This window comes from Beta vulgaris, chromosome 1 (genome assembly GCF_026745355.1).
Source record: "Beta vulgaris subsp. vulgaris cultivar EL10 chromosome 1, EL10.2, whole genome shotgun sequence".
Taxonomy (NCBI): Eukaryota; Viridiplantae; Streptophyta; class Magnoliopsida; order Caryophyllales; family Amaranthaceae; genus Beta; species Beta vulgaris.
In genome coordinates, this window is record NC_079202.1 from 144750 (window position 1) to 288928 (window position 144179).

Consider the following 144179-nt stretch of genomic DNA (forward strand, 5'->3'; position numbering starts at 1 on the left):
ATCATCTTCGAGCCCCCAACTTTCGTTCTTGATTAATGAAAACATCCTTGGTAAATGCTTTCACAATTGTTCATCTTTCACAAATCCAAGAATTTCACCTCTGACTATGAAATACGAATACCCCCGACTTTCCCTGTTAATCATTACTCCGATCTCGAAGTCCAACATAATAGGACTGGAATCCTATGATGTTATCCCATGCTAATGTATACAGACGTAGGCTTGCTTTGAGCACTCTAATTTCTTCAAAGTAACAGTGCCGGAGGCACGACCCGACTAATTAAGGCTAGGAGCGCATCGCCGACGAAAGAGGCGAGACGAACGGTGCACACCGCAAGGCGGACCGGTCGTACCCCCACAATATCCAACTACGAGCTTTTTAACTGCAACAACTAAAATATACGCTATTGGAGCTGGAATTACCGCAGCTGCTGGCAATAGACTTTCCCTCCAATGGATCCTCGTTAAGGGATTTAGATTGTACTCATTCCAATTACCAGACTCAAAGAGCCCGATATTGTTATTTATTGTCACTACATCCTCGTGTCAGGATTGGGTAATTTTACGCGCCTTCTGCCTTCCTTGGATGTGGTAGCAGTTTCTCAGGCTCCTTCTCCGAAAACTAACCCTAATTCCCGTCACCCGTCCCCACCATGGTAGGACACTATCCTACCATCGAATGATGTTGATAGGGAAGAAATTTGAATGATGCGTCGCCGGCGCAAAGGCCGTGTGATCCGTCGAGTATCATGAATCATCAAAGCAACGGGCACAACCCGCGTTGACATTTTATCTAATAAATGTGTCCCTTCCAAAAGTTGGGGTTTGTTGCACGTATTATCTCTAGAATTACTACGGTTATCCGAGTAGCAGGTACCATCAAACAAACTATACTGATTTAATGAGCCATATGCATGGCTTAATCTTTGAGACAAGCATATGACTACTGGCAGGATCAACTAGGTAGCACCATCAATCGCATCGGCACGCATGGGCCTTCAAATTTCTGAGAAGGTCAACTCGTGCTCGAGCGTCGTCCGTGCAATGCGTGAAATGCTTTACTTGAGGCTGCGACGCTCTCGCAACCCCCTCCCCCCACACACAACATTCTGCACCCCAGGGCACGACTAGAAACCGTAATCAAAGCCAACAATGCTCATATCCACCTAACACCCCCGCAAAGATGTCGGGCAAAGAAAGCACATAAAAAGGGATGTCTATACCGTCTGTTGGTATATAGCAAAGGAAATAATGCATCACCCAAGGCTACGAATATGCTTTGGCCAAACTAGTGAAATGATTCAGAATCAAACGATTGCATGCACAAGTATGAAGCTCACCAACCCAAAAAATTAATCACCACTCATGAGCGTACCGTTTGCACAATCCTAATATACTCCAAGCACGCAACCCACAATCGTTAAGCAGCCGCGAGTATTGGTAGGAAGAACTCCAGAAAGCATTCGTTGACATGGAGTATACACTCAATAGGGAAAACATTAGGGACACCAATAGGGACACCGATAGGGACAACATTAGGGACACCGATAGGGACAACCATAGGACATCTACCACGGCTTGTCGAACGACTTTTGTAACCACAAGTCAAACCCAGCACCATCGAATAGATCAATGCAACGTCTTTTCACTCAGGTTTCTTCCACTGAAACAAAATGAGCTAACAAGGTCTGAAGCATTAATTAGAGATCCAAGGCTCAGTTAGCATGTTGTGAGCGACAAGCCCAAGACACTAGGGTCCCCTTACTAACAAAGCACAACTTTTAAAAGGCAAGCATGTTACTGGCTGCTTGCGTGGTTTTCGAAAGATAAGCCCTTTACTTACCATGAACTGATGTTTCGGAGTCCCATCCATCGCGGCACTAGGGGTCCTCCACACTTGACCCGCGTCCAGTTTTAAAATTCTATATAAACACTTTTATACATCTATGGATTAAATATTTATATCATGATTTTAGAAAAAAAATATAATAATAAAATCTGAAATTTATAGAACAAAAAATTCCTTCTGCAAATTGCATGGATCTGATAGCTCGTTGAAGTATTCATCTACTAGCAATATATGCACGCGATGCGAGCGACGGTATATTCATATTAATAGTAACATTAAACAGTGTTAAAAAACTAACTTAATAGTGTGATATTTATAGTGAATATTGATGAGCGTTATGATTTTTTATTTGCATTTCTAGTTTAAAGAGTAATATTTTCCAAAAAGAACTAAGTCGATGTAGGATATGTTATCTTGTATTTGATAGAATATTCAACAACTATCCTTTTAAACAATGATCTAGTTTATGTTATTTATTTATTTAAAAATATGCATATTTTATAGGCGTATTTTATGAGTAGTAGTGCAATTTAATTTCACTGGGTAATAGAGGTTTTTAAGCATACTATGGTGAATAATGCTTCAATATTATCTGATGATGTATGTTTATGTCTTTAATTATTTATTATCCCAACTAATTGTAATTCCCAAAAAATTAAAAAAATGAATATTCTCTAATTAAGTTTCTTAATTATTTTATGTTTTGTTAATGCATGTTATTTGAAATCGTTATTGTAATTGAAAGTTTAGATAGTAAGATCTTTGTGAATCTTTTTTTTTATAATTGTTTGAAAATTGATTTGGTCATCAATATATATCTTCAATTGTGATTTTTCTTTTATAAATTTTTATGTATTCTTTTTGATAATCCGTCTTGTATGGACCTGGTTCACATTAAAAATAGTGTGGACCAGGCCTAGACACGTGCCCCACTACAAACTAGTCACTACTGCTTTCCAAAACCCACACAATTTTCTCTCTCTTCAATAAGATTCTCTCGCCCTAAAATTTTAACAAAAACAGTTGTTCAGATGGATAACACTATGTCATGTCAAAATACACTATCATGTCAAACACTATAACCATTTTAAAATACACTATGTCATGTCAAAATACACTATCATGTCAAACACTATAACCATCGATTATGATAATTTTGTGTAATATACAAATAAACTACACTATAACATTTCAAAATACACTACATTATGTCAAAACACACTATATCATGCAACACTATCATGTCAAAATACACAGCAAAACACTATCATGTCAAAATACACTATATCATGTCAATATATACACTATAACATGCAACACTATCATGCCAAAAAACTCAGCAAAACACTATGATTTTAAAATATACTATATCATTTTAAATACACTATATTATTTCAAAATACACTATATTATTTTAAAAATACACTATCAGGAGAGTGAAGTTATCAAAGGAGAGAGAAGTTATCGGGAGAGAAAAAAGATAGAGCGGAAGACTGAACGTGGCAAAAATGGAAAGTTGTAATCATTAAAACTCACGTGAGATGGATAACGTATACACTAAGTTAGTGTGCACCAGGTTCATATTAGTTTTTTTCTAATGTAAAACTTTCTTAATTACCCATATGTGTAAATGAGGAAATAATTAAGAAAATATTGTCTTTATTATTTTTTGTGAGATTAAGAGTATATAAGTATTTTCAAGAGGGGGTATAATAGCTTCCCCCTTGACTTATACTCCCTCCAGACTTTATTATTTTACTCGTATTCCCTTTTGGGATGTCCTTTATTAGTTTATCCTTTTCTTTTGTTTTTATTTTTGGAATGAGATCACTAACTTTTCATCACACATACATTAAATTTTAATATAAAATAATAATTTCTCTTTTTTTATTTATGACTCACACCATTATTTTTCCTAAAACTTTGTGAAAAAAGAAAAAATGGGTAAACTAATAAAGACATGAGAGAGTATAATAGAGATAAGTGTTTCAAAATACTTTTTTTTTTTTGTGAACAACACATCTTTAATTTACAAAAATACCCTTGATTAAGCGGTAACTATGGAAATCTTGACAAAAGTTTCCAATCGAAATTTGAAACCCTAGCACACCATTTTCTGTCTTTCTCTAACGAATTACAGCTTTCATGGAAGGAGAAGCAGAATTTTGCTGTAATTAACTATTTAAGCTTCGATTCAATGTCTTCGCAAGAAGTTCAGGTATCGCCTCATACGAATTCTATGAATCCTTCTCCTGTGATCGTATGTGCGTTGAGTGCTTCATCTAATTATGCAATTAAAAAATCTAAGCATAATCATATTATTAAAACCAATCATTGCGACAATGATTATGCTGTTCGCTTTGTTTCTCCTTATTTTACCAACAAAGAGAATGATGTGCATGTGCTGGATAATTTAGATAAATCTATGCTTGTTCGTAAGAGACTAAATTCTGGGAATGAAACGCTTGTTGTTATGAATATGATGAGCAATGCTGAAAAAACTACTGTGATGAGTGGCAACAATGGAAAGGAGATAATTAGGAAAAAAAGGAAGGAGAAACCACGGAGTGATGGGTTACATGCCGAAATTGAGAATGTAGGGAATGATATAAGTGATCAAGATATTCAGGAGAAAAAAGAGCAGACGGAAAGGAAGAGGAAGGAAAAAGATCGAGTTGATCAGCCGCGTGGAAATATCAAGAATGCGGGGAAGAATCATATGCTGGTAAAAGCGATGGAGATTGACAGCGATTGTTTTGGGAGGGAGAATAGTGAAAAACCCGTTAAGGACGGGAAATCACCTAGCGGGGTGGTGTTGGATTTCCAACAAGAAGCCGGTGTTCCTGTTGTGAGGGTTAAACACGAGGGTAGCCATGGAGAATGTAAGGAGAAGGAAAATGGGAGCGAGTTTCCTATCGGTTCGATGAATGGGAATGAGGGGACAGTTGTTTCTGCAGATTTTTTGAAGAATGACAGCAAGGAGAAGAAAAGGAGGAAAAGGAAGATGGAGCCACCAACTGATCAAACATGTGGTGGAATTGAGATTGCGGTGAAACCGTTGCTGGAGAAGAGGCAAAGTGAGGGTGATTGTTATGATGAGAGAGAGGAAAATGAGCAACCTGTTGAGTACTGGAGTACACCAAGAGGAGTGTCCTTGGATCTTCAAGGAAAAGCTGATAATTCTGATATGTTGGTCAAGTACGAAGTGAAGCATGAAGACGTTGAGGAGACGGAAAGGAGAAGGAAACTCTTAGTTCGTGCGAAGAATGACTGTGAGAAGAGATTAGTTTCTCCATTTTTTGCCAAGAGTGATCACAAGGTCAAGGTGAAGGAGGAGAAAAAAAGCAAGAGGAAGAAAAAAATTCAAAATGATCTACCTTATGGTGAAGATGAGACAGAGTCCTTTGATGTCACATTACCGAAAGCGAAAGCCATTTCTCCATATTTCATGAAAAAGGAGGCTCATGATAGTAGCATCTTAAAAACTCAAAACTTGAAGGAAATAGAGAAGAAAGTAAGGAAGCAGAGAAATAGCAGGGAAAGAACTCGTGAGGGAGATGAGGAACTGGAAAGGGAAGTGAAAAAGTCGAGGAAGAACAAGAAAAATGTTACTCTTATTGACCAATGCTGCACGGAGAACAATGATGAAAACAAGACTCTGGTTTTGGGACTTCCTTGTCTCAACCTTAAGGTGGAAAATGAAGTAGCGCATGAGTCAGCTTGCCGGCAATACTTGATCAATCAGAGATGCTACGAAGCTAAGGTTGATGGGGAGGATGAAAGTGGAGAAACTGACAGTAAAAAGGATTGTGCTGATCACGGAATTTCTCATGAAGTAGCTTTTGCTTGCTTTGGAAGTGCCAAGACAAAACGAGTGAAATCCTTGCATCAATTGAAGGTTGAAAAGAGTGAAGATGGTCTGGATATAAATGGCGGTGAAGGAGGGAGCGACGTGATGATTAGCAGTATCAATCAGAAAGTTGAAAAGAAGAAGAGAAAAAAGACTGCATCTCGAAAGTGCGATGCTGCTGGTCAAGAGGATGATCTTGTCCCCTCATCAATGGATTCCAGAAAAGAGAAATTGACACATGACATCCAAGACTGTCAAAAAGCTTCACCAACTAAGGCTGTCTCTCCATACTTCCAAAAGTTATCTGAGGAAGATGCTGAAAGAGATGAGTCTAATTGTAAATGTCAAAGAAAGAAAACGGTTACCAGGACTATGAACATAAAGTTTGAGGAGTTACTTTCCAAATTTACTTACAAGGGTGGCAACCACATGAATAGTGAAGTGGGACATGGGGGCAGAAACAAAGATGATAGTGCTGGAAAAGGTAAGAAAGATAAGAAGCATCGAAGTGACAGGAATCTTAGTGCTGCCCAGAAGCGAGGTGAGGCTTACCGAAAAAAGGCTCGAGACTGTACCTGGAAGCCGCCCATCTCCCCTTACGATCTTCTGCAAGAGGATCATGCTGATGACCCCTGGAGAGTTTTGGTGATCTGTCTTCTTCTAAATGTCACTACTGGAGGGCAGGTATGTCTTTATGATGTGTATCAAATACATTTTCTTTATCATGATATCATTCCTTTTAAATATCAAGTTTAGGTTTAGCCCTTGAACACTTATGAGAATTGTTACAGTAATTTCATGTTCCCTGCTCAAAACATGAGTTGTATGAGTAACACGTTTTGTTGACTATGGAATGGAAGTACAAGTTTTTATTGCCTTGAAATATACACGCATTGTTGGAGGATCTAGATGAATGTAAATTGATATCTCAATTGCTATTTTGAAATATCATGTCTGGTCTCTGAGGTATGCTTCCGTTTCCACGTACATATTTGAAAGCCTTGCTTGTGGCATTTTTTTTTTTTTTTTGTATTGAGACTTATCTGCACTTTATTTGTCATGGTTATTTTCCTCGCTCAAGATTACATCCTGTTTACAGAGACTTGATGGTATAAATGTTGTTTCCGGGAGAGATAGAAGTGTTGATGTATCATTTAAATAAATCAATTGTCTCTGGCAATGTTGGTGAAACGGTTTGTGGAGGAAAAGGTTTGTTTACCAACTTAGTATTCTCCAAACGTGTGCGGAGGAAAAGGTTTGTTTACCAAACATTTACACGACTGTTGATTATTCTTAAAAATTTTGCACCATGTGATTGTTCTGCTTCCAGCTTTGTTGTTTAACAAGTGGGAGATAATCGGTGCTTGCTTTTACTTGGTGATCAACTTGAGTTGATCTTAGGAAATAATCAATATGTAGAAGCTGCTATCTAAAGCCTTTTATCTCAGATACATAGAACATCTTTTTCTTTTCAGATGATTTGCTTTTTATTCTATTTAGTTAAATTAAAGTACTCAACTATAGAAGTGCTCCTCATGGCAAGACATAGGTAAGTAATTTGTCATTTTACAATTCACATAAACAAAGGAGCAGTTATAGATTAGATTAGATCAGATCATCTGAGACTTTCATGACTGGTCTCTATATCTCCTATTTCTCATTCTTAAAGTAGGATTTTTTAAATTTTAGTGATCACCTTGTACTTTTTTGTAATCAAAACCTCCCACTGTCTTATCGTGTTGGTTCAAGTAGATGAGCTTGATGGATGAGGTGGATGTCATAAATATAAAATGCAAGTACATATTTTGATGTTTATCTAATATTTCCACAAGTCACTTTCTTTTCCTTCTTTTGTGTTCGTTTACTTCTGCAAGACTATTATTACCCTCCTTTTACTTCTGTTTCTTCCTTGCATGTTTTTGTGTGTGTGGCCTTCTCCCCTTCCCTTCAACCACAAACCTTTGACTCTGACTGATACTGTATAATATGGAAAGCAGTGGTTCCACAAAAAGTCAAAAACATGGTTTGGAGAGAAACTTGGAATGCCTTACGTACCACAAACGAGCTAGCCAAACAAAAGAGGTATAGAGGTTGATCGTGTTAGGCTTGATGTGGATGAACTTAATTATAACTCTTTTCTGGAGTGGTATGAAGCGATTAAAGAAGAAATGCAAGATTGAATAGTCGTGGGAGATAGTGCTAATGCTCATATGGAATTCATATCGTTTGAAAAACTTATGGCTTGTTGAGAACGTCTCCTGCTTTCCAATTTCCATCCATTTCAACCCTTTGGAGAACATTTTTTAGCTGAATAATGGTGTCAAAGTAGGTCAAAGCTCTCGTATAAATCACATGACACTTAAAATCAGCTGCATCGATATAGCAGATTGCGTCTCATATATTGGTTATATACATTTCTTTAAAAACTGATGTAGAGCTCTATCTGAATCCAAACTGCCTTTCCATCAACCTTGTTTACTTCTGGCAGTGCTCCTTATTTCATGCATTTTCTTTTTATTTGCTTTACATTTTACATTGTCGTTGTGCAGATCGATCACTAATTCACTAGCCCTACACTGTATAAATTTGGTGTAAGCTTTATGCACTATTCATGCTGATTTTTTTTTATTTTTTTTACTTTTGCTGTAGGTCAAGCAAGTACTGTCGCACTTTTTTGATGTCTTCCCCAGTGCAGCAGCTGCTGTTGCCGCTGATGAGATCAGAATGGCAAGTTTGATCCAAAGTTTAGGGTTGTGTAGAAAGAGAACATATACTATCAAGCGATTTTCTGAGGAGTATTTGTCCGACAAATGGACGCACGTAACTCAGCTGTATGGGATCGGAAAGTGAGTAACATCTGTGCTCTTCTTGGTACTGTGGATTTTTAGGCCTACGAAGCTGATTCATCTAATTTAAGGTCTTTACTATGTTGTCCGTTTTTACCGAATAATAAATGGGTTTCTACTGCACAGGTATGCTGCTGATGCATATGCAATCTTTTGTACTGGTAAGTGGCGCCAAGTAACCCCAAAGGACCATATGCTAAATTATTATTGGAATTTTCTCCAGAAAAGTGGTCTGAAGGAGGTGGCTTTCTAACTTATCAATTGACAGGAATTAGATCAATTACTTGGTTAGTTGGTTGTGTGCCAGTCCATTATCATCTGGAGCTCGGTGATTTACTTGGAAATGGGATAGCATAATTTTGTGGGTTCATATTTATATAAATATATTGAAAGGGATCCCTATGAAAGAAATTTTTGTTATTTGACACTTTTCAATGCATGTCACAAAGCACTTTTCTCAAGATTTTAATACACATGTGTATAATGTCAATTAAAAATATTAATAATGTATAGCTATCGGGAATTGAATAAATGACTTTTGAAATGAAAAGGTAAGAATAACCATCTTCAAATTTAAATGTTTTTTTTTTTTTCAAAGTAAAACTCAATAAGATCATATAATTATAGGTAACTATAATTTATAAAGACACTAATATACTCACTTTTATTGATTGAGATAATAACATTTTCTTATCCACACTAGCATCAAATCACGTAAAAGTTATATTAATAAAAAAGAAAAATTAATAGGAATAATCTCATCTTTTGATGGTCTTTTCTAAACAGTCGTACTTTCCATTAACCTCAAAATAATTTGACCTTTGCATCTCAAAGAATGGTCCTTAACTTGTTGATGACCAACTTAATAGATGAAACTCAACACATGTTATTTTTTCATAGGTCAAGAACTTTAAATTATAATTTTCATGATTAAAAAAAATCTCTTATAGGCTTATAGCCTCTCCCTCTCTTTCCTCCCACCATGCCAAAGTGCCACCAACGCTCCCCCACCGTCCTTTCTCTCTCCTCCCCTTGGTAACCGCCTAGCCAACCACCAACAACGGCCCCTCCATCGTCGTTACTCTCTCCCATTGTCCACCACCATTTCTTTTTCCTCCTGTTGCTAATACTCATGCACCAACCTAGTGACCCACAATCTCTCTCCTCGTTTTCCATCACTGCTGCCACCAACATCTATTGTGGGCCAAACACCACGAGGGAGAAAGTGGGGTCACAAGCCTTGCCTCGAGAAAAACCGCAAAGCTATCAATCATAGTCAATGGGTCATTACCAACCCCCATTCTTTTTTCCTCATTTTCTTCATCACCCTCATTTTGTTTTACCTAATCTGAGCTAATCTTGTTGTTTAATTCAATTTTTTGTTTTTGTTTTATGTGGTTGTAATCAAGGAATTGATTATATTGGTGTCAAAAAGTTTTGTGGGATTGGTTTTTCGTGGACTTGAGCTGCTTCTTACATATGGAAATTATGGATGTTCTAATTTTATTTTAAGATGGTATTGTGTAAGACTCGTCTGACACAAAACCACCTCGTCGGACAAAGCACCAACATGCACAAAAATGCGCATCCTAACTTAAATATTTTCAGTTAGTGTTCACATTGCTTCAGTTAGTGTTCACATCGCTTCAGTTAGTTTCTCTACAATTTTCATTTGGTATTTATATTACTTCAGTTACTGTATAAAATTTTCATTTACACAAATGTATTCCAATCAGACTTATTATTTCCAATTAACTCTACAAATTATTCAACTGGTATTTATATTGTTTCAGTTACTGTTTATATATTTTCATTTACAGAAATGTATTCCAATAACACATTATTTTCAGTTAGAATTTTACAGTTTTTAGTTGGTCCTTATATTATTTCAATGACCTCTTTAACTTTTTCATTTAAACAAATGTATTCCAATCAAACTTATTCTTTTCAGTTAGTGTTTTTCACGAAAAGCTGCGTCAGTCTTCACCTTCTTCGACTTCGAATTGCATTACAGTTACATCAACAACAACAACATCAGAAAAACACAACAACACACTAAAAATTTGAAAAAAAAATTCAGCGAAAAATCCAACCAAATTATACCTAGAAACTTCATCTCTGATCCTTTTAACCATATTTGCGATGTAGTATGTTAAATCAATTTTCGACAGTAATCAAATATAGAATTTCGAACAAAAATGGAGTAAATTGGAAGAGAAGAAAAGCAAAAAATCGAGAGCAAAAGTAGAAATAAGAAGAAATTTAGAAGAAGAAAGATTGAAATAAGAACAATGAAGAACAAAAGAAGTTTAAAAATCATATAAAAACCTAATTGTACCGTTAATAAAAAACAAACAAAAAAAATCAAAAAAGCCTGCGCGCGTCTCTTATAAGTGAAACTTTTGAGCTCAGCCCGTCGGACCAAATACATTGGGTCAGACGGTCTGACCCAATAGTTTCACTTTTATTATTTTAAGTTGTGGTGGTGATTCATAAATTGTGATGTAGAAATTACTGACATCAATATCAATGTTTTCAGTTGAAAGGAAACACTAGGGGAAAAACATAAAGGGCTGCGCAGGAAGGGCTGCGCTTTTCGTAAAAGTGCAGCCCTACTAGTGAAGGGCTGCGCTTTTTTAAAAAAACGCAGCCCTACTAAGCAGAAGGGTTGCGCTTTTTAAAAAAAAGCGCAGCCCTTCACTAGTAGGGCTGCGCTTTTTTAAATAAGCGCAGCCCTTCTGTAGGTAAGAAGGGCTGCGCTTTTAAAAAGCGCAGCCCTACTAAGTGAAGGGCTGAGCTTTTTTAAAAAGCGCAGCCCTTCTGCTTAGTAGGGCTGCGCTTTTTTAAAAAAGCGCAGCCCTTCCTGAAAAAATTTGAAATTTCGGAATCGCGGGCTTTGTAATATTGAGCGGGGATTCGTCAAATATATTATCCCTCATTCTCTCTCCTCTCTCATGTCCCTCATTATTCCTTTCCTCCTCTCTCATCCTATCTTCTCTCTCATCGTCTCTTCTCTCTCAAAAACTCCCATAAACATTTGCGACAAAAACCTTGAAATGATTTGCACTAAACATGGCGACGGAGTCCGATTGCCTATTGTGATACCTTTTCGGAAGCGGAACGAGCCAACGAGTCAAACTCACGGCCACGCCGTGACGTTTAGGCTTTTTAAGCCATCCGAGTTCGTTTAAGCCTCCAAATAGCCATTTTAAGTTTTTCCGAATTTTTTTTTCCCTTAAATTATGTATTTGGGTTTTGTTTTATGTATTTAAACATTATTAGGTTGTAGTTCTTGTATTTTCAGATCTATAATGTTCTTGTATACTTCTCTTTGTTTATATATTTTGATTAATGTTCTTGTATACTTCTCTTTTTTTGATTAATGTTCTTGTATACTTCTCTTTGTTATTTGATTAATGTTATTCTTGTATACTTCTCTTTGTTTATTTTGATTAATGTTCTTGTATACTTCTCTTTGTATATAATTTCTTGTATTTTCATCGTTGTTTTGATTAATGTTCTTGTATACTTCTTGTATACTTATTGTATACTTCTCTTTGTATATTAGTTTTTGTTCCTTTTTTTCATTTTCGTTTCATTCTTTTTTATTGTTTTGGTTTAGTATTTTCGTTTCGTTCTCTTCTGTTTAATTTCAGAAAATGTGAGATTATGAGTAAAAAAATGTCAAAAAAAAATTTTTTTTTTATTTTTTTTTGGTAGGAAGGGCTGCGCTAGTTAGGAAAAAGCGCAGCCCTTCTAGCCCAGAAGGGCTGCGCTTTTTCCTAACTAGCGCAGCCCTTCTAGCTTAAGGGCTGCGCTTTTCTAGCGCAGCCCTACTTAAAAAGTGAAGGGCTGTTACTGAAAGGGCTGCTGTCAAAAAGCGCAGCCCTACATGCCTTTTTTAGCGCAGCCCTTCTTCATTTTTCCACTAGTGAAAATATGGCCAACTTTTGTTGGTTAGAGTGGAGTTTGTGGTGGTGGGTGGAATTTTGTTGGTTAGCGTGGATTTCAGGTGGTGGTGGGTAGTTCTAGGTCAGTGGAGAGGGGGGAGGTGGGTGGGAGGAGGCTTCGGGGGAGGGGGGACAGTGGGGGTAAGGGGTAAGGGTGGTTAGGGTATTAGATTAAGGGGTTAGGGTTAGGGTTAAGGTTTGGGTTAGGTTTAGGTTAGTTAATTAGGGTTAGGGGGATTAAGTGTTATTGACTAACGAATGTTAACGCCTTCAGTCATTAAGAGTAGTTTGATGTATTTTTTGAGAAGTGGAGGTTATAGGTTGAATTTGGAAATTATGGAATATTTGTAATGGTAAATCGTTTTTTTTTTCAGTTTCAAAAATAACCCTATACTTACTAATATTATAAAATCGTGACATTAATAATGGTTAAATCGTTAATGCAACCGTTAGTGTTATTGTTTACCTAACCCAAGTTACCCCCAACCACCACGCACCTAGCCCACTGAAATCCCACCCAACCACTGTTATCGCACCCCTCCGCATGAACCCCACTCCACCACCATTGTCCCACCCCTCCACCTGAACCCCACCCCACCTCACCTCACCTCCACTGTCCCACCCCTTGAAACAAAAGACTCATCGAAATTCCAACCTAGCCTTGAAACCACCACCCATCAATCTGAACCCCACTACAACCACAAAAAACACCATTTGAGTACTCAAAACCACCATATCTACAAGATAGATGAAGAGATAATTAGAGGCGCAGTGAACCAGGCAGAGGAGGAAGGAAGACTCAAGATAGAGACAGAGGGGGATAGCACCAACATCGACAAGCCACGGTCACAACAAGAGCAGCACCACCATCGAATTGAAGAGAAGAAATACGCAACAACACATCCGACCCCACGAACATCACCAACAACATCAACGTGAAGGAGGAGAGAACAAAGTGAGGTGAGGATCTGGGGAGGCATCAACAAGAGAGAAAGAGCAATGAGAAGAAAAGTCACGGGGAGGGAGATATTGACAAGGACATAGAGAGAAAGTCACTATAAGGGAGAGAGTGACAGGAGTATAGTGTTTCCGGTGGAAGAGTGGTGGTGGGTGGAGATTTAGTGGGTTAGGTAGTGGTTTGGAGTTAACTTGGGTTAGGATAGTAAATAGGTTTAACGGTCGAAGTAATAGTTTAATCATCATTAATGTCACGGTTGTATAATATTACTAAGTATAGGGTCAGTTTTGAAACTCAAAAGAAAAATGATTTACCATTGCAAATGTTCCATAGTACAGGGTTACCAATGAAAATTTCCAAAAAAAATTTGTTAGAGATAGATGATGAAAAAATGCCTAATCTATGATGCCAAAGTTTAACATCTTCAAACTGAACAACCAAAGTTGAATTACTTGTAGCTTGAGCTAAGTGCTTGTCATATGATACTTCATTAATAATATATAAATCAGATGCAAGTTTACCAAGAACCATTGAATGACAGAGAGAAGGACCTTGGAGCAAGTACAAATCAAAGGTGAAGGTAACTTCATAATTCAAGTCCCTTCTCAACTTATGTATTTATAATAAGTTGAATTTAAATCATGGAACATGCAAAACATTGTCGAAGGTGGTGTCATTGTCAAATTGAACTTGTCCTATATGTTACACTGTTACTTGTTTTCATTAGCAATAGTAATAGTATTTGGGACTTTTGGGAACTTGTCATAAACAATAAACAAGTTAAGATTGTTAAAGATGTGGTATGTTGCTCCCCTTCAATAATCCACTTAGAATTGGAGCAAGTATGCAAGCAAATACTTGCAATATGTGTTGGATTAATCTTGCTCACTCTACTTATGTGTGCTAATCAGCTTCATCAAATTGCTGATTGCTCCACTGTGTAATATGCTCATCTTCTTTTGTAGCATTATCACCACGAGTAAAAGCTGCAATGCCTTTCCTTTTGCTTCTATGCTGAGGATATCCATGTATCTTCCAACAATTGTCAATAGTATGTCCTGTTTTTTTACAAGCAATGATCACAATAAGGCCTCTTAGCTTATTAACATTTTCGACCGCAATCTTCTTCCCTCAATTCTTAAAAAAAACTTAGGCTTGTAATTATTGTTAGAATGTCCAGTATTCTCTATGTTATTGTCAGTTGCATTAGCATAAATCATTTGAATAGATGTAGGAGTATTAATTACTTGTCTTTGCTTTTCATCTTGTACAAGTAACTTGTATGCTAATGAGATCTTTGGCAAGGGGTGCATCGATCATCAAAATATTATATCTAACACTAGTATACTTCAAATCCAGCTTCACGAGTAATTGAATAAACCTGTCTTCATCTTGTTGCTCCATAAAATTCTGAGTTAGATTACATGTGCGACCATCACATGTACAACAAAGGTGTGATTGCACTCAATTCATCCCAAGTAGCTTTAATCTATGTGAAATAATCACTCATGTGAAGTTGATCCTTGTGATATCTCGAACAATTGTTGCTGAAGATTATAAAATTGTGGACCAGAAGTTTGCGAAAACCTCTCTTATAAGTCCTTGCATGTATTAGCAGTAGTGGTGAGATAGATCACAATTCGAGCAATGTTATGTTCTAAAGACCTTAAGATGTATGATATGATAATATCATTATGTATTGCCCATGCTTTGTGATTAGAATTACCAATGCTTGGTTTCTTTATGCTGCCATTAATAAATTAAACTTTGACAGAAACTTTCACCAGGATCTAATTATGACCCTGTTCTAATACAATAAAGAAGTTCATAGAGCTTTAATTATAATCATTTTGATGTAAGGAAGAAGAAAGAGACAGAGAATTGTGAGATTTTGTATTATGATTGCTTAATGATTCCAAGGCTTACAATGAATATATAAAGTACAAGAATGATTGTCCTAATTAATCAGATTTTGCTTACATCAACTACAAGTTACAATCAATCGTAATTAAGTTAGCTCTACAGAATCAACTAACTTGTTGATGTGGCAAAGGTTGTTACAAGTCTGCTAAATTATTTAAGTTGAGCTGGTGTTAACTACTATTGTTCTGTTAGCTGAACCTCAATAGCTTCAATAATCTCGTAATTCCTCCGTAATCAAATACTTCTAAGTACAACAAAGGGATATTTATTTTCGAGGTATAAAAAATTCCTTTCTTGTGCTTAGTTGGTTAGTGCATAATTTAAAATTCATAATTAATATTGCAACTAAATAGTATACTAAATTTCAAATATCATTTTTTAACAAACAAAAATGTTCTACTCACCCCATGATATTTGGATTTGTTCCACTGGTTAGGATGACTTTACTATTATTTAATCAGGTTGTAAATACTTTTACGATCATTATATTTGTGGTCACGAAGCAAATATCTAGAAATAATAACTACAAAATATAGTACTAAACTAATGAAATAACTAATAAACTAATAAAAAAGTTGACAAATTCTACAAGTTTGTACAGTAATATTTTCATCTTCTTTTTATTCCACATATTCTACCATTGGCTTAAACTTCGTAAAATTTGGACTTGAAAAGTTCATACTTTATAAAAGCACTTTATATATGAATATCTAAATTATTTTGTTTTAGTTTTGGAGGTTATATTTTTTTTTATTCTTTTTAAAGCTATAGCATTATGTTGTTTTAGTTTTGAGTTGTACAATGCACATTATAATAAGCAAAAATCTGACTGTTATAAGGTAAACATATCTGAATTTTGTTTTGACTTCCAAGACTTTATTTCTATGGATCATGATGTTATATTGACTTTTGCTACATTTTCTTTGCTGGTGCAATATTTAATCAGTGGGAGTTTCACAAATGTTTTGAATATGATGATGTTTTGATTAGTTTCTTTTACTCTCTTCTGTTTTCATTATCCTCCTAGATATTTTTGCATCCATTGGTGTGTTGATCATATGACATGCATATAAGAGTTCAAGAGTGATCCATGGTATAAGTTAGATGATGGGCTAGCGGAGGAAATAGAAGTAGAATGGGAGATGGTACAATGCCTACTTCTCTAAATGATTTCTTCTGTTCAAGATTAGTTACAGAATGAAAGAAAGGAATAATGAAGAATGAAGAATGAAGAATGAACATGATGCATGCCACCGTAATTTTATGTACTACTAGCTCCACATTACTCCAATCTTGATGGAATGATGGGATGCACTTCTAGCTCCACATTACTCAATCTTTTCGTTGATCATGCATTATACTGCTTTTAACATCCTTATGCAATTATGATTATGGAGTTCCATTTCATTGCTGTTTAATTTCAATTTATCTGAAGATCTTATAATTTAGTGATTTCATTGAATCCTCGAGTGTCAAATGTTTAGCACCAAATAATGATGGAGCAGCCATTTTTTACATGGCGTACATGGATATTTCTAACAATCAATTGTAGGAGATGTATATATATCGAAAGATATGCGGGAAATAAAGCATTTGACTAAAGAGTCCGTTTTTGGAGAGACGGACTCTAACGTGAGACCGCTGATGTCATGGTGAGACCACGCGTGCATCAAATCAGCAGTAGAATAGTTAAACGCTTGCACCTATTAGTTATGATGCTAGCCTTAAATTGCTTCCGGATGATTTAGTAAGTGCTGAATTATATTAGTTAAACGTTGAATTATATTAGTTAAGCGCTGAAGTATATTAGTTATATCATAAAATCATATTATAATGCATTTTCTTGGCCATAATTTCAGTATCACGCATAAATAATTCTGTCTTTCTCAAAAAACTAACGCACTAATTCTCTCTTTCTTAAATAACTATCACATTTTTGCATTAGTTATGCCAACCTCAAATAACCAATGCAAAAACAATGTTTACTAATGCATACAATAAATAAAACTAATGACCATCCATACTATCATTGTTACTCATGAAATAAATAAATAAATTATTCATATGCTATAATTATAATCTTTCAGTTATTTTCTAGACTAAAACTATAAGCCATAAAACGGAAACTAAAAAACAAAAAGTCATAACTAATATACGAAACAATAGTAACTAAATACCCAAATATTATAACTATTTATCAGAAAACAATAACTAATAGCTAGAATCACAACTATCAACAATAAAACCAAAGTTATTAACCACAATTAATAACTAATAACCTAAATTTCATAACTATATATCCAAATTTCTTAACTATTAAGCAAAAGCTAGAATCAGAAAACCATAACTAAGAGCGAAAAATTTGTAACTAATTATTAAAATTTTATAACTAATTGGAAATTTATAACTATAACTTGAAAATGACAAAAATAAGAGGAAGAGGAGAGAGAAAACCTCACAAATGTCGTCGGAATCAACAATCCAAGGACCGTATGCACCTTGATAAACGCATGTCCAAGCTACGACGTCGATTACCTCCGGATTTTCCTCCGAACCCACGTCGACATGGCGGTCTACTTTGAACAGATTATTACCATGGACAAGAGGTTCGAGATCGTCATCCCTAGGAGTTTTTCTCTTGTTTGCTTCCGCCTCTTTGCGGCGACAGTTCAGGCCAGAAGATCATAGAAGAGAACACTCTCAATGATCTCAACTCCGAGCCCACTCGTCGACACCGACATCACCAGCGTAACTTCGCCGCCAAGCGACAACCCCTTGAGTCGCGCCTCCATCTCTTTTCCCCACCCAGACGTCGCGTCTCCATCTCTTTCCCCCACCCTGGCGTTAAACTTGGGCGGTCTCAGGTTAGTGTTAACATGAGACCGTCTTTTATAAGACTTTGTGTTAAAAGAAAGGAACCATTAGTATGTTCGAGATATAAACCAAATATAAATAAAAACATTATAATTTTCTAAGTCATTATGTTAAAAGGAAATCCTAAACTAAGATTTCCTTATTATTTGTCGAATAAATATCATACAAATTATTTTAAAACTACATACTTAGGCTATGTTTAGGGTCTGTTCTCTTCGGCATAAAACAGCTGAACTGAACTGAACTAAACTGAAACCAACTGAAATGAATAGTGATATGTGACAGTAAAAGTATTGTCCAGAGCTAAACTCAACTGAACTGAACTAAATTGAACTGAACTGAAAATAAGGTGGAGAGAACATACCCTTAGTTCAAATTATTTAAGCATTGCAGTGCTTATTTCAAAAACAATCAGATTAGAATATTTAAGATCAGAAAAATTTAATCAATACATAAATTTTAAGATCATATCAGAAAATACTGAGAACAAAAAACAACTACAATAAGTTGTGATCAAATCAAATATGTAATAGAAATATATTCCAATTTTTTTAATATTCACTTGCACAATCTCTCTTTATATATCAATAGTAGTAGTTATGAGCAATTTCACATGAAAGAAATATATCCTATATTTATGCACTGTGCACACTAAACATAAAATTTGTTAAATTAGAGTAATATATTTGCTGTGTTTAATTTTTTGGTTGACGGCAAAGCATTCATAAAAAGAAAATTAGTTCGACACTTAATCTTTAATATTTTGCAAAGCATACTTAATACATTCTTATATTGTGCATGCAGTGCATGCAACTCTTACTTTCTAAATGTAAAGGCAGCACCATACATATAACTATATAAGATATTGTCAAGATAAAGTTCATGTCAAAAAAAAAAAAAAAATGCCATGTCAAAGCTCGAAACACACAATAAAGCTTCTACATATTTAATTGCCATCATTTGACAAAAGACATTAATCACCAAAAGATCATTGTTGAAGCAAAGTACAAAAGACAAGAGTATATCAGTATCTCTTTGGCTCCAAAAGTTTCAAAAGTTTAACTAACACTATCATGCGAAAGCGCTCCCCATAAGCTTACTAACCCATATACTTGTTCTCTAGGCCTTTAGGGTGTAATGACACAAAAGTTTCTAACGCTTGTTTGGGCAAGCTAAAGCCAAAATAACAGTCCCATGTGCAGCTTCCGGCGATCTGCAAGAAGAACGAGCACACGCACACACAAATGTGAATTATTAGCATCCTTTCATACTAACAAAGTAACAATGATTTGTATTTGGTAGTGTTTGTTCGTAAAAAATAATAATGACTTCATACCTAACTTTCTCTTGAACAAACTCTTTTTCCTTCCGTTTCTTTGGTTTTTTAGCTTTCATGGTATCGATAGGATGATCTTCCAGAAGGGCACGTCCAGAGCTTTACAGCCAATATGCAAGAGTAAAATAAAAACACAATTAACTAGAAATATATACACATCAACTAAAAGCATATACATATGCATGTATATAGCAGAAATATCACTAGTATTTGCAACAAAGTAACATGGTAGTATTTGTACAACAAAGAAAATCACAATGACATCATACCTAACTTCCTCCTGAACAAACTCCTTTTCCTTCATTTTCTTCGGTTTTTTAGCTTTCACGGTATCAACTGTATGATCTTCCAGGGCCCTAGGAGGGCGTAAAAGCACAATTAACTAGAAGTGTATGCAGTTATGCACTTATCAACTACAGTATATACATATGAATATGTACTAGAATAAGCTGGAATACCAACTAGTAGATTGATGTATCAACTAGAGAAACAATTATATCAACTAGAAGTATATCAATAAGAAAGATGATGTATCAATTAGAACAATCACCTATATCAACTAGATGTACATATGCTTGAAGATAAAATAAGCTTAGGCGTATTGTGTATTCCTTATTCTTGTTAAACTCATCCAAAGAAACCAATGATTACATGAATATTTATAAGACAACCGGCCCAAAGATTAAATAATGGTTTTGAGTCAAGATAGGGAGAAACCTTCGGTACTTATACTAAATTTTTTGGGTTACAAAAAGACAACATAAATAATTATCAATAAAAATTTGTTATGATCGATAACAAACCAAGTGTCAGTGGATACTTCCATGAGAAATGCAATACCAAAAAATACTGAAGCAATCAAGAGGTTATAATTAAGGATAATAAAAGGAAGCAATTATAATCGAAATCACATGAAACTAGCAAGATACAATATGAACATAAGGGCAACACACCTATTATAAACACCTTCAGCTTGTTTCAGTTTTTTTGATTTCCTTTTCAGCTTCTTAGCTTCCTCAAAATCAGCTTCAATCTCAGCTTCAACGATTTGGAGAGAGCCATGTTTTTCAGATCTTAGCAGCAAAAGGTAAAAGGATATATCAAAAAATCAATCAACATCATTGTAAAAAAAAAAACTGAAAGATTAAATATAGGATAGCTATTTTGAGAAATATAAAATAAGACAAAAATAAAAATCAAATATTAGAAACTTATCACTAGAGAATTGAAGGGTATTATGATATTATCATGATCTTCACTTCTTTCAGAAATTGAACTTAGCAAAAGTCAAGAAAAAGAACACAAGAAGTGCTACAAGCTGGACCTTATTAATGACAAGATGACAAAACGAAGACTAATAGAATTTCAAAAGATCAATGTGAACTATGTTTCTTATGGAAAATGCATGGATTGTAAAGCAGATGATAGACATGAAGAAAACATCTAAGAGTACCTCTTCTGATCATTTTCATCCTCATCATTCTCCTTCCGTTTCTTGTGCCTTTTGTTTTTCTTCGACCAAAGCACGTGATATTCTTGAGAGGTTTGCCTTGTAGATCTGATTAGTGAGAGCATGGCAACACAACAATAAAATTTAAAATTATTAGTTGTATATCTAGAGTATATTTTCACAAAACTCTAAATTCTACAAAGTTCATATGCCTTTGATAAGCATAAGTAAAAAGTTAATTATTTGTTACCCAAAGGCCAAATCCTAAGAATTTAATTTTAATTTCTAACATAAGAAGTTATCTACCTTTGAAAATTTTCTTATAAGCAAGAAGCATAAAGAAAAAAATAGTACCTTTTTACTCGATTCACATCAATCTCACATTCTTCAATTGGGACAATTGCTTGAGTAGTCGTCTCATGGCTAGCATCTTGCTCCTCTCTTGCTCCATTCTCATTCTCATTGAGGTAATCTAGCTTCCGTATCGTTGATTTTGCACTACAAGAAAAATAAATAATTATGGTGAAGTTAAGAGCCCCATAAAAGGTAACGTAATGGTGAACTTAATGCATTGGACTATTAATTTAGAAAATAGCAATAGCGGAATATGGATTAAGAAGATAAGTCAACATCACTTGAAGATAACCAAGCATATGAAACATAAAATACTTAATTTCTATTCTCTTCACATGAAAGGAACTTTTTTGAAAACTTATATCACAATTTGTTTAAATATTTGGCGCTATGAAGTAAACTAACTGTAGAAAGCAACCTATATCTACATATTTACATATGACGCACTTCTTGCTCAAGAGTTGGTCTCCATTACATATTTACATACTTGGCTTCATTTGATATAGACTAAAAAAAATGTATACTGATTATTTGTTTTCACCTCAAGATATAAAAAGATAACATCTCACCCTTTCACTTTGTCGTTCATGCTTCTACTGAAAGCTTCAATTTGAGCTTGAGTCACTCCTTGCAACAAGATATTGATACTCTTATCTTTGCAGTTTGTAATGCTATCAGCTATGACGAAAAGTGATTGTGGTCAATAAATGGATGACAAAGATAATTGAGAATTGTGTTTAAAATAATATGAAATTTATATTATCAATTTCACAGTTATGGTTCACAATTCAATATTGAGATATGAACTAGCTAACTTGTTCCCCCTTGCTTCTAAGAGTACATTATATAATATAAATATTTGTTCCTTTTGCTTCTAAAGAATACATTATATAAGACAAATTTCACCTTAACGGAATTGTTACTCAATGCTATCGAATAATGGTACTTTAATTACTGATTACTCAATAATAATTTGGAAGGAGTTCAAGACAGAGTGAGTAATTTACCGGGCAGATTAATCAAAGTAGGAACGTTCATGTTTAGCACAAGCCTAGGAGAAGATATGTATGGTTTTGGAACAAGTTTTGTTGTGTTTTCAAATGTCTCGCATTCATGTGAGCAAGAAGGTCGATCTTTACCACCAACATACACTCCTTGATTGCTACAACATCAATATTTAGATAAAAACAATCAATATCTAACAACATCAAGTTCAAGTATATATAGTATAAAAAGAAGAAAGATGGTAATATACATTACATTTGGGTGGGTATGGCATGATCATCATATAGATAACCACTTATATGAATATCTAGGGGACCTTTGACTGAAAAGACAATGTGATTTGGCCCTTCAAACATCTGGTTCAAACTGCTCATTTCTCGATATTTTAGCCGAAGCGAGCATAGATATACCTCTGGTTTGTCTGCAATTTTGCAAGAAAGTATACTTCTATTTTTGATCAACTCATCACTAGACAACCCCAAAGTGGCCTGCAATTTCAAAGCCAAATCATTTCTTATTCATTATACAACAACTTTTCTTTAGTGTTAATAATTAGAAAAAGGAAAATGATGAGAGCAATGTAAAAAATGCTAAGATTTAGTTAAATCGAACATTCATTACACCAATTTACATGTGATTGATCTTGTCATGCATTCCCATATTTTTACCACTTTAGAAGGTATATTAAATGCTTCTACTCCAACACATTGACCTAAGCATACTAATACAAGATTACAAGTTTAACAATGCTTCTAAGTCCTTAAACCCAAGTAAACCAGTTTTGCGTGTCATTGCATTGATTATTTAAGTTAACATACCACAATATTATCTTGTCCATAATTGTATAAATAATACCCAAACTATTCATCCCAATTGCAGTTTCTACTCATGTAGTTGATGCAAAAAAAAAAAAAATTAAATAGAGAGAATAAGCTAGAACCAAGTTTACCTAATATATACTGATTCTTTCAAAATCTGAAGCCAATTTTGTGTGTTAATTTTGGTTAAGTAATCTTTTGCGAATTTACTTACCCAGTAATTCGGTGTAGAATTTAAACAGAGTCTCAAAAGATAATTAATACCCAGCAAAATAAAAAACAAATTCTTAACTAATTGTAACAAATTTTGTTTTGTACCCATCATTGATTTTGAATAGTGAATACGGCCATGCAAGCTTCAAGATTAATAAACCAGTTGACAAGTATTGCATCACATAAAAGTTAACAAGTTGCGTCTTTTTTCCAAAAAAAAAAATCACAGAAATACTGACCCGATTAATAAGGAGGCGATGGCGAACAATCACCGTTTGGGGATTTTCCGGCGAAACTTTTAGACCTTGATGGAAAAAAGAATACAATAAAAACTAGTTACGTAGAAATCATTAGAATATACAGTAAAGAAGTTTATAAGAAGTGATATATTAACATGCAAAATTAAAGAATTAAAAAAAAAAAAGCAAAAGAAATTGAAGAGGTAAAAGAGAATAGGAACAAAAGACAAACCCCAGAAAGAAGGAGCAACATCTTCACCATTGATGATCATTGTACAAGATAGTGATAATGGAGGAGAAGAGGATATAGTAGATTAGTAGTAGATTAGTAGTAGATTAGAAGTAGCATACGTTTTGAGTTCAAATATGTGTCTCTTCAGCTTCACTTTACTTATTCCTTCATATTTTATGGAGACTCTCAGAATTCTTTCTTCATTCGTTAATATGGTAGAGCAGTAGAGTCATCCGTATGATTAGGGTTATGTTTATTTTACCTTATTTTTACTTGTCTGATTTAAACTTATTTAAAAATCCTTTTTATATGATTTGAACTAATTTTTTATGGAAGGTCTCAATGGTAATCTTAAAGTTTGACTTTTTTCTTTAGTAGTCAAATTTAATTTTTATTATTAATGGTAATCTTGCCTTAATGGTTATACTAGAAAAGGTGATATTACTAATCATTTTTCGTTATATATAATTGCTAAAAGGGTGGTTTTCGAACTATATAAGTATTTCAGAGTGTAGGTATATATAACTTTCCTTTAAAAAACACATTCTCATCTATCTCTTTCTAAATACGGGGATTAAATAGGTTTTCAATGAGAGAAAAAGGAACATCGGTTTTTTCTAAGTGAATTTATGTCATTCTAGTATAATAAATAACCTTAATCTATCTCTATATATATATATATAAAGCAAAGTCATATTAGCTTACGTGTCAAATTCTTAAACAGTTTGCCAAATGTCGCTTCTAAATTGATCCTCCACTTTCAATCGCCACGTGTATAGTACCATTCATGTCCATATTTGTTGATGTGTCGGTTCCATATAAAAATAGGCGTGTGCCACTCAATCTATATTTTAGGAAATCAATCCCCGCATAATCCTCAATTGCTTTAAATAGGAATAGTATCTTTGGACTCCCTATCATATCCGATCCCATAATTCACGGATATGATCTTAATAACATTGGAAAACAGTGAATTTCATATACAAAAGATTATGCACGGAAATATATTGATCTTATTGGTAAGTTTCTATTTTCATTGTTGTAATTATGCACGTATGTAAAATGAAATTAAGTATCAGCAATAAAAACCATAATAATTTTTGCCTCCACAAAACCCTATTATATTGGTCAAGTTATGCTATAAATAGCTATTATTTGCTTAAATTATTAATTACGTTTTTTGGCAGAGCAAGTAAAATTAAATATAAAAAAATGAAAAATGTCAAAGCTAGCAATAGCAACTTGCTTAGAAGTTGAGGAAGAGATAACATGAAAAGCCCGGTTGAGATCCAATAGAACAACCAACAATGCAAGATCATGGAACAATTTGAGTGTGCAATGCTTTATTGACAATTTTATAAGTTTGGTATACGTTTAACTCAAGCAAATGGAGTTTTTGGAGCCTAATGATAAATTTGGTAAGTTATAGCTGAATCTTTAGAGTTCTGCCTATAACTTCTATACAAGAAAAACATAAATCTTTATAGCATTAATTTGGTAAACAAGTTGCTATTGCTCACGGCACAGTTGCATAATATTAACAAATAATATTAATATTGATTGATATAACTTACCATTATTTTATATTACCATTTATGTAACTTACAGTAAGAAAAAATGTTATTATATAAGATGTTCATGTACACACCCTAATATAAACTTATTTTATTCCACTTCTTTCTTTACACGAAAAATTAAAAAAATTCAAATTGACAAAATGCTCCAAGACAAACAAGGACGACCTACAACTAAAGGAGTTGTCAATCTTCGCAGAATCATGTCCATTGAAAATGTTGAACATGTATTAATAAGTAAGTGATTACTACTATTTTGATAAATTTTACTTTAATCATGTCCATTTGAGTTTTTACTTTTTGAATGCTAGGTATAATTGGTATTGTTATATATGCAAGCCCCATCACATTGGCCAAAGATAATGTCACATACCTACAAGATATTGTACTAATTGATAAAAGGTAAATTTTTTCACAAAGTTTTTACTGTCAATACATATAATATAATTATCAATTACAAAAAAGTGTAATTAAAATTATGACTTATATGAATTATGTGTTTAGTTGCTTTGCAGTTATGTTGACTATATCAAGTCATTTCATATATGGGCCGAATGCACTGGACAATATTAAGGATGCAATTCCTTTCTTAATATGTGGATTAACTGTGGAGAAGAATAATGGTAATTGCCTACTCACTATATAATATTCATTAAACTTATTTTACTAATGGTGTTGTTCCAACATTGTGGTATCATTAATGTGACATGTGACATTTTTGATTGAAATAGATGGAATTTCATTACGTTGTGGTATTGATACAACTATAACAATTGATCCCAGATGTAAAAAGGCAAGAAGAATGATGTGTTGTAAGCTATGTATAAACTATTCAAGCGTAATGGCGTAATTTATCATTTTTTCATGATCTCATCTATTTTAATTGAAACAGGTTTTTGAAACATCGGTTTGCCCAATACAAAGTAAATTGGATAAAAAGAAGCTCATTTTCGTTATTTATAACTCTAAAAATATCTAATGCAAGGCGAACAACAATCAACGAATTCATGAACATGGATCATGTATGGCTGTATTTAAATTATAGCAACTTGAAGTTAAGTTTTATACATTCTATTGTTTTAATTTTTAACTAATATACAAAAAAAATTAATGCAGGAAATCAATTGTCGAATCATTGGACGATTAGTTGGCGTAAATTTGGAGAGTATGCAATGGTGTGATGCATGTTTTTTTTGTAATCAAAGAGTCAATTTTGTGGGCCCACAAAGTAATTGTGTTTTCTGCCGCAACAAAAATTTGCCCCCGAAAAAATGGTATAGCTACATATGTCCCAATTTATTAAAATTATATTTTAAACATAATATTTGTTATAACGTACTTCTTCCTATTATTTGTTTTTAGCATGTCACTAAAAGTTACAATTAAGGACAAAAGTGGAACTATAGATGTCACTCTATGGGACAAGCAAATTGATTTTTTATTACCGATGTATAAATCGGTATTACAATATGACAATGTTGAGGTACCATGTCATTTCCTTTTTGTCCTTTTAGTTTTGATTCTAATTATATCAATCATTTCTACACTCAATATTCATTTTTTTAATTCTTTGGCACACTTAGTGTATAGGACTGCAAAATACACGTAAGATACTTGAAACACGTATAGGAGACGGTTTCATTTTCTTACTACGATCAACAATCTGTAATTCAAAATTACCAGATTTTAAGGTTATTCACATAACACATGTTGATTGGGCTGAAGAATGTGCTTATCTTTTTAGGTATGTTAATATATATATATATATATATATATATATATATATATATATATATATATATATATATATATATATATATATGCAATTTGAACTTTTTTTTATATATAGATTCATGTTATTTTGGATTATTACTTACTTTATTAATTTGGGTTATAAATAGGGATCGAAATTATGTAAACAAAAAGCAAGGAACATCTATCCAAGGTAAATCTATAAAAAAGGAAGTTATCATGCACGTGAAAAATCAAGGGATGTCTAAAAAAAAGAAGCTATGATGGATTATGCCAACTCATTGTAATTGAGTGGTGTACTTATTCACCAAATCATTCTATTGATAAATATGAGACAAAATTACCATGATTCAAGGAGATTTGAATCCAAATTTTAGAACTTCCTGTGATTCACGGGTATGGTGATTAAGTTGGCATATTTTGATGATTTGAAATCATATAATCTAATTTCAAAGATATGTAATCTCATTTTATAGAATATTATCTAACTCCATATTATATCATAAATCATAATAAAATCATACTTTTATATACTTTCCTAATTGACGTATTTCTAATCATCTATCATCTATTAGATTATAATGTATGAGAATCAAACATAGCAGAATATCTTAACCTTATATATAATATATAGATAAATATAAATTCTAATTAAAATATCTAGACATCATACCCTAGCAGAACCTATGTCTATATATATATATAGATAAACATAATTTTTTTACCATACTATCAATTCAACATTGTTTAGAACTCTAAAAACTTTTAATTATCGTCTTTAAACTGAAACAAGAAATGTCTTCCGGTGAAGGGAGGAAACCAGATGTGATGAAAATTGCTGACATAACTAAGACTACCAAACGCAGCACAATCAAAGGTAGAATTATAAGGAGTTGGTCAGTGATGGATTTCAAGAAGCCCGATGTTGTGAATAGCATGGATATTGTGCTAATGGATATTCAGGTATATTATTATGATATTTTATTTTAATTTTAAATATTTTGTATTACCAATAAGTTATTCATATTATATTATATAATATACATCCATTTATATATGAGTATTACTTATACATGTCTAAATTTTATAGGGAGGAAAAATCCAAGTTTCTTGCAAGAAATCCTTAATGTCGACTTTTTCTGGAAATTTGAGTCATGGGATGTTCATTGAGATTACAAATTTCGGAGTGCGTGAAAATACCGGACTAGATCGACCTACTAAGCATTGTTTCATGTTACACCTTAACTATTCTTCTCACATTGAACAGTGCGAGGCCTTGGAAATTGACTTGCATGGATGGGATTTAGTTTCTTTTAGCGATTCATTGTCTAAAAAAGAGTCTGATGTTTATTTGCTAGGTAATTTTAATTTGGATTCAGTGTAACTAAAAAAAAACTACACTGTTCATTATCATATATTTCAATTTATTTTTAATAAAAACAATGCTAATAAACTAACTTTTTATTGTGTTTCAAGATTTTGTGGCGAGATCATGGATTTACTCATTGAGAAAAAACAAGTTCAAAATTGATGACTATAGAGCTAATGGATCTTGAGTAAGTTGGTATTATTGAAAAAGGCATAAAATATCATCTTGAATAGTTGTAAATAATAATTAAAATCTTTTTTTTTTTGCAGAAACAACTTTGTTACTTTTGTGTTGTGGGTGAATATGCAGATCAACTAACTTTTTCTTAATAAGAGAAATAATGAGTTGAATATTGTTATTGCAGTGCAGTTAGCAAAGCGTATTATATACCATGGTATTTGTTATTTACAAATTAATTGACCTTCATAAATCATTGCTTCTGTTTTTAAGTACATAATCTTTGTAGTTCTTTTTATAATTTTGTTTTGTAGGGGAGGTCCGTCTTACAACCTCGCGATTTGTGACAAAGTTGTTACTAGATTATGACATTCCACAAATAACTGATTTTAAAAAGAGGTATGACATGTATGCCATTTTGGGATGATTCTATTTTAAAAAACAAATATAATTACGAACAACGCTAATGTTCAAAAAATAAGAATAATTCCAACGTGGACTATATTACCAACTTCTTAAAAAATGCCTAGGTCCACGTTTCTTTCAAAACATAATACTTATAGATGATATCTCCTTCACATATAATAACATATAACATATAAAATATGTCTTAACCAAATGGTCAAAATTGGACAAAATCTATAATATTACGTTTTATTGTACTAAAGTCCACTAAAAAATTTTCCACTAAAAATTTTCCTCCAGATCTTTCATAAACAATTTAAATTAATGTATTCCATTCAACTACTTTAAAAGTCAACATATTAATTGAAAGTATAGTCAACTTATATTAGACCTCAAAAAATGATCAAATTATATTAACGATATATTATATATATGATCACACAAGTAAACATATGATCACACAAGTATATATATGATCACACAAGGTTTATTCTCTCTCCACCTCCACAATACCTCAGAAAACATCCACAATACCTATGATCACACAAGAGGACGTACGATATAATTTAATAAGTCAACTCTTGAACCTTGAGCAAAATATTAATGAACTGTTGAAATAATAATGTCAATGAAAACTTTTTTGTTCACGATATAGATGATGCTTCATTTGTGGAATTATATATGGTGGTAGTCTGTAGGTATATAGTACTTATTAATAATTATATACATTGATTTTTTGGACAAGTTTTTCAATATTCTTTTTACTCTTATGAAACATAATAGCTCTAACCCAAAATTATATTATTCATATTAATAGTATTATGTTCTACATCCACCAAACCCTAACCCATATAATATTATTATATTTTACCTGAATTATTTAGCATACTTTTCATACATGTAAGGAATTATCTTTATCATTAATATTACAGCAAGACTGCTAAAGAAGACTCGGCCATTTCACAAAAACCAAGCGAATTTTCAACGGGGACATCAGAGTTTTTAAAGGAAGACACCATCAAAGACATTTGCGATCTTCTAATGTCTGAAGGGGTATGGAAAAAAACATATTTTAATTAACAACCATAGAAAATACAATTATGCGAAATGCACGTGATTTTTTGTTCTTATCTTCTAATCTCATTTATCTACCTATAGCCTGGGATGTGTGTTTGTCTTGGTACTATTGAAGACGTTGACACTGAATTCAATTGGTATTATGAGGCGTGTAAAAAATGTTGAGTGCTGTCAAAAAAGAAGGTGACATTGTCAAGTGCAAGAAGGAAAATAAAGTCCTTAAGTCAACCGTGCCAAGGTAAATATTTATAAATCTATTCTCATACACATTGATATAGACATTGTACATGATGTATAATGTACTTTTTTCGTATTATAGGTTTAGGTTGAAAATAATCGTGTCTGATAACACGGATGATGCTACCTTCGTGCTTTTTGAAAAAGAAGTTCAAAAGATGTTGAATAAATCTGCTTCCGAACTATTAGATATTCAAGAGATGGTATTGATTTTATTTTTCTAAGTAAAACATAAATATTGTTTTTTTTTCATTCGTATACATGATCCACTAGAAGTTTCATATTTAGTTAATATTGATCTCATTTCAAATTCTACTGTTTAATTTTATAGAAAGGGGATAAGTACGGATTTCCTGAAGCATTTACACAGCTCCTTGGCAAAAAGTTACTATTCAAAGTTGATATCCCATCCAAGCATACATCCGGTACTAATAGAAACTTCACTGTTATAAATTCTACGGATGATCAAAAATTAATTGACAAATGGATGGGGTCTACATGAAAATAGAGGTTTGTGATATTTTTATATATAGATTGATACTTGTAGAGTTACTATTTGGTCTTCTTATTTTTTTGCGTTTATTTATGTACTAATATCTTATAATTAAAATAAATATTTACTCACTACGCACTAATATTGACTTATTTTTACCATTAATGAAGTCTGAAAGATACAAGCAAGAGCAAATTGAATATGAGAGCGTAAAGGATGTTGAAGGAGAAAATGTATGTTATCTATTTATATTTAGATATTTTAGTTCTTATTAAATTTATTTGAGACTCATTTGATTTTTATGTGGTAAAATGTATTCTTATTTGGGTAATTCATTTACGTAGGATACCAAATCAATTGATAATGAAGGTTTGCCAAGTTCCATCACACCTCAAAAAAGAGTCCATGTTGATAATGAAGGATCATTAGCAAATTCTCCATTGGATGCACAACTCTCTACTAACAAGAAGCAGATTATTGCAAAAGAATGAGAAGGATTTAAAGAAGTAGATACAATGCAATGACACCATATTCGAATGATGAAGTTTTTTGAGATACTTTAAATTTAAGGGCTTATGCTTTTTGTTTAATATGCTTAAGTAGCTTTGTTCAATTTTGTGTTTTTCAATAACAGTTGTTAAGTTGGTTTTTGAAGTTTGTTTACAACAACTACTAAGTTGGATTAATAAATTTTTGGCTGTTAAGTTTATGTCACTTAAAAAAGTACTACTTATTGCTTAATTGTCCACAAAACCCATATAGGCCATATTGAGGTTTCCTACTTTCTTTGACTATCTTATTTAAAACATGATGTCCACTAAGCAATTGATTAATATTCTATTTTAAAACATGTTAGATATGGGCCAATATCCATCTTTGTAGAGAAAGCATTATCATCCACTATGTATGATTCCTTTTATTTTTCCCTAAAAAAAGTATTATTCCTTTTAAAAAATTGGTCAACATTAATGATTGTTAACATTCCAAAGGATGGATATCGACTCCCCTATATGTGCAACATATCTGACTTACTACAATTTTTTAGGTTACTACATCTTTGTAGTGATAATGCACGTTTCTTTCAATACATATTACTTATGCAAATCACTATATATAATATGATATTTCACATATAATAACATATAAATAATTCACATCAACCAAATGGTCAAAATTGGACAAAAATTATAATGTTTAGGTTTTATTATACTGAAGTCGATTCCAATTTTTTCACTAAAAATTGAAAGTAATCATATGTCATAGATTAATGGTTCTCAAGTATATAAGAGTAACTATAGTATTTCCATTAATTTATAGCCGTCTCAATTTCTACGGCAGCACACTAATAGTTATTGTTCGCATTCACTCTCTAAATATCCAATTCCATTGACTTAAGCCAAACACGAACGAACTATTTGATCCATCTAAAAGGTCAACTTAGGTAAATGGATTACAAGGCAACAAACATAATAATGAAAAAAATTTAAAGAATGAGATATCACTAAAACACAAAAATGATTTCAACCACCATGTACACGATTTCACATTAATTTTTTTGATATACAAACTATCTATCTATATCTATATCTATATCTATATATATTTATAAAACAAAGGTTCATTTTGCCTATGTGTCAAGCTAAAAATGTATAAAATTTTCATGTAAAAATGTAATCATCGCAATTTTAGTTAGTAGGTAACATAAATGTGAAGTCTATATTGTAATATATTCTCTGTATATCAACAAATATATTATTTAAGGGAAGTAGAATCAATATCATGAGATACATAATCAATGCCAATTATAATTCCTACTTTGCCGCACATATATGATAAAGTCAACCATATATTATTACAACAACCAATCCTCTAATCATAAAACACTAAAATTATCAACTCAAAATAGTGTGGAAACACAATCATATTCAAGAGTGTCAAAGGTATATAGTTAGTGCTTCAACAATGGATGAGCAACGAGTGAGGAACGCACGTGAAAGAAGAAAAAAATTGTTATCAGAAAAACGGTGTAAATCCGTTAAACAAATACAAGGTAATAAATTCTTTTCATTGACAATTATAATTGAACATGAAAATTACCAAATTATTCGTATGAAATTATTCTATCACTCACATGCAAACATATAAAATCATCCTAATTTCAATCTTAATTCTAAATTCCTAATTGACAGTTATACTACTAATATATCGAATTAATTTTCACTAACGGTTAGAACTGCACCGGATATTGATTTTTTCAATAGACTTCTCACATGAAAGAAAATGTATCATAAAGGATATAAAAATTGCCAATGAAAAGGGTGATGTATCAACGCAGTTTGATAAATAACTAAAAAAAGCACTTTGTTTTAAACTTTTCATACCCAAAAAAGAAGAAAAAAAATGTTTAAACATGCTAAAAAACTACATGCATTTTTTACCCTTATCTCAAAGCAGTTTACCAATCCTTTCGCAGAAAAAGACGAGTTTTTGCCCAAAATCATATTTTTAACATATAAAAAAATTCAGAATATTTCATTGTAAAAATTTCGTATATAATATTGATTTGGAAAAAAATCAGTATAAATGACCCTAAATTAAGAATAATTCCGTTTTTAGCATTATCCAATGTATATATACCTAATGATGAGCAGTTGACCTGGCACAATTCAGGAACACTTGGATATGAGAAACTAAATTAAAATCTAATTTAATAGCATACAATTAGAAAGTAGTATATGACAAAACCTATGATAGAAGAACTATAATCAGTGGAGTAAAATAAACAAGAATAATAATGCAATGGACCTTGGATTTATCTATAACATGAATTCCACTTAAAATGACATGCAGTTCCCATAAACTTTGTCGTTTTGTTGCATGCAATTTGACAGATAAATTATTCAAAGTTCCAACTCTTTTTAACCAAAACAAAAGGAAAAATAAAAAGATACTACAAACAAAAACAAGAGCTTCATCCCAAAGAATTAGTTGAATCCTGATAAGACTATGGTGTATTGTAAGCCCGCCACGATGTGGTCCTCTATGCAGATCAGGATCGAAAACCATATAGCAACAAATAACATATAATATATTGAATATTGGGTTAGAGAGAAAATTGCATAATTATATTGAAGCCCGCCACGAGTTTTTGGGTATCAAATATGCTAAAAACTACATGCAAACATAAAATCAGTTCAATTTCATCATAATTAGTCAAAAATCAGATTTTTTTTAAAAGAACTTACCAAATAATTTCAACCTATATTGACCCATTTAGAAAATTTCTTCAAACTCCATATCAATCCAACTCGATATATTTACGATTTTGCATGCGGTCTTTAAATCTTCTTCACTTTGTAGATCGAATGATTCTACACCTTGGTTGTATCAAGGAATTATAGTAACCATGCTTCAAATGCAAAGAACATGAAGATCAAAAGCTTAATTTCTTCATAAAACCCACATGCATGAGTTTTATATTTGTTGTTGATGCAAAAATCGATGACTTGGAGTATAATTTGTGGCTTTAAAGTATAAAAAAAATGTAGATAAGAGAGATTTTCGAAAAAAACGTATGAATGTGAAGGTAATAAGATAGGTTTGGGTTGTAGAGAAGGTATATAAGTTACGTTGTATGCAAGAGAAGGTAATAAGATAGATTTGGGTTGTAATAAGTTTTAGAATCATCTAGGTGTGGGTTGTAATAAGATATAGATTGTATGTAGAGAGAGATTTTTATGGAGAAGATGATGTATGTATGTAGTTGTAATCATCTTATATGTATGTAATAAGAAATGTATGTATGTAGATTTTTGTGGGTTGTAATAAGATTATTTTATGGAGATTTTTGGAAAAAACGTATGATGTATGTATGTAGTTGTAATAAGTAGATTGTATAATATTTTTTATTAAGTTAGAAAACATTTTTGGAGCATTATTTTATAACCAAGGCCCAAATTATTTGAAGCATCAATATAGTAAAGTGGTATGCTTATTTATGGAGTGTCTTTGGAGCAAATGTTGGTAAAAAGTTACGGGTTGAACGAGAAATGTGAAAGTTAGCGAGGAAAAATTTGAGCCATTGTGTCCAAATATAAGAAAATATAACTTTTACGATTAAAGTTAATCTTTAAATAAACACTATTTTACTAACATTATATGGACTTGGTCCACACTAAAATCGTACGGATCTATGCTAATTCATGTTATTTATAAAAAAAAAGTCACTAAAAAAAATAGATATAATATGAGAGTAAATATAGATTGTAAAGTTTGATGATGTGTAAAAAAAAAAAAAGCTACTATATCACAACAGTACGTACAGGTCATTTTTGTTCTCTTGATAAGACGTTCATAAGCGGTAAAAGTTATTCAAATCAATTGCGTTGTCTAACTGATTGTGTCCAATGTAATGCACATATCATTGCTATTGTTAAAGAAATTGTTGCTCATATGTTTACAATTCTGACTATCGGTTTTTTTTATTCATTGAAGTTTGCACGCCAACAAGCATACAAGCAACAAGCGGTATGAATTAATGTACAAGTGTTGTGATCTAATATAATGTCTTTCTTTTTGGTTCATGTCATGTTTTATATGTCTTTGTCTAGGTGAAAAAAATAATCCAGGCCAAGAAAATCAATTACATACACCTAGAGGTGTCAATTCAGTTCAACAGTTCAGTTATGGTTATAACCAAACAGTTCAGTTGATATCAGTTCAGTTTGTATCAGTTGAAATAATTAACAGTTCAGTTCAGTTCAGTTAACAAACTTTTCAGTTCAGTTTAATTCAGTTTTTTCCCTTTCCATTTCCAGTTCAGTTCAGTTGCAGTTTAAATCAGTTTTAACCAAGCAGTTAAACCAACCAACGGTTGAATCCATATCAGTTAAAATTTGTTGCAGTTATTTTCAGTTTTGTTTTGGTTTATTTCAGTTATTGGCGGAAACCACATAACTTCGACAATAATCGCATCGGTTCGGGTAGAAGTTAATCACACTCTTGTTTTTGTTCGGGAAAAATTGAGCTTTATGTCGGTTTTGGCCATGTATTTTTTCGGGTCCGGTTAAAAATTAATGCAACAAATAAGTGTTGTCGACACTTTCAACAATTGCCTCAAAAAAACAGTTGTACTTCATAAAAACGTGTGACATCGGTTAAAGTGTACTTTATTACTAATATATATGATTCGAAATAAGACAAATTTATGTTAATGTCTTACTCTTAGTGTAGTAGTTCAATGGATTAATATATCTATAATCGACTTAAAATAAGTTGATTATGTATTAGCTCAAGGTATTTATGTGAATTGATAAGTGAAATCAAGATAACAATACTCCATTTAAGTTAATCGTTAACAAGTTATATTCAATTTGAAACTCACATATCTTAGCCAAACTAAAAGAAATTACAATTGATATTAGATTAGATTGATGTATCAACGTAAGTCGATAGAGTAATAGGAACTCAAAATGTTTACTTAAATTGAAACATGTTGTTATTGGAATGAGTGTATCAATGTAAGTCAATAAGCTAATCCAAGATAATAACAGTACTCTACTTAAGTTAATCATCTTTACGTTGAGTTCATTTAGGAACCGAAAGCATCTAATTCAGTTGCAATAAATGTATAATGATGTAACTCAGTAGATTGGTTAATATAACAATACTCCATTTAAGTTAATCGTCTATACGTTAAATTCGTATTGAAACTCAAAACATCTATTTAAACAGTATCATAAGTTTATTTCAATATAATAATAGTATTCTAAGTAGGTACTTAGATTACTTATTAAGTTAATTAGTTAGTTATTTATTTAGTCTTATTGGGTCACTATATAACAACAAAAAGTGTTTAACAAATTAGTGTAAAGTTATTAGATATTGTATTAATTTGAAACGATGACATAAATGAAAATAAGAAAACTCCAATGTAGTTGATCGTTTATAAGTTGCAATTATTTTAAATTTCAAATATTTAATTTAAGTGAACCAAGTTAATACTCGATTATATAATGTATCAATGTAAGCTTACAATGTAACTGAAAAGGGCATTGATCTATCAAAATGAACCTTGGTCGAGCTTTATGTGTCGCAAATACAAAACATATTACTAAAGCAAAACAAGTTGATAAGTGAAGTTGTTATACCTTATTCGATTATATGTTATATATGTGAATACATCTAAACACTTAAACAAATTGAAATAACTTGTTATTGCATAAGACTAATGTATACTGATTAATGTTATTGCATTATATATTGATACAAGTTGATAAGTTAATTGGTGTATTGTATATGATTTACATTAATTTTTTGGGGTAAAGATACTTTTTTTTTTTAGGGGAGGGTAAAGATACTTTGTATTATGAAATAATTTGTATTATGTTTACAAGACTTATGTCAAAGATACTTTATACTCTTATAGTCTTATATACTTTGTATTCTCTGTTGAACATAACAACGGTCTTTGTAATTTGATCCTTTTAAGTCAATGAACTCATTAAAGTTAAACAATTGAAATAAAATAATATGTTATCAGATAACATCAATTCATTAATGTAAGCCAAAAGTTTAATTAAATAAGTCAAGACACCATTTAAATTAATCGTCTCCATGTAACACTAATTTCGTAGCAAAAGTATTTATTTTAATTCATGCAAGTATGCAACAAGTAACAAATTGTTATTGAATAAAATAATAATAATAATAATAATAATAATAATAATAATAATAATATAATAATAATAATAATAAAAACAAATGTCGAGTTTATGGGCCGGCCCGTTTAAATGAACCCAAGAGACCCAACTCCCTAACCCTAATGACCGACTCTACTCACTATATATAGAACACATTCAGCTTCCTCCCCTCATTCAGTCATTCAAAGTTTCGAACCCTAACCCTAATGACCTAACTAAAACGACGACAATCAAGAGCTGAAGCCAAGGTGCTCAACTGCTCACACTCAATTCTCTCACACAAAATCTTTTCTCTCTCACACACAAATTTTCTCATCTCTTTCTCTTCTCAAAATCTTTTCATCTCTTTCTCTTCACAAAATCTTGTCATCAAAATGCGATCCTCTTTCAATTTCGAAATTTATACCCTAATTCTCTCACCTCTAAATATACACTAAATTCCTCCACATTTTCTGGCGCGCAGCGACGACGGCGGAGTTAACGACGGTGGGAAACAACGACGGTGGGCTTAACGGCGGAAACAAAGGTGGGCTTAACGACGACGGCGGATTTCGTATTTAAAGGCGTTTAAACTTTGAAGGCTTCAACGAAGGTTATGTGTATTCTTCGTTTTCGGTTTTTTTTTTGTTAAAATTTCATGTTTTTTGTTATTTGAACGTTATCTGCTTCTTTGTGCCTTAGATCTGAAAGATTTTTTTTTTTTAATTTTATGTCTTCGATCTATAACGTTTTATGTTTTTTTTTTAAGTTTCCATCATGTTTCATGCACTATTATGGCTATTTAATTATTTTTATAGAATTTCCTGTCGATTGTTTATCTAGGTTGCTTAGATCCGAAAGTTTTAGGAGTTTTTTTTTATTTCTTTTATGGCTTAGTTCTAAAGATTTTATATTTTTTTTAATATATATTTAATTTTGAGTTGATATTTTATACATGATCCGAATATTTTATGATTGTTTCTTAGATTGGAATGTTTTAGGTTTTTTACTTTTATGTTTTTTTTTTGCTTTATTTATATATTATAGAATATTCACTATTCAGTAGATATTTTATAGTCTATGACTTAGAAATTAGAATCTGAAAATTTTATTTCTGCTTTAGATCTAAAATTTTAATTTTTTATGGCTCATATGTTATTGTTGTTTTGTTTTTTTACATAATTTTATTCGAATTTTTAGATCATACTTTAGGGTTTTTTAATTAATATTTTAGGGTTGTTTACTTAATATCTATCCCTGACCCAGACCCATCTGACCCGGACCCATCTGACTCGGACCCATCTGACTCGGACCCATCTGACCCAGACCCATCTGACCCATCTGATCCGGACCCATCTGACCCATCTGACCCGGACCCATCTGACCCTGACCCGGACCCATCTGACCCTAACCAGGACCCATCTGACCCTGACCCGGACCCATCTGACCCTGACCTATGTCTTTATCTGATTTTTTTTTTTGAAGTTTTTGGTTTTGCTGTTGTTAAATTGCCCTAGTCTCAGTTGACATAGCCTTGTGTATTTCTTTTTTCTGTTTTTTTTGTTGATTCTTTTGTCTTTGCTGTTGTTTATTCTGCCCTAGTCTCACTTCACCTAGGCTTATTTATTTCTTTTATCTGTTTTTTTAGTATTATGTTTATGGTTGTTAACTTGTTACTTGACCAATTTAAAATGTTTTCCAGAATCATACTTATGGATCCTGATTCACTTGGTCCACCACCTGGTTTTTCCCTAGGTATATTTTTTTACATTGGGTATTTTCATTTTCTGTTTTATTTATTTTATGCATTTCTGATTTTCTTTATTGTTGTTTGTAGAGGAGATTGAGACTATTGGGTCCAATAGGACCATAATTGAGACTTCTCCTGTTGTGTCAAGCAAAAAAAAAAGGAAGAGGTCTTCTCCACCGGAAGGTAAGCGTAGGGCTCCCATATGGAATCATTACACTTTTTCCATGGTGGAAGGTAAAGATGGTAAGGTTATGCCTCAGGCTACTTGTAAGTATTGCAATGTTGCAAAATACTGTGCTGACCCTTCTTATGGTACTTCTAATGCTTCTAATCACATTGAAAAGTGTCATGCTTATTTAAAACACAAAGCTGAAAATCCTGATGTGTGTTCTGTGTTTGATCAAAAGACTTATTGCAAAATGTTTGCTGAAGCTATAATGTGCCATGCATATTCACTTAGAATAGTTGAGCATGAGAAACTTAGAGAATTGCATTCTTACCTTAATCCGAATGTTAAACACATTACTAGGAATACAATATTAAGATATTGTCATGTACAACATAATGAAATGAAATCTTCTTTGCAAGCATCTCTTAGTTTGGTTAATAGTAGACTATGTTTTACATGAAATGAGCCCCTTTTGTTGTGTTGGGCCTGTTTTTTACTACATTGGTTGGCTGGTTCAGTTCCATGGTACTGAATTTTGTAATTGTTGGTTTGGTTGTTTGCCTTGAGGTGTTAATGAGTTTCAAGAAGAATTTCTTGAATGGTTTATTTAACCATTAGTTTTGGTTGTGATTCTTGGATTCTTATGCTTTGGAACTCTCTCTTTTGAGGTATTCTGTTGAGCTTGAGTATTATGCCCCTTTTGTTTTGTTGGGCTGGTTATTGGTAATGGTATATTATGTCCGTTGAGCTGGTTTTTGATAAAGATATGCTGTCCGGCTGTCCCTATATTCTGTTGAGCTTGATGAATAAAGTCCCGAAAGATTTCCTAACCTATCTTTTTTGGTTGTGACCCTTGGATTCCTATGCTTGGGAACTCTTCTTTTTGGGGTTTTTTTGGGTTTAAATAAAAGAGATGCCCATAGGTTTCCTTGCTGGATGCACTAAAATTGATTTGTTGTGGGAATAATTCGGGACAGTGCTCGATGATGATATTTTTCATGTAACAAAGTTGGGCTTTCGAGCTTTGTGAATCTTTGTTATCTGATCTGAGAGCCCAATACATTAGAAATATTAATATTTTCACAGTCAATGGTAAGTTTCTTTTTTGGACATGCAATGGTAAGTCAAGGTAATTAGTTTGCTTTATTTTTTCATATTAAGTTTTTTTTTTCTGTATCAAGTTAATTAAAAATTTGTGTTCTAATTGTGTTTTTGTTCTTCTTATTAGCAAGAAATAGTAGAAGGCACAAGGCAGCTCCTCTAATGGAGGACAGAAGATGTAGTGTAGTTTAATCTTTCTTGTAATGTATTTAATTTATGATTTTTGTATAGTTAGTTTAGATTGTAAAATATGAATATTAGAGGTTATATACATTGGAAATTTTGTCCTAATTTTCTCTCTTCATTAAATTTTTTTTATTTATAGTAAGTTTAGTGTGAATGTTCTTTAAAGCCCATAACATTCAAACTATCTAAAGGTTTGAGATAACATTTTCAACTGAAAGTTTATTTATAAATATTATTTAAATATTAATTTAAGGTTTTTGATATGTATTTATGATGGATATGTTGTGAAATCATCTTAATGAGAATGGTAAATGTGTAATATCTTTGGTCTGAAAAGATCATGTAATGAGAACTGAGAAATTATTAACGATTTGTGTCAAATGTGTTGTGGACTTGTGGTTCAAATTTTCAATGAAATAAAATAAAAGGTTTAATAGATTTGAATATATCATTTTATAATGAAATAAAGTGATAATGTCATAACTTTATATTAATAATATAATATTATCATAAATTTATGTGAGTGCTAATAATATCATCATAAATTTCGTGAATTCGAATACTATAATAAATTTAGGTAATATGTAAATTCAGTTTGTTAGAGTTAGAAATTCGTTTCTAACAATTTCAATTTAAATGGGTTTCAGTTCAGTTTCGGTTTCAATTCAGTTCAGTTTCAGTTTCAGTTTGAATCAGTTCAGTTAATTCAGTTACATATTCAGTTCAGTTCAGTTCAGTTGATCAATCAACTTTTCAGTTTTTCACAGTTATTTTCAGTTACAGTTTGTTTCAGTTCAGTTGCAGTTCAGTTTTGGTTTTTCATTTACAGTTTATTTCAGTTTCAGTTTAGCATTTTTCAGTTGATTTCAGTTACAGTTATTCTCAGTTCAGTTTAATTCAGTTTAAATTTCAGTTTATTCAGTTCAACCAGCAGTTTATTAACCAAACTGACAGCTCTACATACACCTACAAATTTTTTTCGTAGAGATCTAACACCGCTAAGCAACATTACTAATGGTGAGTGTGGGAACAAAATATGATTTGTTGTGTGATTATGTTGAAAGTTTTTCTCAATCAATTTAGCTATACAATTCTCAAGCATTCTTCTTTAAAAATAGGGCTTATGAATATCAGTTCAGCACATAGCGAGTTAGCGAAGATTGCAAGACAAAAAAGGAAGATAATATTGAAAGAACGGCGTGATGGTCGAGTTCGTTCACCGGAAAACACAATGAGAAACGACAAAAGTTCTATTACTCAAATTAGTTGTCTTACAAATAGCCTCCATTGTAATGCGCATATCATTAGTGTTGTTACCAAAAATAATTGTTGTATAGCTAATTCTATTTCTAACTATATTTCCAATTTTCTTGAATATAAATTTGCACACCAACAAGCTTAGAAGCAAGAAGCGGTTTCGGTCTCCATACAAGACAAATCACAAATAGTAATGGTTTCTTATAAATCCATATCACCATGAAATAATACAATAATATTAATGATTGTTTGATTATAATATATATGTCATTCTTCGTACAGGTGAAAGTTATTTTTCAGACAAAGAAAATCAATTACATCCAGCTGCCAACATGCTCAATATTGATGTACCATCCGTCGGCAACATTTCCACTGGTGAGTATATAATAAGACAAAATGAAAATTGTTATTTGAGATCAACGTTATATTAAAACAAATAGGAGTTTTTGTGCTATAAAAAATAACTAGCTTTTCACCCGTGCAAAAATGCACGGGAGGTTTATGTAGAAATGATTTGGAGCCGTGTATAATGTACAACAATTGTTTTGTATATTATGTAGTTGTTTTTATTCGAAATATATTAAATCCGTAATTATTAGAATCTATTTATTTAAGATTAAAATAATATAAGATGTGAAATTATATAATACATATAAAAATCCTTCGTTACAACATTTTTAAACTTTTAAAATCTTGTAATCATGATATATACAATTATAAATATGTAAATGAAACAAAAAACACATTAAAATGCGGGGGAATACTTTGTTTATAAATTTAAGATTTTAGGATGTTTCTCATAAAATCATGATTTGAGTAGTAGCTGATTGATTTCAAGTTTTCATAATCATATCGTGTATTAAAAATAAATTTCAAAATTGACTTATGACCCGTATGTTCAGTGGTTGATGTAGCTAATGTCATGATAAAACATGTGATCAACCAACACTTTTTTTTGTTCGCTTCCTCTTAGTTGGTTTTAGGTTGTAATGTTTGCTCTAATTAATATAATTACTTGCTTAGCAAAAAAAGTATTTTTTTAAACAAAAATAGTTGAATGAAGAAGCTTTTGTTTTGCCCATTGTTTTATTCAGAGGCTCATATGTGCGCTACTTGTAGCACTCAATCATGCAACAACTTTCACTCCTTGCTTTTTGCAGTCTCGCTCAACCCCTCTCTCTTATTACTATCTTATTATAGATTTTTATTTTTTGTATGATATGATTATCCAAGTTGTATTAAAGAACAATCTCAAAGTTTTATATAGCATGATTTTCATCACAATGAATGAGGTTATCTCTAAATCTCTAAGTGAAAAAATTATTTTAAATATGGCATGTTTTTGTCTTGATTTGCCTTCTATTTCTTAATCACCATATGACTTGTTTTTTTCCATATTATTTTCGATTTTTAGAATTGAATTGTAGACCAGTTTCAAACTTCTATATTTCATGTTAACATACTCGTGAATGAGGTGTATCTCGGAATTTTAGGTTAAAATATTTATTATGGCCTTGAGATTAAAAAATTTAGAATATTGTAATGAGAATTGTTTAAAACTGGCTTACGACCCTTGTGCTGCAAGATTATGACTTGTGAATTATCTATAATTAGTAGTAGGATTTTTCTTTTTTTCTTAAAATCGGCCCTAAAAAAATGGACCTTCTTAGGTTCATTATTTAACTTTAACTAATTTTTCTTGTTTATTATAGCCTTACTCATTATTATTACTATTATCTATAATTAGTAGTAGGATTTTTCTTGTTTATTATAGCTTTACTCATTATTATTACTATTATTGTTAGGAGGAATATGGTTTAGGTCAAAAGCACAAATAAACTCACTTTTTTAGCCCATAACCCAATCAAATTGCTTCAAAACGGGTTAAGATGCAATTTTACGTGGTCTGACCCAATCATTATATTTATTAATTAATATTATTATATTATTAAATTTAATTATTAAAATAGTAATATTAATTTACTTCTTAGATATTATTGTTATTATATAATCATCAAGTATTAATACACTAATAAATAATATAAAATAATAATTATTAATTATCATTATTATCATTATTATTATTAATTTATGATTATTAATATTATTTATTTATAAATATCATTTAAAAATATCCGAAAATACTATTATTATTATTCATTATTAATTATTCATTATTACTTATCATTATATTATAATAATTATTTAATATTCATATTATTATTATTTAAATATTAATTATATATTTATTACATTCAATCTAATTTAATTCAGTTTAATTGAATTCAATTTAATTTAGTTCAGTTCAGCTCAGATTAGTTCAGTTCAGCTGTTTTATGCCGAAGTGAACAGGCCCTAAGGGCCTATTCTCCCCAGCTTATTTTCAGTTCAGTTCTGTTCAGCTCCATTCTTTTATAACCATTTTGTTAAATATTATTATTATGTTGGTCTAATTATTTTACTAATTACTCTTATTATTATTATTTATTTTTATATCACTATTATTAAGTATTATTATTATTATTATTATTTTGTTTATTATAGATTTACTCATTATTATCTCTATTATATAAGGGAAGGAGGGGAGCAATGATGTCCTCTTTTGAAATGCCTATTTTGCCCCCCTTCCCATTCTAAATTACATACTCCCTCCGTTTCCTAAAGATCTTCCCTCTTTCCGTTTAAGGGTGTTTCCAAAAGATCTTCCCACTTTTGCTTTATTCCTTATTTGGCAAAATAAATTTCCCTATTTACCCTCTCATGTCACTATCATATGGTCCACTATTACATTATTAATTCAATTTTACTCTCTTTCTCTCTCCTACTTTAACCCCTTTTTATTTGTTTTTTATCTTAACCCCTTTCTCTCTCCTACTTTACTCACACCATGCCCCACACAACTTGATTTTCCTTGGTATCTGTAGGAACAGTAAGTGGGAAGATCTTTAGGAAACGGAGGGAGTATTCACTTACAAATCAAAGGGGGCTTCAAACAAAAATACCAAAAATATAATTATAACAATCACTCACAAGTCAACTAAAATCATAAAATTGCATAATTTACGTTATGCAAATCACTAAAATGAGAAAACTTTATAAAAACTTGAAAATTCACTTACAAACTACAATCTATGAAAAAATTGACTTGAAATCAAAGTGTGCAATTTCTTTACAATTTATGAAGTATTGTACTTAATTCAAAAATCAACTAAAAAATTATAATATTAGAAATCATTAATAAATTCAATAAAATTTATATTTTGTTTATAGAATCTAACTTTGAAAAGTAAAAAAACAAAAAGAATGGTGAGAGACTTAAGTGATAGAAACTAAACCAATTAAATTTTGCAACTAAAAACAATAAAACTTTGTATGTTTAATGTTCAAATTTTGTCTCTTATGCAAAAGAAAATCAAGTTTCTGTTTCGAAAAAAATTCAAGCACGCATCGCGTGCAAAAAATTCTAGTTACTATTTATTAGAAGGAATATGATTTAGGTAAAAAACACAAATAAAGCCACGTTTTTTAGCCCATAAACCAATCAAATTGCGTCAAAATGGTTTATGATGTAATTTTACGCATCCGACTAAATCATTCTTTTTATTAGTAAATATTATTATATTATTAAATCTAATTATTAAAATAGTAAGTTCAATTTACTTCTTATTTATTATTGTTATGATATAATCATCATCATTTATTAATATATTAATACAAATAATATAAAATAATTATTAATTATCATTAGTATCTTTAATTATTATCATTAATTATTATTATTATTATTATTTTATGATTATTAATATTAGTTATTCATAACTATCATTTAAAAATATCCAAATACTATTATTATTACTTATCATTATAATTATTATTTAATATTCATATTATTATTGTTTAAATATTATTTATATATTTATTACATTCAATTAAATTCAATTCAGTTTAATTAAATTCAGCTCAGTTCAGTTCAGTTCAGCTGTTTTATGCCAAAGATAACATTCCCTAACTTGTCTTATTTATGGCAAAAATTCACAATGCTTAAGGTGGTTGATTGATTCAATATATGCTTGATTGATATAGTGTGAATGATTAAGTCAATAACTTATCCTCTAAAAATAAAAGTCCGTAACTTATTAAGTTACAGGTCTACCATTTCTCATTTCATTTACCTCACTTTATCTGCAAAGATGAATATCATTCCCAATATATCAATTAAGTATTTTATCTTCGTAGTTATTGGTGTACCTCAATAACATAAAATTTCTTTAATTATCCTAGCTTTGTATTATACTATCCTAAAAAAAGCTTTTTATTATAGTACTCAGTATTAGTATTACAAATATATAGTAAAACAATTTCTCCTTTTCTCTCTCTATTCTTTAGAATGTTGTCCCGTTTTCTTTTCTCCATATAATATTTAGAAATCCATTTCCTATTTCTTCAATGAAGTTCACCAAATGATACGAACCTGATTTCAATCAATCCACCATCCTAGATCTTCCAGATTATTCACCAAAAAAATCTTTTTCTTAATATCTAAACCAATTTTCTCAATTGGGACTCTCTTAAGTCCAACTCATTTTCATTTGCACAACTATATTTTTCTCAGCTTTTTTTGTCGAACTTGAAGCCACCGGTACTTCCACCAGAGTTCTGCCACCAGCGATCGGACAACGGTTAATTGTTGAGTGTTGCATGTTCTTTTTCGCTCTACTCTCCAGTTTTCTATCCTATTCTGTATCTATTGCTGGAATACCCTTATTTTGTGTGTGCAATGGTGCCTCGAAAAATTCTGCATAATAATATCGTATATATATAACTGCAGAAAGTTTTAAAATCTCCTGCATTTCTCTCGAGGAACACAATTTTGCCTCTTTTTTTTGGTGTTGAACAATCTTGTCCTTAATCAAGACATTTTATACAATCCATTGATTTGGCAAATGAAAAGGGAAGTTAAATATAATAATTTTTTTTCAACCAAATCAATCTTTCCTTGATTTAAGGAACCAAATTATTACCTTTTATAATCAATTTACTATAACTGATCCAATTACTTTTAATTTCCAAAACTTATATGACCATGGCACATGCATGGATTGATTCTGGAGTCTACCCATCAGCAAATTTAGAGATAGAGACGACACGTGGCATTGAAAATGTGAGGATAATTGTGGAGACGACATTTGGCGGAATTGATATTAGCTTGACAAATAAGCATTATGTACTTAGCTTTATATATATATATATAGATATTTTAGTTTTTGATATTATCATTTCTGAAGGAGACTACCAAACTACAAAGGTTAACAAGCACAAACGAAGGGCATTAATGAATGTGAAGCATTCCACAAGTAAGTACTTAAATATAAAATATTAACGTGAGTTGTATTTCATTATGAAAATCAAAATATACTATGTTAATTTAAATTATGTTGTTTACTAACTTGGATGGTGTTTTCTCAACTATTCATAAAGATATTGAGGAAGCGTGCATTTATCCAACCATCACAAGTGAAAAGAGTTACCCTCAAAAAGGTGCCCCGCAGAATGGTATGAGTTATATTATCCTTGTGCCATTTAATGTGTTGAATAAAAATTAAATACATAGATTGTTCAAGAATTTGTGAGTTATTAAGTGTCTTTCCCTTGCAACACACTTATAGTTTTTTTCATGTTATTTTAATTAACAACAACAAATTTTTTTGTCATAAAGCTAAACAATATATATCGAAGATTGCAAGGCAAAAACGAAGGCTCATATTAAATGAAAAACGGAATTTCGGTATGTTTTATTATACAATAGATGTTATTTTTTTTGTTGTTTATTTATACACATATCAATGTTCCACATTAATTTATAATTAGTCACAACCTAATGTCATAGTTTTCAAAGAAAAACAAAAAATCACATTAAGTGGTGTTGTTTTATTGAAGCAAATGAAGTGCGCGAAATAAATCTGTTTCAATCAGACGAAACAAGTTTAGCATTCAGATCCGGAAAAAATGTAATTCAAAGCAAGAACGTCCTCAAACTGATTTAGGTATTTTAATTATACATTTTGCCTATGTTGTCTTATAACAATTTTTTAATTATTTGTGCAGTTTGAATATATAAATTTCAATAGTTTTCTTCATAAAGTATTAACACCATCTAATATGTACAGAAAATAATCACGAGGTACATAACACAGACCATGCAAACGATGTATCAGGTATGTATATATGATTCATTTACATGTGTATATGAAGTTGATTTTTTATCATAAATTGATAAGTAGTTTATATTACGTGGTTTATTTTACTTTTGCACCTAACTCAATTAATAATTATTTACGTTTAGCTTATTGGGATATTGGGGATCCAATATGGGAGTGTGAGCATTGTGGAGCGATGATGTGGTTTGAAGAAAGAACAAATAAACGAGGCAAAACAAACAAGCCAAAGTTTTCCCTTTGTTGTATGCAAGGGAAAGTTCAACTCCCTTTATTGCGTCGTCCTCCACAACTCTTGATAAATCTGCTAGAAGGAAACCATCCACGAAGCAAACACTTCATTGAGAATATCAGACCATATAATATGATGCATTCATTTACGTCGATGGGTGGGAAAATCCAAGCACCACCTGAGCAGGGACGTGGACCATATAATTTCAAAATAGGTGGGCAGAATCACCATTTAATTGGAAGTTTGTTGCCAACTCAGGGTGGGCGTCCAAAGTTTTCTCAGTTATACATATATGATACGGAACATGAAATTGACAATAGAAAAACTGCTGTAAGGTATAACATAATCTATTCGTTTTTTGTCGTAATTCATATATATCTACCATGCATTTCATTCGGGACTATAATGTATGTAATTTTTTTTTCATAGTGGACGCTCTGGTAATCCTGATAATTTTGAAGACCAACTAATTGCGGAAATACAAAATATGATCGATGAACACAATCCCCTCACAAAAAACTTTAGGATGGCACGAGATCGCTTTAAGACTGACGTGTGTGATAATGTTAAGCTGAAGCTAATTGGAAAGAGGACATCTGATGGAAGGACATACAATCTGCCGACAACATCAGAAGTGGCTGCCTTGATAGTTGGAGATGTTGATACCGCAGATAAAAGAGATATTATTGTTGAATATCAAAATGGCAAATTAAGAAAATATCCGAACTTCATCCTGCCTATTTGCCTCTACAATATCCTCTTCTTTTCCATATGGTGAGGATGGATATCGAATTGATATTTCACATCGAGATAAGGCTCTACCTAGCGGTGATTCAAAAAAAAGGGATAGACTTACTATGAGAGAGTTCTTTGCATATCGCATGCAAGATCGTCAAAATGAAGCACCAACTATATTGCTCTCTCGAAGATTATGTCAACAATTTTGTGTTGATGGTTATACAATGATGGAGGCAGAAAGGTTGTCGTTTGTGAAAAATAATCAGAAGAGTTTCAGGGCTGATAATGTGAAGAATTTACGAGGTGCAGCAGATCGAGGAGATACGGAAGGTTCATCAACCGGTAGTCGTATAGTCATACCCGCTTCATTCACTGGAGGACATAGTTACATGAGGGAAAACTATCAAGATGCAATGGCCATTTGTAGATGGTATGGTTACCCAGATTTGTTTATAACGTTCACATGTAATCCAAAGTGGCCAGAAATCAATCGATTTGTGTAAAAGAGGGGGTTAAGACCGGAAGATAGGCCTGACGTAATATGTCGAGTCTTTAAGATGAAACTCGATCAGTTGGTTAAGGATTTGAAGGACCACAATATATTTGGCAGAGTTAGAGCTGGTAATGAGATATTGAACTACAAACTTCTTATGATTACTATATACTGGCTATGACTTTTTTACCTAATATATTAATGTAGACATATGTGTTACTAATTTGTTGAACATATCATATTATTTTGCTTTGTAGTTGTTTATACAGTGGAATTTCAAAAACGTGGTCTGCCACACGCACATATACTTCTTTTCTTGCATCGTAACGATAAGTTTCCTGATGCCGAAGCAATAAACAAAATTATATGTGCTGAACTTCCGGACAAGGATAAAAATCCAGAATTATACGATGTTGTCTCTGAGTTTATGATGCACGGTCCTTGCGGTGCTTTGAATCACAATGCTCCATGCACGACAGATAAGAAGTGCACGAAGCATTTTCCAAAGAAATTCACTGAACAAACAACAATTGATGAAGACGGTATCCTGTGTACAGGAGAAGAGATACTGGAGTCAATGTTGAAAAAAATGGCGTTATGCTTGACAATGGATATGTTGTCCCTCATAATCGTGAATTACTTTGTAAGTATCGTGCACATATAAATGTCGAGTGGTGCAACCAATCTAGGTCCATCAAGTATTTGTTCAAGTATATAAATAAGGGGTACGATAGAGTAGAGCAGCAGCATATCAAAACCGGCAAAACTCTGATGATCCCGAACAAATTGATGAAATTAAAATGTATTATGATTGTCGTTACATATCCCCATGTGAAGCCATGTGGAGGATATTCGGGTTCCCGATTCATTACAGAACTCCAGCTGTCGAACGTCTAAGTTTTCATCTACCTAACGAGCAGACTGTTGTTTTCACTGATGAAGATCATTTAGGAGATGTCCTTGAAAGACCTGGCATTGAGCGAACGAAATTTCTGGCTGGATGGAGTGCAACAAAAAATATGCTGAGGCTCGAGAATTAAGCTACATTGAATTCCCAACAAAATTTGTCTGGCAGCAAAAGGAACGTGAGTGGACACCCAGAAAACAAGGTTTTTCCATAGGAAGAATCTATCATGTAAACCCTGGAGCAGGTGAAAAATTCTACTTAAGGACATTGTTGAATTTTGTGAAAGGTGCAACATGTTACGAAGACATACGCGTTGTTGATGGGGTACTACATCCAACGTTTAAAGAAGCATGTTATGTTAGGGGTTTGTTAGATGATGACAAAGAGTATGTTGATGCCATAATAGAAGCAAGCTTCAGAGAATCGGGACAACATTTACGTAATCTTTTTTGCATGCTCCTATTGTCGTGTAGTCTGACAAAGCCTAATCTTATCTGGGAAAAGACATGGCACCTTCTTTCTGATGATATCCTTCACAGGCAACGCAGACTCCTACAAGACAAAGGTATTCAAATATTACTCACTATTGTTTGTAAAAATATTAATCTATTTGTATTTTATAATATTTTAACCCTTTTCAATTACGAATGAAAATGGTTATCAGATTTGCGCCTAAGTGATGAACAACTGCAAAACTTTGCGCTAGCAGACATTGAAGCTAAGCTACAAAGTAATGGCAGCACATTACGTAAATTCAGCGAAATGTCATATCCTAATGATCTGATCATAGAAGACGGTCAAAACAAAATGATAATGGACGAGCTTTCCTATGACCGAGGGAAGTTAGAAGAGGAGTTCCAGTGACTGTTTCAAGGATTAACAACTGAGCAACGTGGAATTTACAATGAAATTATGTCAGCTGTATCACGAGGAAAAGGAGGGGTGTTCTTTGTATATGGATACGGAGGAACAGGTAAGACGTATCTTTGGAGATTGTTGTGTGCCTCATTAAGGCGTAAAGGAGATATCGTTTTGCCAGTCGCATCAAGCGGAATAGCTTCTTTATTGCTTCCCGAGGAAGAACTGCTCATTCCAGGTTTGGACTTCCGTTAAATGTTGCTGAGAACTCAACATGTGTTGGCATTAAGCCAGGCTCGGACTTAACCGGACTCCTTATGAAGACAAAGTTAATCATATGGGATGAAGCTCCGATGATGCATAAATACTGCTTTGAAGCTCTAGATAGGAGTTTAAAGGATGTTATGCAGTCTGTGAATCCTGCAAATCAAGATATCCCATTTGGTGGCAAGGTTGTAGTTTTTGGTGGTGATTTAAGACAAATATTACCCGTGGTGCCTAAAGGAAGCAGACAAGACATTGTCTTCTCGGCAATAAATAGTTCTTACTTATGGGACTTTTGCCAAGTACTTAGGCTGACAAAGAACATGCGCCTCACAACAGGTTCAAGTAATTCAAATGTTGATGAAATTAGAGAATTTTCAGATTGGATACTCAATGTTGGAGATGGCAAAGTCGGAGATCTAAATGATGGTGAGGCCGATATTGAAATACCCCATGAAATGTTGGTAGATGGGGGAGATGACCCTATTGCGGCAATAGTAGAAAGCACATATCCTGACATAAAGGATCACATTTGGGAACCAAGTTATTTTCAAGAAAGAGCTATTCTTGCTCCGACCAATGAAATTGCTGAGACGGTTAACGATCACGTGTTATCTCAATTGCCAGGTGAAGAAAGAGCTTACTTGAGTTCAGATGCAATTTCAGTGGAGGAAGGAAATTTTGGAATTCATGAGATGTATTCAACAGAGTTCCTAAATACAATAAAATGCGGAGGATTACCAAACCATAGTATACGACTGAAGGTTGGAGCACCAGTGATGCTCCTAAGGAATATTGATCAAAGTTCTGGGCTATGTAATGGCACAAGATTGGTCGTTAAGCACTTAGGTGATCGTATTATAGAGGCTATTGTGGTATCTGGTAGTAATTTGGGCAATAAGGTCTTCATTCCACGAATGACGCTTACTCCGTCAGACTCAACAAAATTTCCCATCAAGTTCCAACGGAGACAATTCCCTTTGGTTGTGTGCTTTGCAATGACAATCAATAAAAGTCAAGGACAATCACTTTCTCATGTTGGCCTATATCTTCCTCGGTCTGTTTTCAGCCACGGACAATTTTATGTGGCCGTATCAAGAGTTACTAGCAAGAAGGGTTTGAAAATTTTAATAGTTGATAAAGAACGTGGAACATCAAATGTTACCACGAACGTAGTGTACAAAGAAGTATTTCAAAATGTTGGTTAAATACTCTTATTATTAATGTTACTCAATAATTAATTTTTATTTTCATCCACTTTGTTGACATGTATTTTTTTTTACCTCAGATTTTCATGATTTATATTGCATGCGAACTTTAAGTGCTTCAAAATATGTTGCAAAATATTTACAGATATTACATTTGATGTACACAATTATCTCAAAAAATAAACTTCCCGTGCATTTTTGCACGGGTCCAGAAACTAGTTAGGTTATAAACAATCCTTTCATCAACTCTTTATAACAACAAATGGCTATTAATACCACTTTCTCAAGTATAACCATAAACAAAGGACTACCATTGAGAATTAAAATTAAGTCTGGCTACCAATGAGGAAGAACCATAGTTAAGGGTTATTATTGAGAATTTTCCTTTTTTTATAACCCCTCATAAAAAACTAATCTTTTATAAAAAATATTTTAAAACTAATATTATTATTACTTTGTATTTCATTACTAGTATTACTATTACTATAATCATTTTATAACTATCACAATTTTCAATAATAATAATAACAATTATAATTATTATTATAATTATTATTATTATTACTTTGTACTCCCTCCGTTTCCTAAAGATCTTCCCATTTACTGTTCCTACAGATACCAAGGAAAATCAAGTTGTGTGGGGCATGGTGTGAGTAAAGTAGGAGAGAGAAAGGGGTTAAGATAAATAAACAAATAAAAAGGGGTTAAAGTAGGAGAGAAAAAGGAGTAAAATTGAATTAATAATGTAATAGTGGACCATATGATAGTGACATGAGAGGGTAAATAGGGAAATTTGTTTTGCCAAATAAGGAATAAAGCAAAAGTGGGAAGATCTTTTGGAAACACCCTTAAACGGAAAGTGGGAAGATCTTTAGGAAACGGAGGGAGTATTTTATTGCTAATATTATTATTTTGTATTTCATTACTATTATTATTATTATTATTATTATTATTATTATTATTATTATTATTATTATTATTATTATTATTATTGTTATTATTATTATTATTATTATTATTATTATTATTATTATTATTATTATTATTATTATTATTATTATTATTATTATTATTATTATTATTATTGATTACTAATATTAACAATAACATAGTTTTTTTTTTAAAAAACACAGTATATGAACATATAATTAAAAATAAAAGAACATATACTTTAGGTAAAAATAACATATAATTTCATGAATGGAATACTTGATAGCATGATTGTCATTGATAATTTTCTTTTGATATATTGCGTAGATTGACTTTGTAAATGTAAACTGTTACTCCCTCCGTTTCCTAAAGATCTCCCTCTTTTCGTTTAAGTGCGTTTCCAAAAGATCTTCCCTCTTTTACTTTATTCCTTATTTGGAAATTTTTCCCCTTTTTGCCCTCTCATGTCCCTATCATATGGTCCACCATTACATTATTAATAAAATTTTACTCTATTTCTCTCTCCTACTTTAACCCGTTTTTATTTGTTTATTTATTCTAACCTCTTTCTCTCTCATACTTTACCCACTTTACACCCCACATAAATGGATCCTCCTTGGTATCTATAGGAACAGTAACAAGGAAGATCTTTAGGAAACATAGGTAGTAGTTTGTAACAGATAAAATTTGATTGATACAGTGAATAATTTACAACCTACTAATAAAATTTAATAGTAATTAATTTTTTAAGTATGTACTAGGTGTGGGTAATCTTTTTAAGGTAAGGTAAGATGAAGGATGTTACTAAATCGACACTTCACACAAGTTTAACCAGTCAGATTTACATGTCAGACTACTTGGGAGGGAGGTAATGAAAACCTCACCTCAAAAGAGCTCTAGTGGAATTTGATCCCATGAAATTGAAGTCATGAGGCCAAACTTTTACCATTAAACCAAGCTTTACTTGATTAGAAATGGATAAACTAACCAATGGGTAAATATAATTATGTACATTAGTAACATGATACTTTCATGATTCCCAACAAAAACATCATTGGAATCAACATCCTTCATCAGTCAAAAAAAAAAAAACCTCTCTCTCTCTCATAATACTCGACACCCTCAAAACCCTAAAAAACTCCCACTCCGTGCTGCCTCGAGCAGGCTCGCTGGTGGCTGGCTGAGCGCACCGCTCTCTTAGCCGCCGGCGAGCCTGCTTTCACCCCCTTCCCGGTTAGTTTTTCGGTTTCTTCAGTATTATAGGTTAGTTTGGTGTCTTTTTCCCTTCGTTGTTCTTCTACCCCCCCGCCCCGTCGTCCGTCCATTAGCGTCTCAACCTCCGCCGTGTACCCCACCGTCGTCGTTTCCCTTCAGGTCAGGTTTTAGTCCTTCGTCGCCGTTCGCCTTCACGTCAGTTTTTAACCTTCTCTACCCCTTGTTTCGCGTCATCCTTGGCCTCCTTCTCACCGCGTTGTCCTCAGCGTATCCCCTCCCTCGTCCCTGTCGTCGAGTCCGTGTCGAGTTGCCCACCAAAGTGTCTTACAGCTTCACTGCGTGCCATGAGTCCACCCTGCGTTGTCCTAGTTTTAGGGTTAGCTCCCCCTCCCCATACTCCTGTTTCTCAGTGATTGAAGTTAGGTTTAGTTTTCCCCTTCCCCGATCCCCTGTTCGTTGTCACAGTGTTTAGTTCTAGGTTCCCCTCCCCATACCCCTGCTCTGTTTTGAGCTTTAGTGTTCGTGTCCCCTTCCCGTTCCCCTCTAGTGTTAAGTTGTCGGTTTGTAGGCTCGCTCTGGACTCCATCGTTGGCCGTGACGATATATTGCAGTTTCTGAAGTTGATATGGTGCTGGATTTTGTGTGGTTTCAATCTATCATGTATTGGTTGTTGTTTTGTTTTGGGTATCTTGCTTCTGTTATTTCTTTACGTTTTAATTTAGGGTTATTCAAGTCTAGTTATGAATATATAGGGGTTGAAGTATTGGTTAAAATGAGAGGTGATGATCTTTTTAATTCTGTTGTGGTTAGATCTTCTAGGCTTGTGCTTGCAAGGACGGATCTTCGAATCTGTCGATTGGGTGATTTTATTCATTATAAGTCGCCCATTTTTATAGTGATGACCTTTGACGTCATCACACCTCAAAAATGCATCTTGTGGGAGGCCCTCCAATTTAATTTGGAGCAAGTTATGTCCTCTATGCATTTCGAGTTTCAGTCCTGCAAGACTAAACTCTGGTTACCCTTGTTCAAGGGTCAGAAGTCACCACAGGAGGTGATTTCTTGGTTACTTTCATCAGTAGAATCCCAGGAAGGTGTTTCTGTTCAAGGACCTTGGGATTTTATGGTTAGTAGACTTTCGAAGTTACTAGCTGAGTTGTGGCAATCTCCTTTTGAAGATCGGTTTTGCATTGCCTTTCAACAGGTTTCCTCTCATTTCAGGTCTATTTCCTCAAGACCTTTGTCCCCCATCCTCATCGCATCGCTCAAGATTAGTCTAAGTCGGTCTAAATATGTAATTGTTTGTTTTTATTTCGTAGAGTATGTCGGAGTAAATGAGCTCTTCTAGTTCATTTGCTTTGTATACTATTTCGTTATACTAGCATTAGGTTGTACTTTCATTTTTAATTAATGCAAATTAACTTGATGTCAAAAAAAAAAAAAACCATCATTGATTGCTTCAAAATGAGGAATTGAGTGACGCAATTGAAATTTTATTTTGAACTTTATATCTTTAGTTGTATGGCTTTATATATTTTCGGCTTCTCGGATGCATGACTTTATATATTTTAGATTATTGGGTTGTAGGAATTTAACTATTTTGGATTATTATGTTGAAATACTACGGATGGAGCTATGTTTGCGAGCAAATTTATGCTAGGTGTTTGTCGTAGATAGGGATGGCAATCCAATCCGAATCCAACCCTAGTCCGCTCCGATCCGAAGGAAAAAATCCGAGTTGACTCCGACAAAAAAGTAATCCGACTCCGACTCCGTTTAAAAAATCCGACTTCGAGTCGGAGGAGGGTCGGAGTCGGATCTCATAAAATAATCCGACATCCGACTCCGACTTTGAGTCAATCAATCCTTTTTTCTTATTTATGTAATGTACTTCCTCCGTGTTTTTATTCTTGCTACATAGAGAAAGTGGGGGTTTTTAAGAAAGGTAGAGAGAGAAAGTAGGGGACCACCACTTTTTGAATAAAAAACCATTTGTTAAGGAAAAAGTATGAGTATTTTAAAAGAGAAGGTGGGGGACCACCAACTTTTTAATAGTATTTTAGATTGTTATGGTGAAAAGGCATCCATTTATGGTATGTAGCATCTATTATGACATTTCCAATAAAGGAAAATGTAGCATCTATAAAAAACCGGAGGAAGTATTATTTATGTATAATCTGACTTCGACTTTCAGCCAGTTGTATTAGATAGGCTTTTCCCACAGAAAAAATGATTAAAAAATTGGAAGAAAAATAAGTTGGATCAGGTTCGGAGTCGGATGTTCGGATTTTAAGTCGGATGTCCGGATTTTAAGTCGGGTCGGATCTCGGAGTCGGATGTTCGGATTTTAGGTCGGGTCGGATCTCGGAGTCGGAGTCGAACTTGGATTTAAAATCCGACTTTCTGTAGGGTCGGAGTCGGATTATGCATAATCCGGTCCAAGTCCGACCCGTTGCCATTCCTAATCGTAGATCATGGGTCCGCCACAGCACTAGTATAACTTTACATGGCAATAACAAATTGAACTATAAAACCCAATCAATGTCAAGTTCTACGAACATTGGTGCAACTGTTGTCCTAAAATATAATGAATCTTAACAGCTTTTGGCTGGCAACGGGTAAAGGAAATGGGACAATATAAACAAAAATAAATGAAGGGGTTGAGGGGGAAGCTCTGTTGTAATGCACAATTCTTCCATAAGGCAAGAGTCCTCTTATGATAAAAGATACACCTCGAATGTACATTATCTACCCAGCATTGCTAGATCCACCAAGCTGTAAATGTTAGCTTGGACTGAATCTAGCCCACTGCACGACACCATGGACAAGTTATCAGAAAATTCTTTATCTTCTGAAGGACCACTGAATCTCCTCCAATGTTCTCCCCTTTGTCTCGGGGACCCAAATGACCACAAAGGCCACAGTGAAAGCACAAACAACCATGTAAATAGAGAAAGTACCTAGAAGGGGAAAACGAAGCAATTAGCCACAACATATCTGATAACATGACTGGAGTTGTTGATGTTCTCCATCTATATAACGAGAAAGGGGAAAGAACTATTGGGAAACTAGGCAGAAGAATACCTCCACTATTCCATGACAACATTATGTTTGCAGTCATTGTCACAATCCATGCTACAAACCAGTTGGCAAGTGTAGCAATACTTCCAGCCAGCCCCTTGATGTTAATTGGAAGAATCTGCCAGTTTCAGGCGCATTTAAGTTTCCAGAAAAAGATATAGATTTCAAAGAGCTAAACTATGTTGCTCAGAACCTTCATTTCACCTATGCCGGATCCTCAACACTCAGACATGGATGGACACTTGGACACTTCATTGTGGGACAAACAATTGACAAAGTTCACCAAAATAGCCAAGTTGAGCACTTGGACATGTACTCGTATCGGACATGGGTACCCAGTCCGAGCAAAATAGGAGCTAAATACTGCGTGCCAAATCCAAGTTCTATATAAAAATTTGTAGTTTTCATGGATTAGCGAGAAGTTTTAAATTCTGCATCCGACACATGAGAGAAGTCAACACAGGTCCTTTCCTCAACAAAGAAATGGTGCTCAAGACCATGACATAAAGCTTCTTTATTCAAATTCTTCGATATTTCTCGTTTCGTAAATGAAACTTCATCACGTTCTCTTTCTTGTCTTGTGATTTATGCATTAATACTTATTACACAAAAATTTCTTTTTCATTTTTTGATAGGGAGAAGGGAGCTGTTGGCTCTAACTTGCAAAGTAGGGACATAAAGTCCTTTTCCCTTTTCAGAAAATTCCGTAGCAGGGAAGATTTAGAAGAAATGAGAAGATTGCTGTTGAATTTGGTGTGTAGATTCATAACTGCAAGAACACAGGATCTTCTCAATTTGATGAGAGATCTTTTCCGGATATCTCTTACCCTTTTTGATTGTTTATGGTAGTTTGTACATAAAATCAGATTTTCGATCCTTTTTCTAGAGTATATATATATATATATATATATATATATATATATATATATATATATATATATATTTATTTAAAGTTTCTCGTTTCCGTTATTTTCATTCTAACGTGTGGGTATTTAACCTCTGCTACATGGACACGAGTACACGAGTGTTGGATAAGGGTACGGATTATTTTAAAATCGGTATCCAACTTTAAAATTGAATGATACAAAAAAAAAAAATTTGGCCAATACATTTCACTGTAATTCTAGCAACAAATATGCGCCGCAAATGAACAAAAAACATTCACAAACAACTTATGGTGGAGCTCCACAAAAGCTCAATCAAAGCCCATTCGTTAAGTAAACAAATTTGAGAATTTTAGCTCATTATATTTGTGGGAAGCTTAATCATATACTACCTTCGTTCATTTTTTATGGTTATATTTAACTTCAATTTTTTTCAGTTTCCAGAGCACATCTTTGACCATTGATATCTTTAGTACATTAGGACATTTGATTATAAGTCACATTTTTGAACATATATAAATTAAATGAAACCACCAATATCCTACATTATAATATTGTTTTTACTTATAAATAAGTCACTACATATGGTCAAATCTATTTTACTTTGACCACATGAATAGTAACTATAACCATAAAAAATAACTAAGGGTTATTTTTAGAAAAATGGCCAAAATTAATCTCAACTGTGACCGGTCCGCTTTTAATAATCCCAACAATGGGTTAGTTCTGAATAATCTTAACTATTAGAATTCTTCCAAATATACTCTAGTGACCTACATAAACCGATTTAAGAGATGAACATATGGCGCGACGCAATTTTATAGGTCAAATGTACAAAGACATAGCCAATGTAAACCAACCACCTCCACCCACCCTAGCACCCACTCTACCTCAATCCTACAGCCCCAACACCTGCTTCACCACAATTCCACCACCATAGCCTCTTGCCGAACCATTGACTGATAGAAGAAGATACTTGAGAATACCCATGAGGTTTACAATAATGGGCATGTGGGGGAAGATAAAGAGTTAGAAAATGTCAAAAGGAAACCAAATGCTTAAGTTTCTCCTCTCCATTAACTCATCTCCTTAAAAAAATCTCTGATTTTTCCCAGCAAGCTCTCAAGTGTCAGGGACTGCGATGAAATCCGTCATCACTGTCTTCATCATTTCTCGCTTTGCGCAATAAAGAAATTTGATGCTCTCGGAGTTTGAATTCCGGGTCCAAAGATTCGCTTCCCACTTCCCCTAATAATAATTAGGAAGTATAATCTTGTATTTAACACTCTAATTAATTCTTGTTAAATTGAGTTTTTCTGAGTTGGTCATTGGAGTTCTAAATTTTGGAGGTTGAGTTATGGATGGTTCATGTTAATTTAATTGGTCAAATTTCATTTTCCATTTATTAAGAACTCAACTCGTACTTATGGTGGGTTCAAATTCATTTTCGGTTCAGTTGTAAATTGAAACTTTGATTTTAAAGTTTTGGCTTGTTCATGTATTTCTCGGTTTGGGTTGATGATGTCAATTTTCAGTTGGTATTGCTGAAGGTCATCGTTATTGTTGTTGTGGTTGAAGGATTGAGGAAGGAAAAAAGTGAAGTTTACAAGCAGGTTGAGGTTCCGAGAGATTAGGGAACCACGGAAATTGAAAAGAGGAGGTATTCAGGTTGAGCTTTGGGAAATGGAAGAAGAGAAAGAAATAAAAAAAAAGAAGCTATCTGTTTAAGCGGTCATAAGTCATTGCGGAGCATATTTAGAAGACATTCCCAATTGTTGGAATTGTTCAGAAATAACCCGTAGCTAGGATTACTAAAAGCGGATGGCCCATTCTGGTGCATTTTTCCTATTTTCTTCTGAGCACTTTTTTTTTTTGGTTTTAACAATGATATTATCTTACCATTGAGAATTTTCCTTTATTTTTGTGAATAAGCACTTTAAATTTTCCTTTATGTTGGTTTTACCATTGACTAAGGGTACGTTAAATGCCACTCTCGAGCCAAAAATATCAACTTCTCGATCTTTTGCAGTTTGATTATGTTTTCCAACCAGTTTCTTCTCTTTAAATTGTAACTCCCACCCAGAAATGCGAAACTCAAACTTTCTGCCATTGACACCAACTTCGCCTCAACCTACAAAACCACCAACCTCGGCTTATAAATATTCCCCCACCCCTGCCTTTCCAGCTCCCGGCCCCAATCTAGAGAAGCCAAGCTTCTTTTCCATATAACCTCATCCAAATTCCAACAAGCCTTGGCATATTGCCTCAGTCTCAGCCAAGTAATTGGCATACCATAAAGCAAACAAAAAATTTCTAATGTACCTAAATGTTTGCAAGCCTCCAAGGGTGCGAGGTAGCTTAAGGAAGCTACAATCAGATTGTCATGTCATGGTGAAAATGAATAAAATTCGTTGAGATAGTAATCTATCCTTTTTCATAGGGAAAGGGAATATATAAATTGTCGTCATTTTTTTAAAAAAAAGATTCAAGTCAATGACTTGTTATTTTCACTATATTGGTGAACTTAAAAAAAATGGGGATGAAGATGAAAGAGAGAAGATGACATAGGGTATGTTTCGTTGGCAGGAAAGTGCCTCAACAACATGCCTAATTTTTCACATATAATACAGATAATTACGCGTAGCAGATCTGAAGACAGGATCAAAACACAAAATTCCAATAATTGCAAAGCAGAACACAAAAATTATAGTTCTGTAGGAAATTGATACCTCTGACATTATAATCCACGGAATTGCTCCAATTCCTAGTGAGAAAGTAACCACCATAGCCTGGGTGAAAGATCAAGCAACAAAGCCTATAAATCAAAATGTTTCAGAACTTGGAAATTGCCTCAATTGTTAGACGAGGAGCAGACATCAACATACCACAACTCCAACAACTGAAAGGATGGAGAATACACTGTACCATGTAGATTCGTCTGATACCATTTCCTGACATCAATCACAACATTTAGCACATTTGAAAAATATCGGAAAAATTCATGAAGAAAGAGCAGCACTAATGAGGCATAAAGTTCCTTCTGTCATCACCTTTAAAAAGAAGGACATTGCGACCACTAGAAGACTCAATGTCATCCCAGAAGAAGAGACCTAATGCAATTTGAAACCACATGCAGAAAAGAGAAATCACACTAAAACTTACAAATCTGAAGAAAATTAGTATAATCTGAAACTAACTTACAATTAGAAGAAGTCTGCGTCCTGATTTATCCACCAACCAGGTAGTCACAACAGTTGCGATAACCTATAAGGATAGAAATACCCTCAGAGATCATTTTTTGAAAAAATAGGAAATGGAGTCACGAGTTAAATAATCAATTTAATTAGGATACAGTAGGCAACACCTGAACAGCACCAAGGCCAAATGTTGCAGCGTTGCTTGATGTGACCCCTATTCAGAAGCAATCAATAAGCATAAAGTGCTACAATCAAATTTTAAACTTATCTTGACAAATTTACCCCGTCAAAAAAGGGGGGCTTTATATGATTAACCATATACTTCCTCTGTTTTTTTAGATGCAACATTTATCTTTTTGGTGAGTGGATTATAATAATCAAATGTTGCACTAAAAAAACAGAGTTCACTGCATTCTTGCCCCATTAGTCCATAAATTTCATAATTTTTCCTTTCATAATGTCGAGTATGTATACTTTTCTTATACTCCCTCAGCCCCTCAAATTTCTTTGCTCTTTCTTTTGAAGTCCGTTCCATAAAGCTATTCCCTCTTTTGCTTAATTACATTGTCTAATGAATAATACCATTCTACCCCAAGTTAAGCAACTATGTAGAGTTAGATTTTTTATTGCACTCTATTTGTCTACTATAAGAGTAATCACAAGGACCCAGTTACATTACTGTATTCACCTTGAATTTGGATCTATGATAGATGGGAAGAACATAATGGGGAGTAAATAATATTGCGGTTCCATACAAGAGCCCTATTGAAAATGCTCAATTTTAACTCAACAAATAATGTTCAAGTAAATGGAGGAATCTGGCAGACAAAATTTGTATTTGGACTGGATACAGGAATATGGTACATTTAGGAAAACTCCGACATTGCAGAGATATATAGACATGTGCGAAAATTGGTGCAAATATAGTATTAACCAACATACTTACCAGCCTCTTTAAAGATGGTACTAGAATAGAACAGGACACCATTGATTCCACTGAGTTGTTGCAAAATAAGTAAACCATTCCCTATCTGCAAGAGTTCAAACATTTAATCTCTTATAAATTTGAAGTTCATAACTGAGATGAATAGATGGCAGAAATAGATATTACCATCAAGGGTAACCAATATCTTCTTTGTCGTAGTTCTGCAAATCTTATGGTGGTTCTTTTGCTACTTGAAGCAACAGATCTCTGCAACATTAATCATGGCAATGAGGTAAAACACAGGTCTTCTACATCAAACTCCAACATGTAGCAGAACAAACCATTTGAGGCTTTTAGCCGGCAACATGAGTCTCCTTGAAACAAGGACAACGCATATAGGACATTTAATAGCCAGAATTTTACCTTGATTTCATTAACTTCAAGAGATATATCAGTGTCAAAGCCCCGGAGAACTTGCAAGGAAACCTCAAATTCTTCCATCATACCCATTTTCGCCTGCGAGTAAGACCAAATACAGATTTCAGTACCTGTAATCACATGTTCACTCACGAGGTAGAAGCAAGAAAATTTAAGTAACATACCAACCACCTAGGAGATTCCGGTATGAAGAATAAGCCAGGTATCAATATAGTGCATGGTAAAATTCCTGAAAAGCACAACAACTCATCAACTCAACCACTTGTAGTCTACCTAACTGAAAGGAGGGTCCTCCAAGAGTCCAAGGTGTGTTTTGACACCAGATATGATGCTAGTAATTACTAATTAGTATCCCATCCTCCTGTCCAAAGAGCACTATTCTGTACATTTAACTTATCATGATGTATGGTAAGGTATCTATGAATACAATCTTTTAGAAGAAGTGCTTATCATCATGATCATTATTCTCGAAGTTCACAATGGCACCTTCAGAGACAACACTGTTACTACAGTATCAAAACAGAGATCACACACAACTGCACAAGATAGAGCAAACCATTCTTTTCTGAGAGAGAAGCATTTGTGACGAGGCTTTGGGAAAACAAAAGAAGGATAAAGATAGCATTAAGTTCTAGAGCAGAGATTACTCATTCAAACATATTCTATAACCAGCAAAAGAAAAATAAGAAATAGAAAAAAGAAAAATACTACACTCTACAGAACGATAAGGTGAGCTAAGCAGCATGAAGAATTACCTAAAACTGCAAGTATCCTCCACGGGACAAAAAGCCCCAGCATATACGATAGCATTATACCGATTGTAACGGATAGCTATATATAAACCACCGCAAAAATATGACCAGATCAGAACCACGTGTATGGTAAATTTCTAAAATATCTAAATAGTCAACAGGAAATAGCTACACAGGCAGAAAGAAATAACCTGGTTTACTGAACCCAAAGCTCCCCTCAAATTCTGTGGTGCTATTTCAGAAATGTACACAGGAACCTATATAAGCCATAGTAGCTCATAAATTCAGAGTCCTTGTTTTTCTCATAATTCTCCATGATATTAACACGACATAAGCATAGACTTTACCGTGTAAGATATTATTCCCACGCCAAAACCTTCCAACATCCTTCCCATATACAGAAATGAAGAATCCTAATTGAGCAGAGAAAAAGAACAGGGCAGTATTTTACATACAAAACAAAGTCTTGGGCATATTAAAATTTTCAAAGTTAAAATAAAAAGGGAAATTCTCCTTGAGTTTTGGCTATTGATCTTAGATAACCAATAAAATAGATTTATTTTATAAGATCGTCCTTCTATAGCGTAACATCAATGAAAAAAAAAATTATATACATTCTGTCTACATACTCTTGTAAGGTTAACTAATTTCATCAAGGCACAAAATTGCACAAGAAAAATATCTTACATATTAATCAAACAAAAACCAATTTGAATGGCCTATATTATTCTTATTTATATGATTTTATGCTATTATTTGTGTAATTTTGTGCTTTAACGAAATTGTTTAACATAAATTAACCTTAAAAAGAGGGTAATTAGCTAATAAAAGTTAACAAATTTCATCAATAATGTCATACTATAGATTAAACAATGATACAGGTAAACTAATAAATAATTATTCTTGTCGAAATTCCAATAGCCAAAACACAAGGTTACCTATAAGAATTTCCCCAAAAAGAACTCACTTTGGCAAATGATATAGCAAGCCATCCAATTATGTTGGGGATAGCAGCAATCATCAAAGACTGTGATGAACAAAGGTCAAACATGAAAATTGCATTAAAAAGAAAAAATGTGGTGAAATTATAAATGTTGAAGTAATAAAAGAATAGAGTTTGGTACCCCTTTTCTTCCAATATACTCAGATATTTGACCACTTGCAATTGCCCCAACCATGGCACCCACATTGGATAGAGAACCAAACCATGAGTACTATATATCAATTTCATGCCCAGAAAACAAGAATGAACAATTAATTTCCAAATTCAACAGTAAGTAAAATCATGTGTAACTAATAAAAAATAAAATACCTCTGCAACAGAAAGACCAAGTTCATTTGTAATTGCTGATTGAGTTGGAGATGAATAACCAGCCTAAGAAAATCAACAAAAACATCAACAAGAACATCAACAGTTTAACACCAACACACACAAACACACACACAAAAAGAAAAAAGACATACAGTAAAACCAAACTGAATAGGACCAAGAGCAACAATAAGAACACAAGCAAGGACAGAGATGGAGCTTTCTCGAATAACTTGAGAAGAACCCATCAAACTTGATTGTCTGGAACCCATTCTATACCAACTTCCTGTATGCAAAAATGGTTTCCGCAGATCTCCTCCTCCTCCTCCTAAACCTGCTTCTGAATCTGAACTCATTTTTTTTTTTTGGGGTGTCAACAATCAAAACAAAGTGGCAAAGTGTCAGCACTTCTTAGTCTTTTGGGTGTTTTCAACCAGTCACTACTCAGTCTTCTCTTCGCCTCAGCTAATTTTTGCAGCTGTACTGTAAATTGTAATGTTTGTTTGGTGCCTTCTACGTGCTTTTCTCTTCTTTTTTTTTAAAAAGTTTTATTGTGTTCTCTTGGTCTACCACAATAAGGCTGACCACTTAGTACTACATAATTGATGACACATATCTTTAATTGAGATATGCTCGACACATCCGTTTCTTATCGTCAATATTTTTTAGGGATATTAAGAGTTGACCCAAGGGCGATGGTCAGAGGTAGATGAGGGTGTATAAGGAGTCTAACCGTACAGAATTTTCAAAATATATTATTTTGAAAATTATATTTCATATTTGAAGAAATCACCCTTGTTTTCCATCCTTAATCAATTTGTCAATGATTTATCTTTAGATTTTCAACTTTCCATCTTTAGAACTCTAACCTTCCATCTTTATTTTCTATAAATTTAGGGGCACAATTTTTATGTTAGAACTGAGGCCCCAAAATCTTCAAGATGGCCCTAGGGAGAGAAACGCCCTCATTTAATTTCCTTACGGAAATTGAACGGGCAGGGGCGTTCACGTTTTTTGGCTTTGGCTGAGGCGGGGGCGATGGTAAAATAATATTCTTTTCGTTTTATAATATTATAATTTTTTTAAATTTCTACACTATTTAATTACTTTTGTAGTGATGTGCATTTTACAAATTATTAGAATAGGTGGTCTAATTTTAACATAAAATTAGACAAATTCAATACTGAATTTTTCTAACAAGTCTATTCAATTTCACTCTATCCCAACACTATTCTAGTCATCCCTTTCTCTTCTCCTTCCATTGTTTTCTTAATTCTAGAACTACAACAGACGATTTCAAAAAATAACTCGGCAAACTTACGGAACGGATTAAACTAGTCACTAAATGGATTAAATAAGTCAATAAATGGGTTAAAGAATATCATTACTGAATAGATTAAATTGATAACGAAATAGATTAAACTGGTCTCTAGATAGATTAAACTAATCACAGTATTAAAAAATGTGGCATGTTTTTTGATTAATATACTAGAATAGTCCAAATTATTACAAAGCAAATATACAAACCATTAGCATCAAACACAAGTATTTTATATTGACTGTTGAGATCATAAATATGAAATTAGTTCACAAGGTAATACCAGTGAATCGTATTATTGACAACAAAGGTTCTCATAATCTTAATTGACGGACTATCAATTAAATAAATAATTAGAACATGTAGACACCTTTACAAAATCAATCAAAACACCAAACCATATAGACAAGTAGTAGTAATTTAAACAAAATTAACAAGAAAGAGAGAAAAAGGGAAGAATGGATGGTGGCATGCACCTTGAAACGGATGGCTGGTGGAGGTGGTTTGGCACGATCGACAAGGCTATATGGTGAAGCATTGGCTGCTCCAACGAGGTATAAGGAGAGGGAGGTGGAAGGAGACCAAAAGGTATGAGAGAGAAAGAGAGTAAAATTAACATTAAGGATTAAAATAATTTAATTTATTGAAAATGCGAACCACCAAATAGTGCATGGATGGAATTAAATTGTTGGGTAAATGTAAAACCAATTATGAACCATGACTTCTCGGGGAAAGAAAAAGAGACGCACAAAAAACACAAGCAATAAAATGCAAAGAATTTGTTCCAAATTCATGTGAATAATCGATCCTATAACTTCTTATATGAAAGATGTTATCTTTGCCCCATTTATAATACAAGCTTACGCTGACTAGGATATATTGCAAAAATTAGTGAGCCCATAAATTCAAGGCCCCATAAATTAGGTGACCTGATAGCTTATGGGTCAATTGCGTATGTAATGAAGATAAATCATTATTAACCTCCCAAAGTCCTAACTATATAGAAGTTTAAGTCGAGGTCGATCCTATATAAACAATTGGTTTCAATTATTAGCTATTTTCGATTCAGATAAAAGCAAGCATATAACAAGACGACGATAAATTATATCTTTGCTTGTTGATCATTCATTAAGTCCTTCTAAGACGAGGGCAAGGTTATGATGGGCTGGTAACATAAAAGGTGAGATAAATGGCCTCAAGATTTGATTATGGATGATACTCTAAATGCATACTATATGTTCATTGTTTTGCTCATCAACTTCAATTAACTCTTGTTGCCGTTGCTAAAAAGAATAATGAGTGTGGTTGGCTTTTTGATACACTTGGAACCTTGTTGAATGTGGTTGGAAATTCTTGTAAAAGAAGAGAAATGATTCGAGACATCCAAGCTCAAAATGTTGCTCGATCCTTAGAAATGGGTGAACTTGAAACGGGATCGGGGTTAAATCAAGAACTTGATTTGAAAAGACCCGGTGACACTCGGTGGGGTTCTCACTACAAAACTCTACAAAATGTTATGAACTTGTTTCCTACACTTGTTGATGTACTTTTGATGATTGGAAAAATGGTTCAAATGCGGATGATAAGGCAAAAGCTCAAGGTGTTGTGCTCTTACTAGAATCGTTTGATTTTGTTTTTATGGCACAACTAATGTCTACAATATTTGGGTATATTAATGAGTTGTGTAATGCTTTACAAAGAAAAGATCAAGACATTGTTAATGCCATGAGACTTGTTTCTTTGACTAAAAAAGTATTGCAAAAATTGAGGGATGATGGGTGTTGGAAAATCGTAGAACAACTAAGGGACATATCCAATGTAGATTTTCCCGTCATGACTCCATTAATGGTCAATAATAAACCATAAATTGAGTTCGCGGGTGAGGGTAGAAATAAGATCATGATTCAAATTCGTCCATTGCTAGCCTCTATTTAATATCAATTCATGTTAAGTTTTATGCAAATAAACAATCACAAAATATATTAGTGCAATATAAAAGTTAATCTAATATCTAATCAAAAGACTAATTTTTGGTGACATTTTATCAAAGCAATCATATTACTGGAATCCTAACCAGATTGTCAAATTATTTTATTAGGCGTTAGAACAATTCCTTAGGTCTTTGATTAGCAATAATAGTTATGTGAGATGATAAATGCAGTAAAACATACAATCATGCATATGAATAATAATAAAAAAAAATTAAAAGAGAAGATTTAGGATTAGAATGAACAAAGAGCGTTAATTCGTTCAAGATCTACATTTGTGACAAGTAAATTGTTAGTAAAATAAGAATTAAATTCGAATTGACCTTCAGGAATTATACCTTGTTGCTTTAGTCTTATGCAATATAGTGATCTTTAGGATGACCAATCTTGAAACTTAAAATAAGAAATTTGAAGAGATAGATGTGTTTGAATGTGAGTTTGATTATTGGAGAATATGTGTAAAAGTCATTGGAAAAAGTGTATAAAACCATGTGAATAAGGTATGAAGGCATGTGAAGGTGTATGTAATATTGTTCAAATAAGTCAGATATTTATAGGAAAAAGAACCCAAAAACGAAATGAGAAGATAATAAAACCTCACGATTTTATAAAACAGCTCGTGCGCTGAAGCATAAAGTGTGCGCTCCATGCACGATCTTGTGCGACACACACAGGCTGACCGTCTCGCGCACTAGCTTTTTGCATTTTTTTAGAATCCGATTTTTTTACTCGTTTTAAGATTCTTTTTATTCTTAATGAAAACTTATCCTTTGAATTTGAAATCAACTTTCTTTGGGAATAAAAATTTGATTTTTGAAATATCCTTTAAAATTAATTATCTAAAGTAATTAATATTAAAATATTAAAAATGCAATTAATTTTCATAATTAATTTAATTGAGCCTCTAAAATTGAAATTGAATTTAACAAATAGATTTATATTTTCAAAATGCTTTTGGCTTAGTTTGTTCGATTGCTTTTCCTTTGGACCAAACAAATTAAACGACGGTATTTTTTATATAAAAAGGTCGATTTGCGTCGGACCTGAGACCCCTATTTGCGTCGGACTTGGGTCCGACGGCACAGGTCTCAACGCAGATGACCTAGAACTGATATGCGTCGTATGTGGAAACGAGCAAATGTTTTAGCTATTTGCGTCGCACGTTGTGTACGGTGCGACGCAAATTGGTCATTCCAGCCCGTACAAACTACAGGCGGGTTATAAAGGGATATAAGTGGAATTTGCGTCGCACATAGCAGGGGGTACGATGCAAGTCAGTCATCTGCGTCGCACCTTGCGCCATGTGCGACGCAAATGACCTCATGTAAAAAATAAAAAAACGCAAAAAAAACCAGATCTAACAAATAGAAATTTCACTAAATATATTTTTTTTAAAAATACAAATCACGAAATGGAACGAACGAAATTTGCCAAAAACCAGATCTCGTTCTTCAATCTCGTTCTTCAAGTCTCTTTCTTCAAATCGCCAAAAACCAGATCTAATAGAAAGACATCTCGTTCTTCTCAAATCTCGTTCTTCAAATTTAAAAAATAAACATAAATATGACAAAACAAAGAAATTCTGAATAAAATTTGAACTAAAAATACCTGAGAATAGCCAAGTGGAACGAACGAAATTCGCTGCTCTTCTTCGAACATTAGATCTGAGAAAGGGTTGGTGTTTTTTCAATTTTTATCGTTGCTTACTTCGAATGTGATGTCGTTGTTGGTGTTTGAAGCGGCGGAGTTTAAAAAATAACGAATGTGATGTCGTTGTTGGTGTTTGAAGCGGCGGTGTTCGACGGACATTCCTCAGGAAACAACAACGAATAGCATAAATAAAAAGCGTTGGTGTTGAGCTGCTACTGCTACTACGCCATAGTTGGTGTTTGAAGAGAGAGAGAGAGAGAGAGAGGTGCTGAGAATTGAGAGGTAGGGAGAGGGGCTGAGAATTGAGAGGGAGGGAGAGGCGTGTGATGCTAGGGTTTCTGAAGTAGTGGGCCTCGTGAAATAAAATAGGAGTGGCCTTAATATGCGTCGCACATTGAACAGGTGTGTTGCAAATTGGGTATTTTGCAACGCACCTAAAAGACGTGCGACGCAGATAGTTTGAATTTTTTTTTAATGTAGAGACGATTTGCGTCGCATGAGTCAGGGTATCCGACGCACATTTGGCTTTTGCAACGCATGTAAAGCATGTGCGACGCAAATGGGACATATCTAGTGCTTATGTACCCATGTTGTGCGTTGCACTCCTCCCACATGCGACGCAAATCCCAACTGTGCGTCGTTTCCGTTTCTGTGCGACGCAATTGAGGGGACGCAAATCGTCCTTTTCTACTACTGTTATATCATTGGGGTACTATATGGAGAGACACAATTTTGTGTCTATAAAAGTAATATATAAAGCAAATTACACAAGTTAGCTCGCGTGGTTATGACATTGGAAGCCCTTATTCGATATCGTTTGTCACATCCACCTAAAATGACAACTAAACATCTGTGTCACCTAATATGCCAAACCAATAAGAGTTTTAAAGAGATAATACTCATTTAAAGTTAGACAATGGAATTTGTCTTATAATAAAATACAAGAGATGATTTGTATAATTTATTGATTACTAATTCTAATATAAAACTAGTTATTAGGTCCGGATTATGCTCCGGGTAAGAAAAATTTCATTTATTAATATAATACTTTATGATAATAATACTAAATACAACTTAGTCTAGTAGTTAAAACTTTAGTATATGTACTTGATGTCTTGGAATCAAACCCTTACATTAAACAATTTCTAATTTCTTTTATTGTACATGGATTACATGAACTTAAACTACTCCCTAGAGAGAGCGCCACATGGCACAATTTCTTGTTTATGCACGCCTTTTAATATATACGTATAGAGATGAAGAAGTATAATTTGTTTTGACCATTGAAACAATTCGCATAAAATTTCTTGTTTATGCACGCCTTTTAATATATATGTATAGATATGAAGAAGTATAATTTGTTTTGACCATTGAAACAATTCGCATAAAAATATAAAACAAGATCTATTTATTGTATGTTTAAGCTTATAACATAATCCTAACAATATCATTGATATCCATGAAAACAATTAATCTAATAAAATTACAATGAAATATTTTTCTATCAACTAATTCCACGTTACTTTGATATGGGTAGGAAATAAGATGCATATTGTTTTTCAAATTTGATTTTTTACAATACTTTGGGATGGGATATTAAAATTTCTCATTAAAAACCAGGTTGGGTAAAATGAAATTACAGATCCTTACAAGTAGGGGTGGATCTAAGATTTTAAACTTGAGGGATCCTGAGTAAACCAAGCAAATAAGACAAATGGTCAATTTACAAGATTTTACATAGTAAAATTATTTTTAAGTATTTGTTAAAAAATCTTGGTCATACTTAATATGACAATCGGTACAAAATGAAAAAAAAGATTGGTTGAAGTTAGAGCTAAAATGATCCAAAGGGGAAAAGAGAAATTGGTAAAAAAAAAAAAAAAAAAGGAAGAATAAAAAGGAAAAGAAATAAAGAAAAAGAAAGGTTTAAATTGGTAGCTAGGGGAGTCGATCCCATGAAGAGTTGCATTGCAAGAGTTGGTAGAGCTTTCGTCACTGAAGCAAGTTGGATTGTATGAACTTTTGACACGGGAAAAAGTATTTGTCCTATTATAAAATCTGGCTGACGTTAATAAAAACAAATAATTGATTTTTTTTATGGAACCTGTACCACCTAGGAAGCTAGGACCCTTAATAGATCCGCCCCGCTTATAAGTCAAGCAAATAGCACGTTATATGTGAGTGGAATCTAAATCTGATTGGGTTTGGTTTTCATATCTCTAGGTCGACTTTTGCTTAAGTTAATTATGTTTGAATATGACTGAGATTTTAATTAGGACTATTTGTGGGTTGGGTTAGTGCAATTTGGGATTACAACAAAAACTAAATATATGATTTGACATTTTACATACCAAATCACATTGTACCTACCCAGACCAACCCAAATTATCCACGTGAAACGGTCAATCATTTCTTTCATCCACGATATGAATTCTGTAATCTAAAAATTAAGATTTTTTTTTTCATTCCACGATAAAGATATGTAAAAGACCTAAAAGAAGTGAATAAAACCTACCATAATCTAATTTTATGCCTTTTGTCTAGTGTATTTTGTAAAATAAATCATTCAAACCCAACCCAAATCATAAATTGCAATTTACTCGAGATCATAAACCAAATCAAAATTTTGAAATCGCAAATCAATCCAAATCACGAAAAACCACACTCTGAACCATTCCAGTTCTAACCACTAAAAATATCAAGTCAACATCTTGTCACGTTCAAGTAAGGTATGAGTCTTCAGTTTTTTTTTTTTTTTTTTTTTGACAACGAGGAAACATACAATAAAAAAAGGCAGAAAAGGAACAAACAAACCAAACTAAAGGGAAACAGAGGAAAGCTAGAAAAAAACGAAATCGATCCCCTCATCCGTAATCCATTTGATGTTGTCGACACCAGAGAGCTAATTGTTGCGTAGCTGTTATTTGTGAGCTAGAGACCCTGACGACTTGACATGTTGTGAATGACATGGCAATATTCTTGATGGCTTCTATTATCCATTTGATGGATATGTCCCCAAAATCTCTCGACCGAAGAATTTGAAGGAGTTGATACGACTTCGTCAAGATGGTCAGATTCATGTACCCAACATTCCTAGCCTAAGTGATAGCTTTAAGACAAGCCAAAGACTCTGCAGCTACTGCTGAAGAAGCATAAAAAAACTGTTGTACTTCCTTTGGTTGATCTCAGGCAGAAGAGATAACCCAGGCAAGGCCCGTTGAAAGCTTACACTTATCCCACGCTGCATCAACTTGTAACGTGAGAGGACTCTCCCCCAAGGTCCGTTAGCCAATGTGTGCTAGGTGGAATCCAGGAGGTGTAGTTGGGTCCCGAGGATTCCTAGAAGGCTCACTCCTCTTGGCGAGGAAGGCTGCATGTTGCTGGTCTCTTTTAAGGAGGAGCATATGGATTGAATTCAGAGTCGGCCGAAGCTGACGAAAAACTTGATCATTCCGTAGCATCCAGATCGACCATAGCGTGCCGACAAAAATCGGGAGACGATTCCCCTAATAGCCCTCTGCTTTATATAAGAGAAGGAGCCAGAACCTTAACCAGTCCCGGAAGCAGATGTCATTAGCTATATTGTGGTGCATCGCTAATTGGCGATGTGCCCAAGCCTCGAGTGCCAAGGGGCACGAAAGGAACAAGTGGTTTGTATCTTCTATATCGTGTAGGAAAACCGGGCATTCACTAGAGTCGCCAATCTGTCGGTGGTAAAGGTTCCGTTTTGTAGCTAGTCTGTTATGCCACAATTTCCAAATAAAGAGTTTTCATTTCGGCATGATGCACAATCCCATAGGACACGGAAGAATTCCCTGTCCGAGGTGGATGTCATGCTACAGATTTCTATTTGCTGATGGAGTCTTGAAGTATATTTATAAGACATATTTAACTCAAATACACTAGGACTTCAACTTTTAATTAATTTGTAATTTTTACACTAATTTTTCATAGAGAATGTATTGGATCTAGGGGTGATAATGAGCCTGACAAGCTCGCGAGCAGCTCGGGCTCGGCTCGGTCAAAGCTCGGCTCGTTGAAGCTCAGCTCGAGACTTAAACGAGCCGAGCCGAGCTAGGCAAAGCTCGGCTCATAAAGCTCGTGAGCAGCTCGTTTATTATTATATATTAAAAATTATATAAAAAATATTTTATATTAAAAAATATTTTATATTAAGAAAATTTAATACTAATTTATATTTTGATTTAGATTACAAATTATATATTTTAATTTGATCCAACTTCACCTCTACTCCACTAGGCACTAAAGTCCCACATTGGTTAAGAAAACAAGGATCAACCTTATTTTTTTCATAAATAGCTACCACTCCTTACTTCAACTTAAAGTTTAATTTTGTATCTCCTTGGTTGGAAAACAAAAACTATACTTTATTTTCTTCATAGAGGGAATGAAGTATATTTTAAATAGTTGATTATTTAATACTTAAAATATTTGATAATTTTTTCTTTAGCAAAACATGGAGTCCCACATTGAAATTTTAACAATGCTAGGAGGGATTCCAAGTTATAAAAGCATATGTAAACAAAACAAGGGTATAATGAGTTTTTTTTCTTAACAAAACATGGAGTCCCACATTGAAATTTTAGCAATGCTAAGAGGATTCCAAGTTATATAAGCATATGTAGAATGAGTTTTTTATCTTAAACAAAACATAAGTTCCACATTGAAATGGGGATAGTGAGTTTGTTTTTCTTTAACAAACCATGAAGTCCCACATTGAAATCTTAGCAATGCTAAGAGGAAATCAAGTTATAAAAGCATATGATGGGTGAGTGAACAAGCTCACCTACTTCGAGCAGCCAAGCCGAGCTCATTAGTCGAGCCTAAACGTGCTTGCGAGCCGAGCCTAAACAAGCTCGCGAGCCGAACCTAAACGAGTTCGCGAGCCGAGCTCGAGCCCCCAAAATTCCATCACGAGCCGAGCTCGAGCTCGAGCTCGGCTTTCCCAAGCTCGGCGAGCTCACGAGCCGAGCCGAGCCGAGCCGAGCCTGGGAAATTTTAAACGAGCTTGAGCCGAGCCCAGTGCTTTTCGGGCTCGGCTGCTCGATAAGCGCCCCTAATTGGATCAGACGCGTCTGACCATAATATTTGGTCGGACGACTTTCAGTTGATTTCAATTTTTTTTCAGTTGGTTTCAATTTTTGTTCAGTTAGTTTTAATTTTTTTTTTCAGTTGGTTTCAATTTTTATTTCAGTTGGTTTCAATTTCTTTTAATTGATCTTTTTTATTTCAGTTGGATGTCTTCTATGTTCAGTTACTTATCTTATTGTTTCATTTACGTGTTTTATTCTAATTGAAAACAAAATTTAAGTAAATGAAATAAAATAAGTTCTAAATGAAAGCAACTTAATTTTCAGTTACTTATATTATCGTTTCAGTTAATTTTCTTATTCTTTCATTTAACAACTAACTAAAATAAAAAACAAAAAAAAAAACTAACAGAAAGCAGAAAAATCCTAATTACCTAAGCAGAAAAAAAATCGATCAATTTTGTCTGGGACAGACCTTCTACCAACACCTGCACCAGGATCGTTAAGTGACACTAACTGGTTCAGTGATCACAGTTTTTGTGGTCTTACACCTGGAAAAGAATATTCCCAAAATACGATCAACATTTTTTTTTTTACATAGCTTAGATCTGTAAAGCTATACTTGAAGGAAATCAGCACATATATGCCTTCTCCTACGTGATTCTTGTAAGATCTGAATGGCGTATGAAGATGCAATAACAATCCTATCACTAGCAATTGTAAGATCATATATAATCATATCACCTCCGTAAGATATCATGTGTTATTGACATGAAGACATGAACCTCCATTATGGGGGCAATGCCACTAGCCCACCATAGTAGTAAGAGGGATGTTGTTGCGAGAGAGAAGATGTATTGGGCTCAGCCCGTCTGACAGTAAACAATACGTCAGACGGTCTGACCCAATACTTTCACTTTTTCATAACCGAAGCATGATTTAGAACTTAATCAGATTATCCTTACTGTGAAAAACTAAATTTACATTATAAGGTTTAAAAGAAAATTAAGAGCATCCACAAGTAAATCAACTAAAACGGGTGGTGACAGAAGATAATAATCTGATAATAATGGGGTGGTTGTGGCAGGGATGCAATGGTTATGACTTTAGACAGTAACATTATCTACAAGGTGTTGTTCATGATGGATGGAAAATTCGACAGATATACACAAACAAAAACAAGATAAAGAAAAAGGCAAGGTGGATAGACTAATGTCACGACTCATCGCTAAATCCCCTACAGCATCTCTTGGCAGCAGAAGTGGGCTGGGTGCTCCACCATAGCCCAACGATGGCCTTGCTACCGTAATGCATTTGGTGGCCGGATGAGCTTCAAATTGGCTAAAAATTGGAATCCGTCATATTTTGGACCAATAAAGACCATGGTCAAGCCACATTTTGGTTTTGAGCCCCAGATCATTTGATAATGCATAAACATTTTTGACACGAGGAGCATTTAAAGAAGCCTTGAATGCTCCTCCTTGTACATAAGCATGTAGAGTGTGTAAAAGGTTCTAGGCAACCCTGTATAGAAGCCTCCAATTGAGGAGGTTATGTAACTCTCTAGATTTAGGGTAGGATAGGATAGGATAGGAGGGAGGCCTATAAAATGTCATCCCCATTCATCTGTACAAATCATCCAAGAGAGCTTATCACTTATATTCCTTTGCTATTAATATAAAACATTCTTTCCAAAGCATTCCTCTTGTGTCCTAGTTCCCTCACTTACCGATTTCGTAAAGCGTAGACAACATATCGGGTGCATCGACTAGTTTTCTGACGAAGGTGTAAACGCTTGTAGCCAGCATGCAACGACGAAGAAATCAGTCCGCACGTGATACATGGTATCAAAGCAGCAACAACGCAAATTTGTTGGTGGACTAGAGACCACCATGTGCATTGTGGTCTTGGATTGAAACGCACAGAGCAACAAACAAAACACAATAAATTTAAATAAATTAAAAAATATTGACAAAAATCCCATAAATTTACATAAATTTTAGAAAAACAAAATGGCAGAAATTATTGAAATTCTCGCGGCTGAACCCCACCAACATTGCTATAAAATTTTTTTAAAAAAAAAAATTAAATACTACAATATTATCTATTATTTTTTTTTATATTTTTGGTAAATACTATCATCTATTAGTTTGATTAAATTTTCACAAAAAAAGTTTAAACAAGAAACTGATTTAATAAAAAAAAGAACACATGTTTTGTGAACTTTTTTTTTTAAAAAATGAATCTCTATAAATCAAATAATATAAACTGTTAAAAAAAAGATAATATAAAAATCCCTTGATATCCGATTTCGATAAAATACCCGTGAAATTTCAAAATTCATATTAATCTCATTCAAGGCTTTGCATGCCCTCTTCACAGTGTGGTAGAATAAAATCATCAAAAGAACATGAATTTATAAAAAAAAAGAACGACATACTGATTATAATAGAACATGTGTGTATAATACTTGAAAAACAATAAATTATTAAAAAGCACATATAAATAAAAACATATAAGCAAGAGAAAGGTATTAAACAAAAAACACCGCAGCGATTTAAAAAAAATATATGCATATGAAATTTGAGAAAAAAAAATATAAAATCACAAAAATAAAAATAAACATAAAAAGAACGTAAAAGTATAAAACAAAGAACACTATGTGATTATAAAGGAACATGTGCATATTAAACTTGTAAAACAAAAACTATTAAAACTCACAAAAATTATTAAAAATATAAAAAAGAACATGAAGGTATCAATCACAGAACACCACATCGATTATAAAAGAACATATGCATATATGATTTGCGAAATAAAAAATTATAAAAAGAAACATAACAATGAATAAAAAAATAAATTTATTAATAACAATAAATATTAGTTTATTAAAAAAACAAAAAAAAAATTAATGTGATTTTATTGTTGAGTGCTTTGCCGCGATTCTTAGGGGATTTGTCAACTATGGTACCATATTCCTATTTTGTTTTTTTTTTTAAATTTATTTCCTTTTCTTTAAGATTGCATTTGATATTTTAGTGGATACGTTTTGGAGCAGGACCACGTAGAGAAGGTGGTCTCTGGTCCACCATCCACGCATTGCAACAACAATCACTAGGGATTTGACCTTGGTGTGATAGCCGTTGTGCATATTTAATTAAGTGCAAGTTGTTACTATGTCGACACAACAGCACAAAGAAAGCATTGGGGCATCAGGGGTCATCGATGAAACCCAAAAGAAATAGCAACGATTTCGGATCTTGGTGGTTGCGTTGCTAAAGTTGAGCTCGCGATGGGCGACCTTATCGACAGCGTTGGGGTCGTCGAACAAAGGATCGAAGAGCTTAAATCCTCTTTGAAAACGGTTGGACAAAGCATCGAGATATAGTTATGTCCAAGTGCATGAGGTCGGAATGTCGGCAGCGACGAAAGCCAAAGAGGTTGTTGAACTCCTCATAAACGAGGTCGCCGACTCGATTCAGACGGAATTGGCACAAGTCAAGGCAATCCTTACAACGAAGTTCGAAGTAATGAAGGAAACACTCGAATACATCAAGGTTAACATGATTCTTTGTAATGTGGTTGTGGCCGAGGGTGCCACAGTTTGGGAGGGTCCAAAATTGAAAGTTCTGCCGCCGTCAAAGTACCATGAGAAGTGTGATGCTAGGGATCTCGACAACTTCCTATGGAGCATCGACAAATACTTCAACGCACTACGCTTGGAGGACGATGCTTCTAAGATCAACACCGCCACTATGTATTTGGGAGACGATACCATCCTATGGTGGAGGAGGCGCGACTTAACCGCAAAGAACGATCTTTAATCGGTCAAGAAATGGGACGAATTCAAAGTTGATTTTAAGAAGCGATTCTATCCGGAGAACGCCAAAGAGATAACGAAACTATGTGGGTTAAAGCATACGGGATCGATCAAAGAGTACGTCAAACAATATACTTCACTCATGTTAAAAAATTCGGATATGCCGGAGATACTTCATGGATGGTCTACAACGATGGGTCGAGCAAGAGTTAAAGCGGCGCAACGTGCAGACACTTGCCTATCGCAACTACCGAGTCTTTATTCAAGTACAACCAAGACACAAGGAAGGACAAAAGCGGCAGCAAGAAGGGCGGTAATAAATAGAAAGGTGGGGGAATCAAGTCCACCAATCAAAGCAGTTCAAGCAAACGCCAAGTCGTACGAAAAGAAGGACAAAGGTAAGGACAAAAGCTTTTTTTGAGGGTAAGCCAAAGAATAATGGTTGCTTCTAGTGCAGAGGGATACACTTTGCACGGGAGTGTCCACAATGACAAAAGCTCAACGCAATAGTTACGACACATGAACAAAGGTCAGAGAATGAGACACAAATGGGCACTTTACGTCTACTTTGCTAAGTACGCTTCCTCGTACCAAGAAAGCCTCACTTATATTTGTGGAGGCTTCCATACACAGCAGGTCCTCCATGGCATTCGTCAACACGAGTACATCTCATAACTTCGTAGCTGAAAAAGCAGCCACAAGGTGAGGGTATGCCAAGGAGCCCGGCATGCTGAAAAATGTTAACACCTCACCAATGCTAATCCATGACATATCTCGTAAAGTTATCCTTCGTTTGGGTGAATGGAAGAGAACAATTGATCTCACCATCGTTCGCATTGGCAAGTGCGCATAGCCAAAGGAGATGAGCCAAAAATTGCATGCGTCACTTGATAAGGATCATACGAGTTCTTCGTGATGCATTTCGGTCTCACCAACACCTCAGTTACTTTTTTCACCTTAATGAATAAGATTTTCCAGCCCACTTTAAATAAGTTTGTAGTCGTTTATCTCGACGATATCATCGTATATAGCAACACATTGCAAAACCATGTGCAAAACCTACGACAAGTTTTCTCATGTCTTGCGAGAGAACAAGCTATATGTGAAAAAGGAGAAGTGCTCGCTCGCACAAGGCGAGGTGTCTTTCTTGGGGGATCGCATCAAGGCTGGAAAGATCATGATGATTCCATCAAGGCTGGATACGATCCCCCAAGAAAAACACCTCGCCTGATGCGAACGAGCACTTCTCCTTTTTCACATGAAGATTCCATCATGATCTTTCCAGCCTTGATACGATCTCCCAAGAAAGACACTTCGCCTTGTGCGAGCGAGCAATTCTCCTTTTTCAGATAAAGCTTGTTCTCTCGCAAGACATGAGAAAACTTGTCGTAGGTCTTGCACATGTTTTTGCAATGTGTTGCTATACACGACGATATCGTCGAGATAAACGACTACAAACTTACTTAAAATGGGCTGGAAAATCTTATTCATTAAGATGTAAAAAGTAACTAAGGTGTTGGTGAGACCGAAAGGCATCACGAAAAACTCGTATGATCCTTATCAAGTGTCGCATGCAATTTTTGGCTCATCTCCTTTGGCTATGCGCGCTTGCCAATACCCCGATCGGAGATCTAGTTTAGAAAAGTACATGGCTTTACAGAGCCTATCGAACAAACTAGCAACCAAGGGAATCAAATACTTATTCTTGATGGTCACCTTGTTGACTGCTCGATAGTCGATGCACATGCGCAAGGATCCATCATGCTTGTGTTGGATTAAGACTGGTGCACCGTAGAGATCTTTTGATGACGGATGAACCTCGTTTCTAATAGTTCCTTGGGTTGCTTCCCCAACTCCTCTAACACTGGTAGTGCCATTTGTTAAGGCCCCATGGCTGAAGGCCTTGCTCCTGGTTCCAACTCAATTTGGTGGTCCACCTCTCGTCTTGGTAGGAGCTTTTTCTGTAGTCCTGGAGGCATCACATCCTCGATCTCCTTCAAGGTTTCAAAAACCTCCTTCGAAATGTCGCCTTGTAGAGCCCCCTTCTCAACAAGCGTTGCTTGATATATTGATAGTCCCCTTTGGAACCCCTTTTCTTGACTTGCATCACCGAGATGAGTTGTTTCGACCACCTCTCGAGTGATTGGCACAGAACATGCTTCACAACCCTTGGCGATCATCATCGTTCCGTCTATCTCGAACCTCCATGGCTTCACCGAGTCCATAATCTCCATGCCTAATACTAGTGAAAGGTCATACATGAGGACGACGGTGAGATCAATTGTTCCCTTCCATTCGCCCAAACGAAGGATAACTTTACAAGATATGCCATGAATCTGGTGAGGTGTTAACAGTTGTCAGCGTGCATGCTCCTTGGCATATCGTATCCCTCACCTTGTGGCTTCTTCTTCGGCTATGAATGTATGAGATGCACCAGTGTTAACGAGTACAATGGAGGACCTGCCGTTTATGAAAGCCTCTACAAACATAAGTGTTGCTTTCTTGGTACGAGGAAGCGTACTTACCTTGGCTAAGTAGACGCAAAGTATCCATTTGCGTCTCTTACAGGACCTTAGTTCATGTGTCGCAACTATTGTGTTGAGTTTTTGTCGTTGCGAACACTCCCGTGCAAACTGCGACCCTCTGCACAAGAAGCAATCACGATTCTTTGGCTTGCCGTCAAAAAAAGCTTTTGTCCTTACATTTCTCCTCCTTCTCGTACGACTTGCCGTTGATTGAACTTCTTTGCTTGGTGGACTCTGTTCCCCCACCTTTCTCTTTGTTATTTCCCTTCTTGTTGTCGCTTTTGTCCTTCCTTAGTTGTACTCGAATAAAGACTCGGTAGTTGCGATAGCCTAGCAAGTATCTACACGTTGTGTCACTTTGACTCTTGCTCGACCTATCGTTGTAAACCATCCATGAAGTATCGCCAGCATATTCGATACTTCTAACATGAGTGAAGTATATTGTTTACATACTCTTTGATCGACCCCATATGCTTCAACTCATGTAGCTTCTTCATCGCGATCTCTTCGGCGTTCTTCGGATAGAATTGCTTCTTAAAATCAGCTTTGAACTCATCCCATTTCTTAAGCAATCAAAGACCCTTCTTTGCATCTGAGTCGCGCCTCCTCCACCATAGAATAATATCGTCTTCCAAATACATAGTGGCGGTGTTGATCTTAGAAGCATCGTCCTCCAAGTGTAGTGCGTCGAAATATTTCTCAATGCTCCATAGGAAGTTGTCGAGATCCCCAGCATCGCACTTCCCATGGTGCTTCAATGGCTCCGGAACATTCAATTTCAAACCCTCCCGGATTGTGGCACCCCCAGCCAGGATCGCCTTACAGAGAATCATGTCAACCTTGATGGATTCGAGTGTTTCCTTTGTTGCTTAGAACTCCGCCGTCAGGCTTTCCATGACTCGCGCCAAATCCCGAATGGAGTTGAACACCTCGTTTACGAGGAGTTGGACAACCTCTTTAGCTTCCGTCGCTGCTGTGGATATTCCGACCTCCACTTGAACAATGGCTATTGAGCCTCTCGATGCTTTTCCCAAATGTTTCCGAAGAGGGTTTAAGTTCTTCGATCCCTTGTTCGACGACCCCAACGCTATCGATAAGGTCGCCCATCGCAAACTTAACCTTAGCAAGATGACCATCGGGCTCCAAAATCGTTTTCTTCTTTTAGGTCTCATCAACGACCCTTGGTTTCCCAATGCTTTCTTTGTGCTGTTGTGTCGACATGACCTCCAACACTTGAACAATGGCTATCTCGATGCTTTTCCCAAATGTTTCCGAAGAGGATTTAAGTTCTTCGATCCCTTGTTCGGCGACCCCAACGCTATCGATAAGGTCGCCCATCGCGAACTTAACCTAAGCAAGAGACCATCGAGCTCCAAAATCGTTTGCTTCTTCTTCTTTTAGGTCTCATCAACGACCCTTAATTCCCCAATGCTTTCTTTGTTCTGCTGTGTCGACATAGTAACGACCCGCACCTAGCCCACCAAGGTCAGCAAGGTCGCGCCCCTAGTGATCATTGCGGCTCTAATATCACGTCACACACGAGCTAGTTTCTTTGTCCTTCCACACTGCCTGCTAGTGTCACACTTCCGTCAGACTAGTCAAGGCACCCCATATGTTTGCTAGGCTATGTGGCTTCGAAATTGGCTAAATAAGGGAACTAGTATTTATAAGAGGAATGCTTTGAAAAGAATGCTTTGTATTAATAGCAAAGGAATACAAGTGATAAGCTTACTTAGATGGATTAAAAATAAATGTCAATGCCTATTTATTGGCCTCCATCCTAAGTTACCCTAAATCTAAAGAGTTTCATAACCTCCTCAATTGGAGGCTGCTACACAAGGTTGGCTAAAACCTTCAACATGCCCTACACGCTTATGTACAAGGAGAAAAAAGCTTCTATAGAAGCTTCTCATGCACCACCGAAAATGCTCATGCACCATCATACGATTTTCAGCCTCAAATCCAAAATGTGGCTTGACCATTGTCTTATGAGCCCAAAATATGGCAAGCCTCCCAAGTTTGACTAAGCTCGTTTGAGCCACCAGATGCCTATGAAAGCAAGGCCATTTTTGGGCCATCGCAAAGCGGCCAGCCACGCTGCTGCCCAGCAACACCATATGGGGTTTTAGTTATGAATTGTGACACTAAGCTTAGATAACTGATCACACCATCCACACTGTCATTTGATGCTGAAATTGATTTATGTGCGCCAACTTGCAAGAGTTCAATGTTGTACACTATTTTCTAGAGGCAAACATAGGATAAAAGTTATCAATTATTGTTCATTGCTCACCTATGTTTTTATGCTTTTGATAGTAAATTGTTATTAACCATCTGATAAGATAAGCAGCTCTTACTTAAGAGTTAGCCAAATGTTCTCCCTCAATCACCTAAAAGAAAAAGAAAGGACTTCAATGGCTAATCATACTAGAGAGTGTTTGAAACCATGGCTGTCATGGTAACCGCTGAGATAAATACTTGAAAGAAGCAATTGTATTTTAAGTCACCAGTTCCTCCCTTTATCCTACTACATGTATTTTCTATCTTAATATACTTAATTCCTTTTCTTTCGAGTTGAACTAAACTAAATTGAACTAAATTAAAATGAGTTGAACTTAACTAGATTGAAACTATAAGAGGAAATTAATTGAACTGAAGTGAGCTAAATTAAATTAAATTATACCCAAAATCGAGGCGTTAGTTAACCAAATAACAACCAAAGTCAACCTTGTCAATGTCGAAGAAAACACACAAACTATGTATAGCTTTTTTTTTTGGACAAATCGGTAACTAGACCAGCTTCTTCTCTACACAGCTGTTTGCCAAGTGTAGTATTCTTTACCATTGAGGCATTGACTAAATGAAGTTCAATAGCACAGTATCCTATGACTATACGCAGGTGTACATGTACAGTCTGTGTAGACCTGGCAATCGGACCAATCGTATCGGATTCGGACCGGACCAATTCAGATCGGACCGTTTTCGGATCAAGTTACATTCGGACTGGGATCGGACCGGATCGGACCGTTTCGGATTGGATCATCGTTCGGACTATTATTTCGGATCGGAATCGGACCGGACCAATTCAGATCGGACCATTTTCGGGTCAAGTTAAATTCGGACCGGATCGGATCATTTCGGATTGGGTCATCGTTCGGACTATTATTATTTCGGATCGAAATCGGACTATGGTGGAATGAATGGAATACATATGCCAATGGTATTTTTTTTATATAAAAAAACGGGTAAGTTTCGGGCATTTCGGATCAAAGCCTAATCGAAACCAATAATTTCAGATCGGTTTGCCTTCGATTCGGGTCAGTTTTAGATCGAGTCGGGTCGGTTTCGGATCGGGTAAAATTATATCGGATCATTCGGATGAGTTTCGGATCGGGACCGTTTTGGATTCGGATCAAGGTTCGGACCGTCTCGTTCGGACCCAGATCGGACCACGGATCGGATATTTCGGACCGGATTTTCGAATCAGGACCAACTTTGCCAGGTCTAAGTCTGTGTGTTAGAAATAGCTTAGCAAATAACCACACACTACAATTATGCGCAAACAAATATGTTAAACGCATAACTAAAATTAAACATTTCAACAACTACCTCCCATTTCCCCAAAATTCTGATTAAAGAAATCGAGAGCTAATGAGAAATTCTATCTTCATATGCCCGAACTAGGCCCGACCTGAATATGTAGGTTTGGCAAGCAGAGAGGCTGACAACTACTCCGAACTCATGCAAAGTAATTTCAGCTAAATTACATGCATGATTACCACGTTACGAATTGTCAATTAGATGGTCGCTACATATCTAACGAGGCACGAAAAGAGGTTAACAAACCCAAGGAGCCAGCTTCTTTGGAAGCAGTGTCACCGGTAAGTCGTAAATGATATTAGCACCATCACCCGCCTCTTCAATATAACTATTCTAAAAATACAAACTGAGCTCTCTCTGATATGATACCTTCTACCATTTCCCACTAAACATCATCATTAGAACATTACAGGATGAACAATCAATAGAATATAACCAGAACCAGTCAGATAGAGCCAATTTGTTGTAGTTCCACACCAATTCTTCTCAATCCTCTCATTCAATCAAGATTATCTGAGCACAGAGATTTCCCATATCAAACTACCTATAAGTGAAAGCAGTTAATAGCCGGTAATACAATTAAAATATAGGTAATATCTTATATAACAATTAGCAATATAAATTATCGAAAAAAAAACAATTAGCAATTTACCCATGGTTTTGAGCCGCTGCTTCAACAGTCTTCATCCTTTTTGCTGTGGGCAAGCTACATATTCTCCCCGCATCATGTCCTTCATCGAAATTTTGACCGGAGAACTCTGCAAACATATAATGAGATTCAGAAACCTCAATAAAGTTGAACACAGATTTACATGAGTTAACAAAATTGCTAGACTGTCAATTCATTGAACCTGTAAGGATCAGATTAACAACAATCAGATAATATCGATCAAATCTAAGGCCCTATCAGATAATATTGATCAAATAAGGCCCTGCTGTATAGGAACACAAAATATTCAAATGTTCAGAAATAACCACATACAAGCAAAGTGAAGGCTACCAGAATCATAAAAGATATACACCACCAATACCCGAGGGGTATAAGAGGGTATTGAAAAGCTATAATCACTAGCTTATCATCTCAGTCAGTCACTAATAGAAGAAGTATCTTGACATCCTACTGTTCATTCCATCTCGATAATCAGTGTGATAATACATCTTCCTAAAAAAGCCTAATTTGTTTGACAGATCTCTTCCCATCTTCAGCCATAAAGAACTTCCCTTTTCCCTCATCAAAAAATAAATGCCACAACAATGCAATCTCCATTTCCTGAACACAACAATCCCTAAATTGATTAGGGACCATTTTTGGTTCTGCAGCATAAGGTTAGTTTACACATCAACTGCGGATCAGCACCACCGAAACTCATGCAACTAACCACTTAAAAACAGAAGAATACCAATAACAGTTAACAAATTTCACATATAAAGCCATACAAGATTATTTTAAAATGGCCACACTCGACTTTTGTGGTTGTATCTATTGCCTATTATGTATTATCTAGTGTACTTTGTGATTTTTTTCACGAAGATAGGTCTAAACATGAAAATATTATTTCCACATCAAAACATTCTTTGAAAAAATATAATTTAGCAACCCAAGTCAAATATATGGTCAAGTTAGCAACACGCAGAATGTGCACATAGAATCATTCACACTCATAAAATGGTCAACCAAACCGCCAGACATTAAGTTTTGCCCCGTGGTCTAAGGCACCAGCATGGCAGCATAGCTAGCAATAAGCCATTCGTTGATGGAACTGCTATATATGCATATGCCATAATCCTCCATGCCAATGGTCTGTTTCAAAAAGCAATGGGCATCAATCACTTTCAAATATAGCTCAACTACTCATAGATAGGAATTACAACCGAGAAGAGTGACTTTTACTTTGATAGCAATGAGAATGAGACTGCTAAAAGGTTTGAAATTTACCTTCACCAATGCTTGAATCTGCGGTAGTTTGACAAATAGGAAAATTGTCTGATATATCTGCAAATGTACGTGTATATGTTGCCCTTTCCTCATAGCCCCCTGGTTGACTGCCGTATGAAGCATTTCCCTGGATAGTTTGACCATATTTGCTTCTAAAATGCTGAATCCACGGATTTTGCAGTAGAAGATGACACTTTCCTGCTCTCTGAGGGGGAGGTTCACCTCTTCCAAGTTTAATTCTCTGCCAGCAACCATGCTGGAAGATCTGAAACTAAGAGAAAAAAGAAGAGGAAACTAGTGAGAAACAGAGGGCTAATCTCGAACTCCAAAAGTTGTGACCAAACGGTAGGAACCAAAAGCTATGACAAAATAACGATAGGTCATACCACGTATCCTAGGGTTGCACCCCTGATAACATCCAAATACATTTTACTTATAATTTATAAACACGAATTTCTTGAAACAATTGTATATAACATTGTTCAGCTTTCTTATAGAAAGCATATTCAGCCTCCTCAGGAAAAAAAATAAATCCCGTTCACTAGGGACAGACCCTTCCTCTTCTGGTGTTTGGTTACATGGGGCCAAACACCCCTTGGCCATTGCTAGAGGAGTGAGTTTTTACTTTTTCACTTATATATTTATTAAGAAGCTTTCAAATAGTGAAGAAAAATTGACATAGCTCATAAAACATTACTTGAACCTGTTGCCCAAAGCAGTGAAATCGATCCAAAACTAACGCCAAGTCAAAAAAGTAGCCTGAACATTGTATATGTTTAAACTGAGCACAAAGCTTTGATATAGGACGGGTTTGTGCTTATGCAATAGCATGCAGTTCTAAGTTACCTTATAGATAGTTTCCCAAAAAAGAGGAACACAAAATATGAAAAGCAAAATTGCATACCTGATCAACTGCCTTAGATTCATTATGCTTGGATGATCTCGTGTAAGGAGGCTGCATCTTTTGTGAGTACAAATAACTTGAATCCATTGAACTGTATAGTTGGTGTAGAAATGAAGTTTCAATAGACTTAAGATACAAACTATGCTTTTCATCTGTCCATTCAGAGGATGTGGGTTCTTTATCCAACAACTCCTGCAAAACGGAAAATGTTTCGAAGTTCATTAGCAAAGGAGAAATGAGCCTTTCTTTTATCTCTATTATATAAGCCAAGAGGGGAACCATGGTGTCCCCAATAAACTGTCTTTTTAATCCGTAGCTATATATATATATATATATATATATATATATATATATATATATATATATATTATATATATATTAGATAATCAGATTTTGTACAATTAAATACTTTTCTAATTTAAAGATGGTTCAAAAATTACAAATCTAACAATAATTATAAATCACACTTCTTTAATTATATTTTGATGAAATTTACTAAGAATAGACCCAAACAATCGACGCATGCATAGAAAACTAGCAGTAGTTTATAACAACCATAGTCCATAACTCCATATCTATGCAATTTGGTGTAAAACTATAACAGAGAGAAATCCACGCCTGTCTAGTAATAATATCATAGAATTAAAGATCTGTCTTCCTCATGAAAGGCTCAAAAGCTCGATTTTTTTTTTTTTTTTTTTTTTTTGCTGATGGGGGCTGGGCTATTAATCATGTGAACCAGAGTTTGCACAAACAATAATCAAGTCATCGACCAAGGATGTCTTGGCCTATTGGTTGAGAGTGAGGTGCTGTGAACGATAGATTACAGGTTTGAAATCCCCTCCCCTTTCTTTGTACGGCCTTCGTGGAAAAAAAAAAAAAAATAAGAAAATCCAGTCATCGAAAGATAGCGGAAAAAATGATCCACTCGATCTTGGGGAGTACAAATATTGTTCTAACATAAGATTTTGCACCCATGAGAAATCATTCATTCCCAACTAATAAGGATTTTATCAATCAAAATTGAGAAATCTTATCCAATAATTTCAACACCAAAGGTTCAGATTCTCGAGATCGAAATCATTGACACCCTTAAAAACCAATTATAAGAGTCAACAGCACAAACAAAAGCAACATTCCTTACAAAATTCAAATACTCCCACAAAATTGAATTGTACCATAACCAGCCTAAATCACTACATTAAAAACCATTGAGAACTATTCATGTCATTTTACCAACACATCAGTAGGATCAAATACGCAGATGATCATGAAAAAAAAAATGATAAACAAGATAATAATGCATGAGAATAACAAAAAAAAAAAAAAAAAAAAAAAAAAACGGATATCAACCCAAAATCTTCAAAAATCCTTGAGCTAAATCAAAGCACAAATAAAATAAAATAAAAATTAAAGGTATAAGAAATTGAATTGAGTATTGTACCAGATTTGAAGTTTCCTCCTGCTCAAGTGAACCAGAAAGATCACCACCGGTAACACCAGAAGATTGCGAGCTTGTAGAATCAGCCATAACCGAATCTAAGAAAAATTAAGAGAAAATAAACGAATTTATAAAATTATGATCCGAATTAAATTTGGGGATATTTTTTTTTTTTTTGAGAAGTCTGGAAAAAAAAAAGAAGTTGTGTTGTACTTCGTAGGTTAATGGTGAGGAAAAGATGGAGAGGGTAAGGAAAGGGCGGTTGTGGGACAAAAAGAGTAATCCAGTTGGCAACGCTTTTTACACGTGTAAGCTTTATTTCATATATTCCACATGCCAATTGGATCATCATTGCTAAAGATTTTTTTTTCTTTGCAAAATATCCCGCAGAAAACCCTCAAAATATCTTACTTTTAAATTGTCTTTTCTTTTTTTTTTTTTTTTTTTTCTTTTGTTTTAGCTTATGAGCTTGGGCCTTGACATCGATTTTTCGGGTCTGGTCATTAGATATTTGTTACTTTTTGTTTGAAGGATGTCAATATCTCTTGAAATCGGGAAGGATGTTCTAATCACTAAGTTGAGTTATCCTTCAATTTTATAAAATATTTGTTAATATGTCTATTTATTGTATATTTACGACCCGGTTCTACTGATTCGATTCTACCAATCCCTACGATGCAAAAGAGGACCCCGATTCTAATAATATTGCACGAATCTAACAAGATCCCACATAAGTATGTATATATATATATATATATATATATTATATATAATATATTATATTATATATATATATTAAGGAGAATATTTGGTCAAAGATTTTAAAGTTTGACCTCAAGAGAGAAACAAGCATTATATTATGAGACGGATGAAGAAGTAGTATAAAAGACAAGCAACTAGAATTAAAACTAGGAAAAATGGATCAGAATACCCCCAACTTTGACCCATCCGCTTTTAATATCCCCAACTATGAGTTATTTTTAAATACCCCAACTATTGAGGAGGTCCGCCAAAAATGCTTCATTTACCAGTTATGACCGGATGAACTTGTAAACCGAAACTCATACCCCCCCCAACCCTCAGCTCCTCTGGTCATCTTTCTCCTATGCCCATCCCGCCACCCACTGCCACCTTCCCTCACCCCCACGCCCCAGCCCCTCCCCCTACCCCAACAGCCCCAACCACCCAACAGCCTCCCCTCCCCCACCACCCTATCGAATTCCCCTTTCCTAACCCCTTCGAAACCCTACCTGCACCCCCTCCCCCTCAATTTCCAGCAACCCCCCCACCGAAAAAGCATCAAGGAGAGAGACTTCAGCACTATAACGAAGGAAGAGGTCAGAAACAACTTGTTTGGGGGGGATTGAAGGACAAAAAGAGCAATTCTGGCGGAAGTTAGGGGGGAGGCATTTGCCGCGAAAATCGAGGGGGAGGGGAGGGAGATTTCGACGGGGGTTAGGGGGGTTCCGAAGGGTGTTAGGGCAGTGGGGGGCTGCTGCTTTGGGGGTTGGGGGATTGAGGGCTGCTGGGGTGGTTGTGGCGAGGGGGGTGCAAGGGTGGAGGGAATGGGGGGGGACTGCTGGGGGTGGGAGTAGGGGGTTTTGGGGTGGTGGGAGTGGGGAGGATGGTTGGGCTGGCATGAGGCTTTGCAGCCGGGGAGGGGAGAGGGAGGGGCTGGGGGTAAGGAGGAGAGGGTGGTTGAAGTGGTGGTGGGTAGGAGTAGAAATTAAAAATAAAAGAGAAATAAAAAAATAAAAAAAATTACCTTGTTAACAGGTTACAAGTCATCTAGGTGCATTTTTCGCGGACCTCCTCAATAGTTGGAGGTATTTAAAAATAACTCATAGTTGGGGGTATTAAAAGCGGACGGACCAAAGTTGGGGGTATTTTGATCCATTTTTCCTTAAAACTAATATGTGTCATCTTTTGGCTTAAATTTTTACTTATTTATTTGTATAGGGTTGCATGTTTAAACATAGATTTGTTACGACAACTCATTTACTAGCTAAAATATCATCATCAACATTAGTGCGCCTTGTAATGTAATTTTTTTTTTCATTAGATTTACAACAGTTAGCTATAAATTAGAGTTTTCCCTCATTGTTTAAAATTACAAGTTTTTTAAAAAAAAAAATCCTCAATGGTAATTCTATATTTTGGTTTTTTCTCGTTGGCAACCAAATTCAATTTTAATTATCAACGAAAATGCCTGTGTTTATAGTTATGCTTGAGACTATGTCATTAATAACCATTTTTCATTAATGACAAATATTAAAAGGGTTGTTTTCAAACTAAAGTTCCCTTTAAGAAACTTATTTATGTTCATCTTTTACTTAAAAAGGTAATGAAATATGTTTTCATCGAGAGACAGAAGGAACTAACAATTATTTTTAAGGAAACTTATATCATTCTAACTTAAAAACCTTAATTAAATTATAAACAATCCTTTTAATAATTTTATAATGAAAAAAGATTATTGATGCCATATTATCAAGTATAACAAAAAAGACGGGGTTATCATTGTTAATTAAAATTAAATTTGATCACCAAAGCTAAACATCCAAAAATAGGGTTAAACCATTGAGAATTTCTTTTTTTAACCTACTATTGTACCTTAAAAACAAAATACATTTATCATATACTTATAAATATAAAAACTTTTTAGATGAACAATAAATATCAATAAAATCAGAGTTTTGCACTCATTATTGCTTGGTATTGCATTACTCAAAATTTCCTAATCAAATTGTCACTTTTCAAAGTCTTGTTTTTTTAACTCAATTTTGCTTGCGTTTGCTACACCCTTATTTAGCACACTCAAACACGATGAATATGAGACTCAAACTCTTGTCGCCAGTAGGCTAGAGTTCTCTTTCTCAACTCATCAAGTGATGGTGATGGTGCACGGGCATAATTCGGGAGTGCATGGAAGCTTCTAGAAAGACTTGTAAGCTCCCTTTGTACATAAGCTTTGTAGAGAGTCCAGAAGGTTCTAGGAAACCTTGTGTAGAAGCCTCTAATTTAGGAGGTTTAAGAACTCTCTAGAACTAGGGTAGGCAAGGTTGGAGGCCTATAAATAGGCATCCCCCTCATTTGTACAAAGCATCCACAAAAAACTCTCCTCTTGTATTCTTTAATCTCTCAATACAAATCATTCTTTCAAGCATTCTTCGTGTGCTCTAGCTTCCACACTTAGTAAATTTCGTAGCCACATGGACCTTATCGGGTGGCCTTGTCTAGTAGTCCGACGGGAGTGTGACGCTAAAATGTAGCGTGCAGCGACGAAGAAATTTGTCCGCACATGACACGTGGTATCAGAGCAGCAACGATCACTAGGGGTGTGACCTTGCTGACGGCGGTGCGCTAGTCGTGGTGCATACGAATTTCGGTGCGAGAAGTTACGATGCCGACACAGCAGCAAAAGGAAAGCGTTGCGGGATCCGGGGTCGTCGATGAGACCAACCAGAAGAAGAAGCAAACGACCTCGGAGTTCGATGGTCATCTTGCTAAGCTCGAGCTTGCGATGGGGGACCTTGTCGACAACATCGGGGTTGTCGAACAAGGCATCGAGGAGCTCAGATCCTCTTCGAAAATGCTTGGACAAAGCATCAAAGGGATCGATAGCCGCGTCCAAGTGCTGGAAGTTGGGACGTCGGCAGCCGCAACCGAAGCCAAAGAGGTTGTCCAATAGCTCGTTAAGCTTTATTTCATATATTCCACATGCCAATTGGATCATCTTTGCTAAGATTTTTTTTCTTTGCAAAATATCCCGCGGAAAACCCTCAAAATATCTCTACTTTTAGATTGTCTTTTCTCTTTTCATTTTTTTTTTGTCTTCTTTTATTTTAGCTTATGAACTTGGGCCTTAACATAGATTTTTTGGGTCTAGTCATTAGATATTTGTTATTTTTTTTGTTTGAAGGATGTCAATATCTCTTGAAATCACTGAGTTGAGTTATCCTTCAATCTTAAGAAATATTTGTTAATATGTCTATTTATTGTATATTTTACGACCCGATTTCACCGATTTGATTCTACCAACTCCTACGATTTAAAGTAGCATCCCGATCCTGATAACATTGAGCAAATCTAACAAGATACCACATGAGTATGTTTATATTTAATGGAAATATTTTGGTCAAACATTTTAAAGTTTGACAACAAGAGAGAAACAAGCATTATATTATGAGACGGTGGAGGGAGTAGTTAAAGTCAAGCAACTAGAATTAAAACTAACATGTGTCAGCTTTTGGCTTAAGTTTTTACCTATTTATTTGTATAGGGTTACATGTTTAAACATGATTTGATACGACCACTCATTTACTAGCTAAAATATCATCATCGACATTAGTGTGCCTTGTAACGTATTTTTTTTTAATTAGATTTACAACAGTTAGCTATAAATTAGAGTTTTCCCTCATTGCTTAAAATTACAATTTTTTTTTTTTTTTTGGAAAATCCTCAATGGTAATTCTATATTTTGGTTTTTTCTCCTTGCAGCCAAATTCAATTTTAATTCTCAATGGAAATACCTGTGTTTATAGTTATGCTTGAGACTATGTCATTAATGACAATTATTAAAAGGATTGTTTTCAAACTGAAGTTCCCTTTAAGATACTTATTTATGTTCATCTCTTACATAAAAAGGTAATGAAATAGGTTTTCATCGAGAGACAAAAGGAACTAACAATCATTTTTAAGAAAACTTATGGCATTCTAACTTAAAAACCTTAAATTATAAACGACCCGTTTAATAATTTTATAATGAAAAAAGGTTATTAATGTCATATTATCAAGTATAACAAAAAAGACGTGGTTATCATTGTTAATTAAAATTAAATTTGATCACCAAAGCTAAACATCCAAAAATAGGGTTACCATTGAGAATTTCTTTTTTTAACTTAATGTTGTACCTTGAAAACAAAATACATTTATTATTTACTTATAAACATAAAAACTTTTTAGATGAATAATAATTATCAATAAAATCAGAGTTTCGCACTCATTATTGCTTGGTATTGCATTACTCAAAATTTCCTAATCAAATTTTCACTTCTCAAAGTCTTGTTTTTTGACTCAATTTTACTTGTGTTTGCTACACCCTTATTTAGTACACTCAAACGCAATGAATATGAGACTCAAACTCTTGTCGCTAGTATGCTAGAGTTCTCTTTCTCAGCTCACAAGTATCGTTTTGTGTTCGCAATGCATACACACATATCCCGCACTAGGTTTACACCATTATTATTGCCCCAAAATTTAAACATATTTAAATACGTCTGAAACTCACACACATATCATCAATATACACATGCACACGCTCAAACAAGTAGAATCAGCATTGGAATCATGCGCGAGCACATATACGTAGAATCAGCATTCGACAATGATGCTTTGCTTGGAACTTTTCTAACTGTAGAATAAAGATGAAACTACACTGAAATCAAACATAATCTTTGTCGATTTAGAAAGTAGCACCAACGTAACCCTTTTAGACTTGGATCATCATCTTCTCCATATACCAAGAGCTTATCCTAACACTTGTAGATAATTCATGATATTCTTGATTGTAGTCCCATCATCGGGGTTTAATTGATATCTTCTCTATGTGTTAAGAGTATACAAGACATGGACTAGTTCCTATCATTGCATACATGATAAAAAGCATTGTAGAAGCATATCGGACTCGACTCTAGCAAAGACCCTCAAAAATGACATAATTGGTTTACAGATTTAATATGGATGGATCCAGCAAAAAGAATGTCTATGAAGAGACCAAAACTTACATGCAATTGGTAAAATGATGGGATGACTCTTCAAACAATATCAACCATGTTTTAGGAATCATAATTGAATGGAACACAATGAAAGGAAAATGAGACAGGAATTTGGGAAGGTGGTACCGTGATATTAAGTAGAAGTATAAATTTGTTTAGGTTACAAGGTACTACTCTCCTGTGATATCTTTGGTTTACACACAGAAAAAGATTTTCTGTCCTTCTGAGGAAAAGAATACGCCCAGAAAAAGAACTTTGAAAGAAAAATGTACAAGTCACACTAATAACAAAGGTATTTCATGAGTCCTGAACAGTTTAGTACACAATACATATGCTCCTGAGTCCTCAACAGTCTAGTACACAATACATATGCTCCTGAGTTCTGAGGAGTACAAATGGAGTTTATGAACGATAAGCTATTCAAGAAAGCTCAAATCAAAAATACGTTAACTGGGTATGCGACTAGCCGACTACGCGTACTCTGCTTGGGGCCTGGAACAAAATGTGCAATACATCTTTCAACAGTTACCTATTGCTCAACAATCCCACATTTCTAAATTCGTTCAAATTTTACATTATGTATTACACACTTACTAGCCTGAAATTTCAAATCTTATCAATAGAAAAACTATAAACAATACCACAAAAGGTAACAAAATCATATAGAGAGCACCATGCCAAGTTTTGATACCAGCTTCACTCATACCGTCTACGGCGTCGAAAATGCTTGAGAATAAAGCTATCTGCATAGAGCGGGTAATTTTGCCTGATGAACCCCTTAATGCACTTCCAATAAGAAAAGTCAACCAGCTCACCATCCTTGCGAACTATGAACAGGCATCGAGAATCTTGAAACTGAGGATGATATCCGATCTGACAACCATAAAAAAGAATAATATATATATATAAGAAAAACAAGAACATCAGCAAACAGCCAACCATTGCGTATACAATAATTTTAAGGGAAACATGGCCTGAAATCAACTCTATCTCTTTTTAATTTGAAAGTGAATCAGATTAGTTCTCATCAGCAAGATACATATAACTTATATAAGGGATCCTGTCAGAACAAGAACTCAGACATGACCTACAATCAGGTGGCTATTTACTTGACAAAGTACTGAATAGGAAAAGAAAGCACAGTAGACTTCAATGAAGTTCTAGTTCTGAACACCATCCATAAACTTGAGGGAACAAAGTCAAAGTTCGTTGTTAAAGATTGTCCTAGCCGCCTTAGAGTAGTTTGTCACAACAAACTTCTCTTTAAAATAAATTCTTTTCATCCATAAACTTGAGGGAACATAGACAAAGTTCACAGTTAAACATGGTCTTATCCACCTTATAGTAGTTTGTCACAACAAACTTCTCTTTGAAACAAACTCTTTCCATTTAACCTTACACAGGTAAAATACGAGATTCCCAGAAGTTTAGAGATGAGAATATGCTGGATGCAAATACCACTTCTTCAAGAGACTTCATGACCCATATGCAACAAAATCTTCTTTCATGGGACTGTGTGAGTGGAAACTATGGTGTGTTCAAATAAAGTAAAAAGCCAATTGGTGTTCGTGAAGAGATCTGTACTAATGTTCTTGACTGAGCGTCATGCAACGTTCAGAAGCAATTGAGTAGAAGATACAACTCCATACTCAGTATCACCTCCAAACTGCCTCCATGTCTTCTACTGCATTCTCTGAATCCACACTAACAATAAAATCTACTAAATATTAACAAAGAAGAGTTACATTGCCACAAAGGACAGATGTATTAACATCTTAATCTTCTCTATTTATTAACCTCTCCACAGATCAATATTGTATCCTTCAAAAGCTCAATTTCATGCATGGAATAACTAGAAAAATCAACTACATGCTTCATATGATATGATTGACTTTAAATCTCCAGGAGGTGGCGGCCAGGACTCACATCCCAAAAAAACATATTACAAAACAGCTCTCAAGTTATACACTTCATACATATTCTCAATGATAATTAATCAAGGACTCCCCACATTTGAACATACAAGAGATCACCGGCTGATCAGCAACCACTAATGTTGAGCTGCTTCATAATACGCAATTTAGGGCTTTTCAAGATTAGAGTTTCAATTATAGGTTCCATTTACAACAACTTCATGCAATTAGTTTGGGACTTTTGCGCGGAATTGAGTCTAAAAGCCAAGAGCAGATTAGTTGTGATAAGAAATTATACTAAGAGAGCTTTTTGACACGTATTCCTTTCTCCCTCGTCTATGCGGAAGGCAAGGCAATAAGGCGAGGTGCATTGCCTTACACTTCGCCAAAGGCAGCTTGAGACGCATGCCTTGCCTCGTCTATCATATGGTCTGTGCCCCAACACTTCGAAGGCGATTTTTCAAACATCCTAATCCGTCCACAGTCTAGTCACACTTCTAAAAACTACAGAATCAACATAGGAATGAGATTTTGTTGAGTGGTGCAAAGTGTGTGGCTTGCTCAGCAGATAACCAAAGAAGTCAACATGTCACATGCAAATATGCTCAAAATCTGAAAGTAAGTTGATGTTAACTATCAGAGGACTGTACAAGGAAAGGCTTATCTTAGAGACACAGATTTGAGTTTATTCTATAGTTTGTCAAGTCCACACTCTTTCATCTGGTTTTTCCTAGTAAGATTAATGTCGATGAATCTTTATGACTAGACAGCTTTTACTTCTATCTTGTTTATGGGATACTGTCATAATAGTGAAGGTCTTTATTTGCTTTACGGTAGGAAAATGATCCATTATGAGTAGCTCTTTAGTTTGGCAATTTTGGCATAAATTTTTTACAAGTAAACTTAAAGATAACTTCCTTGCAGGATTTGGTTTATTCTTGATCCATAATCAAGGATTTCACAAAAATTCAGAAATAGTTTTAAAAAAAACAATAATTTTGAGGTTTTGAAGTAAGGAGAACCAAGGAGAATGGCATGAACTTGAGTAAACAAACAGCCATGAAAGCTAACGCCAAGTGAATAACCAAATTCACAAAGAATATATATTAACCACATAGGTGTAACGAACCAAGAAAGGCCACCTGTCATACTCACATACTCAAGGCGTAAAAAGAAAGGAGAACAAAGCAACAACATGTGAGAAGAAAAGATGCTGTTTTCTGTTAGGAAACAATGATTATATTTCAGAGTTGGTTACATGGGTAGTAGTGGAATGTAAGAATAAAAGGGGGGAGTGAGGAGAGAGAAGGTTTTTGTCTAGAAAATATATGAGAAGTTGTATCCTGCTATTGGAGAGGAGCTGAGTCTCTCGAATACTCGGTATTTTGTACCCATCCTTGCTGAAATACTAAACTGCTCAACCTTCCTTCCAAATTTGCCTTGGTAGCTGTTTGTTACTTGTTGCAGGTGAAGCAAGTTCATCACAAGTGGTATAAGAGCATTCGATCATGGCACCTCCTAACAACAACCAGCGGATTGAGATAGTGGAGGAAAAACTCGCGGGATTGGAGAAATCCATCGGAGAGTGGGTGGATCGGGCGGTGGAGAAGGCAATTGCTGCTGCAATTTCTTCCTTGCGTGAGACTATGACAGAGCAACTGCAAGAGGGGCAGTCAGAGGTCATGAAGAAGGTGGGAGAACACATGGTGGCGCTGGGAGTGAGGCTAGAAGGGAGGATTAGTCGGGACAGGGAGAATCAAGAGGTGTTGATCAACCAGATGAGGCCCATCAATCCAAGTTTCAGGATGAAATTAAGTCCGCAATCTCGACACTCCAGATATCTCAAGGGTTGGCGGAAGAACAAGGACTTGAGGGGAATGGACTTGAGATGAGCAATGGTAGATTTGTAGGCAGAGATGAAGGGGTTCGCGACACTGAAGGAAGCTATGGTGGAAATGCGGGTGGCGGAATGTATCGTGGTAGGTGGGGGAAATTGAAAATATCGAAAGCTCGACATGCCGGTGTTCGACGGAATCGACCCAGATGGGTGGATTCTTATATTTCTCCTTTTACCGACTTATCGGAGGAGGAAAGATTGGAGGCGGCGGTGGTGGCGATGGATGGCAACGCACTCCGTTAGTGGCAGTGGGAGAACAAACAGCAACACATCAGGTTGTGGGAGGATTTGAAGTCGTTCATTCTTCGCCAATTTTGGCCGGAGCATGGGGGATCTCTTTATGAGCAGTGGTTAGCGACATCACAAACGGCAGGTGTGGCTGAGTATGTGAAACGTTGTGGAGTCTGTCAAGAGAATAAGTATTCTCAACAACATAGCTGCCGAACTATTACAACCACTTCCATTACCAACCTTAGTATGGGAGGATATTTCGATGGACTTCATCGAAGGCTTACCTTTATCAAAGGGGGTAGATTCTATTCTGGTGGTGGTGGATCGCATGTCCAAATATGGCCATTTTATTGGATTGCGCCATCCCTTTAGCGCGATAACAGTAGCGGAAACCTTTGTGAAGGAAGTTGTGCGTTTACATGTTTTCCTGCCAATTGTCTCGAATCGGGACAAAAAAAATTTGAGCATTGGCGGGAGTTATTCAGGTCGCAAGGTACAACTCTCAAGAGAAGTACGGCGTATCATCCACAAACGGATGGCCAAACGGAGATTGTGAATAAGGGACTGGAGACATATTTGCGATGCTTCGTTGCTGGGCATTCGAGGACTTGGGCCAAATGGCTCCCTTGGGCTGAGTTTTCTTACAATACTTTCCCGCACATGTCCACCAAGATGACTCCCTTTAAGGTCTTGTACGGCCGAGACCCACCTTAGTTGCTACGTCTAGGGAAGGGTCACACCCCTGTTGATTCTCTGGAAGAATTGTTGCTAGATCGCGACTACATTTTAGATGATTTGCACTTGTATTTACTGAGAGGTCAGCATAAGATGAAAGTTTCTGCAGATTTTAAGCGGCAGGATGTGGAGTTTGCAGTGGGAGAGAAGATGTATTTGAAGTTACAACCATATCGCCAACGCTCGTTGGCTAAGCACACCTTTGAGAAGCTGGCTCCCAAGTTCTATGGATCATTTTCCATAATAGAGCGGATTGGGGCGGTGGCCTACAGATTGCAACTACCTGCCACTAGTAAGGTCCACCCGGTATTCCACGTTTCCCAGAAGAAAGCCATTTGTCACAGTTTAGCCCTCCCTAGAGCAGCGCTGGGCCGCAGACGTAGGTTGGGCTCCCTGCGCTAACCCAACGGTGGCCCAAAATGCCCTAAGGCATCTGATGGGGCAAACAAACTCCAAACGGGCCCAAATTTTGGGGTCCGCAATATTTTGGGACATTAAAAATAATGGTCGAGCCAGAATTTGGATTTGAGGCCCATAATCAGGTAATGGTGCACGGGGCATAATTCGGGAGTGCCACGCTCCGGGATTCCGCACCTCCTCAATTGGAGGGTTCTACATACATGTTGTCCTAGAATACTCTAGACACTCTACAACACATATGTACAGCAAGGAAAACTCTACACACGTTCTAAAAGTTCCTAAGCCTAGAAGCTCACCTCGAAGACCTTGCTAGGCCTTTCTAGAAGCTTCTGGTGCACCACCGAGAATACCCGTGCACCATGACCTGTTTTTGGGCCTCAAATTGAAAATCTGGCTCACCATTATCTTCATTGGCCCAAAATATGGCAGATCCCAAACTTTGAACCCATTTGAAGCTCGTTTTGGCCCACCAGACGCCTTGTGGAGTTTTCAGCTTTCGTTGGGCCAGCACAGGGCGCCCAGCCCACTGCCGCAGCCTAGCGAACATTGCGGGGCGTCGAATGCCACCCGTGACCTTGTTGACGGTGGTTTGCTAGTGACCTTGCACGACAAGGTGAAATGCTCTAATACCACCGTGTCACGTGCGTACAGATTTCTTCGTTGCTGCACCCTGCCTTCTAGCGTCACACTCTCGTCGGACTACTAGACAAGACCACCCGATAAGCTGGCTAGGCTATGTGGCTACGAAGTGCGGAAGCTAGAGCACAAGAAGAATGCTTGAAAGAATGATTTGTATTGAGAGGTTAAAGAATACAAGAGGAGAGCCTTTTGTGGATGCTTTGTACAAATGAGGGGGATGCCTATTTATAGGCCTCCAACCTTGCCTACCCTAGTTCTAGAGAGTTCTTAAACCTCCTCAATTAGAGGCTTCAATAAAAGGTTTCCTAGAACCTTCTGGACTCTCTACAAAGCTTATGCACAAAGGGAGCTTAGAAGTCTTTTTTAAAAGCTTCCATGCACTCCCGAATTATGCTCGTGTACCATCACCTGATTATGGGCCTCAAATCCAAATTCTAGCTCGACCATTATTTTTAATGGCCCAAAATATTGCGGACCCCAAAATTTGGGCCCGTTTGGAGTTTGTTATCCCCATCAGATCCCTTAGGGCATTTTGGGCCACCGTTTAGCACCCAGCCTACGTCTGCGGCCCAGCGCTGCTCTAGGGAGGGCTGAGCTGTGACAAATGGCTTTCTTCTAGGAAACGTGGAATGCCGGGTGGACCTTGGTACGTAGAATCTACGTCCCACGGTGTATAGAACATCATCTTCTACCCAGAACCGTCGGGTCTTACCCTCTTTGGCCATCTCCACGAGTCCCTTGGCCAAAGGGTCTTGTTTGGTGCCCTCCTTGATTCGTTCAAGAAGGTTGCTAGCGACGCTACTTGCGCTAGCGAGCATTGCCTTTCGGCTTAGAGCATCGGCGACGACATTAGCTTTGCCCGGCTTATACTCCATGACATAATCAAATTCTGCCAAGAAGTCTGCCATCGCGCTTGCTTAGGCGTGAGTTTCTTTTGATTTGAATAGCTGGTTGCCACATTGTCGGTCATGATGTGAACCGACTCCCAAGCTAAGTAATGTCTCCAAATCTGCAAATAAGAGATGATTGCGGTCATTTCTTTGTCGAGCACCGGATATCGACGCTTCGTGTCATTTAATTTATGCGACTCATAGGCAATCGGGTGTCCATCTTTCGTTGCTGCACCCTGTACGCCCCTCCGCCGGATCTGTCGCTTTGCCTCTATTTTGTCGATGTCTCGGTCAAATGAGGTCACAACTGCCGTTGGTGCCCGCTGTGATTCACCCCTTTTGGATCCTCCTATCCCCGTAATAGGGCTTGAGCATGCTCACATGGAACACCAGATGAATCTTGAGTTTGGGCGGCAACTCAAGTTTATATGATATCTTCCCGACTTTATGCAAGACGGGAAATGGCCCTTCATACTTCCGCACAAGACCCTTATGCACTGAGCGGAAGGCTTTGAATTGTTGTGGCAATAACTTAACCATAACCATATCACCTACCTCGAACTCCATCAGCCTTCTATGCTTATCTGCCCACTTCTTCATCTTTTTGGCCGCTTTATCCAAGTATGTCTTGGTTACATCGAGTTGTTCATGCCACCCCTTTGCTAGCTTATATGCAGGCATGCAGCGGGGCTACTCCCTGTGTAGCCTGACAACTGTTTGCAGTGTGAGAGGTTGTTAGCCATGACGATCTCGAATGGATTGTGTTGCGTTGATTTCGACTGCTGCAAGTTGAAGGAGAATTCGGCAACATCCAACAATTTAGCCCAATCTCGTTGATTGGCACTCACAAAGTGCCGTAAGTATAGTTCTAACAAGGCATTCACCCAATCTGTCTGCCCATCGCTTTACGGATGAAAGCTTGTTGAAAAGTGGAGACCCGACCCCAACAGCTTGGATAATTCCGTCCAGAATTTTGCTGTGAAGCACGAATCTCGATCACTAATAATGCTCCGAGGCAAGCCCCAATACTTTACCACGTTCTTGAAAAACAGTTGGGCCGCTTGCTCGGCTGTACAATCCCGTGGAGCCGGGGTGAATGTGCCGTATTTGGAAAGCGATCTACTACCACCATAATAGAGCTACACCCGTCAGATTTGGGTAGGGCTGATATGAAATCCATGGAGACGCTTTCCCATGGCCTTTCCGGAATCGGCAAAGGCTTGAGCAATCCTGCGGGCACACGCAGTTCAACCTTGTCTTGTTGACACAAGACAAGTCTTCACGTAGGCCTCGATGTCGTTGCGCATGTGAGGCCAATAATATGTTTCCTCCAAGAGTGCCATTGTACGCTAGATCCCGGATGACCAGCCCACTTTGAATCGTAGCACTCCCTCATAATATCGCGCTTAAGGTTGTCCCACTTAGGCACGTAGACTCTTCGTCCCACGGTGTACAGAACGACATCTTCTACCCAGAACCGTCGGGTCTTCCCCTTTTGGCCATCTCCACGAGTCCCTTGGCGAAATGGTCTTGTTTGGTGCCCTCCTTGATCAAGAAGGTTGCTAGCGACGCTACTTGCGCTAGCAAGCATTGTCTTTCGGCTTAGAGCATCGGCAACGACGTTAGCTATGCCCGGCTTATACTCCATGACATAATCAAATTCTGCCAAGAAGTCTTGCCATCGCGCTTGCTTAGGCGTGAGTTTCTTTTGATTTTGAAAATAGCTGGTTGCCACATTGTCGGTCATGATGGTGAACCGACTCCCAAGCTAAGTAATGTCTCCAAATCTGCAAACAAGAGATGATTGCGGTCATTTTTTTGTCGTGCACCGGATACCGACGCTTCGTGTCATTTAGTTTATGCGACTCATAGGCAATCGGGTGTCCATCTTGCATGAGCATTCCCCCGATGGCAAAGTCGGATGCATCGGTGTGCACCTCAAATGGCTTGGAATAGTCTAGCAATGCTAGAACGGGCTCCTCCGTGACGGCCTTTTTCAAATCTTCAAAAGCCCGTTGACATTCTGAACACCACCGCCATTGTACCTTTTTCTTCAGCAGGTCGATCAATGGTGCTGCTGTTGCCGAACAACTCTTGATGAATCTCCGATAATAATTTACGAGCCCAAGGAAAGAACGTAGTTTCGACACGTTCTTCGGTGGCTCCCATTCATTGATGGCTTGCACCTTGTCGTGCTCCATCATGAGTTTCCAGCCTTAATTCGGTGCCCCAAGAAAGACACCTCGCCTTGTCCGAACGAGCATTTCTCCTTTTCACATAGAGCTCGTTCTCCCGCAAGACCCGAAAATCTTGTCGTAGATGCTGCACATGTTCTTGCAATGTGTTGCTATATACGACGATATCGTCGAGATAAACGACTACAAATTTATCTAAAAAGGGCTGGAAAAATTTATTCATTAAGGAGCAAAAAGTAGCTGAGGCGTTGGTGAGACCGAAAGGCATCACCAAAAATTCATAGGACCCTTAGCGAGTTACGCATGCCGTTTTTGGTTCATCTCCCTCGGCTATGTGCACTTGCCAATACCCTGGAGATCCAATTTAGAGAAGGACCTAGCTTTACCGAGCATGTCGAATAGATCGACAACCTAGGGAATCAGATATTTGTTTTTGATGGATACCTTGTTCAACGCCCGGTAATCTATGCACATACGCAAGGACCCATTGGGCTTGCGCTGGAATAAGACTGGACCACCGTAGGGCACCTTTGATGGCCGGATGAATACTAGGTTGGAGGCCTATAAATAGGCATCCCCCTCATTTGTACAAAGCATCCACAAAAAGCTCTCCTCTTGTATTCTTTAAGCTCTCAATACAAATTATTCTTTCAAGCATTTTTCTTGTGCTCTAGCTTCCGACTTAGTAAATTTCGTAGCCACATAGCCTAGCCAGCTTATTGGGTGGCCTTGTGTAGTAGTCCGCGTTAGTGTGACGCTAGAAGGCAGCGTGCAGCGACGAAGAAATTTGTCCGCACGTGACACGTGGTATCCGAGCAGCAACGATCACTAGGGGCGTCACCTTGCTAACGGTGGTGTGCTAGTCGTGGTGCATACGAATTTCGGTGCGGGAAGTTACGATGTCGACACAGCAGCAAAAGGAAAGAGTTGCGAGATCCGGGGCCGTCGATGAGACCAACCGGAAGAAGAAGCAAACGACCTTGGAGCTCGATGGTCGTCTTGCTAAGGTTGAGCTTGCGATGGGGGACCTTGTCGACAGTGTCGGGGTTGTCGAACAAGGCATCGAGGAGCTCAGATCCTCTTTGGAAACGCTTGGACAAAGCATTGAAGGGATCGAAAGCCGCGTCCAAGTGGTGGAAGTTCGGACGTCGGCAGCCGCAACCGAAGCCAAAGAGGTTGTCCAACAACTCGTTAATGAGGTCGCCGACTAGGTTCTGGCGGAGTTGGCGCTAGTAAAGGAGAGCCTTACGGCGGAGCTCCGAGCCCTAAAGGAGCAACTCGAATCCGTCAAGGGTGACGTGATTCTTTGTAAGGCGGCAGTGGCCGGGGGTGCCACGCTCCGGGAAGGTATTGGCAAGTACGCATAGCCGAGGGAGATGAACAAAAAACGGCATGCGTAACTCGTTATGGGTCTTATGAATTTTTGGTGATGCCTTTCGGTCTCACCAACGCTCCGGCTACTTTTTGCTCCTTAATGAATAAATTTTTCCAGCCCTTTTTAGATAAATTTGTAGTCGTTTATCTCGACGATATCGTCGTATATAGCAACACATTGCAAGAACATGTGCAGCATCTACGACAAGATTTTCGGGTCTTGCGGGAGAACGAGCTCTATGTGAAAAAGGAGAAATGCTCGTTCGGACAAGGCGAGGTGTCTTTCTTGGGGCACCGAATTAAGGCTGGAAACTCATGATGGAGCACGACAAGGTGCAAGCCATCAATGAATGGGAGCCACCGAAGAACGTGTCGAAACTACGTTCTTTCCTTGGGCTCGTAAATTATTATCGGAGATTCATCAAGAGTTGTTCGGCAACAGCAGCACCATTGATCGACCTGCTGAAGAAAAAGGTACAATGGCGGTGGTGTTCAGAATGTCAACGGGCTTTTGAAGATTTAAAGAAGGCCGTCACGGAGGAGCCCGTTCTAGCATTGCTAGACTATTCCAAGCCATTTGAGGTGCACACCGATGCATCCGACTTTGCCATCGGGGGAATGCTCATGCAAGATGGACACCCGATTGCCTATGAGTCGCATAAACTAAATGACACGAAGCGTCGGTATCCGGTGCACGACAAAAAAATGACCGCAATCATCTCTTGTTTGCAGATTTGGAGACATTACTTAGCTTGGGAGTCGGTTCACCATCATGACCGACAATGTGGCAACCAGCTATTTTCAAAATCAAAAGAAACTCACGCCTAAGCAAGCGCGATGGCAAGACTTCTTGGCAGAATTTGATTATGTCATGGAGTATAAGCCGGGCATAGCTAACGTCGTTGCCGATGCTCTAAGCCGAAAGACAATGCTTGCTAGCGCAAGTAGCGTCGCTAGCAACCTTCTTGATCAAGGAGGGCACCAAACAAGACCATTTCGCCAAGGGACTCGTGGAGATGGCCAAAGAGGGGAAGACCCGACGGTTCTGGGTAGAAGATGTCGTTCTGTACACCGTGGGACGAAGAGTCTACGTGCCTAAGTGGGACAACCTTAAGCGCGATATTATGAGGGAGTGCTACGATTCAAAGTGGGCTGGTCATCCGGGGATCTAGCGTACAATGGCACTCTTGGAGGAAACATATTATTGGCCTCACATGCGCAACGACATCGAGGCCTACGTGAAGACTTGTCTTGTGTCAACAAGACAAGGTTGAACTGCGTGTGCCCGCAGGATTGCTCAACCTTTGCCGATTCCGGAAAGGCCATGGGAAAGCGTCTCCATGGATTTCATATCAGCCCTACCCAAATCTGACGGGTGTAGCTCTATTATGGTGGTAGTAGATCGCTTTCCAAATACGGCACATTCACCCCGGCTCCACGGGATTGTACAGCCGAGCAAGCGGCCCAACTGTTTTTCAAGAACGTGGTAAAGTATTGGGGCTTGCCTCGGAGCATTATTAGTGATCGAGATTCGTGCTTCACAGCAAAATTCTGGACGGAATTATCCAAGCTGTTGGGGTCGGGTCTCCACTTTTCAACAAGCTTTCATCCGTAAAGTGATGGGCAGACAGATTGGGTGAATGCCTTGTTAGAACTATACTTACGGCACTTTGTGAGTGCCAATCAACGAGATTGGGCTAAATTGTTGGATGTTGCCGAATTCTCCTTCAACTTGCAGCAGTCGGAATCAACGCAACACAATCCATTCGAGATCGTCATGGCCAACAACCTCTCACACTGCAAACAGTTGTCAGGCTACACAGGGAGTAGCCCCGCTGCATGCCTGCATATAAGCTAGCAAAGGGGTGGCATGAACAACTCGATGTAACCAAGACATACTTGGATAAAGCGGCCAAAAAGATGAAGAAGTGGGCAGATAAGCATAGAAGGCTGATGGAGTTCGAGGTAGGTGATATGGTTATGGTTAAGTTATTGCCACAACAATTCAAAGCCTTCCGCTCAGTGCATAAGGGTCTTGTGCGGAAGTATGAAGGGCCATTTCCCGTCTTGCATAAAGTCGGGAAGATATCATATAAACTTGAGTTGCCGCCCAAACTCAAGATTCATCTGGTGTTCCATGTGAGCATGCTCAAGCCCTATTACGGGGATAAGGAGGATCCAAAAAGGGGTGAATCACAGCGGGCACCAACGGCAGTTGTGACCTCATTTGACCGAGACATCGACAAAATAGAGGCAAAGCGACAGATCCGGCGGAGGGGCGTACAGGGTGCAGCAACGAAAGATGGACACCCGATTGCCTATGAGTCGCATAAACTAAATGACACGAAGCGTCGATATCCGATGCTCGACAAAGAAATGACCGCAATCATCTCTTATTTGCAGATTTGGAGACATTACTTAGCTTGGGAGTCGGTTCACCATCATGACCGACAATGTGGCAACCAGCTATTTTCAAAATCAAAAGAAACTCACGCCTAAGCAAGCGCGATGGCAAGACTTCTTGGCAGAATTTGATTATGTCATGGAGTATAAGCCGGGCAAAGCTAATGTCGTCGCCGATGCTCTAAGCCGAAAGGCAATGCTCGCTAGCGCAAGTAGCGTCGCTAGCAACCTTCTTGAACGAATCAAGGAGGGCACCAAACAAGACCCTTTGGCCAAGGGACTCGTGGAGATGGCCAAAGAGGGGAAGACCCGACGGTTCTGGATAGAAGATGATGTTCTATACACCGTGGGACGTAGATTCTACGTGCCTAAGTGGGACAACCTTAGGCGCGATATTATGAGGGAGTGCTACGATTCAAAGTGGGCTGATCATCAGGCAATCCAGCGTACAATGGCAGTCTGAGAGAAAACATATTATTGGCCTCACATGCGCAACGACATCGAGACCTACTTGAAGACTTGTCTTGTGTGTCAACAAGACAAGGTTGAACAGCGTGTGCCGGCAGGATTGCTCAAGCCTTTGTCGATTCCGGAAAGGCCATGGGAAAGCGTCTCCATGGATTACATATCAGCCATACCCAAATCTGACGGGTGTGGCTCTATTATGGTGGTATTAGATCGCTTTCCAAATACGGCACATTCATCCCGGCTCCACGGGATTGTACAGCCGAGCAAGCGGCCCAACTGTTTTTCAAGAACGTGGTAAAGTATTGGGGCTTGCCTCGGAGCATTATTAGTGATCGAGATCCGCGCTTCACTGCAAAATTATGGACGGAATTATTCAAGTTGTTGGGGTCGGGTCTCCACTTCTCAACAAGCTTTTATCCGCAAAGCGATGGGTAGACAAAAAGGGTGAATGCCTTGTTAGAACTATACTTACGGCACTTTGTGAGTGTCAATCAACGAGATTGGGCTAAATTGTTGGATGTTGCCCAATTCTCCTTCTAACTTGCAATGGTCGGAATCAATGCAACAGAGTCCATTCGAGATCGTCATAGGCCAACAACCTCTGACACCGCAAGCAGTCGCATCAGGCTACACAAGGAGTAGCCACGCTGCATACAAGCTAGCGAAGGGGTGGCAGGAACAACTAACCAAGAGATACTTGGATAAAGCGGACAAAAAGATGAAGAAGTGGGCAGATAAACATAGAAGGCTGATGGAGTTCCAGGTAGGTAATATGGTTATGGTTAAGTTATTGCCACAACAATTCAAAGTCTTGCGCTCAGTGCATAAGGGTCTTGTGCGAAAGTATGAAGGGTCATTTTCCGTCTTGCATAAAGTCGTGAAGGTATCATATAAACTTGAGTTGACGCCCCAACTCAAGATTCATCTGGTGTTCCATGTGAGCATGCTCAAGCCTTATTACGGGGATAAGGAGGATCCAAAAAGGGGCGAATCACAGCGAGCACCAACCGCAGTCGTGGCCTCATTTGACCGAGACATCGACAAAATAGAGGCAAAGCGACAGATCCGGCAGACAGGCGTACCAAGTTACCATGAATACCTCATCCGTTAGGGGTGCCGGATAGCGAAGCAACATGGGAGAAGGAAGAAGACTTGTGGCTATTCCAGGTCAAGATTGCCGAGTTCGAAGAACATTCTTGACGAGGACGTCAAGGGTTCTAGTGGGGGAGAATGTCACAGTTCAGCCCTCCCTAGAGCGGTGTTGGGCCGCAGACGTAGGCTGGGCGCCGTGTGCTGGCCCAACGATGACCCAAAATGCCCTAAGGCATCTGATGGGGCAAACAAACTCCAAACAGGCCCAAATTTTGGGGTTCGTAATATTTTGGGACATTAAAAATAATGGTCGAGCCAGAATTTGGATTTGAGGCCCATAATCAGGTGATGGTGCACGGGCATAATTCGTGAGTGCATGGAAGCTTTTAGAAAAGACTTATAAGCTCCCTTTGAACATAAGCTTTGTAGAGAGTCTAGAAGGTTCTAGGAAACCTTGTGTAGAAGCGTCTAATTGAGGAGATTTAAGTACTCTTTAGAACTAGGGTAGGCAAGGTTGGAGGCCTATAAATAGGCATCCCCCTCATTTGTACAAAGCATCCACAAAAAGCTCTCCTCTTGTATTCTTTAAGCTCTCAATACAAATCATTCTTTCAAGCATTCTTCTTGTGCTCTAGCTTCCACACTCTGTAAATTTCGTAGCCACATAGCCTAGCCAGCTTATCGGGTGGCTTTGTCTAGTAGCCCGACGGGAGTGTGACGCTAGAAGGCAGCGTGCAGCGACGAAGAAATTTGTCCGCACGTGACACATTGGTGACATACCAGTGGGGGAACAAATTCCACCTCAGTTGACTGTAGACTTGGAGCTTGTAGCAGAGCCTGAAGAAGTCATTGATATTCGCTCTGTACACGAAGGCAATGACTCTTGAATTGAGGTGTTAGTGAAGTGGCAATCTCTCTCACCATTTGAGGAAACCTGGGAGGATGTTACCCTGCTGAACGCACGTTTTCCGTCCTTCCACCTTGAGGACAAGGTGAGTCTTTGGCGGCGGGGTATTGTAACAAACAAAAAAAGGCCACCTGTCATACTCACATACTCGAGTAAAAAGAAAAGAGAGCAAGGCAACAACATGTGAGAAGAAAAGATGTTGTTTTCTATTAGGGAACAATGATTATATTTCAGAGTTGGTTACATGGGTAGTAGTGGAATGTAAGAATAAAAGGGGGGAGTGAGGAGAGAGAAGGTTTTTGTCTAGAAAATATATGAGAAGTTGTACCCTGTTGGAGAGGAGCTGAGTCTCTCAAATACTCAGTATTTTGTACCCATACTTGTTGAAATACTATAAATACTAAACTGCTCAACCTTCCTTCCAAATTTGCCTTGGTAGCAATTTGTAACTTGTTGGAGGTGAAGCAAGTTCATCACAATATTTTTGAGGTTTTGAAGTAAGCAGAACCAAGGAGAATGGCATGAACTTGAGTAAAAAAATAGCCATGAAAGCTAACACCAAATGAATAACCAAATTCACAAAGAAAATATATTAACCACATAGGAAGGCACACATGACACAAAGGTTTGACATAAACATGAGATGCTAATGATCAACCCCATAATGCATAAAGTCTTATTAAAAGCAGTAGAATTGATTACTCAAGTGCAAGGGTGGTCAATCCAAAGGGTTGACTACCCAAACATGACCAACATCAAAACCTAGTCCTCTGCTTTTCACCCATGCAAGGAAGAAGGTAAAAAGAATGCTAAGGGTAATGATGTAATTAAAACAAACATTAGATGGGATGCTGATGGAGAGAAATCATGTAACAGAGCATAGAGTTAGTTACAAAGAAGGTAGCACGCAAGAAAATGGGTTAAAACTCATAATAAAAAGAAAGCTAAAAAAAGAGGAAAAAAATCATCCAAAATATAGTAAGCTCATTAGAAGAGAAGGAGAATCCTTAACCTCTTGAAAGTTAAGGATTTTACTTGATTTAATTACACCGATCTATCGACTATCAATACATGTGAGTTCTACCAGTTGATTCTAATGCTTTTTACCTTATTTCCTAGCAAGGTACGCATTAACTATGACTCGGACAGATTATTTTCATCACTGAAGATAAATGCAATCATATCAAATCTTTTTGTTTGTTTTAACTTGCAAGTAGAAAAGCAAAACAAACTTAATAAATTTTGCTTTGTTAATTCAAGAATTTTTACCCTTTGTTGTCGCGAACTTTTTGAATTAGAGCTTAGAGTCCAAGGGTTGCGTTTTAGCCTTTTAGGACATATATTGGTATTGATCTCGGGCTCCCGACGTTTTAGCCTTGGTACTCATAGATAAAAGGATGCAATAATGATGATAGATCGGATTTGCAAAAAGGAAAATACAAAAACACAAATTCACACTTCGTGCCCAAACGAGAGGTACTCATCATTGCTCAATGGTAAATAAATACGAGTTTGTTGACATGATATTCAATTTTTCGGGAAGTTAGGCTAGTGAGTCCCTGGCTAGTTCTAGACTAAAACAAACCAATAGCATTCTTGTTACTTTTCCTAGAGAAATGGCTAGTAAGACATAAAAGGAATGGGATCTCAACCTAGCACATTGTCATGACTCGTCGCTAAAACCCGTAACAGCAACGGTGGGCTAGACGACCAGCGATGGCCTTGCTGCCATGAGGCATTTGGTGGCCCAAAAGGGGTTTAATTAGGCTCAAATTTGGGGGGTCCCCCATATTTTGGGCCAAATGAAGACAATGGTCGAGCTACATTTAGGATTTGAGGTCCAGAAATATGTGATGGTGCATGACCATTTTTTATGGTATATTGGAAGCTTCTAAAGAATCCTTGAGTGTTCTTCCGTGTACATATGCTTGTAAAGTGTGTAGAATGTTCTAGGATAGCCTTGTGTAGAAGTTTCCAATTGAGGAGGTTATCAAAGACTCTAGAATTAAGGAAAGGTAGGATGGAGGCCTATAGATAGGCATCCCCATTTATTTGTACAAAGCATCCTAAAGAGTTTATCACTTACTATCTATTGCTAGTAATACAAATCTTTCAAAGCATCTCACTTGTGCCTTAGTTCCCCCAGTTAACCAAATTTCATAGCCCACACACCCTAGCCAACATATCGAGTGGTTTGACTAGTTGTGTGATGGTAGTGTGACGTTATCAAATAAATAACTCCGATGTGACAATATCAGAGCAGCGACAATCACTAAAGTTTGGCCTTGCTGCGTTGTGAATAAGAAATGAAGTATGGGTCATTACGATGTTGAAACTACAACACAAGGAAAGCGTTGGGGCATCGGATCGTCGATGAGACTCAAGAAGCAAAAGACCTCGGGGATTGAGGGTCGTGTTTCAAAAGTCAGCTTGCGATGGGTGACCTTGTCGACAATGTTGAAGTTGTCAAGCAAGGTATCGATGAGATCCTCGATACCTTAATCGACAACTCCAACGTTGTCGACAAGGTAACCCATCGCGAGCTCAAACTTCCATCGAGCTGCAAGGTCGTTACCTTCTTCTTTTGGGTCTTATCGACAACCCCTGGTGCCCAAACATTTTCCTTGTGTTGTTGTGTCGACATTACGGTGACCCGCACTTAGTTTCTTATACAACTAGCACACCAACGTCAACAAAGCCAGACCTCCAATGATCGTCGTTGATCTCGTACCATGTGTCACGTGCGGACTTGTTTCTTTGTCGCTGTCTACTAGAGTCACACACCCGCTAAACAACTAGTCAATGTACCGATATGTTGGCTATGCTAGATGGGCTACGAAATTTGGCCAAGTGATGGAATTAAGGCACAGGTGGGATACTTGAAAAGAATGTTTTGTATTACTAACGAGAGGAATACAATTGATGAGCTCTATACGATGCTTTATACGAATGAATGGGGATGGTTATGTATAAGCCTCCATCCTACCCTTCCCTAATTCTAGATTCTTCAATAACCTCCTCAAATGGAGACTTCTACACATAGTTGTCCTTGAACATTCTACACACTCTACAAGCATATGTACAAGGAGGGAATTCAAAGCTTCTTTAGAAGCTTCCCATGCACCACCAAAAATGGTCATTCACCATAACATACTTGTGGGCCTCAAATCCAAAATCTAGCTCGACCATTGTCTTCATTGGCCCAAATATGGCAGACCCTCAAATTTGAGCCCAATTGAATCCCTTTTGGGCCACCAAATGCCTCATGGCAACAAGGTCATCGCTGATCGCCTAGGCTACCATCGTTGCCTAGCGATACTGTTGGGGTTTCAGCAACGAGTCGTGACAATGAGCTAAAGACACTACTTTAAGTGTAGGGCTTCATTGCCCAAAGATCATTTTGTTTAATATGGAAGATGTTGAGCGAAAAGGTGCCCCAACTAAAGGTCCTATAGATAGTAAGAAAAAGCTACACCAATAAGTACACTCATATCTCGCTAAACCACCTATGGTGAAGCGAAAGGGAACTCATCCCTTATTACATCATGGAATTTCTTGAACAGCTTCTAACATCAAAGTAAATAGAAAAGGCATGCATAACTGAACGATAATAGAGTGTTTGCATGAGAGGGTTTGAAGAGAAAGGAAGGGAAGAGACAGTTAACTTTGAAAATAGATAGGTGGAAAAGAAGGTAATGGAAAAATATGGAGCAATCCAATTCCTTAGAGCATGTTTAGTTTAACATTTTTAGGCTCTAAGAAACGAAAACCAAATACCTATTTCCTCTCTTCTTGTTTGGTTCAACCTCTTTTCAATCCATTACCCCTAGTTTGTTACCTTCCTGATCCCCTGAAGTAACAAAATCAATTTGTTGCTAGTAATTGTTTCCTTTCCCTTTCCATTCCAAAGTTGCACCAAACATCTAATAAGTTACCATTCAACTTCTTTATAAGATTCCATTCCATGACTTGAACCAAACATGCTCTTAGTGTTTTTAAAATACCAAACACTTCAAGAGTTGGCAATATTTGACAAAAACAACAAGCTCACTACTCCCTTACCTTCCCCTTCCTTCCCTTCCTTTCCCTTCCCTTTCTTTCATTTCCCTTCCTATCTCTCAACCATTGTTATACACACACCATGTAAATGTTCAAAAAGGCAAGAAATCTTGAATTATGAGAACCACTTTCATATTTGAATGTGCTAATAACCTTGAAGACCACCTCTACATAACAGTGAACAGCATGCAAACGAGAAACAGGCCAAAGGGCAGGAGTAGCGATTTATTCAAATATCGAAATCATTGTATACTTAGAAAAAGAAACAGTATTAAGCAGAACAATTAGTAGGACAATTGAAATCGACAAGTGCATAAAGTGAAGGTGAGGGAAGAGAGATAATTACAGTGATGTAATCCACTCCACATCCGATTTTGTTGTCGCATTCAGGGTGAAAAGGAAGCAATCTATCGAGTATAGTTCTCTCATGCTCATCAGACAATCGAACCCCACTTTGGTATCTGGATAATTAAAGAAAGGAGTCATTATAAGAAAAATGAACAACAAAAAAGTGGAAAAAGAAGATGAGAAAAGAGCAGCAAATTACTTTCCGGAATGAAGAATCATTCTAACAAAGCCAACAAGAGGCACAGTGTCCTCCAAAATCTGGTCTTCCCAATCAACCCATCTCTCTCCTTCTCCTTCACTTACCTTTTGATAATTAGTTTCTGGGTTTATGGTATCTGAGTCATCTTCATCAGAATTTTCGGGTGATGGTGGAGATACAACCGGTTTTCTCAACAAATCTGGGCCAAAGGATTCATGACTCCCAGTTTTAATGGCGCAGCAACAACGAAACTGTTTTTGCTTTTGGTGAACATAGGCCGAAGACAAAGGAAGAGATAAGATTGAAGGTGATGAAGATGAAGTACCCCTAGTTGCAGTTGTTGTCGCAGTTGGTGGCGGCAGAGTGTTAGTGGTGTGTATACTACTAATTAATGACATTTCTTTGCTTCGTGCTTTTGTTGTGGGGGAAGCAAAAGCAAAAACTCTTGTCGTTGGCTGGTGAATGGTGATGCGCCTGCCTGCTTCAGCTCATCTCTCTGTCTCACGGGGACGTGTGTGTGGCCAGACTCAAGAGAAAAGCTAACGCTCACGGTGGCCCTGTCAATTCCTAAATCTGCACAAGATAATAAGGTCTCATCGGAATTTTTATACAGATAGATTGCTCTTACCCTCTTTGCTTTCGGATTTTGCCAAATATCTACAAAAAGGGGTCCATGTGTTATTCTGCCCACGTCTTATGTTGAGCCGGTCAGGACATGGCCTCTTTAAGAATTTACGTGATTTTTTCTTTTTATGCTTAAGATGAGCAATGTCAATTTCTTATACATGTGCTAAATTTGGAATCAAGATGTTCAAATTTAGATCTTGGTCATACCAAACATTTGATAATCGAAACTATAATAAAAGTTAGCTCCAACAAAAATTTAAGGTATTACTAAAGCGGGTGTAAGAAAGGGTCTAACACCATCCACTTTACCTTTCTTGCTTTTAGCTTGAGTTATTCTAACCCCTGCCCATAGGCGGATCTAGAGGGGGTACAAGGGATACTATTGTACCCCCATTATTTTTGGAAAATAATGAAAACAAATCAATATGTTGAGGCTTGTCATACAGGCAGCAGAAGGAAAAATAAATATCCATGAATTCATGGGAAGGTCTTGAGTTTGAAACCCCACAAAGTTTTTTTTTTTGCTTTTAATTACTCCCTTTTTAACTCAGGTTTAATTTATCTTCAACACTTCTACTATATACAACTCCCTATGTGCCTATGGCTATTAGTCTGCAGCTAAAAATTTATAAGTAAGATTACTCTGCAAGTACAAATTCATAAGCCCACAAAAATCAAAGCTCCAAAATTATATTTTTATCTCTATTTTTTCCCCTCAAATTTTCCTCATTTATATACTTAAACAACTGTTTTTAAATTGAACAACTTATTTTTAAAGTTCTGGTTATTTAAATTGAAACATTGAACAATTAAATAGTTAGCAATTATATTTAACTTTTCACTCAAACCTAGGGAGACAAAAATGTTGATAAAGCTTTATTTTGAAAAAAAAAAAAAAAATAACGAGTCTACCTATTTATTGTATTTGTACCCCCCATGAGTAAATTCCTACATACGCCACTACCCATGCCGCATCAAGTCCTGACTTTATGTTCTTCCTTTTGGGTGCCGATTTCTCATTCGATCTCGAATAGGATAAATACAAAGGAAGTCTTTTTCATTTTTGTGTAACTTTTAGAGTTGTCTGACTTTGCGAAACATACTATAATTGTCGTCGAGAAGAAACATGATGTTCAATGAGACTGAAAGCCTCTAAGGTCAGCTGAGCAAGCTAACAATCGACAAAAGATGCTGGGTAAAGTTGTTGGCTTGAAAGATACATGTAGCGGCAGGCTCCAATTGAAAAGAACTGGGCGTAGGCTAGATAGAAAAATCATAATTATTGATATGGGTCTTTGCCATATAAAAAGGTAATCCTTATGTAATAGAGATAATTTTAAAAAATTTGCAATTAAACTTGTAGTTTCGGTTGTCCATGATTTCATATGTTATTTTATAACGCTACACGACAATTTTAAATCTTGAAATTTTTTTTATGGTATATGTATGCTACCTCCTTTTCTAAAAGTTCTTGATACTATTTACACTTTTTTATTTTCTTATACAAACTATGTATACCACTGTATCATATGATTTTATCTTTCCAATTGATAAAATTCACAAATACTCCCTCTGTTTTTTTATCATTCCTACTTTTCTGTGCGCGTCTTCCAATGCACGTTTTGAAACTTAAATATCTTTCATTATATATTAGTAAAAATTATAACGATTGAATATTAATAAAGTACTAATTGAGACGAATCAAACAAGACCTCACATGACTATGTTTTTTCTTATAAATTGAGAACATTTGAGAAGATTCTCTCTATGCATGAATAGTGTCAAGATTCCAAGTGAGAAAGATAAAAAAAAAACAGAGGGAGTATGTAACAAATTTAAGCAAGACAAATGAAGAAATAAATTGAGTATTATTTATAATGATATCAAGGAGAAGAATCATGTCCAAATCTCACTTTTCACGATTTCTTGGTCAGGCATTTACAAATCAGGTGCTTGAAAGTAAGTGAGAGAATAAGGAAAGGATAAACGATCCCTACTCCCAAATATCACATTTGACAAGATTAGGACCCAAGTAGAGGTGGCAAACAGGTCATGTGAGTTGGGTCATTCCGTGTCGGATCATATTCGAGTCTACTTAGTGTTTTGGTTCGCTTGTGAACGGGTCCTTATCTGGTCCATGAAACTCCAAGTGCGGGTTTGATTAGACGAGTTAATATCGGTTCGAGTTGATTTGGGTTGAGTCAATTCAGGTAAGGTCGATTTTCTTTTCTAACAAATAAATAAGGCACATATAAGAGTAAGTTCTAATGTAATTCATGAGCCACAAAAGCATTGTGATTAAATTTTAATTGAAGATCATATTAGTAATATTATTGCTCATAAAAAAAATAAAACATTAGACCCGAAAGATAAGTTATATTTGTGAAAAAGAATTATTAATGAAAAGTATTCAAAAATTACATCAACCAAACATAAATTAATGTTTGAGAAAATGTTGCATTATTTTTGGGTCGAGTCGAGTTCAGGTCATAATTTTCGGGTCACTTCCTGTTGGATAGATTCGGGCATGGTTATCTTCGGTCAGGTCCTATTCGGGTCCATTTATTTTCGGGTTGGTTCGGGTTATTTTGTGTTTCGTTTAATTTCTATTATTTTGCATGGTCAGTTCGGGTGAAAACATTTCTCATATCGGGTCAACGAGTAGTCGGGTACAAGCTATTTTGCCAGCTCTAAACCTATGACCTTCAAGATTTATTAAGAGTTTTATCAAGTGGTCAAATATTACTTAGTATGGGTCACTTTTTGTGATTTGTTTTGTTACAATTAATTGGGATGAAGTTTTGTATTTTTCCTCAATAATAAAAAGAGTTTATGTTGTGCTCATAACAACCCTATTAAAATCAAATTCAATATATAGTTACAGAAAAAGCATAAGTAATATTACCATTTAGGGGTGTGCACTAGCCTGAAACCGCACTGGAATCGTTTGGAACGGAATATGGAATTTTTGTGGATAGGGACCAGATCGAAAAAATTCCGATCCAATTTGGACTAGACCCGAATTTTTTCATTCTGGTCTGATTTTGGACTTGTTGGATCGGAAGCTTTTTTTTGTTTATATTTAAACATATTTATAAATTGGATGGATTAAAATTTAAAGATTCTAATAACAAAAATCATAAAGGCACTAACAAGTAGGTTTTTTTAAAAAAAATTCTAACGTTTAAACTTTTTTCACTAAAAAAAATAGAAATTTCGATCCACCGGTCCAGGCACTAACAAGTAGGTTTTTTTAAAAAAAATTCCTAAGAAACTCGTAAACTTTATGCTTAGATATCGAAAAACTGAAATCGTAGTTTACGTTGACCGGTGAGAGGACAAAAATCTTCAATTCGATCGGGTCCAAATTATGATCCTGCCCTGATCTTTGCACAACGAGTCAATGACCAACACCAACATCAATCATCTAAATTCATTCAAACACCATTTTACACCAATGAGGTACACATATTAAGCAATTAAGGAGAAGTGCGATAATGACCTAATATTTTTGATCTGTTCTTTTCAATTTACTTTTGCTCATTTGAAATCATTGTCACTATAACATAATCTAATTAAGTGTTTCAAACCTTAATATTTGCTTATCTAAAATTATAAGGACTAAAAACTAGTGAAAAGAACAAACATTTTTTCATAGGATTGTTACATCCAATTTTAAATTTTTAGATACCCAATGTTTCCACGAAGAACACATGTCAAATAACTCTAAATCCGACTCTATATATTAGGCCCAATCCACGAGCAACTATAAAGTCCAAATCATGCTAATAGGGAATCTTTATAGTAAACCTGGGTGTACCACGTTCATGGTACACCCAAGGCTATTTTCGCCAAATGAACAAAATGGACAAATGAGCAAATAAGCAAATGAGCAGATGATTAAATGAGCAAGTATTTTGCTCATTTAAGAAAATGAGCAAACACTTTTACCCAAATGAGCAATCTTTGTCATTTGCTCATCATCATCTGCTTCCTCACTTTCAGATCTGAAAATTTCTTTTTTTTTGCGAATTTTAAATCTCCATTGTTGGAAGATTTGGAAGGAGGGGAAAGAAGAATTGAAACAACAACAACCGAACACCAACTGAACAATTGAACAAATGAGCAACAATTAAAACAACAACAACAAAACAAATGTGCAACAATGGCGTCAAAAAATCCTAAACCCCCAATCATCATGAGAAATTTCTTAAAATTAAGAAAAATGGCGAAAAAAATTGGGAAAAAATCATGAGAGGAAAAACGAAGAAGAAGCAGGAGAAGAAGTGGATGTACTGGAATGAAAATGAAAAGTCGGAAAAACTCGCGTCGCCATTAATGAACAGTACTGGAACTGGAGAACAGATGAAATGAAGGAGAGAGAAAGAGATTGATGCGTTGATGATGATGATTAATACGAATTGCGGTGATAATCAGCGTCCTGTTTCGAGGTTTCATGGAGACACTATTGCAATGTCGCACCAGGCACCAACACAAATGCAACGACTATTTCCTTCTAACTGCACAAATTCAACGGCACATATTGCAACAATTAAAATTTTATTAATAAAAAAGGTCATAATTTGTATAATTTATTGTATAATAATTTGTAATAATGCTTATAAATAACTTTTTGTGTACAATTTTTTTTTACATTCTCCTATATTCTCCCATATTAAATTCCCTTTTCTCTCTATCCTCTCAAAAAAAAAAAAATCATTCATCTATTATATTTTAATATGGATGGACTTTTGATGATTAGGTTGCTTTAAATTAAATTCCTTGTGTAATTTTCTATTTCGTGTGGTTTTACTTCTTTTATGTTTTATCAATTATATATGCAACTAATTATGTTTATGAATGCCTTTAAATTATGTCATTGTTTCAAATGTACTCAATTTTTGTCTCATAATTTATATAATATTAAGGTTACCTTAAAAATCATAAGTTAATAATTATATAAATTGTAATTTTTATGTTATAATGATCCTTAAAGATTTAAACTATATATTCTCATGACATATTAAGTTTATAATGATATAGAAAAGAATATATGAAAATGATTAAATATAAATTAATATGTTAAACTTTTAGTAGAGAATCTGGAGAGAGCATGAGGGATAAAGTGTAAAACTAGAATGAGTCTGAAGAATAAAAAGTAGGTAAAAGTTAGTGAAAAGTTGATGTGGCACAATCTGAAATTTGAGTTTGGATTTGAGGGATAAACACACCCTTAGCTTAACTCTTAACTCTAGTTTTAGGCTCTTAGCATATTGTCCAATCTAAATATGTCTTTTTTTTGTTCATGCCTTTGAGTTTAATTGTACTAGCATTCTTTGCACGGGATGCATGCTTGGATTTTCTTTTGTGAATTTTTTTCTTTTGTAGTAAATCTCTTGGTTTTTTTTTTTGCGTGAATAATTGTCTATAACATTTTAAAAATATTGTTATAATTAAATGACTTGAATAATAAAACCTATATAATGTATAAATATCATTAGAAAATAGGTTACTAACATTTTGGGTTTTTCAGCAATACTTCCTCCGTGTTTTTATTCTTGCTACATAGAGAAAGTGGGGGGTTTTTAAGAAAGGTAGAGAGAGAAAGTAGGGGACCACCATTTTTTGAATAAAAAACCATTTGTTAAGGAAAAAGTATGAGTATTTTAAAAGAGAAGGTGGGAGGACCACCCAACTTTTTAATAGTATTTTAAGATTTTATGGTGAGAAGGAATCCATTTATGGTATGTAGCATCTATTATGACATTTCCATTTAAGGGAAATGTAGCATCTATAAAAAAACGGAGGAAGTATAATATAATTGGAGCTGAAACCATGTGAAAAATTGTTGATGTATGTTCTACCAAATAAAAAAGTATTATACATTGAGAAATATAGAGAGTTTTTAAATATATTATAAATTAATATTTTCAACATACAATGTTATCCATTAATAATATTATTGCTATTAATTACTCCCTCCGTTTCCTAAAGATCTTCCCTCTTTTTGTTTAAGGGTGTTTCCAAAAGATCTTCCCTCTTTTGCTTTATTCCTTATTTGGCAAAATAAATTTCTCTATTTACCCTCTCATGTCACTATCATATGGTCCACCATTAAATTATTAATTCAATTTTACTCCCTTTCTCTCTCCTACTTTAACCCCTTTTTATTTGTTTATTTATCTTAACCCCTTTCTCTCTCCTACTTTACTCACACCATGCCCCACACAACTTGATTTTCCTTGGTATCTGTAGGAACAGTAAGGCTATGTTCAGTTCACCTTATTTTTGCTTATTTCAGATCTAATCAGATCAGATCAGATCAGATCAGAAAAAATAAGTTCAGATCAGATCAGTTCAGATCATGTTTATATTTAAAAATCATTATATCTTTCATTACATATTAGTAAAAATTATAATAATTGAATATTAATAAAGTACTCATTGAGACGAATCAAACAAGACCCCACATGACTATATTTTTCTTATATATTGAGAAAAATCTAAAAGATAAGATCTTGTAATCAGAAAAAATAAGTTCAGATCAGATCAGAAAAAATAAGTTCAGATCAGATCAGATAAGTTCATATCAGAAAATTTCAGGTGAACTAAACATAGCCTAAGTGGGAAGATATTTAGGAAACGGAGGGAGTACTAATTAAAAAAGCTAAACGCACTAATCAAGAAAGTCGAGATGCTCAACGATTTTTGAGTTTGTTTTTGGGTTGGACATAACTTTAATCGTAATTTTTTTACTTTTTTTTTTGAGGGGTCGTAATTTTTTTACTTTGTAATTGAATAAGTATGGATCATTGATAATATCAATGCATCTTTTACATTTATGGAAATTTCCTTTTTTTTTCTACATCTATTATTCAGATGTAAAATATGATTTGCATTAATTGGACGATAGCTTTGATTTGGAAAGTTGTTTATATATTTTTAATTAGTTTGTATATTGTGTAATATTTTTTATTTGAGGGGTAAGGATGTAATTCAATAGGGGGACACCATAGCTCCCCCTTCACTTATATAATAAAGATTTAACTCTTGTTAAGTATTACCTTCGGCCTTTATTAATTTACCTGTATTTTTTTTGGGATGTCCCTTATTAGTTTACCCATTTATCTTGTTTCTATTTTTGGAATTAGACCACTAACTTTCCATCACACATACATTCAATTTTAATACAAAATAATAGTATGTCTTTTTATGCCCCACAATATTGTTTTTCCTAAAACTTTGTGCAAAAGAAACGGGTAAATTATTAATAAAGACCAAAGAGAGTATTAGTCTTTGTGATTTATACTGTGAAACCCCTAGGTTTTTAGGAGCCAACTAGTACATATTGTCCTCTCTGGACCCTAATCCGTAAATATTTGTTTTAGTGCAGAGTCATATTCCTATCCAAAAGGCCGTGTCCATACCTATATATAAAGAATACTTTGTTCTCCTCAACTTTCGATATAAGACAACTAAAATCTTTGATAATTTATAAAAAAATAATACTTTTCGAGTCCTCATCCATAGGGCTGTCCAGGTCGTGTTGGGTCAATTTCAAGTCACTTACCCTAACTCAGACCCGACTTGATTCTAATTTCAGGTTGAAAATTATAACCCAAACCCGACCTTATCGATTTCGGGTTGACCCAAAACCAACCCAAAAATGACCTGAAATGAAATTCAACTATACACGCTTAGTTATGAAAGTATGTGTTAATGACCTGAAATGAAATTTAGGTGATCCAAGAAATGGGCTTAGCCCAATATAAATAAGTATACAAAAGATAGGTTGTATAAATTATGAAAGTTTGGGTTAATTTCAAGTTGACCCGACCTGAAAATAATTCGATTCTAAATCAGGTTATTCGGGTTATTTTCAGGTTTAAAAAGTCAACCCAAACCTAACCCATTATATTTTCAGATCGGGTTGAGTTGACCTATTTTTTTATATTTCAGATCGAAAATCTCAACCTAAACCCAAAATTTTAAAGTCAGTTTCAAATCGGATTATCGAATTGGGTCAATTTTTGCCAGCCTTAAGTAATCCATAGAAAAATTGATAGAAAAAGAATGGAAGAAATAAGAGAGAGAGAGAGGAGTTACAAGTTGCAAGTTGCAAGTTGCAAATTGCAACCCATAGATTGTTGTTGTAGGCGAAATGAGCAGGGGCCCAACAGTCCTAATCCCTGATGGTCAAAGTAAATAGTCAAAAACCATAAAAACTTCATTCAAGCTGCAAAAGGCCGACACCTCCAAAAGCCGAGATTTAGCAGTAATGATCATTTATTCCTCACTCAAACACTCACTCACTCAATGACTGAATCTCACTTTTGTTAGTTTTTAGAAACCAAACAAATCAATTAAATTAAGCACGCCTTGCCAACTGTTTCTGCTGCAAATCGATTGAAAACATTTGACTATATACTACAGTACCAGTACTACTTTACTAGTAATACTGATACTAATACTAATACTAATACTAATACTAATGCTTCTTCTTCACATTGACATTCACATTGACATTCACATTCAGTCTTAGCACCTGATGTTGAAATGTCAACGGGAGCTGCTAATAATAATATTAATGTTAGGAGAAGAAGAAGTGAGAGCATTGGAGACATGAGCCCTGACTCAGTTATTCTAACATTCGAATCCAACTTCAGAAGTCTCTTCTCTTCTGCTTCTGCTAGTGTAGATCGTTGTTCCTTCACTTCCGATCATGATCCAGATTCAAATAAGTTTGCAGTATCATTATGCAGCAAAAAAGTTGACAAAGCTAAAGGTAATGTTAAGTACATTATTACACGTTTTACATTACGAAATTTCGGGATCTTCATTTATGAATTCTTCAATTATTGGTTATTGCGGATTTTATATATAGTTCACCAGGAAGAAAACAACAAAATAGTACAACAACAACAACAACAACAACAACAACAACATCATCATCATGTTGATCATGAAATAGAACCTTTAGATTCTGCAAGGACTTCTTTTTCACAAGCCCTTAAAGGTACTAGAAAACAATTTCTACTTTAATTTCATTCATATTCATATTCATATGGATATGTCTTACTTTTGCTTTCTTGATTAATAGGCTCACTCAATTATTAATCATCAGAATGTCAGGAAAGGAGATCTAGATCTGAAGCGTTTAATAACAAATTGGATCGACCAAGACCTGCTTCATTAGATCTTAACAATTCATCTGTTGCCAATGTGGTGACTTCATCACCCAAGTTGGGAGTCATGAAGAAAGCTTCTGCTATATCTCGAAAATCTTCTGGGAATTTTCCGAGCCCTGGAACGCCTAATTACCGCCATGGGAGTGTTGGGATTACCAAAGGATGGAGTTCCGAGAGAGTTCCATTGCCTTCAAATGCTACTAATAGAAGGCAAATTGGTGCTGCATTATTGCCATTGAATAATAATAATAATAATGGGAGGGGGTTGCCTTCCAAATGGGAAGATGCAGAACGATGGATTTTCAGTCCGCTGTCTGGGGATGGAGCTGGGAGGGCTTCATCATCATCATCATCGTCGTATCAGCAGCCAATCAGGCGGCCTAAGTCAAAGAGTGGGCCGCTTGGCCCGCCTGGGGTTGCTTACTATTCACTGTATTCACCTGTTGCTCCCATGTATGAGGGAAGCAACTTGAGCAGCCATATGGCAGGATCACCTTTATCAGGAGGTGTAATGCTGGCAGATGGCTGGTCTTTTCGTGTGAATGCTGAAACTAGAGCTTTCTCCAATAATTTCGAGCCTTGTATTGCTCGTTCTGCTAGTGTGCATGGTTGCAGTGATCTTGTATGTCAAGGATCTCTTACCAGCTCTCAAGGTATGCTAGTTTTTCAGGATTCCATGAGCACTTATTAGAATTTTAGTTTCCATCTTCTTGCTTTTGCCTTCTGCTGTTTTTAATTGTTAGTAGCAGCATATCTAAATTCTAAAGAAGATTGCTCAGGTATTGTATCTGGTGATGCTGCTCTGACTGTGCGACAAATGCACTAATACTGACAACAGATTAGATGGAATTCTACACAATTCAATGAACAGAAGAAAAAAACAACTAGAAATAATCTTTTTTCTGGAATTTATGTACTACAAATAAAGCATGTACAATTTTATATTTTTTCCTATCAAGCAAATTTTAAAATCATCTCTTTAGTTGACTTTAATGATCTAAAAGTAAGATTTATAATTATATTATTGATATATTTATACAATATTTGTCTTGTTCTCCCCCTTCCCCCATACTTTGCAGTACATTTAGTTCTTCAATCTTTTTCTGTTTTTATCTACAACTCTCAATTATTTATATTTTTGTTCAATGGTCACTTGAAATATATATTTGAAGATTTTTATCCAAATTAATTTAAGATTGGTAGAAAATGGAGTTGAAAGCCTGAGTGTGGTGTAAAATATGTGGTCTGGGGGGGGGGGGGAACCCTGTGGTTGTATGGTGGACTCACCAATCCATCCAAACGCTCCCTGCCTCTTAGAAGTTCCTGCTGACTTACTAAATTTTGTCCGAGTAACGTTCTTTTGGTAATGGAGCGAAAAACTTTCACTTGCTTTAAGGTGATTTGGTGGGAAATGAATTATCTATGCTTGAGTTTTGAAGGTGCATTTTCTCCTCCTTGAAAAAGTACTATGAGTTGGCGAACAAGGAAGTGGAAGCTCTGAAATCCCCTGTATGGCTGTAATCATCATTAAACTGATAATGACAATATCCGGATGGAACTAGGCCTTACCTGTCTCGTCTACTCTTCATGTTGTTTTCCTCTTCGCCCCCTTCTATTTAAAATCATCTTCTTAAAATGAGGAGGTGTAGATATTGTGATGTGTGAGTATATCCACTGCCAAATTGATATGGTTTCTCAAGCATATTGCGTTTCTGAAAGGATTCATTCAATATCTGAATAAAATGTATGAATTATGATCTAAACTCTAAACAATGCATTTAGTCTTTAAAAGTACTGTAAATAATGATGAAACCTTGTTGACTTTGTTTAATGGGATTGATCACAGATGAAAGAGTTGATGATGTGAAGGATGCTGCTACCTCTGTGTCTCGTGCTGTTTCTAGAAGGGACATGGCAACCCAGATGAGTCCTGAAGGTAGCTGTCACTCCTCTCCTAGAAGGTCTTCTTTCTCTCCATCCACCCCTTCCATCCTACCAATTGTGGAAGTTCAGAGTTTTAGTTCCTCAAAACCAGAAGTGAGAGATGTGCAGATTGATGAACGAGTCACTGTGACACGATGGTCCCAGAAATATAGGGGGCGCAGTCCAGGTAAAGGGTCAGAAGATGTGGAAAAATGGAAGTTAAAAGCGGTAGAACCTCGTTCTTCTGCGTGGGAAGTGTCAGAGACATCAAAGAGCCTTTCAAAGTAAGTGATGCTTAGATAGCTGGAAGTTTTGTTCATATAACAGGAGATTAGGAAAGAATTACCTTCTCAGCAAGTTTTTCTTGCAATTTCTTGGATAGGTCAAGGAGAGATGAAGCTAAGATTAGTGCATGGGAAAATTTGCAGAAGGCAAAAGCTGAAGCTGCCATACGGAAACTTGAGGTTCCCTGGTTTATTTTTGCTTACCCCTCAGTTGTGTTTAGTATAAAGTAAACTTTCAATATTGTGAATCATGATGCATGAGTTTTAATCTTGTAAAGTAAGTGTTGGAGCAGGTGATCTGTCTGTTTTTCCTTTAAAAGCAATCTGTCATTACTTTTATCACTTTATATTAGATTGCTTAATGCAAGTTCTCTGCTCATGTATGATGCCACAAGGTGATTGAAACATTTAATGGTTTCTGAATTGCGCGACGCAGATGAAGCTGGAAAAGAAGAGGTCATCATCAATGGATAAGATTTTGAAGAAGTTGAAATCTGCTCAGAAGAAAGCTCAGGAAATGAGGAGTGCAATATTAGACAACCAGGCGCTTCAGGTGTCTAAAAACAGCAATAATGCGATGTCTTTCAGGACTCGTCAGATGGGTTCCCTCAGCGGTTGTTTTACATGCCATGCGTTCTAACAGAAGGTAACTTTTCTATGTATTTGGAAACATTTTTGTTTTGGGGGTGTCATTGCTTCATTTTGTAATCTTCGTGTGATTGTAGTCTATACATGACTTTTATTCTCTCAATTCTTATAAGATACCTTCTTCAAGGCTTATTTGTAAATCATAGGTCATTCAGAATTATGTTCCATTAGCTCTAGGATGAGTTCTTGACCTCATGCGCATGCTTCGCCATATGCAAGCCTTTCAAACTCAATGATGTTAGCTTTAAAGGGCTTGGAATCTTTTAATGTCTTTTTTGACAGCCAAAAACACGGGTTCTAATGCTTAAGTTCGTCAATTTTAGATTTCAAATTAGCTAAGATCTTGTAGTGTCTACTTAACATATAAGGGCCACTTACCTCAACCTTTAATTTCAGGTAGATATTTCAACATTAAACCCATGGGTTGAAAATGGATGATACTTAGACATAAGCTCTGTTTGGTGGGACGGAAAATATTTTTAATTGAAAATGATTTTCCATGAAAAAACATTTTTTAATGGGAAATGCGATTGTAAAGTTATCCTCTCTTTGGTTTTTTTAGAGATAGAAGGAAGAATGGAAATCAAAGGGAAATGGTGAATGGGAGGAGGGAAGGTGGAATGTAAGAAATAGGGAGTAAAACGTGGCATTCTTTCCTTTAAGAAAGAAAACATTTTTCCATCCTTGGGAGAATTATTTTCTACCATTTGAAAAACTTTTTTCCATCTTTAACAAAATAGATGATGGAAAATAGGAAATTTACTTTTTCAAGACAGTATTTTCCATTGAACCAAACACTCAATTAGGAATCCAAAACATATACCACTTGTTTGGATAGCCCAAACCCATTTGAAAGATCATCATTTCCTCTCGTCCCAAATAATAATCATAACATAAATAAGAAGAAAATCATCATTTACATTCACGAAATCAATATAGAACTCCACCTTCTCCTCCCTAAGGAGTGGCTATGAGACGAGACAACTCACGAGTTACTCGAGACCAACTCGATCAAAAATCCACTTGATTGAGCTTGAATCAAACTCGAGTTCGACTCAAGATGTTGTCAAGTTGAGTTGAGCTATTTAGTACTCGACTCGAAAACTCGCAAGAAATTCGAAAACACAATTATCAATTTTTTCAAGTAAACTGTTAAAATCCAACATAATTTCTACTCTAGGGGAACTAATCAGATGACACTAACTTGCAAGTTACTCGAGATCAACTCGATTAAAACCCGACTCAAGGAAACTCGACTAGGTCAGTACTCGACTCCACTCGAGATTGACTCTAAAAATTAGTGAGTTGAGCGGAATCCATCATTGCCACCCTAACCCTCCCCGCCCCCCACCATCTCCTCTACCCCTTCCTCTCATGCTTTGTCTTATCTATAGTGACTACAAGCTCTACAAAGTACCAATGCTTCACCTTCTCACTTCTTATCCTCCCTTTCTTCTCCTTGGTCGTGTCTTTCCCTTCTCATCCCCACTCTAACTTGCATGACCACCAACTTTCCTCCTCATCTTCCACCACTGATTGATGGAGAATGTTGTCTTTTGTGGTTGACTATCTGTATTAAAGTTCTGGATCTAGAGCTTTAGTGAACAGAATTGACCAACAGTGTCTATATCAAGATGGTCTAGAGGCATATGTCTTTCGTAGATCATTAAAATCCAGCGTGTTGGGTCAAAATTACTGGTTAGTATGTGTTACTTGGTAGTGTTAATTGAAACCATCTCCCCCACGAGGTCCTCCCTGGTACGAGAAATGATACTAGGAAGGTAACTCCTATCCCCTAGGTATCATTTTTGGTCAAATCAGCAAACTAGAAACTATGGATTTGGATGATTCCCTACCCATATGGCATACCTGATACCAAAATATGTCGAGCCAAACGCCTCCCTAGTAGACCTATTAAGACACTCACCATTGCTTTTGATTTTCAGGGTAAGGTGTGTGCAGAGAAACTCCAACAGATTGTATTTAAATTTTTAATAGGAGTACATTTCCGTTGATTTGCTTGCACCATTTGATTCATTTCGAGCAGAAAAACTGACCAACAAATTGTTGTAGGCTTCCAGCAGAGATTCCTTCAGCTGGAACGTAGCACAACATACAACTGATAATAGCATGGACGCATGCTTCAAGTATACACTAGAATCAGTGCGTTTGTCTGCTGAGTACTTGCATAAGACATTTTAGAAATTTTGTTTGGTTGGCTCAGCTCTTTTTCTTTCCCCTTTATTGTGGTGGTGGTGTGGGGGGGTGAACTGGGTTTGACCATGTGGGCTGTGGCTATAATTTTGTTCCTTTTCATTTCCCATATATTGTGTTTTGTATCATTAATGTAAATCAATGTTTAAAATTGTGGTAACAAATCTTTCTCTTGCTAAAATATCACCAATTTACCTCGGCTGTTTTTTGGAGTCTATTATTTAAGGAATCGATTCAAATGCTGATAAAAAGAATTCGACATTGCAATTCATTTTGCTGTATGTATATGCCATAATTTGATTAGAGAAGAGTGTACTTGCTCAAGGCGTGATAGTTCGATGGTACTTAACTTGGCCAGCTCTGCTAATTTTGCCTCCCTGGAAGCAAGGTGTGATAGTTAACTAGTTTGATAGGCAACATTTAGCTAATACTGCTCAAGGGCGAAGCATGATAGTTTGATTGTGGTACAAGGGAGAGCAGAGCGAAAATTGTAGTACTTTTTTCATAAACATCTTCATCACTTCACTGGAGGAGCACCAACCCTCCACCAAATCCATCGCTACCACCTCGCTCAACAGAATGACTCATACCCCTTCACACACCCCTAACCCTTAAAGGACTTATACTGTTATCATGGACGTAGTAAAGCAATAAAGAATTAAAGAATTACCTACACAAGAATTAACGTGGTTCACTAACAACAATGTGTTCGCTACATTACATGTAGAGGAAAAACGTCTTATTATCTATTCATCTTTAGGAGAGAGTACCTATAACAAAATATGGAGACAAGATTTAATTATAAGGGACATATAGTACCAATCTAATTCACCTGAACATATGGGCCTAAGCCCGAAACTAAAAAAGATTCTGTTTACTAAACTGCATACACCAAAATCTTCCCCTAAAGTGGCCCTAGTGCGTGGGATTAAACCTCCAACCTTGAAATTGAAAGATACAATCCTATTCACTAGGCCAAACTTAGTTTCATATTTATTATTATATGCATATACATGGACTCTGTCAAAGTTGAACCGAAACGGAACCCGTTTCAAACCCGAGATAATGACACAAAACTCAAATATATAAACCAAACTACAATGAAACGACCCAAAATTAACGTGAACGGTTACCTAAAATAACTTGAATCGATTTGACCAGAATGCATCAACCCGAATTTAATTAACTCGAACCCCACACAAATGGAATCAAACCGATTTGACTTGAATGATGTACAAATGAATGAGGATGCCTATTTATAGGCCTCCATCCTAGCTAACCCTATTTCTAGAGAGTGCCAAAACCTCCTCAATTGCAGCATTTACACAAGTCTCCCTAGAAGCTTATACACACTCTACAACTATTATATACGAGGAGCTTACAAGCTTTCTCTAGAAGCTTCCCTTGCATCCCAAAATATGCCCATGCACCATCACCTGATTCTGAGCCTTAAATCAAAATTCTGGCTTGGTCATAATCTCTATTGGCCCAAAATATGGCGTTACACCAAATTTGGGCCCATTTGGAGACCATTTGATCCATCAGATGCCTTGAGGCATTAAGGCCACTATTGGGCCATCGGGCTGCCCCCAGCCCATGTCCGCTGCGTCCTAGCGATGCTCTAGGGGATTTTTGCGACTAGTGATATTCTCCCCCACTAAAACTCTTGACAACCTCGTCAAGAATGCTCTTCGAACTCCGCAATTTGGTCCCGGAATTGCCAGAGGTCATCTTCCTTTTCCCTTGTTGCCTCATTATCCGGGAGTCCCTTCCAACGGATGAGATACTCATGATAACTCGGCACACTCCTCCGTGAAATTTGACGCTTTGCCTCTATTTTATCAATTTCTCGATCAAATGAGGCCACAACTGCTGTTGGTGCCCGTTGTGACTCGTCCCTCTTCGGGTCCTCCTTATCTCCGTGATAGGGATTAAGCATGCTCACATGGAACACCGGATGAATCTTGAGTTTGGACGGCAACTCAAGTTTATATGACACCATCCTGACCTTTTGCAAGATGAGAAATGGCCCTTTGTACTTTCGTACGAGGCCTTTATGCACTGAGCGAAAAACTTTGAATTATTGTGGCAATAACTTTATCATAACCATGTCACCTACCTGGTACTCGACTGGTCTCCTGTGCTTGTCTCCTCATTTCTTCATTTTCTTGGCCGCCTTGTCCAAGTATGTCTTGGTTACGTCTAGCTATTTATGCCATCCTTTAGCGAGCTTATATGCAGCAGGGCTGCTCCCTGTGTAGCCTGACGCAACTGATTGCGGTGTCAGAGGTTGTTGGCCCATGACGATCTCGAACGGACTTTGTTGCGTTGACTCGGACCACTACAAGTTGAAGGAGAATTGAGCTACATCCATCAACTTATTCCAATCTCATTGATTAGCATTCACGAAGTGCCGTAAGTAGAGCTCTAACAATGCATTCACCCTCTCCGTTTGCCCGTCGCTTTGTGGATGAAAGCTTGTTGAGAAATGAAGGCCCGACCCCATCAATTTGAATAACTCCGTCCAGAATTTTGTTGTGAAGCGCGGGTCCCGATCACTGATAATACTCCGAGGCAAGCCCCAATACTTGACCACATTCTTGAAGAATAGTTTGGCGGCTTGCTCGGCTGTACAATCCCGGGGGAGTCGGGCTGAATGTGCCGTACTTGGAAAATTGATCAACTAACACCATAATGGAGCGACACCCGTCGGACTTTGGTAGGGCTGATATGAAGTCCATTGAGACACTTACCCATGGCCTTTTCGGGATTCGCAAAGGCTCTAATAATCCTGCCGGCACACGCTGCTCAATCTTGTCTTGTTGACACACAAGACAAGTCTTCACGTAGGCCTCAATATCATCCCGCATATGAGGCCAATAATAGGTCTCCTCCAAGAGTGCCATCGTCCTTTGAATCCCTCGGTGACCGACCCACATCGAATCGTGGCACTCTTTCATAATATCGCGCCTAAGGTTGTTCCATTTAGGTACATAAACTCTTCGACCGACGGTGTATATAACCTCATCTTCCACCCAGAACCAACGCTAACACCACCTCGCTCAACAAAATGACCCTTACCCCTTTACACACCCCTAACCCTTAAAAGGACTTGTACTGTTATCATGGACTGCAATAAAACAACAAAGAATTAAAGAACGACCTACACAAGAATTAACGTGGTTCACTAACAACAATGTGTTAGCTACATCACAGGTAAAGGAGAAACATCTTATTATCTTTTGGAGAGAGTACATATCAGATAATATGGAGGCAAAAGTTAATTATAAAGGATATACAGTACCATTCTAATTAACCTCAACATATAAGCCTAAGCCCGAAACTAAAACAGATCCTGTTTACTAAATTGCATACACCAAAATCGTCCCCTAAAGTTGCCCTAGTGCGTGGGATTAAACCCCCAGCCTTGAGATTGAAAGATACAATCCTATTCACTAGGTCTTTTATATTCATTGTTACACACACACACACACACACACACACACCACACCACACACACACACACACAACACACACACACACACACACACACACACACACACACACACACACACACACACCACACACAAACAACAACACACACACACACACACACACACACACAACACACACACACACACACCACACACACACACACAACAACACACCACACACACACACACACACACACACACACACACCACACACACACACACACACACACACACACACACACACACACACACACATGGATTCTATCAAAGTTGAATCGAAGCGGGACCTAGTTCAGACCTGAGATAATGACGTGAAACTCAAAATAAGCGGGACCTAATTCTTGTTTTATGCATGGAATTGGTTTTGGTTAACTGTTAGAGGTTATATTTGGAAATTTGAAATGTAATATATATGTTGTGGATGGGCAATTAAGTGAATTTTTAAGGAGACGTCATTGCTCTTTCCTTGACTTATATAATAGAGATTAACAGGCGAAAAAGTGGCACTTACCATAGAGAATTTCCAACCATAACAACTAATTAATACTACCTCCTTTTCAAATTAATTTACACACTTCACTCTGGGAGGAGAATGAAGGAGAAAGTACAAAAGTATGAGAGATAAACTAAAAAGTGGATAGAGAAACTGAAAAGTGAGAGAGAAACTAAAAGGAAAAATTGATAGAAATAGTCTCAACTATTGGACATCTTCTCTGTTTAGTCTCAGCTTTTAATTATTTCTCGTTGAGCCCAACTATTGTATGACTTTGCTAAAAACAGTCCTGGTGATCTGATAACTTATAATAACATGTTAAAACCCTTACATGTGACTTGCACAAGACTTTTACAACTTTATTTTTGTTTTCCTTTCATTTTTTTTTTCTTTCCCACCCCCACACCCCCACCCACCCCACTCTCCCCAACCCCAAACACCCACCACCACGACAACCCACCCCCACTTGTCCCCAACCACAGACCTATTCCAACCACTGACCCCAACCACCAAGTCAAGGAATTCAACAGCCAAACCCAATATCCCATCCCTACCCCCGGAACACCCACCCTAAGAAAACCTATCCCCACCCCTACCATGGAGCACCGACCACCAACCCGCAAGAACTACTACCACCCTTAAAGCATCGACCACCAGCACCCGAAAACACACACCCACCCCTAAGAACCCATCTCCACCCCCATCCTCATCTATCCCTAGCCTCAAACACCCATCTCCAACACGAAACACACACCAACCCATGTGAACCCACCACCACCCCTGAAACATCAACCACCAGTGCTTGGAAACGACGGTGGTAATCATAGTCGACGAGCCATCGGGCGGCAGCGACGCTAGCTTCAGGTGCAAGACAAAGAAGAGAACCAAGACTTGGTAAGCGTAGTCGACAGGGGATGCAGACGTGGCACTTTAGGAATTCAATCGCATATGGAGCCCCGACAAAGAAGAAGTAGTGTAAGGAAGAAAGTGCGACCGGCTAAGCGCCTGGAATTGGCGAGAAGTAAAAATGGAAATCGACAACCAGTGAGTAGTATAAGAAGAATGATTTGATTGTGATTATTGTGGTGATTTGGTGACTGGTGTAGCCATGAAGTTGAAGATGAAGAAGAATTGAGAGAAGTGGAAGGGATGGCTAGGAAAGAGGAAACGAGGAAAAAAAGTAACGGAAAAGATAAAAAGAAAAGACAAAACAGAAAAGAAAAAATTTCATTAAAAGTCACGTAAGTTTCACGTGACTCTTGGTTTACCTGGTACTAGGGGTGTTAACGAGCCGAACCGAGACCGGACATACTCAGGCTCGGCTCGAGAATAAATGAGGTAGAGCTCGAAGCTCGTCGAGCCTAAAAAATTTAGGCTCGGCTCGAGCTCGAAACGAACAAAATCAGGCTCGGTTCGGCTCATGAAATTAAAATTTTAAAAATTGAAAGAAAATTTAGCTTAACATTAACCAAGACTTTAGATATAGCCCAATGTTTTGTCAAACTTTTTATAAATGTGGATGTCAGGGTAATTTTCATTAAATATTACTAGCCCAACAACCATACATTCTACTCCTATCTATATCCAATATAATACAAGAGGTCCCTTATTACTCTTGCTTTCTCTCCAATGTGGGACTTTCAAAATCCCAACAAAGGAACTCACTTAGCTCTACAACGAGCACAAGACGAGATGGGTGCTTTTTATTTTTGTATCATGTGCCTTTTATATTTAGAGATGTGAAGTTTTGCTTTTGCCTCACCGATGCGGGACTTATAAACCTTAACTAAATAAGCTTAACATTAACCAAGACTTTAGATATAGGCCAATGTTTTGTCAAACTCTTTATAAGTATGGATGTTAGGCTAATTTTCATTAAATATGATAAGCCCAACAAGTCAACAACTATACATTCTACTCCTATCTATGCATGCCCATATAATACAAAAGGTCCCTTGTTACTCTTGCTTCCTCCCCAATGTGGGACTCTCAAAATCCCAACAAAGGAACCCACGTAGGCTCTACAACGGGCACCAAAAAGAGAGGGGTGTAGTTGTTTTGCATATCATGCGCATTTTATATTGGAGATGTGAAGTTTTATTTTTGTCTCTCCGATGTGGGACTTATAAACCTTTACTAACTAATTCACAAACACTGTGCATTGTTCCTCGTATTCCCAATACGGGAAGAAGAAAAATGATGGAATTATATATACTAAAAGAATTAATTTTATGCTAATCCAAATTTCTAGGCCTTGCATATTTAATGATTGTCCAACATTATAAACTAAGACAAATCAAACAAGAATTATAATGCACTTAAAGGGTATAAGATTATATAGGAAAAACAAGGTTGGTGTTTACTTTTTCTATCGATGTGGGACAATACTTTTTTATATAAAGCCTATATAAAATATTTTACGAACATGTTTGCGAACTTTCAAGCCGAACTCTAATAGGCTCAGGCTCGGCTCACTAAGGTCACGAGCCGATCTCGAACTCGAGTCGAGCCCTCTCGAGCCGAGCTCGAACAATTTGCGAGCCACCCTGGCTCATTAACACCCCTACCTAGTACAACAGGTCTCCAAGTCAAGGGGACTATTTATATCCAGGGCCGTCTCATAAAATTAGGGGCCATGTACTAAATTAAATTATAAAAATTATATTTTTTTGGTGAATAGGAAGAGATGGGAGGGTCATTAATGGTCTTTTTTGGAGAATAGGAGGAGAAGAAACACCAAACAAAAAAATTTTAAAATTTGCATCCAACATTACACTCTATAAAATTGGAAATGAATAGCTTGTAATTAGAGTTAGGTTTTTTCCCCCTTAAGAGAACACTAATAGAACTAGGCCCCTTATATTTTGGGGGCCTGTGCAGTTGCTCACCCTGCACATGGCCTTACCCCGCCTATGTTTATATCAAATTGATGTAATAGTTAGGCCCAATTAAAAATAATCAAAAGTTGGGACTCATTAGAGAAGATGTCCAATAGTTGGGACTATAAAATCAATTTTTCCAAACTAAAAAGTGGGTTAAAATATTAAAAAGTAGATGATATGGGTGAAAAAAAGGAGAAAGTAAATGTGACATATTATAAAAACATAAAGTAATCGTGTATAGATTAGATAAAAAAAAAATTTGTAGATTAAAAAGAAACTGAAGTGGTAAAAGTAATTCACGCTTTTTTGAAATCAAACTAGTTATTAGGCCCGGGCTATTCCCCGGTAAGAAAATTTTCGTTTATGAGTATTGTACTTTGATATGATAGCACTAAATACAACTTGGTCTAGTGGTTAAAACTTAAGTACATGAACTTGAGGTCACGGGATCAAAACCTATACTATGCAATTTCTAAATTTTTTTATCGTACATGACTTACATGAACTAAAACTCCCTAGGGAGAGCGCCACGTGGCACCGTTCCTGATTTACGCACGCCTTTTAATATATTAGTATAGATGATAAATATAAGCATGTTTGGTGTCTATTTTCATTTTATAAACTTGTCTGCATGATGGGAGAGAGAGAAATGGATTTGCAGATGCCAGATGGTGAGGTGTGAGCCTGTGAGGGTCGGCGTTGATGCTGGTAATGACTGGTGACTTGGTGAGGGTGGTAATCGCAGGAAGAATTGAGAAGATCAGACCCAAATTTTTTGTGCACTCTTTGAGAAACTGAGAATATTGAGAGTTTTAGACTTGAGAGGCCCATTAGGCCATTACCCATTTTACCCAAGCATTTGAGAGGGGAATAGCAAAGGCCAGCGCGACATGGGCCAATGTAAGCTGACCCTAAACTTTAACGCAAAAATATTTCCAAACGGTAACCGGGTTTAGGACTGAAAAGACGACCCATGACCGGTAAAACTATTCCCGATTTTTTAGACAAATCGGCTTGTCAACAGGTCGGGATAAAACGGGACGGGTTTTTCTGAACATCCCTAATAAAAAGTTAATTCTGTAAAAATAGTTGCAAACTTTTTGCAATTAGTTAACATTTTTTATTGCTTATCTAAATTACATTGCTAGACTAAAAAAAAACAAAACATGTGAATCGTCACGTTTCACGTTAGTTTTAATTTGTACATTTTTCTTCTTATTTTTTTTTATAAAAAATAACAATCAAATTTGAATTATAATTTACAAGGCTCGTCTTATTAAAAATAAGTTTCGGCAAAATTAAGTTCAATTCGTTAAAGATAAATTTAGATCAAGCAAAATATAGGTTAAGATTGTGTATAGAAATACTTCTATTAGCTAAATATTAATAAGTTAAGAAAAAATAAATTAGTTTGATTTTTACATTAGTTTTGTTTGCCCTCAAAAAAAAAAAAAAAATTAGTTTGACCTTGTCCACTTCAGCTTAAACAAATGATATTAAATTTTAATCGGCAAGAAAATTTTCATAATATTTTTTTTTGTTATTTTACATGTCACACTTACACTTTCTACGCATGTCAATGTAAAATTTCGAAGACATATATTTCTAATTTTGTATTTTGTAAAAATTGTGAAAAATACATATAAAAAAATACATATTAAGACGAATCTAACAAGATTTTATATGACTATATTTTTATTTACGTATAAATCACAAACGATGATCAAAGTAAAATTTGTAAATAGTGTACTTAACATGTAAAAAAAAAAACGGAGGAAGTATAAAAATAGGTAACTACATCAATCATAAATAAACTATGTCCTTATAAAATTCTTTGACTTCACATTTCTATGTCGGATTGGTTCTTTGGGTGCAACAAGCAACATATCGTTGGTTTTTCTAGTGACGTAATGCCATATTGCCATTAGTCAAGACACACTATGTTATCCATTGAGTAGAGCTTTGATTTGTGTAGATAATATACTTAGCATGTGAAATTGATGTGTGGGAGGGGTGTTGCTCTGTGGAGGAGGCAGAAGCTACGACTACAAGGTGAGGTATGTGCGTAGCAATGGAAGCAGGCTTTCGAAGTTTTCAAGTGGAGGTTGATAATCTCCTGCTGTGTAAGGCGTTGAAGAAAGAGAAGAAGCCAAACTCGAGCTTTGGAATGATCTTGCGAGATATTTACTCCTTACGGCCCGTTTGGTAGTCGTTAATAAAGTGTGGTAATGGGAATGAAATTTAAGTGTAATTTTATTAGGGAAGTACCCCTAAAATCTCCTTGGGGAGGTATTTTTTCTCCATGGGCAAGCAATCTCACCCATAAACTTGTGTTTTTGTCTCCAAGGGGAAGCAATTTTCATTACCACTCATTACCACCTACAAGGTGGTATTGGATGGGAATGAAAATTCTAGAAGAAAAGTGGACACTTTAGGATAAATTAACATTACCATGGGAATGAACAATAATATTTCTCACAAATTTAAACACAAATTCATTCTCATTACCATTGTCATCATGTGACCATTGTCATGTAAGAATGGAAGGGAACAAAGTAGCTCATGCTTTAGCTTATAAGAGTTTGGAGGTGGGAATAGTTAGAAATTGGTCAGAGGAAGCTCCCCACGATATTATGCTTAGCTTGTTGTAGTTGGTGACATCTATACAAATATATTAAAAGGCGTTCCTATTCAAAGAATGGTGTCACGTGATACTTTTTCTAGGAGGATTTTACTTAATGTAATTCATGTACAATAAAAAAAATTAAAAATTGAATATTTCCTTCGTTTCATAATACTCGCTACACTTTCTATTGTGGGAAGTTTCATAGTACTTGCTACACTTCTTTTTTGGGCAAATAAACTCATGGGTTCCTTTTTTCTCCAAAAATTGTCTAGGAGACCGTGAATTGAGAAGTGTAGCGAGTAATAGAAACATAGGAAGTACATAGTATAGGCTTTGATCCCGTGACCTCAAGTTCATATAATAAAGTCTTAACCACTAGACCAAAGTGTTACTTAATAAGTGTTATCATTTTGAAATACAATATTAGTAAATTAAAATTTTCTTACCCGGAACATCCCGAACCTAATAGTTAGTTTCTTAATAAATGCTTGCATATTCCCGTCAAAAATAAAAATAAAAATTGATGCAATAATTTAGTTCTGTCTCTTGTTCACATCTAATGTACTTCTTTTTAAGATGACTATCAAACTTGGTTTAATTGGGTTACGATGTGGCTTAATTTAATGTACTTTAAGGAAATTGATGCAGCCATATTAATCATTAAGTGCTTCAACAAATGACCTATAAGCTAGAGCCTAGAGGTAGTCAGTCCTTTGTTCATGGAAATCACTTAAATTCTGTTTTTAGAAAAGTATTGAAGTGTTTTTAACTCCAAAGTTGCCTTTGTTTTTTTGTCTTCAGATTCATTGAAACTTCAGCTTCAATGAAAGATAATGCCTTTGTTTCATAACTTGCAGATGTTCTTTGGTGAACTATCAAATTTGTTCCGTGCAGATGCTTTTAGAAAACCCCATGAAATTTCGCCTGTCTTGAAGAAACTAGATGATTTGTTGCCTAGCCAATGTGCTGAGCCTAGGCTCGTGACGATCATGGCTTGTGACTTGTGAGTTTGATCCTCCCTTGCCGTGCCTAAATTGAATGCTGCAACAGTGCAACTTGAGCTAAGGAACGAAAGATCTGAAGTCATTTTAATGAGGCAGTGATGCTTTTTTTATTAATAATTTGGTGATGCCTACATTTCTTAAAATTAATGCATGTGCAAATGTGAACCAGAATCATTTCCCAAAAAAACGAAATCTCTACTTATAGTTTTCCTTTTTGGGGGATAATTAAGCATTAATCTGTGAGTTTACCCCCTCTATTTTTCTTGATGTTGTATTAAATATTATGTGCCAATAAGCAAATACTTAAATTCATATTGAATACGAGTCAATATTCCTGAACTACACAAGCATAAAGAGTCATACATCACAAACTCAAACATATATAAAGCATTCCTGGTAATATCTCATATCTGTCAAGAGTGGTGCAGCGTTGGTGTCACGAGTGCAGCCGAAGGTTTTGGTTTTATGATATTTGTCAATTCTGTATTTCAGTTGTTTAGTCAAAGCTACTCTTATACAACCCTAAATATGACGCAACTATACATAGGCCTAAAATACAACATAAAGTATGGGCTGACCCAAGTATAATATATACAGTGGTGGATCTAGGATTTAGAGATAGGAGTAGCGTAATATCATGATTATATCGAACACCCAAAAAAATCCACATTTTTACTAGGTGCCCCTCTAGAACAAAAAAAAATGTCCTGAAATATTACTATCTCGTGTCCTCTTCATAATTTTGAAATATCTTTACACAAAACAAAAATACACAAAATTCACAAATCATCAATTCATTAAGTATTTTCATACCTAATAGCAAGTCACAAATTCACAACATCAAAAAACTATACGACAGTGGAGGTGGGTCGGGCTTTGCTAGACAACCTTGGTATAAAACAATGGTGTATTGGTGTAAAAAAAACTTTAAATATCTGTTAGGTACTGTGAATTTCGCCGATAAAAGAGAAGGGGGAGTGACACACAAACACTACAAGAAAAAAAAAAGAGCAGTGGATTCATATTCCAAGATTGAACCATAGAAAAAAATAAATAGAAGATTGATGTGCCTGTACAGACTTATGTGAAGTGAGGTCCACAGAAATGAAGACAATAACAATAAAAAAAAGAATTCAACTTGGTTGAGTTTTTGGTGTGGTTGACGTTATCTTGTTTGCTAGTGGATTATAATGATGGACCATCTTTAACATCCCAAGATTTAAGTTGCCATAATGACACAGTTATAGTTTTCTTCAACAAGATTTTATCAAGATTATGAAACCAGTTTGCGACCAACAAAATCGGTCGCAAAGACCGTTTGCGACCATTAAAAGCGGTCGCTAACTTTTTTGCGACCATTTTGGCGGTAGCTAAACTGATTTTTTTTCAAGATATTTTAGGGGTAGCACTTGCTACCCCTTGTTACCAAGTGGCTCCGCCACTGCACGCACGCCACGCACGCACCGCACGCACCGCACGCACACACACACACACACACACACACACACACACACACACACACCACACCACACACAACACACACACACACACACACACACACACACACACACACAACACACACACACAACACACACACACACACACACAACACACACACCCAACACAACACACACACACACACACAACACACACACACACACACACACACACACACACACACACACACACACACTTAAGTTGGAGTATGGAGATTAACAATACCCAATTTGCCAAGTACGTAAAGAAACTGGTGAGTGCCAAGAGTTTTGGTGAAAATATCAGCCAATTGTTCCGTAGAGGAAACATGTGCAGTAGCAACTAAACCAGCTTGATATCATCATGAGTATAGTGACAATCAACCTCAATGTGTTACATTCGCTCATGAAAGACGAAATTTTGAGCAATGCAATGAGTCGACTTGCTATCGCAGAAAAGAGAGAAAACACCAGAGTGAGACACACCGAGACTACCAAGAAGAGCACGCAACCATTTAAGTTCAGCAGTGACATCCGCCATGGAGCGATATTCAGCTTCCGTAGAAGAGCGAGAAACTGTGTGTGGTTTCCGAGTCTTCCAAGAGATACAAGACGAACCAAGAAACACTATCCAATCTGTGACGGAACGACGGGTGAGAGGACAGTTAGCCCAGTCGGAGTTGCACCAGGCTATTAGATGCAAATCACAAGAGGGGGACAAAACAATGCCCTATCTCGGACACCCTTTCAAAAAGCGAACAACTCGGAGAGCAGCCTCCCATTGCTATTGGCGAGGTTGTTGCATGAATTGAGTAAGTACATGGACAACGTAGGCGAGATCCGGGCGTGTAAAAGCCATGTAAAATGAGGTTCCCCGCAAGGAGATGATATTGTGATGCATCAGGATAGATAGAATCCTCGGCCCTAGCCAAGTTATGATTTTATTCAAGAGGGGTGTAAGCAGGCTTAGCACTAAGGAGCCCTGTTTCAGAGATGATATCAAGAGCATATTTCCTGGAGAGGAAAAAACCCTCAGAACTACGAGCAACCTCAATACTAAGGAAATACTTCATAAGGCCAAAATCTTTCATACGAGAACAATCACCAAAATATTATTTAAAAGCAGACAAAGTAGCAGGGTCATTACCAGAAATAATGAGATCATCAACATACACAAGAACATTCAGACGAACATGATCACAAGAGTAAGTGAAAAGAGACTAGTCTGAGTAGGAATGAGAGAAACCATACCGACGCAAAGATGCAGCAAGCTTAACAAACCAACAACGAGGAGCTTGACGAAGACCCTAAAGAGATTTTTGAAGTTTACACACCTGATCCGAACTGCTAGTATGAAATCCAGGAGGAAGTTGCATGTAAACTTCCTCATTAAGATCATCATGGAGGAAAGAATTGTGAACATCCATTTGATGAACCTCCCAATTTTTAGCTGCAGCAATAACAAGAAAAGCTCGAACAGTAACCATCTTGGTGACAGGAGCAAAAGTCTCGGTATAATCAATCCCCTCCATATGATGATTACCAAGTATAACCAGTCACGCCTTTAGACGCTCAACACTACCATCATAGTTACAATTGATCTTGTACATCCATTTGCACCCTAAATCACTCTTCCCAGGAGGAAGAGAAGTCATGACTCAAGTTTGATTATCCTCAAGAGCACTGATTTCTTTTTGCATGGCCTCTCTCCACAATGACTCCGTAGCCTCCTTAAAACTACGGGGTTCCACACCCGCATCAACAGCTGCAA

The 144179-nt window shown here is 36.0% G+C and overlaps 9 protein-coding genes across 18 annotated transcripts; 5 read left to right on the forward strand and 4 right to left on the reverse strand.

Annotated features, from left to right (window-relative positions):
• Nucleotides 1–3917: 3917 nt before the first annotated feature.
• LOC104884768 (hypothetical protein) lies at nucleotides 3918–9014 on the forward strand. Its single transcript, XM_010669454.4, has 3 exons — nucleotides 3918–6383; nucleotides 8349–8545; nucleotides 8672–9014. Exons 1-3 carry the CDS (start codon nucleotides 4047–4049, stop codon nucleotides 8796–8798), a joined length of 2661 nt encoding a protein of 886 aa, XP_010667756.1. The 5' UTR covers nucleotides 3918–4046; the 3' UTR covers nucleotides 8799–9014.
• A 10166-nt stretch (nucleotides 9015–19180) lies between these two features.
• Nucleotides 19181–24100, reverse strand: LOC125494152 (peptidyl-prolyl cis-trans isomerase FKBP53-like). The gene is made up of 11 exons (XM_048637741.2): nucleotides 23898–24100; nucleotides 23666–23730; nucleotides 22651–22883; nucleotides 22398–22552; nucleotides 21960–22068; nucleotides 21391–21534; nucleotides 21040–21144; nucleotides 20540–20659; nucleotides 19856–19942; nucleotides 19587–19685; nucleotides 19181–19463 (listed from the first exon to the last, which is right to left on the reverse strand). The coding sequence occupies exons 1-11, from the start codon at nucleotides 23935–23937 to the stop codon at nucleotides 19403–19405; spliced, it is 1218 nt and encodes a 405-aa protein (XP_048493698.2). The 5' UTR covers nucleotides 23938–24100; the 3' UTR covers nucleotides 19181–19402.
• A 1153-nt stretch (nucleotides 24101–25253) lies between these two features.
• LOC104886324 (uncharacterized) lies at nucleotides 25254–28181 on the forward strand. 6 transcript variants are annotated; one of them, XR_008968514.1, is made up of 7 exons: nucleotides 25254–25873; nucleotides 25976–26094; nucleotides 26588–26745; nucleotides 26834–26954; nucleotides 27062–27215; nucleotides 27373–27416; nucleotides 28035–28181. XR_008968514.1 is itself a non-coding variant. In XM_057392846.1 (5 exons), the coding sequence occupies exons 1-5, from the start codon at nucleotides 25615–25617 to the stop codon at nucleotides 26563–26565; spliced, it is 588 nt and encodes a 195-aa protein (XP_057248829.1). In that variant the 5' UTR covers nucleotides 25254–25614; the 3' UTR covers nucleotides 26566–26581. The 6 variants fall into 6 exon arrangements, 3 of the variants coding, with proteins under 3 accessions (XP_057248829.1, XP_057249074.1, XP_057248941.1); XR_008968562.1 differs by having other exon boundaries at nucleotides 25254–25708; nucleotides 25783–25873; nucleotides 25987–26094; nucleotides 26588–26954; XR_008968530.1 differs by having other exon boundaries at nucleotides 25987–26094; nucleotides 26588–26954.
• Nucleotides 28182–30104: 1923 nt separating this feature from the next.
• Nucleotides 30105–30990, forward strand: LOC125494175 (uncharacterized). The gene is made up of 4 exons (XM_057396080.1): nucleotides 30105–30227; nucleotides 30333–30489; nucleotides 30571–30691; nucleotides 30820–30990. The coding sequence occupies exons 2-4, from the start codon at nucleotides 30410–30412 to the stop codon at nucleotides 30988–30990; spliced, it is 372 nt and encodes a 123-aa protein (XP_057252063.1). The 5' UTR covers nucleotides 30105–30227; nucleotides 30333–30409.
• An 18438-nt stretch (nucleotides 30991–49428) lies between these two features.
• Nucleotides 49429–53039, forward strand: LOC125494157 (uncharacterized). Its single transcript, XM_057396081.1, has 6 exons — nucleotides 49429–49774; nucleotides 50060–50445; nucleotides 50878–51095; nucleotides 51183–51274; nucleotides 51374–51569; nucleotides 51749–53039. Exons 1-6 carry the CDS (start codon nucleotides 49429–49431, stop codon nucleotides 53037–53039), a joined length of 2529 nt encoding a protein of 842 aa, XP_057252064.1.
• Nucleotides 53040–57685: 4646 nt separating this feature from the next.
• LOC104902731 (sugar transporter ERD6-like 6) lies at nucleotides 57686–66356 on the reverse strand. 2 transcript variants are annotated; one of them, XM_010690628.4, is made up of 18 exons: nucleotides 65926–66354; nucleotides 65774–65836; nucleotides 65586–65675; nucleotides 65429–65488; nucleotides 64809–64874; nucleotides 64653–64718; nucleotides 64465–64540; nucleotides 63874–63938; nucleotides 63695–63787; nucleotides 63458–63538; nucleotides 63293–63377; nucleotides 62514–62560; nucleotides 62351–62413; nucleotides 62200–62259; nucleotides 62035–62100; nucleotides 61879–61938; nucleotides 58269–58383; nucleotides 57686–58144 (listed from the first exon to the last, which is right to left on the reverse strand). In XM_010690628.4, exons 1-18 carry the CDS (start codon nucleotides 66124–66126, stop codon nucleotides 58029–58031), a joined length of 1473 nt encoding a protein of 490 aa, XP_010688930.1. In that variant the 5' UTR covers nucleotides 66127–66354; the 3' UTR covers nucleotides 57686–58028. The 2 variants fall into 2 exon arrangements, with proteins under 2 accessions (XP_010688930.1, XP_048493673.1); XM_048637716.2 differs by lacking the exon at nucleotides 62200–62259 and having other exon boundaries at nucleotides 65926–66356.
• A 19641-nt stretch (nucleotides 66357–85997) lies between these two features.
• LOC104902706 (cold-regulated protein 27) lies at nucleotides 85998–90549 on the reverse strand. 3 transcript variants are annotated; one of them, XM_048637737.2, is made up of 5 exons: nucleotides 90007–90538; nucleotides 88563–88754; nucleotides 87659–87923; nucleotides 86375–86480; nucleotides 85998–86266 (listed from the first exon to the last, which is right to left on the reverse strand). In XM_048637737.2, exons 1-5 carry the CDS (start codon nucleotides 90091–90093, stop codon nucleotides 86263–86265), a joined length of 654 nt encoding a protein of 217 aa, XP_048493694.1. In that variant the 5' UTR covers nucleotides 90094–90538; the 3' UTR covers nucleotides 85998–86262. The 3 variants fall into 3 exon arrangements, with proteins under 3 accessions (XP_048493694.1, XP_010688909.1, XP_010688918.1); XM_010690607.4 differs by having other exon boundaries at nucleotides 87659–87929; nucleotides 90007–90530; XM_010690616.4 differs by lacking the exons at nucleotides 85998–86266; nucleotides 86375–86480 and adding an exon at nucleotides 86603–87523 and having other exon boundaries at nucleotides 87659–87929; nucleotides 90007–90549.
• Nucleotides 90550–96055: 5506 nt separating this feature from the next.
• On the reverse strand, nucleotides 96056–116245 carry LOC104902700 (protein DCL, chloroplastic). The gene is made up of 3 exons (XM_010690577.4): nucleotides 115551–116245; nucleotides 115350–115464; nucleotides 96056–96653 (listed from the first exon to the last, which is right to left on the reverse strand). The coding sequence occupies exons 1-3, from the start codon at nucleotides 115946–115948 to the stop codon at nucleotides 96477–96479; spliced, it is 690 nt and encodes a 229-aa protein (XP_010688879.1). The 5' UTR covers nucleotides 115949–116245; the 3' UTR covers nucleotides 96056–96476.
• An 8169-nt stretch (nucleotides 116246–124414) lies between these two features.
• LOC104902690 (hypothetical protein) lies at nucleotides 124415–141190 on the forward strand. Of its 2 annotated transcripts, none has more exons than XM_048637739.2 (7): nucleotides 124415–124962; nucleotides 125062–125193; nucleotides 125302–126018; nucleotides 127212–127572; nucleotides 127671–127752; nucleotides 128009–128218; nucleotides 140787–141190. In XM_048637739.2, the coding sequence occupies exons 1-6, from the start codon at nucleotides 124734–124736 to the stop codon at nucleotides 128210–128212; spliced, it is 1725 nt and encodes a 574-aa protein (XP_048493696.1). In that variant the 5' UTR covers nucleotides 124415–124733; the 3' UTR covers nucleotides 128213–128218; nucleotides 140787–141190. The 2 variants fall into 2 exon arrangements, with proteins under 2 accessions (XP_048493696.1, XP_010688867.1); XM_010690565.4 differs by lacking the exon at nucleotides 140787–141190 and adding an exon at nucleotides 130294–130652 and having other exon boundaries at nucleotides 124418–124962.
• The last annotated feature ends 2989 nt before the right edge of the window (nucleotides 141191–144179 follow it).

Excerpts from the sequence above, each read along its gene's own strand:
- LOC104886324 (XM_057392846.1), top strand. The coding sequence starts at position 25,615 with ATGCTCCAAGACAAACAAGGACGACCTACAACTAAAGGAGTTGTCAAT. Across the intron at positions 25,709-25,782 it reads TGTTGAACATGTATTAATAA|GTATAATTGGTATTGTTATA; the intron begins GTAAGTGATTAC and ends TTTGAATGCTAG. Across the intron at positions 26,284-26,362 it reads GGCAAGAAGAATGATGTGTT|GGTTTTTGAAACATCGGTTT; the intron begins GTAAGCTATGTA and ends TTAATTGAAACA.
- LOC125494152 (XM_048637741.2), bottom strand. The coding sequence starts at position 23,937 with ATGATCATCAATGGTGAAGATGTTGCTCCTTCTTTCTGGG. Across the intron at positions 22,884-23,665 it reads ATCGCCTCCTTATTAATCGG|GCCACTTTGGGGTTGTCTAG; the intron begins GTCAGTATTTCT and ends TTGAAATTGCAG. Across the intron at positions 22,069-22,397 it reads TACTTTGATTAATCTGCCCG|CTGATAGCATTACAAACTGC; the intron begins GTAAATTACTCA and ends TTTTCGTCATAG.
- LOC125494157 (XM_057396081.1), top strand. The coding sequence starts at position 49,429 with ATGAGAGAGTTCTTTGCATATCGCATGCAAGATCGTCAAAATGAAGCA. Across the intron at positions 49,775-50,059 it reads TTTGTTTATAACGTTCACAT|TTGTTTATACAGTGGAATTT; the intron begins GTAATCCAAAGT and ends TTTGCTTTGTAG. Across the intron at positions 51,096-51,182 it reads TTGTTAGATGATGACAAAGA|TCTGACAAAGCCTAATCTTA; the intron begins GTATGTTGATGC and ends ATTGTCGTGTAG.
- LOC104902706 (XM_010690607.4), bottom strand. The coding sequence starts at position 90,093 with ATGGCTGATTCTACAAGCTCGCAATCTTCTGGTGTTACCGGTGGTGAT. Across the intron at positions 88,755-90,006 it reads AGGAGGAAACTTCAAATCTG|GAGTTGTTGGATAAAGAACC; the intron begins GTACAATACTCA and ends TCCGTTTTGCAG. Across the intron at positions 87,930-88,562 it reads AATCTAAGGCAGTTGATCAG|TTTCAGATCTTCCAGCATGG; the intron begins GTATGCAATTTT and ends TTTTTCTCTTAG.
- LOC104902731 (XM_010690628.4), bottom strand. The coding sequence starts at position 66,126 with ATGAGTTCAGATTCAGAAGCAGGTTTAGGAGGAGGAGGAGGAGATCTG. Across the intron at positions 63,788-63,873 it reads CGGAATCTCCTAGGTGGTTG|GCGAAAATGGGTATGATGGA; the intron begins GTATGTTACTTA and ends TCTTACTCGCAG. Across the intron at positions 61,939-62,034 it reads TTTCAGTTGTTGGAGTTGTG|GCTATGGTGGTTACTTTCTC; the intron begins GTATGTTGATGT and ends TCTTTCACCCAG.
- LOC104902700 (XM_010690577.4), bottom strand. The coding sequence starts at position 115,948 with ATGTCATTAATTAGTAGTATACACACCACTAACACTCTGCCGCCACCA. Across the intron at positions 115,465-115,550 it reads ATGATTCTTCATTCCGGAAA|ATACCAAAGTGGGGTTCGAT; the intron begins GTAATTTGCTGC and ends TTAATTATCCAG. Across the intron at positions 96,654-115,349 it reads GTGGAGTGGATTACATCACT|ATCGGATATCATCCTCAGTT; the intron begins GTAATTATCTCT and ends TATGGTTGTCAG.
- LOC104902690 (XM_048637739.2), top strand. The coding sequence starts at position 124,734 with ATGTCAACGGGAGCTGCTAATAATAATATTAATGTTAGGAGAAGAAGA. Across the intron at positions 125,194-125,301 it reads TTTTTCACAAGCCCTTAAAG|AATGTCAGGAAAGGAGATCT; the intron begins GTACTAGAAAAC and ends ATTAATCATCAG. Across the intron at positions 127,573-127,670 it reads ACATCAAAGAGCCTTTCAAA|GTCAAGGAGAGATGAAGCTA; the intron begins GTAAGTGATGCT and ends TTTCTTGGATAG.
- LOC125494175 (XM_057396080.1), top strand. The coding sequence starts at position 30,410 with ATGTTGAGTGCTGTCAAAAAAGAAGGTGACATTGTCAAGTGCAAGAAG. Across the intron at positions 30,490-30,570 it reads CTTAAGTCAACCGTGCCAAG|GTTTAGGTTGAAAATAATCG; the intron begins GTAAATATTTAT and ends TTCGTATTATAG. Across the intron at positions 30,692-30,819 it reads TATTAGATATTCAAGAGATG|AAAGGGGATAAGTACGGATT; the intron begins GTATTGATTTTA and ends TTAATTTTATAG.
- LOC104884768 (XM_010669454.4), top strand. The coding sequence starts at position 4,047 with ATGTCTTCGCAAGAAGTTCAGGTATCGCCTCATACGAATTCTATGAAT. Across the intron at positions 6,384-8,348 it reads ATGTCACTACTGGAGGGCAG|GTCAAGCAAGTACTGTCGCA; the intron begins GTATGTCTTTAT and ends CTTTTGCTGTAG. Across the intron at positions 8,546-8,671 it reads CAGCTGTATGGGATCGGAAA|GTATGCTGCTGATGCATATG; the intron begins GTGAGTAACATC and ends TCTACTGCACAG.